The sequence below is a fragment of the Oncorhynchus mykiss genome, chromosome Y (assembly GCF_013265735.2).
Source record: "Oncorhynchus mykiss isolate Arlee chromosome Y, USDA_OmykA_1.1, whole genome shotgun sequence".
In the NCBI taxonomy this organism is placed as follows: Eukaryota; Metazoa; Chordata; class Actinopteri; order Salmoniformes; family Salmonidae; genus Oncorhynchus; species Oncorhynchus mykiss.
This window is the reverse complement of record NC_048593.1, coordinates 37,615,973-37,757,400: the sequence shown is the minus strand read 5'-3', so window position 1 is coordinate 37,757,400 and position 141,428 is coordinate 37,615,973. Positions and strand designations below refer to the sequence as shown.

The 141,428-nt window shown below is 42.7% G+C and overlaps 4 protein-coding genes and 1 long non-coding RNA gene across 11 annotated transcripts in view; all 5 read left to right on the top strand.

Moving 5' to 3' along the window:
• Nucleotides 1-5,493, top strand: part of LOC110510236 (SMG6 nonsense mediated mRNA decay factor) — a 28,232-nt gene extending 22,739 nt beyond the window's left edge. For both annotated transcript variants that reach the window (XM_036967341.1, XM_036967342.1), the window contains 4 exons: nt 288-432; nt 1,291-1,544; nt 1,773-1,854; nt 2,452-5,493. In XM_036967341.1, coding sequence (XP_036823236.1) covers nt 288-432; nt 1,291-1,544; nt 1,773-1,854; nt 2,452-2,582 — 612 coding nt within the window. In that variant the 3' untranslated portion in view covers nt 2,583-5,493. The remainder of the gene's footprint in view (nt 1-287; nt 433-1,290; nt 1,545-1,772; nt 1,855-2,451) is intronic.
• Nucleotides 5,494-19,818: 14,325 nt separating this feature from the next.
• LOC110510235 (zinc finger protein 665) lies at nt 19,819-27,837 on the top strand. Its single transcript, XM_021591624.2, has 2 exons — nt 19,819-20,149; nt 24,123-27,837. The coding sequence occupies exons 1-2, from the start codon at nt 19,933-19,935 to the stop codon at nt 26,648-26,650; spliced, it is 2,745 nt and encodes a 914-aa protein (XP_021447299.2). The 5' UTR covers nt 19,819-19,932; the 3' UTR covers nt 26,651-27,837.
• A 13,308-nt stretch (nt 27,838-41,145) lies between these two features.
• On the top strand, nt 41,146-86,692 carry LOC110510234 (serine/threonine-protein kinase TAO1). Of its 2 annotated transcripts, XM_036967349.1 has the most exons (22): nt 41,146-41,459; nt 41,603-41,684; nt 49,338-49,624; nt 49,864-49,935; nt 50,884-50,985; nt 51,167-51,212; nt 51,354-51,450; nt 52,758-52,871; nt 53,696-53,787; nt 53,904-53,997; nt 64,179-64,260; nt 66,073-66,240; nt 66,546-66,746; nt 69,649-69,783; nt 71,773-72,009; nt 75,818-75,946; nt 80,534-80,617; nt 83,931-84,050; nt 84,611-84,850; nt 84,939-85,151; nt 85,819-86,001; nt 86,122-86,692. In XM_036967349.1, exons 3-22 carry the CDS (start codon nt 49,493-49,495, stop codon nt 86,602-86,604), a joined length of 3,024 nt encoding a protein of 1,007 aa, XP_036823244.1. In that variant the 5' UTR covers nt 41,146-41,459; nt 41,603-41,684; nt 49,338-49,492; the 3' UTR covers nt 86,605-86,692. The 2 variants fall into 2 exon arrangements, with proteins under 2 accessions (XP_036823244.1, XP_036823243.1); XM_036967348.1 differs by having other exon boundaries at nt 41,146-41,684.
• Nucleotides 86,693-88,689: 1,997 nt separating this feature from the next.
• Nucleotides 88,690-92,248, top strand: LOC118945268. Its single transcript, XR_005040359.1, has 2 exons — nt 88,690-90,873; nt 90,969-92,248. It is a non-coding gene; the product is annotated as an uncharacterized LOC118945268 (long non-coding RNA).
• Nucleotides 92,249-100,848: 8,600 nt separating this feature from the next.
• On the top strand, nt 100,849-126,632 carry LOC110510233 (dnaJ homolog subfamily C member 3). Of its 5 annotated transcripts, none has more exons than XM_036967347.1 (12): nt 100,849-101,259; nt 106,415-106,522; nt 117,373-117,530; nt 119,575-119,649; nt 119,985-120,128; nt 120,624-120,805; nt 121,855-121,974; nt 123,147-123,252; nt 123,746-123,866; nt 124,302-124,434; nt 125,280-125,412; nt 126,259-126,632. In XM_036967347.1, exons 1-12 carry the CDS (start codon nt 101,175-101,177, stop codon nt 126,283-126,285), a joined length of 1,392 nt encoding a protein of 463 aa, XP_036823242.1. In that variant the 5' UTR covers nt 100,849-101,174; the 3' UTR covers nt 126,286-126,632. The 5 variants fall into 5 exon arrangements, with proteins under 5 accessions (XP_036823242.1, XP_036823238.1, XP_036823239.1 ...); XM_036967343.1 differs by having other exon boundaries at nt 125,280-125,428; XM_036967344.1 differs by lacking the exon at nt 126,259-126,632 and adding an exon at nt 125,616-125,713 and having other exon boundaries at nt 125,280-125,428.
• The last annotated feature ends 14,796 nt before the right edge of the window (nt 126,633-141,428 follow it).

Sequence of the window (141,428 nt, the reverse complement as noted above, 5' to 3'; positions counted from 1 at the left end):
CTTTATTTTGACAATGTTGAAAATAGTATAAAAATAAATAAATTAAATAAATAAATAAAAAACCCTGGAGTGAGTAGTTGTGTCAACATTTACCTGGTTCTGTATAGCTCAGCATTGACTTTCTACTGTCATTATTGATCATCTTTTTTTTTAGGGTGTCAATCATTTCGGACGCCACTGTATGTCCTGAATTCTTGAGCGTGTTAACCTGTGTGTTAACGTGTGTGTATACATGTGTTTATACCATGTAACGTGTGTTAACATGCGGTGTGTCTCCCTCCGTGCAGGCGGTGTTACAGACGTGTGGTCAGTTGGAGTTAGAGGTACGTCCTCTTTTCCTGGTTCCAGACACCAATGGCTTCATCGACCACCTGACTGGCCTCAAGACACTGCTGCAGTCTGGAACTTACATACTGGTGGTGCCCCTCATAGGTAACTAGCACACAATACTGACTGACTGACTGACATCATCATCATCACCATCATCATCATCAACCACCTCACTGGCCTCAAGACACCTCTCCCCCTCCTTTTCTATCCACCTCTCTCTCTCTCCCTGTCTCTCACTCCCTCACCGTCTCTCTCTCTCTCACTCCCTCACCGTCTCTCTCTCTCTCTCCCTGTCTCTCACTCCCTCACCGTCTCTCTCTCTCTCTCCCTGTCTCTCACTCCCTCACCGTCTCTCTCTCTCTCTCCCTGTCTCTCACTCCCTCACCGTCTCTCTCTCTCTCTCCCTGTCTCTCACTCCCTCACCGTCTCTCTCTCTCTCTCCCTGTCTCTCACTCCCTCACCGTCTCTCTCTCTCTCTCCCTGTCTCTCACTCCCTCACCGTCTCTCTCTCTCTCTCCCTGTCTCTCACTCCCTCACCGTCTCTCTCTCTCTCTCCCTGTCTCTTACTCCCTCACCGTCTCTCTCTCTCTCTCTCCCTGTCTCTCACTCCCTCACCGTCTCTCTCTCTCTCTCCCTGTCTCTCACTCCCTCACCGTCTCTCTCTCTCTCTCACTGTCTCTCACTCCCTCACCGTCTCTCTCTATCTCTCCCTGTCTCTCACTCCCTCACCGTCTCTCTCTCTCTCTCTCTCTCTGTCTCTTACTCCCTCACCGTCTCTCTCTCTCTCCCTGTCTCTCACTCCCTCACCGTCTCTCTCTCTCTCCGTCTCTCACTCCCTCACCGTCTCTCTCTCTCTCTCTCCCTGTCTCTTACTCCCTCACCGTCTCTCTCTCTCTCTCTCTCGCTCTCTCTCTCCCCCTTAATCTCTCCCCACTGTCTCTCTCTCTCTCCCTTCTCCAGTGATAACAGAGTTGGATGGTCTGGCGAAGGGTCAGGAGAGCTGCGGAGGCTCTGGTGGTGGTCATGGCGGCGGTGGTTCCCGTGGTAACCCTGGCGCAACTCATGCGCGGGCGGTCCAGGAGAAGGCCAAGGTTGCCGTGGCGTTTCTGGAGCGAGGGTTCGAGGCCAGAGAGCCCTGTCTCAGAGCGCTGACCAGCAGAGGAAGTCAACTGGAGTCTATCGCCTTCCGCAGTGAAGACACCTCCGGACAACAGGTGCGTGTGTGCGTGCGTGTTTGCGTGCGTGCGTGCTTGTAAGCACACCGGTCCTCTGTTTACAGTGCGATGTTTTACCATCTGTAGTATGTGAATTAGTTTGGAGTAGTCTGACTGCATATCAATGCATTTTCATTCAATTTTGGGCTGTCATTGAAAATCAACTTTAGATTTACCAGTCTCTCCTCCCTCCCTCCCTACCTCCTCCCTTCCTTTCTCTCTCTCCAGGGGAACAATGATGATGTCATCTTGTCCTGCTGTCTCCACTACTGCAAAGACAAGGCTAAGGACTTCATGCCTGCAAAGAGAGGTAGACAACCACACACACCACACCACCCACACACACATTATGCCTGATTTGTCTATAATTTTATATTAACCCCCCTCTTTCCCTCTATCCTCTCCTTCCTCAACCCCCCCACTTCTTCCCCTCCCAACCTCTGCTCCCCTCTCTTCCCCAATCCCATCCTCTGCTCCCCTCTCTCCCCCCCCTCCCATCCTCTGCTCCCCTCCACTCTCTCTCCCCTACCTATTTGCCCTCTTCCTCCCTCCAACCTCTCTCTCCCCCCTCCCATCCTCTGCTCCCCTCTCCCCCCCTCCAACCTCTCTCTCCCCCCCTCCAACCTCTCTCTCCCCCCCTCCAACCTCTCTCCCCCCCTCTAACCTCTCTCTCCCCCCCAACCATCCTCTGCTCCTCTCTTGCCCCCCCTCCAACCCTCCCATCCTCTGCTCCTCTCTCTGCCCCCCCCCCTGCTCCTCTCCCTGCCCCCCCCCGCTCCTCTCCCATCCTCTGCTCCTCTCTCCCCCTCCAACCCTCCCATCCTCTGCTCCTCTCCCCCCCCTCCAACCTTCCCCATCCTCTGCTCCTCCTCCCCCCCCCTCCCAACCTCTCTCTCCTCTCTACCAGACGGTCCGGTGCGGTTGCGTCGGGAGGTGGTTCTTCTGACAGATGACCGTAACCTGCGGGTCAAAGCCCTGACCAGGAATGTGCCGGTCAGAGACATCCCCGCATTCCTCACCTGGGCCAAAGTGGGCTGAACTGGGTCACACCTTAGACCACGCCCAGAGCACCCAAACAACCAATCAACTGCTGAGAACCGCTGGCCACCTCCCATACCATCGGAGTGGAGGAGGAGCCTGTAAGCTAATGCAGAAGTGAAGACTGATGGAGAGAAGGAGAAGAAAGCTTTTTTTGTGGAAAAATGAAATATGGAAACTAAAAAGCATTTTTTTGTTGTTGTGTGGAATGAGTTGAAATAGGCTGAGATCTTTTTACCCTCTCATTGTGATGAGGTGTGTGTGTTTGCCGCTGAGCTCAGGGAGCGGGAGGGAGGAGAGGAGCAGGGAGAGTTTTAAGAGATGCAGGAAGGCTGGCCCATGAAGAGATGTAGAAGACAGAAGGAGGAGAGGTATTTGTGTTCATTTCTGGTTTCTTCGGTCCAGCCATGCGTCGTGCGTAACTTCTGCAGTGCGTTCACAAGGCCAGGTACTTACCTCAGTGGAAACGACAGAGAGGAAGAGAGACATGGAATGGAGAGGGACAGGGAGGTTAGGGCTGGAGGACGAAGGCCCAAACCTGACTGAGTTTGTGTGAGGGTCTGTTTGACTGACAGCTGTCTGGAACCCCAGAGCAGCACAGAGAGAGAGGCTTTGTATTTTTTTTAATTGAACCTTTATTTAACTCGGCAAGTCAGTTAAGAACAAATTCTTATTTACAATGAGGGTCTAGCCCGGGTCAAACCCTAACCCTGATGACACTGGGCCGGTTGTGATACAGCCTGGAATCGAACCAGGGTCTGTAGTGACGCCTCTAGCACTGAGATGCAGTGCTATAGACCGCTGCGCCACTCGGGGGAGTGGCAGGGGAGTCAGGTTGTAGTATCGGGGTACCAGCCAGGTTGTAGTATCGGGTTACCAGCCAGGTTGTAGTATCAGGGTACCAGCCAGGTTGTAGTATCAGGGTACCTGCCAGGTTGTAATATCGGGGTACCAGCCAGGTTGTAGTATCGGGGTACCAGCCAGGTTGTAGTATCGGGTTACCAGCCAGGTTGTAGTATCGGGTTACCAGCCAGGTTGTAGTATCAGGGTACCTGCCAGGTTGTAGTATCAGGGTACCAGCCAGGTTGTAGTATCAGGGTACCAGCCAGGTTGTAGTATCAGGGTACCTGCCAGGTTGTAGTATCAGGGTACCAGCCAGGTTGTAGTATCAGGGTACCAGCCAGGTTGTAGTATCAGGGTACCAGCCAGGTTGTAGTATCAGGGTACCTGCCAGGTTGTAGTATCGGGGTACCAGCCAGGTTGTAGTATCGGGATACCAGCCAGGTACCTTCATCTACCAACCCTCCTCCAGGTCCCCGTGACCCCGAGCCACATTCTCAGCCTCTGATGACCCGGAAGTGGTCCGTTTCAGTTCCTGTAAAACCATGAAGTGATTTTCATCCCAGTTGCCCAGCAGCTTGTGTTGACTGAGAGTCTTTCCCGAGGCTGAGAGTCTTTCCCGAGGCTGAGAGTCTTTCCCGAGGCTGAGAGTCTTTCCCGAGGCTGAGAGTCTTTCCCAAGGCTGAGAGTCTTTCCCGAGGCTGAGAGTCTTTCCCGAGGCTGAGAGTCTTTCCCGAGGCTGAGAGTCTTTCCCAAGGCTGAGAGTCTTTCCCGAGGCTGAGAGTCTTTCCCGAGGCTGAGAGTCTTTCCCAAGGCTTCTGTAAAGGAACAGCTTTAAAGAAAAAAAAACAAATGAAAAAACACTTGATCTTTTTTTAGCATTGTGTGGGGGGAGTGTGTTGTTTCTGAGTTGGTTGGTGTATCCATTGGGAGTGTGTGATGTTTATGCTCTACAGAAGAGCGTTTCTGTCAGCAGAGGTTCTCACTCACCTACCCTTTTAGTTCGTTGTTTTTAATCGTTTCAAAATATTATAATAAGATCGAACGTTAGTTTTAGGTCATTGTATATTTTGTGTGTTTTGTTTGCCTTTGTTTTTATCACCACCTCTGGGTAACTCGTTCAGCTTCTATAAATTATATATCTATGTGCGTTCTAAGTGCGGGAACTTTGTGCTGATCTGTTTCTTTATGAGTGGCTAAGACCCGGGCTGTGTCCCAAAATGGTCAAAAGTTGTGTACTAAGCCTATAAGGAACAGGGTGCCAATAGGGTGCCAACAGGGTGCCCTACACTGATCAGACAATTAACAATGGAATGAGCTTTTGTAGCACCACAGTGTGCACACGTTAACAAGCGGGTTATGACACGTGTGTGTTTACCACAAACGTGCGTGTCAGAGTACACACTATTCTGCACTGCGTCAGACAGACGGCGGAGTCCTTTCACAACCATGAAATGTCCCACACAATATAAACAAAGATGACATCAGTGAACGACGTACCAGACGTAATATGTTTGATCCGCAGGCTATAATGGTTAACTATGCATGCTGACGTTAGACGTGTTACCAGTTCTAATCTGTCCTCTAGACGGCACAAGGTAGTTGGTTTATTATCCGTCTTATGACAGTAACACACACCGTTGAGGAATTTCACAAAGCATTTTAAACATCACTCTTGTAAGCTCAGGTCTATGAACAACTATAGATAGATTTGGTATAAATGAGTTGATACTCTCAAATCATTTGATCTTTACCTTTTGTGTGTTGTGTATTTGCCAAAACCATAGCTAGTTAACTTGTTGATCCCACTCGTTTAGGAATCTTTTGAGTGGGTCCCAATGATCTCTCCTTTCTCCCAAAGTGTGCACTTGTTCCCTTTTTGTGGGAGGGATTGGTGATCGAGTGCGCACTTCAGGAGGAAGGCGAGATTCCCGGGACGCTCCCTCCATCTACTCTCACTGTTCTGTCTATATGCTGGAGCCGACCCCAGGCCTGCATGTACTATCCCATCACAAGGCTTTTTCATTCTTTTCCATGAGTTGTTTGATTAAATGATTTGTTTTGATTCAAATCAGTTGTCTGTTTGTTTATTTATGTGTGTGTGTGTGTGTGTGGTGTACAATGATGGGTTTACATCACGTGTCAAACTCATTCCACAGAGGGCCGAGTGTCTGTGGGTTTTCACTCCTCCCTTGTACTTGATTGATTAATTAAGGTCACTGACTAGTAAGGAACTCTCCTCACCTGGTTGTCTAGGTCTTAGTAAGGAACTCTCCTCACCTGGTTGTCTAGGTCTTAGTAAGGAACTCTCCTCACCTGGTTGTCTAGGTCTTAGTAAGGAACTCTCCTCTCCTGGTTGTCTAGGTCTTAGTAAGGAACTCTCCTCACCTGGTTGTCTAGGTCTTAGTAAGGAACTCTCCTCGCCTGGTTGTCTAGGTCTTAGTAAGGAACTCTCTACACCTGGTTGTCTAGGTCTTAGTAAGGAACTCTCCTCGCCTGGTTGTCTAGGTCTTAGTAAGGAACTCTCCTCACCTGGTTGTCTAGGTCTTAGTAAGGAACTCTCCTCACCTGGTTGTCTAGGTCTTAGTAAGGAACTCTCCTCACCTGGTTGTCTAGGTCTTAGTAAGGAACTCTCCTCACCTGGTTGTCTAGGTCTTAGTAAGGAACTCTCCTCACCTGGTTGTCTAGGTCTTAGTAAGGAACTCTCCTAACCTGGTTGTCTAGGTCTTAGTAAGGAACTCACACCTAGTTGTCTAGGTCTTAGTAAGGAACTATCCTCACCTGTTTGTCTAGGTCTTAGTAAGGAACTCTCCTCACCTGGTTGTCTAGGTCTTAGTAAGGACCTCTCCTCATCTGGTTGTCTAGGTCTTAGTAAGGAACTCTCCTCACCTGGTTGTCTAGGTCTTAGTAAGGAACTCTCCTCACCTGGTTAACTTAGTAAGGAACTCTCCTCACCTGGTTGTCTAGGTCTTAGTAAGGACCTCTCCTCACCTGGTTGTCTAGGTCTTAGTAAGGACCTCTCCTCACCTGGTTGTCTAGGTCCTAGTAAGGAACTCTCCTCACTTTGTAGCTTCCGAACAATGACTTTCCTGAGAGTGGAAGACTCACACAGAGTATCCTGTATGTGGAAAAGGCTATATACATCACTGAGTTATCTCAAAGACCACCAGGGAATTCACACCGGAGAGAAATGTATCTGTGCACTGTTTGCGGCAAAAGCTTCACTTGGAAGCGAGTCACACAGGGGAGAAATCACATCAGTGTAATGTTTTCAGCAAGCGCTTCAGTCAGAGCGGATACCTGTCATGTCATATGATGACTCACATAGGGGAGAAATCCAAGAAACCGTTTAAGTGTTCTGTATGTGGACAACATTGGATATCATTAAGTATTCTAAAACGCCACCGGAGAATTCACAACGCAGTGAAAACATACCAGTGCAACAGTATGCAGCAGAAGCTTCACTCAGAGCACAGTCCTGACACAACATATGACGACACACACAGGGGAGAAGCGAATATAAGTGTTCTATGTGTGAAAAATGCTTTACAACATTAGGTGATCTGACACACACCACAAGCAAGTTTACAATGGAGAGAAAACGTATAGCTGCAATGGTTGTGACAAATGCTTCAATCAAAGTAGTTCCCTTAAATCACCCAAGAAGAATATTCACAAGAGGGAGAACCCATAGGTGTCCAATGTGTCAGTCAGAAGATAGAAAGGCTTATTCTAACTGACAACTGTACGAGAAAAACATAACATGGATTTTGGCCACTGGTCAGCCGGGCTACTAGACCACAATTTTAACCAGGTCCAAAATCTGTGCCATGTGATATTTGAAAAGATGTTGCTTATTTTGAAGAGTGCAGTCTGTTGATCTGTGAGCAGCAGGAGTCCTTATTGATTATTGAAATAATGAAATAGGACCATTTGAACTGTCTTCTATCTTCATTTAAAGGAAGCTTTAGTCATTGTTAAAGGACAATGCTCATTGTTCGCAAAAACATCTGATTAAAATGGATGTTGAATGATTGTAATTTTGAATAAACTTGATCTTGTTTTTTTATTTTACATGGCTATCTGACTAAGACAGCAGGGACGGTATTCATAATGCCTCTCATGGTGAATTTCCACCTGATACTTACCCCTCACCAGTGTGTCCCCAGTGTTTATGTTAATGTTGCCTCTAGTGTTGATTTGTTTCCATCAGTTCTGTGACAGTACAACCTCTGCACCCTCAAGACAATTGCTCTGTGAGAAGGTGTTCATCGTGGAAGGTGTTGATTTATGTTCACAGTTAGCCAGTGTTATGTAAATGCAGGCTGACAAAGTATCAGTGGCCTGTCCTTGGCCCCAAGTCACAGCAGGTCAACTGAGGCCATGGCCCAGAAAGATACTGGAGCCGGTCTGTGGAGTGGGAACACAAAAGTCTGAGCCTTTTTGTTGTTGTAAAACACTGTGGATAAGTCTTAGGTGGAAATACAGCTTCAGAGTGCTGATCTAGGATCAGGTTGTCAAATCTGATCTAGTCAAATCTGATCCTAGATCAGTACTCCTACTTTGTGACTATGATAATAACACAGGTCCAGGAGCGAGGACTCGTTAACACAAAGCAAATTATTATACACTGGGTGGTTCAGGTCCTGAATGCTGATTGGCTGACAGCCGTGGTATATACCACACCCCCGTGCCTTATTGCTTAATTAGGATAACGGTGGGTCTATGGTTTCTCCACTTTTGTTGATGTATATACTGTATGCCTATGGTTTCACCGCCGTTGTTGACCTAGCTACAGTAGGTTTATCCGGTAGAGATGTACGGTCTCCCAAACCCTCTGTTCAGTGGGGGACTTTCTGTCTGTCATTGGAGCCTTACTTTCTTTATTTGATTAAAGCGCAAATCAAATTTTATGGGTCGCATACACATATTTAAAAGATGCTATTGCGGGTGTAGAGAAATGCTTGTGTTCCTAGCTCCAACAGTGCAGTAATATCTAACAATTCACAAAAATACACACAAATCTAAAAAGAATGGAATTAAGAAATAGATAAATATTAGGACGAGCAATGTCAGAGTCCGGAGTATATATCTACATATATATATGTGATGGGATGTATAGACATTATGGACAGTATATGATAGAATATGTACAGCAATAGTTCAGTAGGATGGCCTTGACTAAAATACTGTTTATACAGTATATACATATGAAGTGGGTAAAACAGTATGTTTTAAAGTCACCAGTGTTCCATAATTAAAGTGACCAGTGTTCCATTAAAGTGACCGGTGTTCCATTATTAAAGTGACCAGTGTTCCATTAAAGTGACCGGTGTTCCATTAAAGTGACCGGTGTTCCATTAAAGTGACCAGTGTTCCATTAAAGTGACCGGTGTTCCATTAAAGTGACCGGTGTTCCATTATTAAAGTGACCGGTGTTCCATTAAAGTGACCAGTGTTCCATTATTAAAGTGACCGTTGTTCCATTATTAAAGTGACCAGTGTTCCATTAAAGTGACCAGTGTTCCATTATTAAAGTGACCGGTGTTCCATTAAAGTGACCGGTGTTCCATTATTAAAGTGACCCGTGTTCCATTAAAGTGACCGGTGTTCCATTATTAAAGTGACCAGTGTTCCATTATTAAAGTGACCGGTGTTCCATTAAAGTGACCGGTGTTCCATTATTAAAGTGACCAGTGTTCCATTATTAAAGTGACCGGTGTTCCATTATTAAAGTGACCAGTGTTCCATTATTAAAGTGACCAGTGTTCCATTATTAAAGTGACCAGTGTTCCATTAAAGTGACCAGTGTTCCATTATTAAAGTGACCGGTGTTCCATTATTAAAGTGACCAGTGTTCCATTAAAGTGACCAGTGTTCCATTATTAAAGTGACCGGTGTTCCATTATTAAAATGACCGGTGTTCCATTATTAAAGTGACCAGTGTTCCATTATTAAAGTGACCAATGTTCCATTATTAAAGTGACCGGTGTTCCATTATTAAAGTGACCAGTGTTACATTAAAGTGACCGGTGTTCCATTAAAGTGACCAGTGTTCCATTAAAGTGACCAGTGTTCCATTATTAAAGTGACCGGTGTTCCATTATTAAAGTGACCGGTGTTCCATTATTAAAGTGACCAGTGTTCCATTAAAGTGACCAGTGTTCCATTATTAAAGTGACCGGTGTTCCATTATTAAAGTGACCAGTGTACCATTAAAGGGATCAGTGTTCCATTATTAAAGTGACCGGTGTTCCATTAAAGTGACCGGTGTTCCATTAAAGTGACCGGTGTTCCATTATTAAAGTGACCAGTGTTCCATTATTAAAGTGACCGGTGTTCCATTAAAGTGACCAATGTTCCATTAAAGTGACCGGTGTTCCATTATTAAAGTGACCAGTGTTCCATGTCTATGTACATAGGGCAGGAGCTTCCAAGTTGCAGGGTTGAGTAACCGGGTGATAGCCGGCTGGTGACAGTGACTAAGTTCAGGGCAGGGTACTGGGTGGAGGCTGGCGAGTGATGGCTATTTAATAGTCTGATGGCCTTGAGATAGAAGATGTTTTTCAGTCTCTCGGTCCCAGCTTTGATGCACCTGTACTGACCTCGCCTTCTGGATGATAGCAGGTGAACAGGCTGTGGCTCGGCTGGTTGTTGTCCTTGATATTCTTTTTGGCCTTCCTGTGACATCGGTAGCTGTATGTGTCTGGGAGGGCAGGCAGTGTGCCCCCGGTGATGGGTTAGGAAGACAGCACCATCCTCTAGAGCATGGGTGTCAAACTCTGGCCCGTGGGCCAAATTTGGCCCGCGGGGTAATTATATTTGGCCCGCGAGACAATACCAAATTACTACTAGAGCTGGCCCGCCGGTATTATACAGCGCATTCACCACTAATACTACGAATCCCATAATGCTCTGCTGTTTTCGCGCGCCAATCAGGACAGGACCCAGAAACGCTCTCTCCTCTGTGACAGTAGTCATAGCAACATAGACGCTACAACTGTCAGCGAGCTAACCCTTCCCAAAAATGGCGAAAAGAAAGGCAGAAAACAGGAGCTTTCTGGACAAGTGGGAGGCAGAATATCTGTTTACATATGTAAAAGACAAACCTGTTTGTCTTGTTTGTGGAGTCAACGTGGCTGTAAGTAAGGAGTACAACATTAGACGACACTATGAAACGAAACACCATGACAAATACAAGGACCTGGACATGACTCAAAGGAGCCAGAAAGTAGAGGAGATGAAAAGAAGTTTGGTTTCACAACAGAATATGTTTAAAAAAGCCACATGTGTGTTACGGAGGAGCTATTAGGATTCAAATCAATGCATGGCACAACCACAGGAAAGGAAATCTTTGAGGAGGTTTCCAAATGTGTAACTGAAATAAAGCTGCCGTGGGATAAACTCGTTGGATTAACGACAGATGGTGCGCCAGCGATGTGCGGTAAAAAGAGTGGACTGGTGGGCATGGTTCGGGAGAAGATGCGGGAAGAGAACTGTGCAGGTGAGCTAACTGTTTACCACTGCATCATACATCAGGAAGCACTGTGTGCCAAAGCCCTAAAGATGGAACATGTTATGACCACAGTAACACAGGTAGTTAACTTTATAAGAGCCAAAGGTCTAAATCACCGCCAGTTTAAATCTTTTCTGGAGGAGTGTGGTTCGGAATACGCAGACGTGCCGTATCACACAGAGGTGAGATGGCTAAGCAGAGGAAAAGTACTGAACAGATGTTTCGAGCTGCGTGAGGAAATATGTCAATTCCTGGAAATCAAAGGGAAGGATACAGCAGAGCTCCGGGAGCAAAAGTTCCTGTGTGAGCTGGCCTTTCTCTGTGACATCTCGAGCCATCTCGATGCGCTGAACCTGCAGCTTCAGGGGCGGGGGCGCATCATCACAGACATGTACGCTGCAGTGAGGGCCTTCAAAACTAAACTGTGCCTGTGGGAGAATCAGATGCTGCAAGGAAACCCTTGCCATTTTCCCTGCTGCCAATCCATAAAAGCGCAGATCTCTACCGCCGTGTTCCCATGCGCACAGTTTGCTGAAAAACTCAGTGTTCTCGCCGCTGAGTTTAGCCGGCGATTTGCCGACTTCGATGCCCAGAAATGCAAGTTTGAACTGCTTAGTAATCCCTTCGCAGTTGATGTGGAAAATGCACCAACCAACATCCAAATGGAGCTGATTGAACTCCAGTGCAATGACACGCTGAAGTCAAAGTATGATGCTGTGGGCGCCGCACAGTTTCCACGGTTCATCCCTGACACAATGCCTCAGCTCCGCACCCAAGCTGCTCAGATGCTCTCCATGTTCGGCAGCACTTATCTATGCGAGCAACTTTTCTCCTCGATGAAGATGACCAAAACAACTCACAGGAGACGTCTGACTGATGAACATCTTCGCTCGATACTGAGGATTTCTTCAGCTCAGAGCTTGAGCCCAGACATTGATGAACTAGCATCCAAGAAGAGATGCCAGGTATCTGGCTTGGGCACATCAGATTAGACCAGTGTGCAATAATTAACGTTTTCTTTATGCACTTTTTCTTGCTACAAGGCATGGGCTTGAATGGTTGATTGATTTATTATCATTTTATTTGTCAAATTATTAGCCAGTGGAAAAAGTTTATTTTGGTATTTAAATCAGAAGGCTGCAAATAGAAAAGAGGCATACAATTTTTATTTAAATTTTATTTATTTAATAAATGAATGCCATTGATGTGTTTTTTCATTTGAAATTCGATTTTGCATGTCTCCACTATTAAATTATATATTGTATGGTAATAAGCGATGCTTGTTCCATATTCAATGTTAAAGCAAAACTTGTTTGGGTCCATATTAAAAGGTTAATTTGTTCAATGTTGGCCCGTGACTTTGTTCAGGTTTTACATTTTGGCCCACTGGGTATTTGAGTTTGACACCCCTGCTCTAGAGAGTTCTGGATTACGGGCGGTGCAGTTGCCGTACCAGGCAATGAAGCTCGACAGGAGGCTCTCAATAGTGCATCTGTATAAGTTTGTGAGGGTCTTAGGGGCCAAGCTGATTTTCTTCAGCCTCCTGAAGTTAAACATTCATACACCACTGGAAGAAACTCTTACCTTGTGTTTTCTAACAGCTGATTTAGCTAATGCAATTGTATTTAACTTGAAGCTACTCAGTGTGGAGGTGGGCTGGGCTTTGAGCTAGGATAGGATCAGGGGGGAGTGTTTATGTAACAGGCTGTTGGTGGAAGAAGGTGAGGACCCAGGTGCAGCGTGTTCATCATTATTTAATAGAACACTGAATGACAAAACAACAACAACAACCGAAACAGTTATGTCTGGTGCAGACACAAAAACAGAAAGAAACTACCCACAAAACCCATGTGGGCAAGAGCTACCTAAGTATGGTTCTCAATCAGAGACAACGACAGACAGCTGTCCCTGATTGAGAACCATACCCGGCCTAAAACAAAGAAATACAAAAACATAGAAAAAATAACATAGAATGCCCACCCTAGTCACACCCTGGCCTAACCAAAATAGAGAATAAAAAGCCTCTCTATGGCCAGGGCGTGACAGTTTATTTTGTAGTTAAGATGTAATGGAACCCGTTTTGTTAATTAATGACAAAAACATCTCAATAAGGAAATACACACCCAGACAAAATGAGAATGACGAAACAGATTTTATCCTACTTTCAGTGTTAGTAGATGCACAACTGGAAATAGTGTTTAGAATTGTATTCCTCTCACCTTAGCTTGAATTTCATTGGGTCACCAATGTCACTTACATCACCAACCCGGAAGTTGATTTACCTCAGTATTTTGCACACAATCGGTCGTTTTTCCTGTCCAGTGTTATATTCATGTGATGTAAACAGAGATGAGTTGTTCTTTCATTTGACCTTGGAACATGTTCTGAAACCCAAATGTAATGCAAATGTTGTTCATATTTAGACAATTATTTGTCATATTTCAATTATAAATACAGATTATTTACACTTTTCTACTCAGGGATGGAATTGAAGGATTTTGGGCACTGGCCAGCCAAGCTACTAGACCACAATTTGAACTCGCCCCGGTCCAACATCTGTGCCATGCTATATTTGAAAAGACGAAGATAACATCTCAGTTACATACTTGTCGTCCTCTCTCCTCATCTCCTCAAAACCCATTGGATGAGAAAGCCAGAGGTCCCTCCCCTCTGACCTTCTCCTCTAATGGTTTTTGAGAAGGAGAGAACATGAGGAGTATGCAATTGAGATCTTACCCAGGTTTCTCTAGCAGTCAGGCTAGTTGTTATGGAGCGAGATACCTGCCAAAAGGTTGAACGTACATATCGCTAGGTTCGTAAGAAAATCCACACGTTAATTGCTACGCTCATAAGAAAAGCCATTTATGAAACAGAAACGTGACATTTCATCTGTGAACATACAAACACCGTGTTATGATTACGGACCAACGTTTTAGGCTTGAACAAATCTTGTGTTGCAATTCTGACGTACAATTATACCTTTCAAAGTTTTGGCCTGTTTCATCTCTCCAACAAAATAAATGTACACCAAACAGCCTGTGATGAGTTCTACACGAAAAAGCAGTTTAGCCTTTACAAAGACTCCCTAAAACCACTGCAACAGAGTTATTGTAAAGTGCGGGAATAAACTTATGCCAGACTAAGCCTACATTTAATCTCTCCCTTGTTCATTTCAAAGTCCATATGTTCATGACCCGAATCAAGTACAATTATTTAACATTTATATTAACCCCTCTCACAGAATATGCTTTGGCAAGATTTTAAGGGATGATAAATAATAAAAAATAAAAATATTAAATAAATAATAACAATAATGATAATAATAATAATAAATAATAATAAATAAATAATAAAAAATAAAAATATTCTATAAAGAAAATATTAAATATATAATAAATACATAATTAATAGATCGACCAAACATCTATTATTACGATTATTACTATATGATTCACTATTCTGGTAGATACTACTGGTTATGATTCATTATTCTGGTAGATACTACTGGTTATGTTTCATTATTCCTGGTAGATACTACTGGTTATGATTCATTATTCTGGTAGATACTACTGGTTATGATTCATTATTCCTGGTAGATACTACTGGTTATGATTCATTATTCCAGGTAGATACTACTGGTTATGTTTCATTATTCCAGGTAGATACTACTGGTTATGATTCATTATTCTGGTAGATACTACTGGTTATGATTCATTATTCCTGGTAGATACTACTGGTTATGTTTCATTATTCCAGGTAGATACTACTGGTTATGACTCATTATTCTGGTAGATACTACTGGTTATGACTCATTATTCCAGGTAGATACTACTGGTTATGTTTCATTATTCCAGGTAGATCCTACTGGTTATGTTTCATTATTCCAGGTAGATCCTACTGGTTATGATTCATTATTCCAGGTAGATACTACTGGTTATGTTTCATTATTCCAGGTAGATACTACTGGTTATGACTCATTATTCTGGTAGATACTACTGGTTATGATTCATTATTCCTGGTAGATACTACTGGTTATGATTCATTATTCCAGGTAGATACTACTGGTTATGTTTCATTATTCCAGGTAGATACTACTGGTTATGATTCATTATTCCTGGTAGATACTACTGGTTATGTTTCATTATTCCAGGTAGATACTACTGGTTATGTTTCATTATTCTGGTAGATACTACTGGTTATGTTTCATTATTCCAGGTAGATACTACTGGTTATGTTTCATTATTCCTGGTAGATACTACTGGTTATGATTCATTATTCTGGTAGATACTACTGGTTATGATTCATTATTCCAGGTAGATACTACTGGTTATGTTTCATTATTCCAGGTAGATACTACTGGTTATGTTTCATTATTCCAGGTAGATACTACTGGTTATGACTCATTATTCTGGTAGATACTACTGGTTATGATTCATTATTCCTGGTAGATACTACTGGTTATGTTTCATTATTCCAGGTAGATACTACTGGTTATGATTCATTATTCCTGGTAGATACTACTGGTTATGTTTCATTATTCCAGGTAGATACTACTGGTTATGATTCATTATTCCTGGTAGATACTACTGGTTATGTTTCATTATTCCAGGTAGATACTACTGGTTATGATTCATTATTCCAGGTAGATACTACTGGTTATGTTTCATTATTCCAGGTAGATACTACTGGTTATGTTTCATTATTCCAGGTAGATACTACTGGTTATGTTTCATTATTCCAGGTAGATACTACTGGTTATGTTTCATTATTCCAGGTAGATACTACTGGTTATGATTCATTATTCCAGGTAGATACTACTGGTTATGTTTCATTATTCCAGGTAGATACTACTGGTTATGTTTCATTATTCCAGGTAGATACTACTGGTTATGTTTCATTATTCCAGGTAGATACTACTGGTTATGTTTCATTATTCCAGGTAGATACTACTGGTTATGATTCATTATTCCAGGTAGATACTACTGGTTATGTTTCATTATTCCAGGTAGATACTACTGGTTATGATTCATTATTCCAGGTAGATACTACTGGTTATGTTTCATTATTCCAGGTAGATACTACTGGTTATGACTCATTATTCTGGTAGATACTACTGGTTATGATTCATTATTCTGGTAGATACTACTGGTTATGATTCATTATTCTGGTAGATACTACTGGTTATGACTCATTATTCCAGGTAGATACTACTGGTTATGACTCATTATTCTGGTAGATACTACTGGTTATGATTCATTATTCTGGTAGATACTACTGGTTATGATTCATTATTCTGGTAGATACTACTGGTTATGACTCATTATTCCTGGTAGATACTACTGGTTATGATTCATTATTCTGGTAGATACTACTGGTTATGACTCATTATTCCAGGTAGATACTACTGGTTATGATTCATTATTCTGGTAGATACTACTGGTTATGATTCATTATTCTGGTAGATACTACTGGTTATGATTCATTATTCTGGTAGATACTACTGGTTATGACTCATTATTCCAGGTAGATACTACTGGTTATGATTCATTATTCTGGTAGATACTACTGGTTATGTTTCATTATTCCTGGTAGATACTACTGGTTATGACTCATTATTCCAGGTAGATACTACTGGTTATGTTTCATTATTCCAGGTAGATACTACTGGTTATGATTCATTATTCTGGTAGATACTACTGGTTATGATTCATTATTCTGGTAGATACTACTGGTTATGTTTCATTATTCCAGGTAGATACTACTGGTTATGACTCATTATTCTGGTAGATACTACTGGTTATGATTCATTATTCTGGTAGATACTACTGGTTATGTTTCATTATTCCAGGTAGATACTACTGGTTATGATTCATTATTCTGGTAGATACTACTGGTTATGACTCATTATTCCTGGTAGATACTACTGGTTATGATTCATTATTCTGGTAGATACTACTGATTATGTTTCATTATTCCAGGTAGATACTACTGGTTATGATTCATTATTCCTGGTAGATACTACTGGTTAATTTTTCAATATTCTGGTAGATACTACTGGTTATGTTTCAATATTCTGGTTGATACAACTGGTTATGTTTCATTATTCTGGTAGATACTACTGGTTATGTTTCATTATTCTGGTAGATACTACTGGTTATGATTCATTATTCTGGTAGATACTACTGGTTATGACTCATTATTCCTGGTAGATACTACTGGTTATGATTCATTATTCTGGTAGATACTACTGGTTATGTTTCATTATTCCAGGTAGATACTACTGGTTATGTTTCATTATTCCAGGTAGATCCTACTGGTTATGATTCATTATTCTGGTAGATACTACTGGTTATGACTCATTATTCCAGGTAGATACTACTGGTTATGTTTCATTATTCCAGGTAGATACTACTGGTTATGACTCATTATTCCAGGTAGATACTACTGGTTATGTTTCATTATTCCAGGTAGATACTACTGGTTATGATTCATTATTCCTGGTAGATACTACTGGTTATGTTTCATTATTCCAGGTAGATACTACTGGTTATGACTCATTATTCTGATAGATACTACTGGTATGTTTCATTATTCTGGTAGATACTACTGGTTATGTTTCATTATTCCTTGTAGATACTACTGGTTATGTTTAATTATTCTGGTAGATACTACTGGTTATGATTCATTATTCTGGTAGATACTACTGGTTATGTTTCAATATTCTGGTTGATACAACTGGTTATGTTTCATTATTCTGGTAGATACTACTGGTTATGATTCATTATTCTGGTAGATACTACTGGTTATGATTCATTATTCTGGTAGATACTACTGGTTATGATTCATTATTCTGGTAGATACTACTGGTTATGTTTCATTATTCCAGGTAGATCCTACTGGTTATGATTCATTATTCTGGTAGATACTACTGGTTATGACTCATTATTCCAGGTAGATACTACTGGTTATGTTTCATTATTCCAGGTAGATACTACTGGTTATGATTCATTATTCCTGGTAGATACTACTGGTTATGTTTCATTATTCCAGGTAGATACTACTGGTTATGACTCATTATTCTGATAGATACTACTGGTATGTTTCATTATTCTGGTAGATACTACTGGTTATGTTTCATTATTCTGGTAGATACTACTGGTTATGTTTAATTATTCTAGTAGATTTTACTGGTTATGACTCATTATTCCAGGTAGATACTACTGGTTATGTTTCATTATTCCAGGTAGATACTACTGGTTATGATTCATTATTCCTGGTAGATACTACTGGTTATGTTTCATTATTCCAGGTAGATACTACTGGTTATGTTTCATTATTCCAGGTAGATACTACTGGTTATGACTCATTATTCTGGTAGATACTACTGGTTATGATTCATTATTCCTGGTAGATACTACTGGTTATGATTCATTATTCTGGTAGATACTACTGGTTATGATTCATTATTCCTGGTAGATACTACTGGTTATGACTCATTATTCTGGTAGATACTACTGGTTCTGATTCATTATTCCAGGTAGATACTACTGGTTATGATTCATTATTCTGGTAGATACTACTGGTTATGTTTCATTATTCCAGGTAGATACTACTGGTTATGATTCATTATTCTGGTAGATACTACTGGTTATGATTCATTATTCTGGTAGATACTACTGGTTATGACTCATTATTCCAGGTAGATACTACTGGTTATGACTCATTATTCTGGTAGATACTACTGGTTATGATTCATTATTCTGGTAGATACTACTGGTTATGATTCATTATTATGGTAGATACTACTGGTTATGATTGCAGACAGAGCCCAGAGAATGGGATGGTGCAATATTGAATTTGTCATATTTTGATAAGGTGCATGCATGGGGATGTCCACGTCACCCAGAGATATGCCCATGCTGTAGAGATCCACCCAGCGGACAGAAACGTCACTGTTGTTGGCATAATACAGCTAGTGCTATCTAGACTTGCAGTGGCAAACAAATCCATTACATTAGCAACCTAAATGTGAGATAAACTCAATTGAGGAGTAATAGAGAATGGAGACTTTTAACTTGAAAATGTGCAGGATACCTCTTTCTGGTTTCCCTGACTACCTTTTTTAAAGTAGGCAAGTCAGTTAAGAACAAAATCTTATTTTCAATCACGGCCTACAGATCTGAACACAGTCAGACCAAAAAGCGACTTTTGTGCGTCTAAACCCGTCTTTCAGTGCAATCTTCGTATTTTGATGACAGAAGTCGCATGTATGTGTCAAGTGTAGACACCGCATGTGACAGGGATTACCTATGCACATGTGTTTGTGTAAATAAAACCTAATCTAATATGCACATATTTGGATTTAAGCGGATTTTCCACTCTTAAAGGGCCACAATAGTAGCAATGATGACGCTGGGGGTGGAAACTCGGTGCATTTGGAAATTAGAAGTGTTCCCCCCCTTTACTGCGATGTGTGCAATATGTATGACCAATATGAAGGGGAAAAAAACGATTGGATTTAAGCTGAAGGGCTGCAAAATGAGCAGTGATGCTCCTCGGGGTTTACACTTTGTGGATTTGGAAAGTAGAAGTGCTCCTGACTAGAATGGAATTGTCTTTTACTTTGACACAATGTTCAGGCAATTAGGTGTGCTGCATTGAATAATAGAAGTACCCACACAAAAAACATTGTTGACCACTTAATATAGACTATCTTATAGAAACACTTAAAATTATTATTTGTATGATAAGTAGTATAACATTTCGATAATTGTGCACATTATCCACCATTTTCCCCATCCTTATTAATTGACAAAGTATACAGGACAAGACTCTTATTCTGAAGGATTGCAAAAAATCCATGACCCGGAAGTACTTAGTTATTATTGCGTATTTCACAGCGGTAATGGCGCTCGGTCGCATGTTTTCAGCAGAAAGTGTGGGTCTAATAGGAATATGTAGTTTGAGCGTCTGAAATTTTGATTTGTACGTAAAATGTCTAAACTACAGGTGTTGAGTGTGTTTATTACAGAGCGGCTAACAGCAGCGGCTGTGGATATATTTGGTTCGGCGGAGAAAACGTTAGCAGAGTACCGGGAGCGGCTGACAACAGCGGCGGTAGAGATATTTGTTGTGGTAGAAAATACGGTAGCAGAGGTTCAGGGAGAGAACGACCGTCTACGGGGGCTTCTTCTGGATCATTTCGGAGCAGGTTTGTAGCCACCACTTACACCAAGTTATCGGATAACAACATATTGTGTTTGCTGAATCACTAGCCGTGGACGTATCGTATTCACTACTAAGGTCAGGTAACTTAAGCTGTTTTGATTTAAAGGTTAGTAGCTAACGTTAATTATCTAGCCTGGCTGACACGACTCACGCTGAGATCCTATAGGCCTTTCTCTGCTGCGTTATTCATTTAATTTTTTTATTTTACCTTTATTTAACTAGGCAAGTCTGTTAAGAACAAATTCTTATATTCAATGACGGCCTAGGAACAGTGGGTTTGTACGACAGATTTGTACCTTATCAGCTCGGGGGTTTGAACTTGCAACCTTCCGGTTACTAGTCCAACGCTCGGCTAGGCTACCCTGCCGCCGTTAACGCAGCTACTGTACACTACGGGCACAGATAGAACAAGGACTTGGCTAGTGATAAAAGTGTGTATAGAAGGTCATTCTCCGGTAAAATGTTTTACTGAAGTCTTCTAAACGAATATACTAATGTTTTAACGACCTTTTTTCTTCTATCGTCTACACTTGATGCTAAGTAGCTAAATATTATAGCTACAAAAAGCTTAGCTTGCTGGCAAAGAGCTTGCTAAGGCTAGGTATATAACGTGTATATACAATAAAATAAATATGTGATTTCCATTTTTTCAATTTTTTTAACAGTTAACATAATGCATTATACAGTATATATACAAAAGTATGTTGACACCCCTATTTCAACTACACCCGTTGCTGACAGGTGTAACGTTATAAAGTCGAGCACACGGCCATGCAATCTCCGTAGACAAACATTGGTAGTAGAATGGCCCGTTCTGAAGAGCAGGGTGGGTATAATTAGTGGAACGTTCCAACAGTAATCTGTTTCAAAAACTTCATAAAGTAGAAGGTTGCCAACAAACCCTACCCAGTATCTTATTCTGCCGCGTTGTTTGTTGGCAACCTTGTTATTTACAACGTTTTTGGAACAGATTCCTGTTGGAACATTCCACAAATTATATCCACCCGAAAAGCACAGTGACTTTAAATGCGGCATCTTCATAGGATGCCACCTTTCCAACAAGTCAGTTAGTTACATTTCTGCCCTGCTAGAGCTGCCCCAGTCAATTGTAAATGATGTTATTGTGAAGTGGAAACGTCCCAGAAGATTGTTACAAGCCCCAATGCATAGTACATTTCGGTGGAGGCAGAGTAAAGGTTTGGGGCTGTTCTTCATGGTTCGGGCTAAGCCCCTAGTTCCAGTGAAGGGAAATCTTAATGCTGCAGCACACAATGACATTCTAGACGATTCTGTGCTTCCAACTTTGTGGCAACATTTGGGGAAGGCCCTTTCCTGTTTCAGCATGACAATGCCCCTGTGCACAGAGCGAGGTCCTTATAGAAATGGTATGTCTATCGGTGTGGAAGAACCGGATTGGTCTGCACAGGGCCCTGGCCTCAACCCCATCTAACACCTTTGGGATGAATTGGAACGCCAACCTTGAGGCAGGCTTAATCGCCCAACATCAGTCCCTGACCTCACTAATCCTCTTGTGGCTGAATGGAAGAAGGTCCCTGCAGCAATGTTTCAACATCTAGTGGAAAGCCTTCCCAGACGAGTGGAGGCTGTTATAGCAGCAAAAGGGGTGGACTCCATATTAATGCCCATTATTATGGAAAGAGACGTTCGACGAGCAGGTGTCCACATACTTTTGGTCACGTAAGCTAGCTATAATATTAGTGTTAGGGGTCAACATTGGAACTGTGGTTCTGGTGTTATACTTTGTATTTCATGTTATAGAGAAGCATCTCAGGAACATGCAACACAGTTTCACGAGGTTAGGACTTACCATTGAGCCCCACAGGGGACGTGTTATAAAACACGGAAATGGTTCCAATCGTTTTCCCACAATTCCTTTGATCCAACGTGTATTTTAGAAACCCTTCAAATACAGGCTGTGTTTTTATGTAGGCTTACCCTGTTTAAATTCATTGTGTCAGAATGCACTGCTGTAGTAAAGCAATTCAGAACTAACTTGACATGTTCTGTTGCAGATTCAAACCCAGATTAACTCATTGCAGAATGTATCCCATAATCATTCATTAATAAGCATATTTATGACAAGAATGTACCTAGTCACTCGTCAAACACCTGAACTCCAACAATTACGTTGTTTTAAAGAAATCAAAATGGTAAACAATGCCTTTTATACACATCTGAATTTAAGTAAACATTCAATGATTTATTCATCAATGCCACAAACCTGGGATATCGAAGAGCAGCATATGAACTGTTCTATCTGAGAGCCCACGGGTTCTTCTGCTTGTCCATTATAGGAATTAGACCAGCACTAATAACACAATGTAAAACAGCATATTGTGATTTTGGTGGGTGAGTTACAAATGAAACAACTGGATGCGTGAGGTAGGGGTTAATAAAATACTAGGTCAACTCCAGCAGAATGAGAAACACTCATAACAGACTGAAAACAAGGAAACCGTGCCTAAACACAGCTATATCAACACCCTTCTAGTCAATGTAACAGGTCCATGTTGCTGCTGTCTACTGTGAGCAGGACATTTACCACTGCATTTAGTCTGAGCCCTAGAATAAACAGCAGGAGAAGGACCGCATTAAGACAGGTGACAAAAGTTAGCAAGAACAGGACAGCACAACACACGTTACTGAGTCTAGATGTTATCCAATCAGGAAAATGACAAGTGAAGGAAGCAGCATAGGGGAAATACATCACTATAGTAACGTATCTTTATGCTATATGTAAAACTAAAAGTTTGTTACATTTTAAAACAATTTTAAGAAATTAACATGCAACTTTTATAGGAACTTAATATGCTAATTAGTACATACGGAATTGAAAAAAAAATCCAATATGTTAGGCCCATTCGTTTAAAGTTGGTCATATGCTGAGTACACAAAACATTAAGAACACATGCTCATATTTCGTTTGTCATTTCTCCAAGAACCTTTCCACCGACACGTGCGAATCATTTTCTTTGAACGATTCCTGATTATTTTTGCCACAAAAAATGATTCACTTCGCCATTGCGGTGAATCGCGGTGAATCGAATAATGAAACTCATTTCAGGACGCTCCCGATAAACAGTTCTTGTGCTGACGTTTCTACCATTTTAGAATTCTCTCTCTCATTATTACCATGTCATTTAGTTGTTTTTGTCTGTTCACAAACACAACTTTCTGCAATAGAACCCTATTACTGGCGTTCTGGATTCATTTGAAAGTTGATCATGAAATCGAGGAAGAAAAAAAAAAGCGAAATGACCCTCATTCCCTCTCCACCAAGCCAGTGGGTGGTCATCTCCTCTGAAGACATCAGTAGGGAGGATGTGAGTTCTGCGCTGGCCCGCTGTTGAACACTGAGAATGACTGTTTGTTTCGCTCTCCCAAGAGGTCTGCCCAGTGATGTCTTCTATGGTGAACATGCGCCCACGATCTCAGGTGAAATTGTCGGTAATCACCATTGAAAGGGTCTCCTATCACACTGTAGGCCTACAACATTTGTTTCCAAATCACCAATCAAAGTTATCGGTACCACATGTAACCATACGATTGGTTCATATTGATGTACTTATTTACACACAGGGAAATACAATATTGGTAAGATGATTTTCACATTGTAGTCTAATGATTTGACTTTAATCAGTGGTTTGTAGAGGACCCAGGCTGAATTGCTAGGCAACGCAAAGACCCCCTGCCCCGGGTAAAAATAAATAGACCATACAATGTTCGGACAGGTCGACGGGACGATATGTCATTCCAGAGATCAATATGTCATTCCAGAGATCTTCTCAATTACCTTGAGACCGGCAGTTATTTGCTTCACAATCACCGGCTGACAATTTCATGACCGCAACAGGCCTAAGCACGGCATAGAGAATTCAGAATGTGAAGTATTTTGAATTGTTATTCAGTATTTTTACTCCTTTCCTTCTCTACAGACCCCAAGCAGGTAACTCTCCCTGAAGAGGAGGTTCCCCCTAACCAGCAGCCGCACTGTGAGCAGGAGTGGAGCCCCAGTCTGCGGCAGGAGGACCCAGAGCCCACCCAGATTACAGAGGAACTCCGGACCAGTCAGGAGGAAGAGCAGCTTCAAAGACTTAGGTCTGCTACCACAGAGGTCATACAGTTGATATTTATTCCTCCCTGTGTGGAAAGTGACTGTGATCAGGACAGCAAAAAGGACTCTCTACCCACCAATACAACTGAACAGACCCAATCAGATGAAGAGCACTACAGTATCAGAGTATCAGAACCAACCAGTGACTCTCAGACGCTCTCTGTACTACATCCAGATTGTTCTGCAGCTCCAAGTGAAATCATTGTAAGTATTGATGAGGAGGAGAGTGAAGAACTACCGTCAGGGTCAAAGAGAACCCGGGACAAGAAAGGACAAAGCTCTCAAGTCTGCACTGAAGCCAAGACAACCGAGGAGCAGAAAGCACCATTGAAGTGTCACACAAGCAAGAGGCGATACAAGTGTCCTGTGTGCAGTAAACTGTTTAAGGCACCAGTCAGTTTAAAAGTACATCAGAGAATTCACAAAGCAGAGAAACGACACACGTGTCCTTTCTGTGGAAAAGGCTTTAAATCACTAAATGGTCTACAACGACACAAAAAAGTTCACACAGAGGAGAAAGAACCACAGCGGTGTTCTTTGTGCAGTGAATCCTTCCTTTGCACAGCTTCTTTAAAAGATCATCAGCGAATTCACACAGGTGAAAAAACATATCTGTGCAAAGAATGTGGCAAATCCTTCAGTGTCAAGACCGACTTCAACAAGCATATGAGCACGACTCACCCAGATGCAAAACCGTACAATTGTCCAGTGTGCAAGGAATGTTTCAACACACCAGGCTCTCTGAAAATACATGGGAAAACTCATGGAGCGAATCCATGCATCTGTCCTGTGTGTAATAAATGCTTTAAGAGGCCACGCTACCTAAAGGAACACCAACAGAAGTTTCATGGTAGTGAGAAACCATACACGTGTGCGGTGTGCAGTAAAACCTTTTATAATGTAAGCCATTATAAAGTACATCAGAGAAATCACACAGGGGAGAAACCCTTCAAGTGTCCTGTGTGTATTAAAAGCTTTACTAGCTCAGGCCTGTTAAAAATACATCAGGTAATTCATACAGGTGAGAAACCGCATAAGTGCAAAGAATGTGACAAATGCTTCTACCGCAAGGGACATCTGGTCAAGCATATGAGGACTCACACAGGGGAGAAACCGTATGGTTGCCGTGAATGTGACAAATGCTTCACTCAAAGGTCATCATTAAAAGACCATATGAGGATTCACACAGGGGAGAAACCGTTTTGTTGCACTGAATGTGAGAAACGCTTCACTCAAAGGGCAACATTAAACGTGCATATGAAGATTCACACAGGGGAGAAACCATATCAGTGTAAAGAGTGTGACAAATCTTTCAGTCAAAAACATGAACTGAGAAAGCATATGAGAATTCACACAGGGGAGAAATCATACAAGTGCCCTCTTTGTGAAAAATGCTTTAAATCATTGGGTGGTCTGAAACAACACGAGCTGAATCACTCTGGAGAGAAACCATCATATCTCTGCAGCGATTGTGGCAAAAGCTTCCGAACGATGAGTTACCTGAGGGTTCATATGAAGTCTCACACAGAGACAGAACCGGGGAGCCGGACAGAGAGCGAACCGGGGAGCCGGACAGAGAGCGAACCGGGGAGCCGGACAGAGAGCGAACCGGGGAGTCACAAAAAGAGAAGACTGCATATGTGTCCTGTATGTGGGAAAGGCTTTGCATATCCAAATGTTCTAAAAATCCACCAGCGAATTCACACTGGGGAGAAACCACATCAATGTCATGTTTGCAACAAAAGATTCATTCAGAAATGTGATCTGACTAGACATATGAGGACACACACAGGGGAGAAAAGAAGAGAAAATCAATTAGAGAAACAGTTGTATCTTTGCAGTGATTGTGGCAAGTGCTTCCGGGAAAAACGTTATCTGAGAAAGCATATGAGAATTCACACCGAGAGAGATTCGGGAAATAAAACCGAGCGAGAGCTGCATAAGTGTCCTGTTTGTGGAAAAGGCTGTACGTCACTGAGTTATCTCAAAGACCACCAGGGAATTCACACCGGAGAGAAACCGTATCTGTGCACTGTTTGCGGCAAAAGCTTCACTTGGAAGGGAGTCCTTAGAGAACACATGAAGACTCACACAGGGGAGAAATCACATCAGTGCCATGTCTGCAGCAAAAGGTTCATTTATAGCAGAAAACTGTCACTTCACATGATGACTCACACAGGGGAGAAGCCATTTAAGTGTTCTGTATGTGGGAAAGGTTTTACATCATCGGGTGATCTGACACGCCACAAGCGAATTCACACTGGAGAGAAACCGTATCGCTGCAACGATTGCAACAAATGCTTTAGTCAGATAAGTTCCCTTAAATCACACATGAAGAATATTCACTGAACAACAGTGTCCATTGTGTAAAATGTCCGTTTTGAAGATAAAGGCTTATTCAAACTGACACCTGTAAGTGAACATACCCTCAGGTTTGATAATAACTGAATTATACTGTACTGTAGGTCCTCACTTATGTGCTTTGTCACCTCTGGGTCTGCATGGCAAATTGCCCAGGAAAACACTCAAGGGCCATTCAGCCCTTCCTGACTATTGAAATGTGTGTTAGTGATGCTATTGCCTCCATGTTTGGTATCTCATAAACTTCTGAAGCAAACTTTGATGTCATCTATATGAATGTATGACCTGTGGTAACTTGTATCTGGACAGGGTGAACTTTAAGCTACTATGTGTTGTGATTTTATTGTCCTTAGGAATTCTGCCTTATTTGGTTTCATCCCCCACACAAGCCGTTAGACTCTGACACCCTGTGGATTTTGGGCCTGGGTGATCAGGTTACTGTAACTTGTTATGGTTGGATGGTTTAAGTCACCTTGAAATGTTAGAAAGGGAATGCCTTTTTTTCTGTCTGTTCCTCATGTCCTACGCTCTACAGAAAAGCTATATGAACATGTTTTTCTTGTAGGCTGCTCGGCCTGAGTAGGTCTGTTTTATGTCATGCTTTGCCTTTTAACTGTAAGATCCCAGCCCCTCCAATTTTTTTCTCTCACACACACCGGATAGTTGCAGTGATATGTGTTGTTTTACAAGGTCAGCAATAGTAGTACAGCACCCCTGGAGCAAATTAGGGTTAAGTGCCTTGCTCATGGGCAAAGACAGATTTTATATCTGGTATTCAAAACAACGACCTTTCGGTTACTGGCCCAACGCTCTGACCACTAGGCTACCTTGCCGCCCCTGTCATATGCCTTGCCGCCCCTGTCATATGCCTTGTCACGCTTGTAAATGCTTTATAACTTAAGCTTCATGCCTGCGAATCGTTAAAGTTTTTACAATGTAGTTAAATCTATTTTCCTTGACAATTTTAATTCTGACATTTCTTGATTAGCCTATTACTGTAAAAAAAAAAAAATCTAAGTATATTCTCTATGGAATCAGATAATTCATTAAGATTATAAATTGTGAAGTCTTATCACAGGTCGCATGTGAGATATTTATATATATATATATATATATATTATATGATCTGTATTATGTAATGGTTGTTACTTTTAAACCTTCAATAAATGTTTTTGTAAGCTATTTTGTTTATTTATATATTTCTGTTTAAGATGGTAACTTTCTTTTGGAGTTGCAGGGTTTTTATCTACTCCAGCACTAACATGCTTCGGGATGGGTTATATTATGAAGAGTACATGTACAGGTAAGATGTGACGCGTTGCTCGTACACCATGTCACAGTGTTCTTTCTACCTGTGAGTCCAGCTTCACTTGATGGAATGTAACCATCCCATCTTCACTGCAGCTCAGGACTCATGTTATACATCACCAACATGTTTGTCTTATGAACTGGATTTCATAATGTGTCTGTGTTGTGTGAAGTATAGTGTCTGTATATAGGCTCCTGTCATGTAGAATTCGCTGCGTTTCGGTTTACAAACGCGTTCATTCATACTCAAACCCCGGAGTAAAAAAACAACAATTATAAACAAACCCCGGAGTAAAAAAAACAACAATTATAAACAAACCCCGGAGTAAAAAAAACAACAATTATAAACAAACAACAATTATAAACAAACCCCGGAGTAAAAAAACAACAATAATAAACAAACCCCAGAGTAGAACCGTGACTGTTGGATCGTCTTTATTAAAAGGAGGTAGTTTCAACAGGCAGAAAATGAATGGCGGCAGACCACTGTACACTTACCCAGTGCTAATCTTTAAGCCTTTCCCTAGCTCTTACACTAATCTCACGAAAGCTATCCCAAACCTTAACCTAACCCTTGTCCCTAAACTTAAATTTAAAATAACCCATTTTGACCCCTGGTGTTTTTTAGTTTCCCAGTTGATTTCCACTTTGTTCAAATATGCCAGGAAATGACCCTCTGGTCCACTCCCTGTCTGCTGAACTCTGGGACAGTTTCCTGAACACAGATTAAGTCTTGGACTAGGATAATCTCTCTTGATCGTCCTACTCTAGGACAAGGTTCTATCTGTCTGGGGAATGTACTGTCTTGTATTTCTTATTAATGACAAATACAAAGAGTTCTGTGAGAAATTATTAAAAAGTTAAATTCCACCAACTGCACGAACACAGCTACAAGATATCAGTATACAGTGGAAAGGAAAAGTAGGTGAATCTTTTTGGATTTACCTGGACTTATACATAAATTGGTCATAAAATGTGATCTTCATTTAAGTCTCAACAATAGACAAACACAGTCTGTTTAAACTAATAACACACAATTATATGTTTTCATGTCTTTATTGAACACAACGTGTAAACATTCATAGTGCAGGGTGGGAAAAGTATGTGAACCCTTGGTTGACTCTACTTTGGCAGCAATAATTTTTGACCATTCCTCTTTACAAAACTGTTTCAGTTCAGCAATATTCTTGGGTTTTCTGGTGTGAACCGCTCTCTTGAGGTCATGCCACAACATCTCAATCGGGTTGAGTTCAGGACTCTGACTGAGCCGCTCCAGAAGGCATATTTTCTTCTGTTGAAGCCATTCTGTTGTTGATTTACTTCTGTGTTTTGGGTCGTTGTCCTGTTGCATCACCCAACTTCTGTTGAGCTTCAATTGTCGGACAGAGCCTAACATTCTCCTGCAAAATGTCTTGATAAAATTAGGAATTCATTTTTCCGTCTGATACCAAGCTGTCCAGGCCTTGAGACAGCAAAGCAGCCCCAAACCATGACGCTTCCTCCACCATGCTTTACAGTTGGGATGAGGTTTCGATGTTGGTGTGCTGTGGCTTTTTTTCTCCACACATAGTGTTGTGTGTTCCTTCCAAACAACTCAACTGTAGTTTCATCTGTCCACAGAATATTTTGCCAGGAGCGCTGTGGAACATCTAGATGCACTTTTGCAAAATTCAGACAGCAGTCGCTTCTTCCGTGGTGTCCTCCCATGAACACCATTATTGTTTAGTGTTTTACGTATCGTAGATTTCTGTAAGTCTTTAGCTGACACTCTAGGATTCTTCTTAACCTCATTGAGCATTCTGCGCTGTGCTCTTGTAGTCATCTCTGCAGGACGGCCACTCCTAAGGAGAGTAGCAACAGTTTTGAACTTTTTCCATTTAAAGACAATTTGTCTTACCGTGGACTGACAAACGTCACGGCTTTGAGATACTTTTGTAACACTTTCCAGCTTTATGCAAGTCAACAATTCTTAATCTTAGGTCTTCTGAGATCTCTTTTGTTCTAGGCATGGCTCACATCAGGCAATCCTTCTTGTGAATAGCAAACTCAAATTTTGTGAGTATTTTTTTTTTATAGGGCAGCTCTAACCAACATCTGCAATCTCGTCTCAATGATTGTACTCCAGGTTAACTGACTCCTGATTCCAATTAGCTTTTGGAGAAGTCATTAGCCTAGGGGTTGACATACTTTTTCCAACCTTCACTGTGAATGTTTAAATTATGTATTCAATTAAGACAAAAATACAATAATTTGTGTGTTTATTAGTTTAAGCAGACTGCGTTTTGTCTGTTCTGACTCAGATGAAGACCGGATCAAATTTTATGACCAATATTATACAGAAATCCAGATAATTCCAACGGGTTCATGTACTTGCCACTGTACCTACACACCTAATATAAACATCTCTGAAAGAACATTTATAGCGGTGTTTCTATGATTGTTTGCAGTGTTATTGATATCACTCTACCGATTCAGAACCATGTTCCCTGTCCTCAGGTGACAAAAAGCTGTCGATAGCGTACAGGTTCCAGTAACATGCTTTAAAAAATAAAATGTTGTCCCCCCCTAGGCCTTATCATCAAGCTGTCCCTCACCCTAGGCCTATGCCTTATCATCAAGCTGTCCCTCGCCCTAGGCTGTATCGTCAAGCTGTTCCTTCCAGTAGGTGGCAATGTAGAGGTTAATCCAGGCCCTGCAGTGCCTATCTCCACTCCTATTCTCCAGGCGCTCTCTTTTGATGACTTCTGTAACTGTAAAAGCCTTGGTTTCATGCATGTTAACATTGGAAGCCTACTCCCTAAGTTTGTTTTATTCACTGCTTTAACGTAGATATCATCTTAACCAACTTGCCCTCTAAATACACCTCTGCTGTTTTCAACCAAGATCTCAGCGATCACTGCCTCATTGCCTGCATCCGTAATGGGTCTGCGGTCAAACAACCTCCCCTCATCACTGTCAAATGCTCCCTGAAACACTTCAGCGAGCAGGCCTTTCTCATCGCCGTATTCGACTCTGTCAATCACCGCATCCTTATCGGCAGACTCAACATCCTTGGTTTCTCAAATGAATGCTTCGCCTGGTTCACCAACTACTTCTCCGATAGAGTTCAGTGTGTCAAATCGGAAGGCCTGTTGTCCGGGCCTCTGGCAGTCATTATGGGGGTGCCACAGGGTTCAATTCTTGGGCCGACTCTTCTCTGTATACATCAATGACGTCGCTCTTGCTGCTGGTGATTCTCTGATCCACCTCTACGCAGACGACACCATTCTGTATACTTCTGGCCCTTCTTTAGACACTGTGTTAACTAACCTCCAGATGAGCTTCAATGCCATACAACTCTCCTTCCTTGGCCTCCAACTGCTCTTAAACGCAAATATATCTAAATGCATGCTATTCAACCGATCATTGCCCGCACCTGCCCGCCCATCCAGCATCACTACTCTGGACGGCTCTGACTTAGAATACATGGATAACTACGCAATACCTAGGTGTCTGGCTAGACTGTAAACTCTCCTTCCAAACTCACATCAAGCATCTCCAATCCAAAATTAAATCTAGAATTGGCTTCCTCTTTTGCAACAAAGCATCCTTCACTCAAGCTGCCAAACACACCATCGTAAAACTGATCATCCTCCCGATCCTTGACTTCGGCGATGTCATTTACAAAATAGCCTCCAACACTCTACTCAATAAATTGGATGCAGTCTATCACGGTGCCATCCGTTTTGTCACCAAAGCCCCTATACTACCCACCACTGCGACCTGTACGCTCTCGTTGGCTGGCTCTCGTTGGCTGGCCCTCGCTTCATACTTGTCGCCAAACCCACTTGCTCCAGGTCATCTACAAGACCCTGCTAGGTAAAGCCCCGCCTTATATCAGCTCGCTGGTCACCATAGCAGCCAGCACCCACCCATAGCATGCACTCCAGCAGGTTCATCTCACTGGTCACCCCCAAAGCCAATTCCTCCTTTGGCCGCTTCTCCTTCCAGTTCTCTGCTACCAATGACTGGAACGAACTACAAACATCACTGAAGCTGGAGACTCATATCTTCATCACTAGCTTTAAGCACCAGCTGTCAGAGCAGCTCACAGATCACTGCACCTGTACACAGCCCATCTGTAAATAGCCCAAACAACTACCTCATCCCCTACTGTATTTATTTATTTATCTTGCTCGTTTGCACTCCAGTATTTCTACTTTGCACATTAATCTACTGCACATATACCATTCCAGTGTTTATTTGCTATATTGTATTTACTTTGCCACCAAGGCCTATTTATTGCCTTACCTCCCTTATCTCACCTCATTTGCACACATTGTATGTAGACTTGTTTATACTGTATGTTTGTTTTACTCCATGTGTAACTCTGTGTTGTTGTATGTGTCGAACTGCTTTGCTTTATTCTTGGCCAGGTCGCAGTTGTAAATGAGAACTTGTTCTCAACTAGCCTACCTGGTTAAATAAAGGTGAAATAAAAAAAGGTGACGCTCCAGAACAGACAGACAACCAATGTTCCCTAAAAAGAATTTAGGCACTGAGAAAATTTCAGGTCTACAGAGCACAACTTGAATGTTGTTAAAATTCTGTGCATATTCCAACTCGCGTTTACTGTGAACACTGAGGCTGTACCCACTTTTCGGTACAGTTTTAAGAGGCCAAGTAGGCTACTGTGCTACTAAGTAGGCTACTGTGCTACTAAGTAGGCTACTGGCTACTAAGCTTATTCAAACCTGTCTCAAAATACAACACTGCCCCTTTAGGACAAAAAAAGCTCTACCTACTAACTCGCTTTTCAAAGATGTCTAGAAATGTGCGCTCTTGTCAGAAGCAATCACTCACCTATTGTTGACTACAAATGATCTATAACTGAGCTAATAACTCACGAACTAGCAAAGGATAGCGTAGCCTAGTGGTTAGAGCGTTGGACTAGTAACCGAAAGGTTGTAAGATCGAATCCCTGAGCTTACAAGATACAAATCTGTCATTCTGCCCCTGAATCAAATCAAATGTATTTATATAGCCCTTCGTACATCAGCTGATATCTCAAAGTGCTGTACAGAAACCCAGCCTAAAACCCCAAACAGCAAGCAATGCAGGTGTAGAAGTACGGGGGCTAGGAAAAACTCCCTAGAAAGGCCAAAACCTAGGAAGAAACCTAGAGGAACCAGGCTATGTGGGTTGGCCAGTCCTCTTCTGGCTGTGCCGGATGGAGTTTATAACAGAACATGGCCAAGATGTTCATAAATGACCAGCATGGTCAAATAATAATAATCACAGGCAGAACAGTTGAAACTGGAGCAGCAGCACGGCCAGGTGGACTGGGGACAGCAAGGAGTCATCATGCCAGGTAGTCCTGGGGCATAGTCCTAGGGCTCAGGTTCTCCGAAAGAAAGAGAGAATTAGAGAGAGCATACTTAAATTCACACAGGACACCGGATAGGACAGGAGAAGTACTCCAGATATAACAAACTGACCCTAGCCCCCCCGACACAAACTACTGCAGCATAAATACTGGAGGCTGAGACAGGAGGGGTGAGGAGACACTGTGGCCCCATCCGATGATACCCCCGGACAGGGCCAAACAGGAAGGATATAACCCCACCCACTTTGCCAAAGCACAGCCCCCACACCACTAGAGGGATATCTTCAACCACCAACTTACCATCCTGAGACAAGGCCGAGTATAGCCCACAAAGATCTCCGCTACGGCACACCCCAAGGGGGGGCGCCAACCCAGACAGGAAGATCACATCAGTGACTCAACCCACTCAGGTGATGCACCCCTTCCAGGGACGGCATGAAAGAGCACCAGTAAGCCAGTGACTCAGCCCCTGTAATAGGGTTAGAGGCAGAGAATCCCAGTGGAAAGAGGGGAACCGGCCAGGCAGAGACAGCAAGGGCGGTTCGTTGCTCCATGGCGTCTAAAACCAGACTGAAGCATTTTGTATACATTGTTTGTCTTCAGGAAGGCAGTGAGTTGCTGCGCAACAGCCTTTCTAAAATTTTGGAGAGGAATGGAATATTCGATATAGGCCGATTTTTAGTTTTTAAATATTTTCTGGGTCAAGGTTCGGCTTTTTCAAGAGAGGCTTTATTACTGCCACTTTTAGTGAGTTTGGTACACATCCGGTGGATAGAGAGCCGTTTATTATGTTCAACATAGGAGGGCCAAGCACAGGAAGCAGCTCTTTCAGTAGTTTAGTTGGAATAGGGTCCAGTATGCAGCTTGAAGGTTTAGAGGCCATGATTATTTTCATCATTGTGTCAAGAGATATAGTACTAAAACACTTGAGTGTCTCTCTTGATCCTAGGTCCTGGCAGAGTTGTACAGACTCAGGACAACTGAGCTTTGAAGGAATACGCAGATTTAAAGAGGAGTCCGTAATTTGCTTTCTAATAATCATGATCTTTTCCTCAAAGAAGTTCATGAATTTATTACTGCTGAAGTGAAAGCCATCCTCTCTTGGGGAATGCTGCTTTTTAGTTAGCTTTGCGACAGTATCAAAAATGAATTTTGGATTGTTCTTATTTTCCTCAATTAAGTTGGAAAAATAGGATGATCGAGCAGCAGTAAGAGCTCTTTGATACTGCACGGTACTGTCTTTCCAAGCTAGTTGGAAGACTTCCAGTTTGGTGTGGCGTCATTTCCGTTCCAATTTTCTGGAAGCTTGCTTCAGAGCTCAGGTATTTTCTGTATACCAGGGAGCTAGTTTCTTATGAGAAATGTTTTTAGGGGTGCAACTGCATATAGGGTATTGCGCAAGGTTAAATGGAGTTCCTCAGTTTGGTGGTTAACTGGTTTTTGTCCTCTGACATCCTTGGGTAGACAGAGGGAGTCTGAAAGGACATCTAGGAATCTTTGTGTTGTCTGTGAATTTATAGCACGACTTTTGATGTTCCTTGGTTGGGGTCTGAGCAGAATATTTGTTGCAATTGCAAATGTAATAAAATGGTGGTTCGATTAAAAAAAACATTAAGATCCACAATATTTATTCCAAAAGTAGGTCCAGAGGGACAAAAGTAGGTCCAGAGGGACAAAAGTAGGTCCAGAGTATGACTGTTGCAGTGAGTAGGTCCAGAGACATATTGGACAAAACCCACTGAGTCGATGATGGCTCCGAAAGCCTTTTGGAGTGGGTCTGTGGACTTTTCCATGTGAATATTAAAGTCACCAAAGATTAGAATATTATCTGCTATGACTACAAGGTCCGATAGGAATTCAGGGAACTCGATGAGGAGCGCTGTATATGGCCCAGGAGGCCTGTAAACAGTAGCTATAAAAAGTGATTGAGTAGGCTGCATAGATTTCATGACTAGAAGCTCAAAAGATGAAAACGTCATTTTTATTTTTTTTGTAAATTGAAATTTGCTCTTGTAAATTTTAGCAAAACGTCCGCCTTTGCGGGATGCACGGGGGATATGGTCACTAGTGTAGCCAGGAGGTGAGGCCTCATTTAACACAGTAAATTCTTCAGGCTTAAGCCATGTTTCAGTCAGGCCAATCACATCAAGATTATGATCAGTGATTAGTTCATTGACTATAATTGCCTGAACAAGGCTGTTAACCCACTGTTCCTAGGCCGTCATTGAATTTGTTCTTAACTGACTTGCCTAGTAAAAAATATTAACAAAATGTACACACGTGGATACATGCAGCTCTCGCTTTGATCTCAAAACAAGCGCATCTACTCACAACCGCACATGCTGTAAACACAGTCCAGTTCAAAGTGAATGGCGCAGATCCATATATGGCAATAGTGTATTTGCATATAGACCTCCTGCAGCTCTGATTGTATGTGCTGCACAGGTCTGTAGAGTACTGGCTGAGTCATGCGTGTCAATGCAATAGAATCCTAGTTCGATGCGTTCTGCCTACAACAAAATCCCTTGCATAGTTTTTGTTATGTTGCATTGAAAGTGGCTCATATTGTGTTGATTTCGATCACAATTGCCACATTAAAGGTAAACGTTGATAGTGTTAACAGAGAACTCTAGAACAGTGGTCACAAACGTTATCTGAGTCGAGATCACTTTTTGAACTCCTATGCAACATTAACCAATTAAAGAGTGCAGTATGATAACAAAGCTATGATACAGTAATGCGCAGGAGGCTGCTGAGGGGAGGACGGCTCATAATAATGGTTGGAATGGAGCGAATGGAATGGCATCAAACACACAGAAAGCATGTGTTTGATAACATTCCACCGATTCAGCTCCAGCCCTTACCACGAGCCCATCCTCCCCAGCTAAGGTGCCACCAACCTCCTGATAGTCACATGCTGCAGCACATTCTTACTTGATTGGAGATGTGGCACAAAGCAGAATAACATACTCAACTCTGAAATCGTCATACTAAAGTAATGGGTACAGGGTTGAAAAAAACAAGAGAATAATTTATAAGTCTTAGAAGTTGGGGGGAAAAACAGCCACATCTTGAATGGCAGCAGTGACAGGATTTGTTCGTATAGGCCTTAGCTTTGAGCAATGAGCACCCTCCTGTGGTAACTAGTGTAATTACATTCGTGCTTGGAAGCAACAGCAACGAAACACAGAGAGAGAGAGCAGAGCAGAGCATTCGAGAGCAGGAGGGAGAACCGTCATAAACACTCTTCTCAGGGAGGGAGAAGCCCAGAGCTGGAGGGCAGGAAATGCTGGAGGAGACCGGGGTTGCATCCCATATGCCACCTTATTCCCTAAATAGTGCACTACTTTTGACCAGAACCATTTGGGAATGGGATGCCATTTGAGGATGCGCACAGAGACCGGGGCAGACCAGGGCAACTCTCTCTGTTTGCCAACACAGCCCATGGTCCTGTTTGTGATTATGGACCCTGGAGGTTTGTGGACACTAACTGACCAACTAAACTGTTGTTTTTTTGTGTGTGTGTGAGTGAGAGAGAGAGAGACACAGACAGACAGCGAGAGAGACACAGACAGAGAGAGAGAGCTATAGAGAGACTCACAGACAGAGAGAGAGAGCTATAGAGAGACTCACAGACAGAGAGAGAGAGCTATAGAGAGACTCACAGACAGAGAGAGGGAGAGCTATAGAGAGACTCACAGACAGAGAGAGAGAGCTATAGAGAGACTCAGACAGAGAGAGAGAGCTATAGAGAGACTCACAGACAGAGAGTGTTGTGCAGTGTTTCTCTCTGTCACTGCTCCAGCAGCATACTTCCCCAGCGCATGGATACAGACCACACAGACAGGACCTGATTCCCATCGTCAGGACAATGGCCGCCCAGCAGCCAATCAGGGCTCTAGAAGACCCGTTCTGCAAGCTGATTGGCTGCCTGGCCCGAAGCCTGTTGTGGAATGCCCATCCTTAACCCTTTCACTACCACACACATTTCACTGCCTCTTCTCAGCAAACCATCTTTGTCACAAATCTTATTTCCTTTCAGAGCCATATACATATATAGTTGTCTCCTTTTCCTTATGATGTGATATGCTGTGCCTATACTGCAGCAAATTCAGGAAGTAGTCCCAATAGCATCTCAAACCTTATCACTGTGTTGGAAAGTCCAACATCTTAGCGATTAGGACCAAATCTTTGGATAAGGTGGCTAGGTGATGTCCTCCTTATGCTACAGTATTATAATGATTGTACATGTAGCCTTCTATCTATACCCAGTCCTGTCAGATGAGTGTTTGCAAAAAAACAACTGAAATATCACATTTACATACAGTTGAAATCGAAAGTTTACACTCACTTAGGTTGGAGTCATTAAAAGTCGTTTTTCAACCACTCCACAAATTTCTTGTTAACAAACTATAGTTTTGGCAAGTCGGTTAGGACATCTACTTTTTGCATGACACAAGTAATTTTTCCAACAATTGTTTACAGACAGATTAGTTCACTTATAATTCACTAAATCACAAATCCAGTCGATCAGAAGGTTACATACACTAAGTTAACTGTGCCTTTAAACAACTTGGAAAATTCCAGAAAATTATGTCATGGCTTTAGAAGCTTCTGATATGCTAATTGACATCATTTGAGTCATTTGACTCTTGTGTGTGTGATTTTTACTCGAAATAAAACATCAGTGAGAGAGACAGACAGCATCACATAGGTTGAGTCCCAAAGGGCACCGTATTCCCACATATGTAATATATATATATATATATATACAGTGCCTTGCGAAAGTATTTGGCCCCCTTGAACTTTGCGACCTTTTGCCACATTTCAGGCTTCAAACATAAAGATATAAAACTGTATTTTTTTGTGAAGAATCAACAACAAGTGGGACACAATCATGAAGTGGAACGACATTTATTGGATATTTCAAACTTTTTTAACAAATCAAAAACTGAAAAATTGGGCGTGCAAAATTATTCAGCCCCCTTAAGTTAATACTTTGTAGCGCCACCTTTTGCTGCGATTACAGCTGTAAGTAGCTTGGGGTATGTCTCTATCAGTTTTGCACATCGAGAGACTGACATTTTTTCCCATTCCTCCTTGCAAAACAGCTCGAGCTCAGTGAGGTTGGATGGAGAGCATTTGTGAACAGCAGTTTTCAGTTCTTTCCACAGATTCTCGATTGGATTCAGGTCTGGACGTGGACTTGGCCATTCTAACACCTGGATATGTTTATTTTTGAACCATTCCATTGTAGATTTTGCTTTATGTTTTGGATCATTGTCTTGTTGGAAGACAAATCTCCGTCCCAGTCTCAGGTCTTTTGCAGACTCCATCAGGTTTTCTTCCAGAATGGTCCTGTATTTGGCTCCATCCATCTTCCCATCAATTTTAACCATCTTCCCTGTCCCTGCTGAAGAAAAGCAGGCCCAAACCATGATGCTGCCACCACCATGTTTGACAGTGGTGATGGTGTGTTCCGGGTGATGAGCTGTGTTGCTTTTACGCCAAACATAACGTTTTGCATTGTTGCCAAAAAGTTCAATTTTGGTTTCATCTGACCAGAGCACCTTCTTCCACATGTTTGGTGTGTCTCCCAGGTGGCTTGTGGCAAACTTTAAACGACACTTTTTATGGATATCTTTAAGAAATGGCTTTCTTCTTGCCACTCTTCCATAAAGGCCAGAATTGTGCAATATACGACTGATTGTTGTCCAATGGACAGAGTCTCCCACCTCAGCTGTAGATCTCTGCAGTTCATCCAGAGTGATCATGGGCCTCTTGGCTGCATCTCTGATCAGTCTTCTCCTTGTATGAGCTGAAAGTTTAGAGGGATGGCCAGGTCTTGGTAGATTTGCAGTGGTCTGATATTCCTTCCATTTCAATATTATCGCTTGCACAGTGCTCCTTGGGATGTTTAAAGCTTGGGAAATCTTTTTGTATCCAAATCCGGCTTTAAACTTCTTCACAACAGTATCTCGGACCTGCCTGGTGTGTTCCTTGCTCTTCATGATGCTCTCTGCGCTTTTAACGGACCTCTGAGACTATCACAGTGCAGGTGCATTTATACGGAGACTTGATTACACACAGGTGGATTGTATTTATCCTCATTAGTCATTTAGGTCAACATTGGATCATTCAGAGATCCTCACTGAACTTCTGGAGAGAGTTTGCTGCACTGAAAGTAAAGGGGCTGAATAATTTTGCATAATTTTTCAGTTTTTGATTTGTTAAAAAAGTTTGAAATATCCAATAAATGTCGTTCCACTTCATGATTGTGTCCCACTTGTTGTTGATTCTTCACAAAAAAATACAGTTTTATATCTTTATGTTTGAAGCCTGAAATGTGGCAAAAGGTTGCAAAGTTCAAGGGGGCCGAATACTTTCGCAAGGCACTGTATATATATATTACATATGTGGGAATACGGTGCCCTTTGGGACTCAACCTATGTGATGCTGTCTGTCTCTCTCACTGTTTTATTTCAAGTAAAAAGCTCACTTTAGCTCAGATTACATACATGATTCATCACTTTAAATGACAGTTTGACACTTTTAGGGGTTCACATTTGAAGGACACATGCTATTGACCAAACTGTATATGAAGTATTGGGGGTCATGGTATATGAGATATCTGGAAGTCAGGGATACACATATACAGGTGACCAGACCTGAACCAGACAGCACCTTGTGTGTGTGTGTGTATGAGAGAGAGAGCGACTGACTCTACCTTATGAGTGGCAAACTGACTATTCAAAATAAAAAAGGTTTGTCACTATTGGACACTGTATGTGTTTATACATTATAATTGCAGCAGTGCATGCGTCATCCAGATTTTTAGTGAATGCTGAAGCTCAGTCAGGACTATGGGTGTGTGGAGGTTATTTGGGCTATTTGTGGCAAAGACTTAGATCATAATCGGCTAAGGAGCTCAGCAAGACTCAGGACACACACACACACACACACACACACACACACACATGCACATGCAATAAAGCATATAGCTATGAACAGAATTGCCAGGAAACCAAACATTGAATTGAGTTGAATTCTATCTCAGGCAGAAAGGAGCGTTTGAAGTTAGGAAAGATTCCTCTCATGACCTCTTCGAGACAGAATGCTAAATAAAATGTTATTTTAACGTACTGGTTGTCCGTGCGCTTGGTACTTTTTGGCGGTAGGAATGTGAGACAATATATCTACAGGAAAGTATAATTACATCAACTTTTCAAAGCTCTGGTGATACACTCAGATTTCTATGACCTGAAGCATGTGCAGAACCATGTAAACACGTGCACGAGCTCGGCAAGTATGCGTGTGTCTGGTGCATGTGTTTTTATACACCAGATGAAGGCAATATGAAAGTACTATCAGCACTTTGAGCAGGTTATGTAATTATACTTTCCTGTAGATATATTGTCTCACATTCCTATCACCAAAAAGGACCTGACAGAGAACCGGTAAAGTACTTTAAAATGTAATTTTATTAAACATTCTGGCACGTTGAGGTCATGAGAGGAAATGTTCCTGATTCAAAAGCAATTTTCTAGCCTGACGTAGATTTCAATGCAATTCTACACTGGGTTTCCAGGCAATGAAGAGGATTGTGTGTGTGTTTACTTTGAATGTTGAACTAGACTTGAACATTTGAGAACATAAAATGAATAATAATATTATTTGATAGGTATTCGGAACATGATTGTGAATCTACCCTGACTGTCAACCACCACCAACTTGTGTGCTTTTACTCATAACCAACTACGAATTCCCTCTTGTGTTGTCACGCCCCGCCAACTTGGCATCAGGGAGGATTCAGGGAGGATTCAGATTGCGGATCTTGGCTGGATGTTTCGCAGGAGGATAGCTAGCACGGAGAGGAGGGGACAGTAACTTCAGCACCCACCCGGGGGTAAACAGCGACAAGGCCACCCAAGTGCGGCACACTAATCGTTTTAGTCAGAACTAGGTGCTTATCAGTTTTAACAGTTGTCGATGTTTGTAGATATTTTGCCCTATGATTGTCACGTTAGTAAGGAGGAGGTGAATTCTCGCCGCCGCCATCTTTGGAAACTGATTGGGAGGAGTGGAGAACTTCGTTGGCTGACTGGTTTATTAAACCAGCTATTGGTAGTTATTTTCAGGGCCTCGACTGGCCTTACGTTGTACACACATTACACTTGTTTTTCGGGTTGACCAAACACAACGAGTCTGCATCGTACAAACCTGGAAAGGGCTAGCTAACAAAACTCCAATCTGTGCTCCACCTCCAGACTCGAGTCAGTTTGTTGCGCCCTTCCTTGCCTTGTTGGACATTTGCTTCCTGTTATTCTACCTGAACCTGGCCTCTGACAGGTAAGTGTCCGCTGTGCATTGAAGCCAACTTCTGCTGGTGAGAAATGTGTTTATCTGGATAACTTGCCGTCTAGCTAGGCTTCTTAGTTAGCCAACTTGATCAGCTGGTTAGACAACATCATTAAATACTGTAGTTAGTTTACGACGTGGATGGTTAATGTTAGCTCGATGACATCCAACGAGCTAACTTTAGTCAGAGAGGAATGTTTTGCTCTAACGTTTGTGAATTGGGGAATGATAACTAGCTACATGGCTAACTAGCTACATGGCTAACCGTTGATAAGCTTATGAAGCGAAGGTCTCCTTTTTAAACTTGTAAACAATTCAATGGCAGCTAACTGACAAGACAGATTGTCAAATGCTGGGAAGGACATGGCTAGCTAGTTAACGTTCGTCCAGCGATAAATGCTACAGCTAACGTCTGCTGTTTTACTAGCCAGATAGCTAACTAGCGAATCCTCTCCGAATGTAGACAGGTAGTTTTGATGTGACACTCCCTGGTGTGTTTTTTCCTCACTGTAAATCATGGCTGAGGCGATCAGAAACACAGCAGTAGCTTCACGACCAAATGTCAACCACTCCAGTCTAAACTGTGAACTGAATATAGCGCTAGTTATGTCCTAAGTGTTGCTAGGTTTAATGTTTACAGTCAGCAAACAAGCAACTTGACAAATCTATTGTCGTTTCGGGTATTGTCTTTCTTGGTACGCCTGCATTCATTCCTGGCGGTTGCTAGCTTGTTTGTGGGCAGTGACGCGAGTCACATTCCTAATTTCTGTGTTGACATTGCGTTACATTCTTTCTCGGCCTTGACTATCTATGCCTGTTCGCCAGCATTGCACACTCCAGATGGTGACAAACTGTATTTAATGGAAAACAGCTCTAAATATCGATTTATTTTGTTAGACAATGGCATTTGTTAGACAATGACATCCTAAGTGTAAGTTGGCAACAACTCCCCATCACACCCTTCCTACACATTAAGGTTGGAGGTGTTGGGAATGACAAAGCAACAACACTTTTTTCCCTGTTAACAATGCACACCTTTTGCATTGATTTAACAACATTGCTTTCAAACACTTGGCTTTCTAGGAGTTTGAATGTACAGTAGGCTATATCACAACCAGCGACAGACTGTCCTCACATCTGCACTCAATGATTTGAAGTTTTGTCCATCACTCCACCAGTGAGAGTTTAAATAAAACTGTATTTGTCACATGGGCCGAATACAACAGTGAAATGCTTACTTACAAGCCCTTAACCAACAATGCAATTTTAACAATGCCAACAATACCAACAATGCAGGGGCACCGGTTAGTCGAGGTAATTGAGGTAGTATGTACATGTAGGTAGAGTTATTAAAGTAACTTCATAGATAATAAACAGAGAGTAGCAGCAGTGTAAAAGGGGGAGGGAGGGGGGCAATACACATAGTCTGGGTAGCCATTTGATTAGCTGTTCAGGCTTGGGTGTAGAAGCTGTTGAGAAGCCTTTTGGACCTAGACTTGGCGCTCCGGTACTGCTTGCCGTGTGGTAGCAGAGAGAACAGTCTACGACTAGGGTGGCTGGAGTCTGTGACAGTTTTTAGAGCTTTCCTCTGACATCGCCTGGTATAGAGGTCCTGGATGGCAGAAAGCTTGGCTCCAGTGATTTACTGGGCCATACGCACTACCCTCTGTAGTGCCTTGCGATCAGAGGCCAAGCAGTTGCCATAGCAGGCGGTGAAGTCTGGTATGGATTTTAGCTATAAGGGTAAGTCGCGTCATAGTTTAGCTACAAGGGTAGGTAGCGTCATAGTTTAGTTACATGGGTCGGTAGCTACATGGGTCGGTAGTGTCATAGTATAGCTACATCTGTAGGTAGCGTCATAGTTTAGCAACAGTTGAAGACGGAAGTTTACATACACGTTAGCCAAATACATTTAAACTCAGTTTTTCACAATTCCTGACATTTAATCCTAGTAAAAAGACCCTGTCTTAGGTCAGTTAGGATCACCACTTTTATTTTAAGAATGTGAAATGTCAGAATAATAGTAGAGAGAAAGATTTATTTCAGATCTTATTTCTTTCATCACATTCCCAGTGGGTCAGAAGTTTACATACAATCAATTAGTATTTGGTAGCATTGCCTTTAAATTGTTTAACTTGGGTCAAATGTTTTGGGTAGCCTTCCACAAGCTTCCCACAATAAGTTGGGTGAATTTTGGCACATTCCTCCTGACAGAGCTGGTGTAACTGAGTCTCATTTGTAATCCTCCTTGCTCGTACACTCTTTTTCAGTTCTGCACACACATTTTCTATGGGATTGATGTCAGGACGTTCTGATGGCCTCTCCAGTACCTTGACTTTGTTGTCCTTAAGCCATTTTGCAACAGCTTTGGAAGTATGCTTGGGGTCATTGTCCATTTGGAAGACCCATTTGCAACCAAGCTTTAACTTCCTGACTGCTGTCTTGAGATGTTGCTTCAATTTATCCACATAATTTTCCTTCCTCATGAAGCCATCTATTTTGTGAAGTGCACCAGTCCCTCCTGCAGCAAAGCACCCCCACAACATGATGCTGCCACCCTCGTGCTTCACGGTTAGGATGGTGTCCTTTGGCTTGCAAGCCCTCCCCCTTTTTCCGCCAAATATAACGATGGTCATTATGGCCAAACAGTTCTATTTGTGTTTCAGGCCAGAGAATATTTCTCCAAAAAGCACAATATGTGTCCCCATGTGCAGTTGCAAACCATAGTCTGGCTTTTTTATGGCGGTTTTGGAGCAGTGGCTTCGTCCTTGCTGAGCCGCCTTTCAGGTCATGTCGATATAGGACTTGTTTTACTGTGGATATAGATACTTTTGTACCTGTTTAGTCCAGTATCTTCACAAGGTCCTTTGCTGCTGTTCTGGGATTGATTTTCACTTTTCGCACCAAAGTACCTTCATCTCTAGGAGACAGAACGCGTCTCCTTCCTGAGCGGTATGACGGCTGCGTGGTCCCATGGTGTTTGTGCTTGCATACTATTGTTTGTACAGATGAATGTGGTACCTTCAGGTGTTTGGAAATTGCTCCCAAGGATGAACCAGACTTGTGGAGGTCTACAATTTTTTTGGCTGATTTCTTTTGAATACATAAAATATAGATTTAAAAAAATGGAAACACCATTGCCTTGGCTATGCCAAGGCTGCGTTGTATGCCATTGCCTTGTGAGTAAATCTGAGCTGAAAATACAAATCCGTTACCAAATTCGTTCAGCCATTTCACAATTTCTTTTTGTTTTTATTTAAACGTTTTGATCATTTGTGTACTTTATGACATTTGACTGGATTGTTTGGAGCTAGTAACATACGCATTTCAGAGGTCTCCCGAGTGGCGCAGCGGTCTAAGGAATGCAGTGCAAGCTGCGTTACTACATATCCTGGTTTGATACTGGGCTGTGTCGCAGCCGGCCACGACCGGGAGACCCATGACGCGACACACAATTGGACCAGCGTTGTCCTGGTTAGGGGAGGGTTGTCCCATCGCGCTCTAGCGACTCCTGTGGCGGGCTGGGCACATGCTCGCTGACACGGTCGACCAGTTGTACGGTGTTTCCTCCGACACATTGGTGCGTCTGGCTTCCGGGTTAAGTGGGCAGTGTGTCAAGAAGCAGTGCGGCTTGGTTGGGTTGTGTTTCGGAGGATGAGCGGCTCTCGACCTTCGCCTCTCCAGAGTCCGTAGGGGAGTTGCAACGATGAGACAAGATTGTAACTACCAATTTGGATTCCATGAAATTGGGGATAAATAACAAGAAACAAAAGCATTTCACTGCACCCTATTTAACGTTGCTAAACTGTGTACGACCAATACACTTTGATTTGACTAGTGATGTGGTAGCATAGTAAGAGTTAGGCTAAACACTGGCTTTATCCTAATGACAGAGGAGCGTGTGTGTGTGTGTGTGTGTGTGTGTGTGTGTGTGAGTGAGAGAAGGGCTAAATCCTCGTACGTTTGTCTCTCTACTGTGACTGTGTCCATGGACTGTGTTTTATGCACTGATTCAGGCCAGAACTGCTGTGTTGATTGGTTGACAGCGTTTGCTCCCTACTTTCTCTGTTCACGGGGTGTGAATCATATAGTATGTTGATTGGTCAGTTGTTTTTTTACTCTCTGGGTTCATGCTGTACACACAATAAAACCTATTGTTCTACTTAGTAAATAGTTGCCTCAGTTTTCTATGAGCTTTTTGAATTTCCAACATTAAAAAAAAATAAGTGTAATATATCAACCTTTTTAGTGTTTTACAAGCACTAATATATTAGGTACAGCATCATTATTTTTGTTGCTTGGATCCAACTTCCATTTGATCAATTCAAGAAGGGTTATTATACATTTAGATTGACCTGATTAGTTACTTTCAGTGAACTTGTCTTAATGTTGAACATTTTCCGTTTCAACCCCCTTTTAGCAGAGATTGATGAGCACGGTGCTCATTCCACTAGCAGTAACTGGGCTTAGAACTGTAAGCATTGCCTCTGTCATTGAAAGTGGTGCGCATGACCTTAGTGATGGTGGGAATGGGTCGTCTCAACGTTGAACGTCAATCTGTCCGACGGTTTTGATATGACTTCATCGTGATCCATAGCACCTCATACCACAACAAACTGCCTAACACTAATGTGTAAATATACTTTTCTTTCTTCAAATAGATCCTATTTTATTTTTAATTTTTGTATTTTTACGTGATGGCAGAAATATTGTTTCATATTTACCATATACTAAATAATATATGTGTGACATTTTGATTTTTACAATGGACCATTATCATGCACCTGTCTGGAAAGAGGGTCAGGGGGAAAAATACATGACCATCTATGCTCTTAAATAGTGAATGGAGGACGCTTTTCCCGTGGTTCAATTTATGCCAGCCAGATTGTTTATATTTACAACAGGAGTATAACCTGTGTGCTTAATATTAGGAAAGTTGAAAAATAAATCTAATGGGCCTAACCTATAGAAAGCTGATGGGATTCTCCTCTTTTTAATCAAGGCTGTCACTCTGTTCTCGCGCAATTGCAAAGCCTATGGAAATGTTGCGCAACATGAGCTCATGGGCTCTCATGATGTGTTTTTTGATAAGATTTTCGATTGCATTTGCATTGACGTCAGAGTGATTAGAGGGACAATAGAGTGCTGAGTACCAGGCAGTTAGCAAGTTTGGTAGGCTACTAATGACCATCAGCAGCATCAGAGCTTGAAGAAGACTAGTTACTGTGACTATGTGGTCATGTGGAATTTGACTGCCTTCATGACTCATGGCTGGCGGTAATACGGTCAGTGTAACAGCCCCTGTAGTGCGTATGGCCCAGTACATCTCTGGGGCTGAGTTCCCTGCCATCCAGGACCTCTATACCAGGCGGTGTGAGAGGATAGCCCTAAAAATTGTCATAGACTCCAGCCACTCAAGTCATAGACGGTTCTCTCCTACCGCACGACAAGCGTGGAACCAACAGAATCCTGAACAGCTTCTAACCCCTAGCCAAAAAGACAACCAAATAGCTACCCAGATGAACTATTTAGCAAACTATTTAACAATCTGAATTGACCCTTTTTGCACTAATATTTTGACTCATCACATATGCTGCTGTTACTGTTTATTATCTATCCTGTTGCCTAGTCACTTTATTCCTACATACACCATCGTTCAAAAGATTGGGGTCACTTTAGAAATGTCCTTGTTTTTGAAAGAAAAGCACTTTTTTTTTGTCCATTTGAAATAACATCAAATTGATCAGAAATACAGTGTAGACATTGTTAATGTTGTAAATGACTATTGTAGTTGGAAACGGTTGAGGACTTGTGAGGCGTCTGTTTCCCAAACTAGACACTCTAATGTACTTGTCCTCTTGCTCAGTTGTGCACCGGGGCCTCCCACTCTTTCTATTCTGGTTAGAGCCAGTTTGCACTGTTCTGTGAAGGGAGTAGTACATAGTGTTGTACAAGATCTTCAGTGTCTTGGCAATTTATCGCATGGAATAGCCTTCATTTCTCAGAACAAGAATAGACTGACGAGTTTCAGAAGTAAGTTATTTTGTTTCTGGCCATTTTGAGCCTGTAATCGAACACACAAATGCTGATGCTCCAGATACTCAACTAGTCTAAAGAAGGACAGTTTTATTGCTTCTTTAATCAGAACAACTGTTTTCAGCTGTGCTAACATAATTGCAAAATGTTTTAAAAATGATCAATTAGCCTGTTAAAATAACAAACTTGGATTAGCTAACACAACATGTCATTGGAACACAGGAGTGATGGTTGCTGATAATGGGCCTCTGTACGCCTATGTAGATATTCCATTAAAAATCAGACGTATCCAGCTACAATAGTCATTTACAACATTAACACTGTTTACACTGTATATCTGATTAATTTGATGTTTGTGTGTGAATTCAATTTAAGAGCTTTATTGGCATGGGAAACATGTTTACATTGCCAAAGCTAGTGAAATAGATAATAAACAAATAACACTCACAGAAGTTCCATAAAGAATAAAGACATAAAATCTCTCTCTCTCGTTCCTCGCTCCTCTCTTTTTTTATTTTCTTATTTATATATATATATATATATTAATAATAATAATATCCCTAACCCATAATGGTGTGTGCTTTATTGAGAGCTCTGCTGTGTTGATTTGCACATCAGAGGCTAATGTTTCAGTCCCAGAAGAAATCCGTGCACACACTTATCAATACAGTCAATGAAACACACACCACTCATCAATACGTGACTTAATGACGCACACACACACACTGAATCCCTCACTGCACTCTGACCCCACTTCTCTCTCTCATTAAGGCAATAGCCTAGTTTAAACCTGGATGTTAAATCAATGATCAATCCACTTGATGTTTGTGAGTCTGCTCGCCCAGGCCAGTAGTGTCCAGTAAATTTACCAGGTGTAATTTAATGTAGTGAGTTTAGAACAATTTAATGACCAACTCAATCTACCACAACTTTCCCCTAGCCTCGCAGTCGTTTTGATTCGATAAAATTAAATGACATTTTACTGCATAAGACCACTCCCATTTATTTTTTTTAAATTTAATTTATTTAACCTTTATTTAACCAGGAAGGGCTCAGAGAGCGCCCTGGCCAAGATGGGCAGCACCAAGTCATTACAAAAAAATTACAGACAGACAACATGAAAAACTACAAGTAATCCAGTAAAAACCATTGAAATCACAAGAGTATAAAACAGCAAATTAATAAAATTGACAGGTCAGGGAATCAGCCTCAATCTTTCATCAATGATTTAAAAACACCAATCGGGACAAATTCTTCCAGTTTAAAAGTATTTTTTTAAGGTGTTCCAAAGACGATGGCGCAGAGTACATAAGCCCTTTTTTCCAAATTCAGTTCGGGCATTTGGAACAGTTAGCAGGATAAAGTCCAGCGAACGAAAAGTACCCACAACATTTCTGAACAATAAAAATGCACAAATAAAAAGGTAGTAAAAACCAAAATGTCTTTGTAAATAAAATAATTCTATGGACACTCCCATGCTGTGCACAATAGGCTGGGGATGAGGTTAATCTGAGTGCGAGGCAATGTTTGATCCGATGTTTCTCCAGCGGAGTAACAAAGCTGTTCCCGTCTCATATTCTTCCTACTTCCTCTTCCCCCTCCCTCCAGGTGCCCATGCTCCGGCCCCTCTGGCTCCTCCCCACTGGCAGATGAGTTGTCAGCTGCTCTGGCGTAGACCCAGCTGCGCTCCAACGGCCAGATAGTCTGCTGGCCCCTCCTCCTTTCCCCGCCCTGCCGGGAGACAGCGAACTACATTACCCAGCATGCCCTCCACTGTGCGGGCGGGCAGTCTGAAGGACCCGGATGTAGCCGAGCTGTTCTTCAAGGAAGACCCTGAGAAACTGTTCTCTGACCTCAGAGAGATAGGTCATGGCAGCTTTGGAGCAGTCTACTTTGTATGTACACACTCAAACATGCACATCACACACACACACACACACACTCTCAAACATCACTCAAACATGCAAACACACACACACACCGATTCCTGTGCTGTAATAGTCCTGCTGTTCCACCTGTGTTCTCTCTGTGTCTAAGGCCTGTGTGTTTACTTTGTCTGTGTTATAAGGCCTGTGTTCGTGTTCTCTGCCTGTGTATGTTCCGTGTCTAAGGCCTGTGTGTTCTGTGTCTTAAGGCGCGGGATGTGCGAACTACCGAGGTGGTGGCCATCAAGAAGATGTCCTACAACGGGAAGCAGTCCAACGAGGTGAGACCGACTGCTACACACACACACACTCTCCCCGATAGGTGAGACCGACTGCTACACACACACACACACTCTCCCCGATAGGTGAGACCGACTGCTACACACACACACACACACACACACACACACTCTCCCCGATAGGTGAGACCGACTGCTACACACACACACACACTCTCCCCGATAGGTGAGACCGACTGCTACACACACACACACACACACACACACACACTCTCCCCGATAGGTGAGACCGACTGCTACACACACACACACACTCTCCCCGATAGGTGAGACCGACTGCTACACACACACACACACACACACACACACTCCCCGATAGGTGAGAGCGACTGCTACACATCCCCCCCCTGTCTTCCTGTAGAAAGTTTATTTAAACAGAAACACTTCTGACGGCACACTTGAGAAATGTTACACTGCACCAGATTGAGTACACACACTCTCCCCGATAGAAATATGTGAGCTGAACACATTATCTCCAAGGTCACCCCACGGCTCTCATACACTTTCACTTTCGCCTCGCTCTCCTCGTAATTTCAGATTAGCTGTAATCAGATTACACCTAATCTGTGTAGGAAGAAAAGCACCCCAGTAGACAGACACACAGACACCATTCCGGATGTGTCACGTATGAGAACATACCCTTAATGGAGACTTACAGAATTCTCTGTATATTTTGTGTTCATTCAGAGTGATCTGAGTAGTCACTCTGCACCCATCTCATTTCCCCAGGTGTTGGTTGAACCAATAACTCATTTGTAGTTTCACCATGTCTTTCTTTATATGGCTTGTTCTTCATTTAAAAAAATATATAATTATTATCTTTTTACGCTCTCCCTCTCTCTTTCTCTCACTCTTTCTTTGTTTTTAATGATTCAGCTTTTGGGCCAATACAGGGATTTAAAAAATAAAATAAAACAATATCTCTCTCAGAAATGGCAGGACATCATAAAAGAGGTGAAGTTTCTCCAGAGGATTCAACATCCCAACAGCATAGAGTACAAGGGCTGCTACCTACGAGAACACACAGCATGGGTAAGACACACACACACACACACACAGTGGAGTATGGAGGGCTACTACCTATGAAACCCAGAAAAACACACCCTCACACACATTTTGAGGTTAAAACTCCCAGTGAGATGTTTCAGTAACCTTACCTTCAGGTGTATATCCATGGACCTGTTCTCTTCCTGGATGTGTTCTGTGTGTTTAGCTGGTGATGGAGTACTGCCTGGGCTCCGCTTCTGATGTTCTAGAAGGTAAAACATTCTAGAAATATTAACCTTCCTTTTTGTGTTGTACTACATCGTGGTCAATTTAGACTGTGTTTGACACAATGTGTCTTTTTACACATTTTTAGCAAATGTTTTCTAAAATATCCTCTCTCACTCATCCTGTAGTTCATAAAAATCCCCTTCAGGAAATGGAGATCGCTGCCATTACCCACGGAGCTTTGCAGGGGTTGGCCTACCTTCACTCCCACAACATGATTCACAGGTGAGACAGAGGAGTATTCAGGAACAAGATTACACCTACTGACCCAGTGGTACTTGTCCATAGTGAGGTTACACCTACTGACCCAGTGGTACTTGTCCATAATGAGATTACACCTACTGACCCAGTGGTACGTGTCCATAATGAGATTACACCTACTGACCCAGTGGTACGTGTCCATAATGAGATTACACCTACTGACCCAGTGGTACGTGTCCATAATGAGATTACACCTACTGACCCAGTGGTACTTGTCCATAATGAGATTACACCTACTGACCCAGTGGTACGTGTCCATAATGAGATTACACCTACTGACCCAGTGGTACGTGTCCATAATGAGATTACACCTACTGACCCAGTGGTACGTGTCCATAATGAGATTACACCTACTGACCCAGTGGTACTTGTCCATAATGAGATTACACCTACTGACCCAGTGGTACTTGTCCATAATGAGATTACACCTACTGACCCAGTGGTACGTGTCCATAATGAGATTACACCTACTGACCCAGTGGTACTTGTCCATAATGAGATTACACCTACTGACCCAGTGGTACTTGTCCATAGTGAGATTACACCTACTGACCCAGTGGTACTTGTCCATAGTGAGGTTACACCTACTGACCCAGTGGTACTTGTCCATAATGAGATTACACCTACTGACCCAGTGGTACTTGTCCATAGTGAGGTTACACCTACTGACCCAGTGGTACTTGTCCATAATGAGATTACACCTACTGACCCAGTGGTACTTGTCCATAATGAGATTACACCTACTGACCCAGTGGTACTTGTCCATAGTGAGGTTACACCTACTGACCCAGTGGTACTTGTCCATAATGAGATTACACCTACTGACCCAGTGGTACTTGTCCATAACGAGATTACACCTACTGACCCAGTGGTACTTGTCCATAACGAGATTACACCTACTGACCCAGTGGTACTTGTCCATAATGAGATTACACCTACTGACCCAGTGGTACTTGTCCATAACGAGATTACACCTACTGACCCAGTGGTACTTGTCCATAATGAGATTACACCTACTGACCCAGTGGTACTTGTCCATAACGAGGTTACACCTACTGACCCAGTGGTACTTGTCCATAACGAGATTACACCTACTGACCCAGTGGTACTTGTCCATAATGAGATTACACCTACTGACCCAGTGGTACTTGTCCATAACGAGATTACACCTACTGACCCAGTGGTACTTGTCCATAATGAGATTAGCACGTGGTCCAAAGTACTGTTTTGAAAATCTCGTTCTCTCTCCCTCCATCCCTCTCCCTCTCCAGAGACATCAAGGCTGGTAACATCCTCCTGACGGAGCCAGGACAGGTCAAGCTAGCTGACTTTGGCTCCGCCTCCATTGCCTCGCCAGCCAACTCTTTTGTGGGGACTCCATATTGGTGAGGGACAGCAGAGCCCAACAGTCAGCGGGGTCTACAAGGGGGTGAAGCGTTGACCGTGTGATGACAAGTTTTTATTTCTTGACATGCCTTCTATAGGCTCTACCTGGCATGCCTTCTATAGAGTCTACCTGACATGCCTTCTATAGGGTCTACCTGGCATGCCTTCTATAGGGTCTACATGGCATGCCTTCTATAGGGTCTACCTGACATGCCTTCTATAGGCTCTACCTGGCATGCCTTCTATAGGGTCTACCTGACATGCCTTCTATAGGGTCTACCTGGCATGCCTTCTATAGGGTCTACCTGACATGCCTTCTTTAGGCTCTACCTGACATGCCTTCTATAGGCTCTACCTGGCATGCCTTCTATATGCTCTACCTGGCATGCCTTCTATATGCTCTTCCTGGCATGCCTTCTATAGGCTCTACCTGGCATGCCTTCCATAGGCTCTACCTGGCATGCCTTCCATAGGGTCTACCTGGCATGCCTTCTATAGGCTCTACCTGGCATGCCTTCTATAGGCTCTACCTGGCATGCCTTCTATAGGCTCTACCTGGCATGCCTTCTATAGGCTCTACCCGGCACGCCTTCTATAGGCTCTACCCGGCACGCCTTCTATAGGCTCTACCCGGCACGACTTCTATAGGCTCTACCCGACATGCCTTCTATAGGCTCTACCCGGCATGCCTTCTATAGGCTCTACCTGTACCATTATGCACCATCTCTGTTGGCAAAATGTTCAATGATTGTAATTGAGCTCTCTATCTCTCTCTCTCCTCTTCACCACCTCCTTGCTCTTCCCCCTCCCCCTCTCTGTCCAGGATGGCCCCAGAAGTGATCTTGGCCATGGACGAGGGCCAGTATGACGGGAAGGTGGACGTCTGGTCCCTGGGGATCACCTGTGTAGAACTAGGTAGGTAGATGTGTGTGGGTGGTTTTCGATTGTTTATATGTGCAACATACCGTGTGTGTAAACACATGTCTGTGTATGTGACTAATGTGTGTGTAACTCTTGTGTCTGGTGTACAGCGGAGAGAAAGCCTCCTCTGTTCAATATGAACGCTATGAGTGCCTTATACCACATAGCGCAGAATGAGAGCCCTACGCTGCAGTCCAGCGACTGGTGAGTGTGTTATACACAGACTATCTCACACACAGACACACACACCAGAGTTTCCGTTAGCTGTAAAAAAAAAAAACAACGTTCAGTGCAGAGAAATTGAATTTGTACTGGCCAATAGTGTGGGCGCGAAAAAGGAATCCCATTGCGGAATAATTATTTTTAGCCTATTCCTTGTTGGAATACCAGTTGATGTAAATACATTTGACCGGTCATACTTAACAGTTTATGGGTTCATTTGCATAATTTAGTGGAATTAAATTTGTGTGTGTGTGTGTATTCGTTCTATCTTATCACGTGGAAAATCTGTCAGACTGTGCTTTTATAAGGCCAGTCCTGTTGAGAGGAAAAAAAACGATTAAAAATAGCCACTATTTTTATTTCTAAACTGGTAATTGAAACGCGCTTCCCATTCGCCATTCAAATGCATAATGGCTTCATCAGCACGTCACTTTGCAGTGAGGTGGAGGCGGGGTGCATTTTAAAAACATATACTTGAAAGCTGAACATTTTACAACATATTATTAAAAAAAAAACAAATTGTTCACCTTTATTTAACTAGGTAGGATGGTTGAAAACAAGTTCTCATTTACAACTGCGACCTGGCCAAGATAAAGCAAAGTAGTGCGACACAGACAACAACACAGAGTTACACATGGAATAAACAAACATACAGTCAATAATACAGTAGAGAAATTCTATATACAGTGTGTGCAAATGAGGTAGGATAAAGGGGGTGAGGCAATAAACAGGCCATAGTGGCGAAATTATTACAGTATGGCAAATTAAACACTGGAGTGATAGATGTGCAGAAGATGAGTGTGCAAGTAGTGGTACTGGGGTGCAAAGGAGCAAAATAAATAACAAAATGGGGATGAGGTAGTTGGGCTATTTACAGCTATGTACAGGTGCAGTGATCTGTGAGCTGCTCTGACAGCTGGTGCTTAAAGCTAGTGAGGAAGATATGAGTCTCCAGCTTCAGTGATTTTTGCAGTTCGTTCCAGTCATTGGCAGCGGAGAACTGTAAGGCGGCCGAAGGAGGAATTGGCTTTGGGGTTGACCAGTGAAATATACCTGCTGGAGCGCGTGCTGCTATGGTGACCAGTGAAATATACCTGCTGGAGCACGTGCTGCTATGGTGACCAGTGAAATATACCTGCTGGAGCGTGTGCTGCTATGGTGACCAGTGAAATATACCTGCTGGAGCGCGTGCTGCTATGGTGACCAGTGAAATATACCTGCTGGAGCGCGTGCTGCTATGGTGACCAGTAAAATATACCTGCTGGAGCGTGTGCTGCTATGGTGACCAGTGAAATATACCTGCTGGAGCGTGTGCTGCTATGGTGACCAGTAAAATATACCTGCTGGAGCACGTGCTGCTATGGTGACCAGTGAAATATTCCTGCTGGAGCGCGTGCTGCTATGGTGACCAGTGACCAGTAAAATATACCTGCTGGAGCGCGTGCTGCTATGGTGACCAGTAAAATATACAGTGCCTTGCGAAAGTATTCGGCCCCCTTGAACTTTGCGACCTTTTGCCACATTTCAGGCTTCAAACATAAAGATATAAAACTGTATTTTTTTGTGAAGAATCAACAACAAGTGGGACACAATCATGAAGTGGAACGACATTTATTGGATATTTCAAACTTTTTAACAAATCAAAAACTGAAAAATTGGGCGTGCAAAATGATTCAGTCCCCTTAAGTTAATACTTTGTAGCGCCACCTTTTGCTGCGATTACAGCTGTAAGTCGCTTGGGGTATGTCTCTATCAGTTTTGCACATCGAGAGACTGACATTTTTTCCCATTCCTCCTTGCAAAACAGCTCGAGCTCAGTGAGGTTGGATGGAGAGCATTTGTGAACAGCAGTTTTCAGTTCTTTCCACAGATTCTCGATTGGATTCAGGTCTGGACTTTGACTTGGCCATTCTAACACCTGGATATGTTTATTTTTGAACCATTCCATTGTAGATTTTGCTTTATGTTTTGGATCATTGTCTTGTTGGAAGACAAATCTCCGTCCCAGTCTCAGGTCTTTTGCAGACTCCATCAGGTTTTCTTCCAGAATGGTCCTGTATTTGGCTCCATCCATCTTCCCATCAATTTTAACCATCTTCCCTGTCCCTGCTGAAGAAAAGCAGGCCCAAACCATGATGCTGCCACCACCATGTTTGACAGTGGGGATGGTGTGTTCAGCTGTGTTGCTTTTACGCCAAACATAACGTTTTGCATTGTTGCCAAAAAGTTCAATTCTGGTTTCATCTGACCTCAGCACCTTCTTCCACATGTTTGGTGTGTCTCCCAGGTGGCTTGTGGCAAACTTTAAACAACACTTTTTATGGATATCTTTAAGAAATGGCTTTCTTCTTGCCACTCTTCCATAAAGGCCAGATTTGTGCACTATACGACTGATTGTTGTCCTATGGACAGAGTCTCCCACCTCAGCTGTAGATCTCTGCAGTTCATCCAGAGTGATCATGGGCCTCTTGGCTGCATCTCTGATCAGTCTTCTCCTTGTATGAGCTGAAAGTTTAGAGGGACGGCCAGGTCTTGGTAGATTTGCAGTGGTCTGATACTCCTTCCATTTCAATATTATCGCTTGCACAGTGCTCCTTGGGATGTTTAAAGCTTGGGAAATCTTGTTGTATCCAAACCCGGCTTTAAACTTCTTCACAACAGTATCTCGGACCTGCCTGGTGTGTTCCTTGTTCTTCATGATGCTCTCTGCGCTTTTAACGGACCTCCTGAGACTATCACAGTGCAGGTGCATTTATACGGAGACTTGATTACACACAGGTGGATTGTATTTATCCTCATTAGTCATTTAGGTCAACATTGGATCATTCAGAGATCCTCACTGAACTTCTGGAGAGAGTTTGCTGCACTGAAAGTAAAGGGGCTGAATAATTTTGCATGCCCAATTTTTCAGTTTTTGATTTGTTAAAAAAGTTTGAAATATCCAATAAATGTCGTTCCACTTCATGATTGTGTCCCACTTGTTGTTGATTCTTCACAAAAAAATACAGTTTTATATCTTTATGTTTGAAGCCTGAAATGTGGCAAAAGGTCGCAAAGTTCAAGGGGGCCGAATACTTTCGCAAGGCACTGTACCTGCTGGAGCGTGTGCTGCTAGGGTGACCAGTGACCAGTAAAATATACCTGCTGGAGCGCGTGCTGCTATGGTGACCAGTGACCAGTAAAATATACCTGCTGGAGCGCGTGCTGCTATGGTGACCAGTAAAATATACCTGCTGGAGCGTGTGCTGCTATGGTGACCAGTGAAATATACCTGCTGGAGCGCGTGCTGCTATGGTGACCAGTGAAATATACCTGCTGGAGCGTGTGCTGCTATGGTGACCAGTGAAATATACCTGCTGGAGCGTGTGCTGCTATGGTGACCAGTAAAATATACCTGCTGGAGCGTGTGCTGCTATGGTGACCAGTGAAATATACCTGCTGGAGCGTGTGCTGCTATGGTGACCAGTGAAATATACCTGCTGGAGCATGTGCTGCTATGGTGACCAGTGAAATATACCTGCTGGAGCGTGTGCTGCTATGGTGACCAGTGACGAGTAAAATATACCTGCTGGAGCGTGTGCTGCTATGGTGACCAGTAAAATATACCTGCTGGAGCGTGTGCTGCTATGGTGACCAGTGAGCTAAGTGGTTTTGGCGACGGATATTAAGCGAGGGCCAGCCAACGAGAGCATACAGGTCGCATTGGTGGGTAGTATATGGGGCTTTGGTAACAAAACGGATGGCACTGTGATAGACTGCATCCAATTTGCTGAGTAGAGTGTTGGGGGCTATTTTGTAAATTACATCTAACGATCCTTGACTTCGGCGGACAGTCAGTTTTACTATGGTATGTTTGGCAGCATGAGTGAAGGATGCTTTGTTGCGAAATAGGAAGCTGATTCTAGATTTAATTTTGGATTGGAGATGCTTAATGTGAGTCTGGAAGGAGAGTTTACAGTCTAACCAGACACCTAGGTATTGCAGTTGTCCACATATTCTAGGTCAGAACCGTCCAGAGTAGTGATGCTGGACTGGTGGGTAGGTGAGGGCAGTGATCGGTTGAAGAGCATGCATTTAGTTTTGCTTGCGTTTAAGAGCAGTCGGAGGCCACGGAAGGAGAGTTGCATGGCATTGAAGCTTGTCTGGAGGTTAGTTAAGACCGTGTCCAAAGAAGGGCCAGAAGTATACAGAATGGTATCGTCTGCATAGAGGTGGATCACAGAATCACCAGCAGCAAGAGCGACATCATTGATGTATACAGAGAAAAGTGTCGGCCTGAGGATTGAATCCTGTGGCACCACCATAGAGACTGCCAGAGGTCCGGATAACAGGTCCTCTGATTTGACACACTGAACTCTGTCAGAGAAGTAGTTGGTGAACCAGGCTAGGCAGTCATTTGATAAACCAAGGCTGTTGAGTCTCCCGATAAGAATAAGGTGATTGACAGAGTCGAAAGCCTTGGCCAGGTTGATGAATACAGCTGCACAGTATTGTCTCTTATCAATGGCTGTTATGATATCGTTTAGGACCTTGAGTGTGGCTGAGGTGCACCTGTGACCTGCTCAGAAACTAGATTGCATAGCGGGGAAGGTACGGTGGGATTCGAAATGGTCAGTGATCTGTTTAACCTCTTGGCGCACCAATCCCGTCAGTGGGATCATTTTTGTCAACATCCGCTGAATTGCAGAGTGCCAAATTCAAATTAAATTACTAAAAATAGTTAATTTTCATGAAATCACAAGTGCAATATAGCAAAACACAGCTTAGTTTGTTGTTAATCCACCTGGCGTGTCAGATTTATAAAAAAAAAAGCTTTACAGCTAAAGCAAACCAAGCGTTTATGTAAGGACATCTCTCTCAGCAGACAAAACATTACAACCAGCTAGCAGCAAAGTAGATTGGTCACGGAAGTCAGAAAAGCAATAAAATGAATCGCTTACCTTTGATGATCTTCAGATGTTTGCACTCACGAGACTGCCAGTTACACAATACATGTTCAATAAAGATAATTTTTATATCCAAAATACCTCCATTTGGTTGGCGCGTTTAGTTGAGTAATCCACAGACTCGAGCGGTCACGACGGGGCAGATGAAAATTCCAAATAGTATCCGTAAAATTCGTAGAAACATGTCAAATGTTTTTTATAATCAATCCTCAGGTTGTTTTTACAATAAATTATCGATAATATTTCAACTGGACCGTAGCTTTTTCAATAGGAGAGAGAGCGAGAAAATGTCTGCTCCAAGCTGTTGCGCATGCAAAACTCTGCTGGCACCCAGCCATCCACTGACGCGATGTGATCGTTCTCTCTCATTTTTCAGAATAAAAGGCTGAAACTATGTCTAATGACTGTTCACATCATGTGGAAGCCATAGGGAAAGGAATCTGGTTGATATCCCTTTAAATGGAGGGAAGGCATGCAATGGAACAAGGAGCTTTCAAAATAAGAGGCACTTCCTAGTTGGATTATCCTCAGGTTTTCGCCTGCAGTATCAGTTATGTTATACTCACATACCATATTTTTACAGTTTTGGAAACTTTAGAGTTTTCTATCCTAATCTGACAATTATATGCAATTTAATTTGGGTACGTTTTTCATCCAAACATCAAAATACTGTCCCCTACACTCAACAGGTTAACTTCGCTTTCGAAGACTTTAGAAAGGCAGGGTAGGATAGATATAGGTCTCTAGCAGTTTGGGTCTACAGTGTCTCCCCCTTTGAAGAGGGGATGACCATGGCAGCTTTCCAATCTTTGGGGATCTCAGACAATACGAAAGAGAGGTTGAGCAAGCTAGTAATAGGGGTTGTAACAATTTTTGCGGATAAATTTAGGAAGAGAGGGTCCAGATTGTCTAGCTCGGCTGATTTGTAGGGTCCAGATTTTGCAGCTCTTTTCGAACATCAGCTATTTGGGTGAAGGAGAAATGGGGGAGGCTTGTGCAAGTTGCGGTGAGGGGTGCAGGGCTGTTGACCGGGGTCGGGTAGCTAGGTGGAAAGCATGGCCATCCGTAGAAAAATGCTTATTGAAATTCTCAATTTGCGCGGATTTATCGGTGGTGAGTGTTTCCTAGCCTTAGTGCAGTGGGCAGCTGGAAGGAGGTGCGCTTATTCTCCATGGACTTTACAGTGTCCCAGAACGTTTTGGAGTTTGTGTTACAGGATGCAAATTTCTGTTTGAAAACGCTAGCCTTTGCTTTCCTAACTGCCTGTGTATATTGGTTCCTAACTTCCCTGAATAGTTGCTTATAGCGGGGGCTATTTGATGCTAATGCAGTACGCGTCAGGATGTTTTTGTGCTGGTCAAGGGCAGTCAGGTCTGGAGTGAAACAAGGGCTTTATCTGTTCCTGGTTTTATATTTTTTGAATGGTGCATGCTTATGTTAGACGGTGAGGAAAGCACTTTTTTAAAGAACAACCAGGTGTCCTCTACTGACGGAATGAGGTCAATATCCTTCCAGGATACTCGGGCCAGGTCGATTAGAAAGGCCTTCTCGCTGAAGTGTTTTAGGGAGCGTTTGACTGTGATGAGGGGTGGTTGCTTGACCACAGACCCATTACGGACGCAGGCAATGAGGCAGTGATTGCTGAGATCCTGGTTGAAAACGGCAGAGGTGTATTTGGAGGGCAGGTTGGTTAGGATGATATCTATGAGGGTGCCCGTGTTTACAGATTTGGGGTTGTACCTGATGGGTTCCTTGATAATTTGTGTGATATTGAGAGCATCAAGCTTAGATTGTAGGATGGCCAGGGTGTTAAGCATGTCCCAGTTTAGGTCACCTAACAGCACGAGCTCTGAAGATAGATGGTGGGCAATCAATTAACATATTGTGCACACCTGGGGGCAGAGGGTGGTCTATAGCAAGCGGCAACGTTAAGAGACTTGTTTCTGGAAAGGTACATTTTTAGAAGTAGAAGCTCAAATTGTTTGGGCTCAGACCTGGATAGTAAGACAGAACTCTGCAGGCTATCCCTGCAGTAGATTGCAACTCCGCCCCCTTTGGCATCTTGTCGGAAAATGTTACAGTTAGGGATGGAAATTTCAGGGTTTTTGGTGGGCTTAAGCCAGGATTCAGACATGACATCCAGGTTGGCAGAGTGTGCTAGGGCAGTGAATAAAGGCTTTTACGGTTACAGAAGTCAACAAATGATAGCGCCTGGGAAATGGGAGTGGAGCTAGGCACTGCAGGGTCTGGATTAACCTCCACATCACCAGAGGAACAGAGGAGGAGTAGGATAATGGTCGGCTAAAGGCTAACAGAACTGGTCGTCTAGTACGTTCAGAACAGAGTTAAAGAAGCAGGTTTCTGGGCACGGTAGAATAAATTCAAGGCATAATGTACAGACAAAGGTATGGTAGGATGTGAATACAGTGGGGGTAATCCTGTGCATAGAGTGACAATGAAAGCAATTTATTGTCTCGAATATCATTTAAACCAGGTGATGTCACCCCATGTGTGGGAGGTGGAACTAAAGTGTTAACTAAAGCGTATTGAGCAGGGCTAGAGGTTCTACAGTGAAATAAGGCAACAATTGCTAACCAAAACAGCAATGGACAAGGCATATTGATGTTAGGGAGAGGCATGCATAGCCGAGTGATCATAGAAGTCCAGTGAGTGGCTTCAAGCAGCTAGCGGGCCGGGGCTAGCAAGCTAGCGGAAGAGTCTTTGAGGGAAGTCGCGACTGAAGAAAGTCTGTTTTGGCACCCTCGTGCAGTTACGTCGGCAGACGGATCAGCGGGGCTCCGTGTGGTAAACCAGGCCAATTGGCAAAATAGGTATAGTGGCCAAAGAATTTGTCCAATGTGCTCTAGACAGCTAGCAGGCCATGGCTAGCGGTATGGCATTCAGGGGATGTCGCAATGGAGGAGCCAGTTGAAAAATCCCCCTCGGGCAGAATTACGTCGGTAGTCCGGTCCAATTGGCAAAATAGGTATTGTATCCCAAGGAGTGGCTGATGGGCCTCTTCAGCTAGCCGGGAGGTGGTCCTAGCAGATCGGCCTAGCAATGGCTAATTGACTACTAGCTAGTAGCCAGTTAGCTGGCTAGCTTTTGATGGTTGTTCCAGTTTATAAGTATACAAAATAGCAGATCTGTACCACATTGGGAGAGGCGGGTTGCCACGGGACAGGACGGGGCATGTTTTATGAGGCATGTTTTACCTTGCTTCAAAGTAGCCTAAAGGCAAAATCATTGGAGGCAATCATCTGATTGACTTGTCTGAAGACAGGCCATTGAAACCAGTAAGCTATATCTCTCGTGTTCTATTGGTTTGTAACTTTCTTTCATTGTCCAGTAGCCATATTCACATTCCCGCGTAGCATAACGTCTTGGCGCATTGCTGCCCTAATAATGTGAAGAAATAACAGTTTTATCAACATTTTAAGCTAAACGGTCTAATATGTTGCATGAGCCTCATTGCTTTTGAATGTTTTTTTAAATGTAGCCTAGACCTACTGGTTGTATGAATTTGGGATCTATTGTCCCACAACTGTCCCAGAGTCTGTTTCGGCTATTTCTTTCTCGACAAGCTGACCAATAGAATAGGTACACTGTTCTACTGTGGGGGATAGTAGATTGACATAGGCAGCGCGTCCATAAGGCTTAGGGAAGCTTTCGCTAAGTGAATTGAATTCAATTGCCAAAATGATATAGCCTACTGTCTATACAGAAATAAATGAAATCATTCAGAATAGGCTACTAAAGCATGATTTGGCCAAAGAGGATAATTTAGCTTCCCCTAGCTGTAAAAAAATGATAAGTTGTGGATCGTTTTAAATCGCATTGCCTACGGTTGGGAAAGAAAAGCAGCGCGTGCTGCAAATACCAAATAGATGAGTTGAGTTGTGACTGTCAGTGAAAAGTAGAGGGGCCCTGCCAGGCATATCACTATATTTCTAAATGAAATCGTGAGAAAACATAGTTTGGAAAACAAATGACTGTTGTAAAGCAAATAAAAGACTCTAACCTGTCTTTATATTTATCCAAATTCTAAACTTAATTGAGCGAACAACAGTAGTCCTATATGCTAGCTTATTGGCACCAGCAGAGAGCATCGGCCGTATCCCCAGTGAGTGGGCACTGAGCATGTTCACTCTTTATCATCGTTGGGTCAGTGCCACTTATGTTTGTTTCTGGACAATACTTTCCTCCTCCAGTTTAGATGGATGTCATTTTCTATGTCTCCCCTTCTCTGAGGCCTATTTATATGGACAGCGTTGATGTTATTGATCTGTCATTGTCAGAAGAGTAGGCTACCCTGTCATTTGTCATATTAAGAAAAGATTCAGCTGATGTCTCCAGTCATACAAAGTGTAGTAGAATTGTATGAAATGTGTTTTCCCGTGCAAAGAAAGAAGAAACATGTCTGATATGGCCTATAGCCCAGGCCTCTACTCTATACGCCACTCAGCCACGCATTGAACTGTCTTTTTTGAGAACCGTGATTCAGTTGTATTATAAACCTAAATCATGACTAGCCAATCTACTCATCACATTCTGAATAGTAGGCTGTCTTACATCAGTCTCTGCAAAAGTGATGATGCATGGAATGCTTTATTTTAAAGGTGCATTCACGGTGAACATTTGCTTCCCCCAGACTTAACTCACACGAGCCGGCTCGTATGCCTTGGCTCGTATGCCTTGGCTCGTATGCCTTGGCTCGTATGCCTTGGCTCGTATGCCTTGGCTCGTGATTTAGCTGTTCGTTACTCATCTTGTTGTCTAAGGAAAAGTAAAGATGGACAGTTCTTCTAAGGTCTTCAATGTGAGCGGTAAAGAAGGACACGTCGTTGCATCCTCCACGTTCTGTTCGGATGAATTACCATGATCAAGATGTGATTTCTGTCATTCTGAGCACCGTGGGTGGACTCCCTAATCAGGGTACGCACCCAATACATACGGGGTCCGGTACATTTCTTAAATGTCCAGTGCCACATTTTCATAACGGAAAACCCTGAGAGACACACACACACACACACACAACTCCAGGTAATTTCATAAGGATATAGCATTTTATTGTAGTGCTATAGCTATTACGCATTAGGGCTATCATAGGTGATGGATTTTACTGTTACTTCAATGTAATTGTGACAATGTTTTTTTCTTCTTCACTTGCTCTTTATCCCTCCATCCTTCCCTCCTTCCCTCCCTCTCTCTATGCAGGACGGATTACTTTAGAAACTTTGTTGATTCCTGCCTTCAGAAAATCCCCCAGGATAGACCCAAGTCTGACCATCTACTAAACGTGAGAACACTTAAAAAAATAAAAATAAAATTGACATGAAGGTTTTTTCGCATATAGTCAGTCCTCTTTTAAAATAACCGATCTCAGTCCGCTTTAAAGTGAACTCGGGGGTTTAAAAAAAAAAAAAGCTAAAGAACTGTTCTCTTTATATTCACAAAATAGTTTACAGAGTACTTGTTGCATTCACATCACTATGTTTAAAAACGAACCAAGATATTCACTCAATGCACTTTGGGGTTTTTACAAAGTGCAGGATGAGCCATTCCATCAGAATCTGTTCTCGGACAGATATATATATATATATAAAACCTTTATTTAACTAGGCAAGTCAGTTCAGAACAAATTCTTATTTATAATGACGGCCTACACCGGCCAAACCCAGACAACGCTGGGCTAATTGTGCTCCGCCCTATGGGACTCCCAATCACGACTGGTTGTGATACAGCCAACTTACATTTTGGAATCTTATAGATTGCAATTGGTTAAAATATGAGACAAAAGTCTTCTGAGTGGTGCAGTGGTGAAAGGCACTGCATCGCAGTACTGGCTGTGCCACTAAAGATTCTGGGTTCAATTCCAGGCTCTGTCGCAGCCAGAAGCGACCGGGAGACCCATTGGTTGGTGCACAATTGGTCCAGCATCGTGTCCTTGTCCCATCGCGCACTAGCAAATCCTGTGGTGGGCCGAGCGCAGTGCACGCTGACACGGTCGCCAGGTGTACCGTGTTTCCTCCGACACATTGGTGCAGCTGGCTTCCTGGTTAAGTGGGCATTGTGTCAAGAAGCAGTGCGGCTTGGTTGTGTTCGTACGGGAGTTACAGCTATTAACATGTAAATATTATTGGTAACAGAATAAATAGCAGAAGAGTTAACTGCAGATTGAATAATGAATTTATACACCCAATATAGGCGACTGCCCCTTTAAGAGCGAGAATTGTTCCCAGCCTATAGATTACGGTCTTCTCTCTATTCAAACCCCTCTATGGAATATACCACTAACTTAACACCCAGCCTATAGATCACATATTGCAAACACATAATCTGAACAAAAAAATTCCACGCATATTTTGGCATTTCTGTGCATCCTTGACAATTGCTAATCAATATCCAACGACTGCACACATTTTCTTTCTGCAAACATGCACACCATCTTCTTCTCTCCTATGGCACCAATGTGAGGGGTTATGGCAGGGGAAACGGTGTAGCAGTAGTCTAGTGTGAGGGGTTATGGCAGGGGAAACGGTGTAGCAGTAGTCTAGTGTGAGGGGTTATGGCAGGGGAAACGGTGTAGCAGTAGTCTAGTGTGAGGGGTTATGTCAGTAGTCTAGTGGGAGAGGTTATGTCAGTAGTCTAGTGGGAGGGGTTATGTCAGTAGTCTAGTGGGAGGGGTTATGTCAGTAGTCTAGTGGGAGGGGTTATGTCAGTAGTCTAGTGGGAGGGGTTATAGCAGGGGAAACGGTGTCGCAGTAGTCTAGTGTGTCGTGCAGGAATAATGACAAGCAAACCTGGGAAGCTTTGCGTTCACATTGCCCTAAAAAAAGAGACCGCACCGCAGAATTCAAGCGAACTGAACTCCGACCACCTCTCGATCTCAGTTCGGTTCGTTTCGGGGTTCTTTTGAGAGGTCTCAGTTCCAATCGCACCGAGTTCACTAAAATTGTCTGAAAGGCACGACGTGTGAAAACGCCCTAAAAATAATGCTATGTAAATGTCAACTGGTGAACTGAATAGGCTTGAATTAATAAATTAACTTTACCCCGTCCTTCCCCTCCTTCACACTTTCCCTCCCTCCCTCACTCTCCTCCCCCTGTAGCATGCGTTTGTCCAACGAGAGCGTCCAGACTCTGTTCTGATGGATCTGATCCTGAGGACCAAAGAGGCGGTCAGGGAGCTGGACAACCTGCAGTACCGTAAGATGAAGAAGATCCTGTTCCAGGAGGCTCACAACGGACCACAGGCTGAGACACAGGATGGAGACGAGGTGTGTGTGTGGTGGTGGTGAAGGGGAAGAGGATGTGTGTGTGTGTGGGGTAGTTTGCATGTAATCTTCAGTACCAATCAGAGCAGAGGTAGCAGCCAGGGGATGAAACTGAACATACTATCTGACCACTCTCTGTTTTCCTATTTGTGAGGCTGTCTGTCTCCCTGTGTCTGTCTCCCTCCCCATCTCTCTCTCTCTCTCTGTCTGTCTGTCTCTCTCTCTTGCTGTCTGTCTCTCTCTCACTGTCTGGGTGTGTAATCTCTCTCTATGTCTGGGTGTCTCTCTCTCTGTCTGGGTGTGTCTAGGAGGTGGAGCACGGTGCAGGTCGTACAGACACAGTGAACAGTGTGGGCAGTAACCAGTCCATCCCCAGTATGTCTATCAGCTCCCAGAGCAGCTCAGTCAACAGTCTGAATGAAGCGGCACAGGACGACCGCAGTGAACTGGACCTGATGGAGGGAGACCACACGGTCATGTCCAACAGCTCTGTCATACACCTCAAACTGGTGGGGCTACTACACACTGAAGTGATGATGGCCGAGAAGCCGCTGTTTTGGAGGATATATTGGCATGGGTGTTAGGCCCGAGACTAAGCGACCCCGTGCCAATATATACTCCAAACAACGGCTTCGAAGGCATTATCACTTTTATACATTGGGTTACCAACATATTCAAATGATTGACATACTTTAATTTAAAAACTTTATTTTGATATATTTATTCATACTATTTTGATATATTTATTCATACTATTTCTTCCTTACAGTACCAGTCAAAAGTTTAGACACACCTATTCATTCAATGGTTCTTATTAATTTGTACTATTTTCTACATTGTAGAATAATAATGAAGAAATCAGAACTATGAAATAATACATATGGAATCATGTAGTAACCAAAAAAGTGTTAAATAAATAAAAATATATTTTATATTTGAGGTTCTTCAAAGTAGCCACCCTTTGCCTTGATGACAGTTTTACACGCTCTTGGCGTTCTCTCAACCAGCTTCATGAGGTTGTCGTCTGGAATGCATTTCGATTAACAGGTGTGCCTTGTTAAAAGTTCATTTGTGGAATATCTTTCCTTCTTAATGTGTTTGAGCCAATCAGTTGTGTTGTGACAAGGTAGGGCTGGTATACAGAAGATAGCCCTATTTGGTAAATGACCAAGAACATATTATGGCAAGAACAGCTCAAATAAGCAAAGAGAAACGCCAGTCCATCATTACTTTAAGACATGAAGGTCAGTCAATCTTGAAAATGTCAAGAACTTTAAAGGTTTCTTTAATTACAGTCACAAAAACCATCAAGCGCTATGATGAAACTGGCTCTCATGAGGAACGCCATAGGAAAGGAAGACTCAGAGTTACCTCTGCTGCAGAGGACAAGTTCATTAGAGTTACCAGCCTCATGAATGCTTCAGAGAATTCAAGTAACGGACACATCTCAACATAAACATTTTTGGTTCCAACCTCCGTGTCTTTGTGAGACGCAGATTAGGTGAACGGATGATCTCTGCATGTGTGGTTCCCACCGTGAAGCATGGAGGAGGAAGTGTGATGGTGTGAGGGTGCTTTGCTGATCATACCGTCTGTGATTTATTTAGAATTCAAGGCACACTTAACCAGCATGTCTACCACAGCATTCTACAGCGATACGCCATCCCATCTGGTTTGCGCTTAGTGGTACTATCATTTATTTTCCAACAAGACAATGACCCAAAACACACCTCCAGGCTGTGTAATGGCTATTTGACCAAGAAGGAGAGTGATAGAATGCTGCATCAGATGACCTGGCCTCCACAATCACCCGACCTCAATCCAATTGAGATGGTTTGGGATGAGTTGGACCGCAGAGTGACGGAAAAGCAGCCAACAAGTGCTCAGCATATGTGGGAACTCCTTCAGGACTGTTTGAAAAGTGTTCCAGGTGAAGCTGGTTGAGAGGATGCCAAGAGTGTGCAAAGCTGTCATCATGGCAAAGGATGGCTACTTGATTCTAAAATATATTTTCATTTCTTTAACACATGTTTTTGGTTACTACATGATTCTGTATGTGTTATTTCATAGTTTTGATGTCTTCACTATTATTCTACAATGTAGAAAATAGTAAAAAATAAAGAAAAACCCTTGAATGAGTGGGTGTGTCTAAACTTCTGACTATTACTGTAGTCCCGACACAAATCTAGTTTTGCTACCCAAGCTGGCTGGTCGTTTGTTCTATCGGTTTGGCTGCCAGAGACGCGACCCAGTCATTCAGTCTTTTTGTTCTGTATCTATGGACGTGACCCAGTCGTTCGTTCGTAACGTTCTTATCTCTTGCTAGCTATCCAACTACAGCTTAGTCACGTCAAACATTGCAGCCAGAATAACAACAGCAGTGCAGCCAGAATAACAACAGCAGTGCAGCCAGAATAATAACAGCAGTGCAGCCAGAATAATAACAGCAGTGCAGCCAGAATAATAACAGCCAGAATAACAACAGCAGTGCAGCCAGAATAACAACAGCAGCGCAGCCAGAATAACAACAGCAGCGCAGCCAGAATAACAACAGCAGCGCAGCCAGAATAACAACAGCAGCGCAGCCAGAATAACAACAGCAGCGCAGCCAGAATAACAACAGTAGCTGTATTTGCATTTGTTTAAGCTGTTGTCTAGTGACATTTATTTGGACACATCCATTACAATGTGCTAATGATGTGCGATTTCACCTGGCATAGAAAATGTGCTCTCTCTCGTCAGGACAGTGTTGTTCAGAGGAGCTAGCCAACAACACAGCTAACACAATGACTAAAAACTGAAGCTGGGAAGACTGCTAACTATCTGCATTTTGTTTAGTTTTACCTGTTTTCTGTTGACATTTCTTTGTATATGTCCATAAAAACAATGATGATTTCGTCTGGCTGAGAAAAGCTTCCTGTCTATCTCATCCCGACTACCAACACATTCATTACTATGGGACCGCTGAGGATGGAATTTTGGCAGTGAAGCCATGTTGCAAATGTCAGAAAGACAGACGGCAAGGTTTATACAAATCTCCGCTGTTGAAAACTAAATGTTAGTCTAAAAGAAATCTGAGATAATGGCCAGATGCTTCTTATAGTGGAGATCAAGTTTATAAATTGCCTGGCTGGGCTGTTGAGACAGTGGGTTAAGCAGTCCGATGGAACAGAGTAAATAGGCATTTTAATGTCATAGATTTAGCCAGTGGTAACTTGTGGAATAGACACCGGCTGGAATGCGGTTTTAACCAATCGTCCAGGATTAGACCCACACGTTGTATAAACTGCTATACATACCATACATACACACCTTGATACACTCTATATTTTATATATATATATACACACACACACACACACACACTGCATGTACACATGATGTTGATAATGATGACAATGCCTTGGCCAGGAGGAAGAGGAGGGTTACCATGGTGACCCAGAGGTGCAGGGCCATCCCACCGAGCCCCCGGCCGCTCAACCCCCAAGGAAACACTACAGAGAACGCAACAGAGAACACTTCGCTACCATACGCACTGCCTCACTGGTGAGAACACACACACACACTGCCTCACTGGTGAGAACACACACACACACTGCCTCACTGGTGAGAACACACACACACACTGCCTCACTGGTGAGAACACACACACACACACTGCCTCACTGGTGAGAACACACACACACACACACTGCCTCACTGGTGAGAACACACACACACACACTGCCTCACTGGTGAGAACACACACACACACACTGCCTCACTGGTGAGAACACACACACACTGCCTCACTGGTGAGAACACACACACACACACACACACTGCCTCACTGGTGAGAACACACACACACACACACACACTGCCTCACTGGTGAGAACACACACACACACACACACTGCCTCACTGGTGAGAACACACACACACACACACACACACACTGCCTCACTGGTGAGAACACACACACACACACACTGCCTCACTGGTGAGAACACACACACACACACACTGCCTCACTGGTGAGAACACACACACACACACACTGCCTCACTGGTGAGAACACACACACACACACACACTGCCTCACTGGTGAGAACACACACACACACACTGCCTCACTGGTGAGAACACACACACACTGCCTCACTGGTGAGAACACACACACACACACACACTGCCTCACTGGTGAGAACACACACACACACACACTGCCTCACTGGTGAGAACACACACACACACACACTGCCTCACTGGTGAGAACACACACACACACACACTGCCTCACTGGTGAGAACACACACACACACACTGCCTCACTGGTGAGAACACACACACACACACTGCCTCACTGGTGAGAACACACACACACACACTGCCTCACTGGTGAGAACACACACACACACACTGCCTCACTGGTGAGAACACACACACACACACACACACACTGCATCACTGGTGAGAACACACACACACACACACACACACTGCCTCACTGGTGAGAACACACACACACACACACACTGCCTCACTGGTGAGAACACACACACACACACTGCCTCACTGGTGAGAACACACACACACACACTGCCTCACTGGTGAGAACACACACACACACACTGCCTCACTGGTGAGAACACACACACACACACACACTGCCTCACTGGTGAGAACACACACACACACACACACTGCCTCACTGGTGAGAACACACACACACACACACTGCCTCACTGGTGAGAACACACACACACACACACTGCCTCACTGGTGAGAACACACACACACACCCACTGCCTCACTGGTGAGAACACACACACACACACACACTGCCTCACTGGTGAGAACACACACACACACACACACACTGCCTCACTGGTGAGAACACACACACACACACACACACTGCCTCACTGGTGAGAACACACACACACACACACACTGCCTCACTGGTGAGAACACACACACACACACACACACACACTGCCTCACTGGTGAGAACACACACACACACACACACACTGCCTCACTGGTGAGAACACACACACACACACACACTGCCTCACTGGTGAGAACACACACACACACACACACTGCCTCACTGGTGAGAACACACACACACTGCCTCACTGGTGAGAACACACACATACACACACTGCCTCACTGGTGAGAACACACACACACACACACACACACACACACTGCCTCACTGGTGAGAACACACACATACACACTGCCTCACTGGTGAGAACACACACACACACACACACACACACTGCCTCACTGGTGAGACGTCTCTCTTTTATTCTGTTATTTTAATCTCTTTTTGAAACTCTTTCTCTAAATTCCAAAAACCACTCAAGTCCTTCAACAGGTGACACTATAGCAGAGACTATCACAATAGTAAGTTAACAGAACTCTCTCTACCTTTCTCTTTCTCGCTCTCTCGCTCTCGCTCTCTCTCTCGCTTTCTCTCTCGCTCTCTCTCTCGCTCTCTCTCTCGCTCTCGCTCTCTCTCTCGCTCTCTCTCTCCCCCCCCAGGTGACTCGTGAGATGCAGGAGCATGAGCAGGACAGTGAGCTGAGGGAGCAGATGTCTGGCTATAAGAGGATGAGGCGGCAGCACCAGAAGCATCTGATGGGTCTGGAGAACAAGCTGAAGGCTGAGATGGATGAGCATCGGCTCCGTCTGGACAAAGAGCTGGAGAGCCAGAGGAACAGCTTCGCCCAGGAGATAGAGAAACTGGTCAAGAGACACCAGGCTGCTATGGAGAAAGATGTACGGAGATAAGAGACACACACACACAGAGATATATATATATATATATATATATATATATATATACATACATACATACATACATACATACATACATACATACATACATACATACATACATACATACATACATACATACATACATACATACATACATACATACATACATACATACATACACATCAATCGTGTGTGTTGTATGTATGTATGTATGTAATGGCTTGATGGCTGACTGTTTTGTAGCCATTGCCAGCCATATTTGTGCTCCCCTTTGCCAGCCATATTTGTGCCTTTATCAATGTGTACTTTTGTTTTTTGCCAAGTATATTTTATTACAGTGACCTTAATGCATACGTTTACGCAATCCAGGGTTTATACTGTATACTTCATTAATACACACACACAAACACACGGAGACAGACCTACACACACAGAGACCGAGAGATAGATCGATACACACACACCACCGTTCAAAAGTTTCGGGTCACTTAGAAATGTCCTAATTTTTTAAAGAAAAGCTAACTTTTTAACATCAAATTGATCAGAAATTCAGTGTAGGCATTGTTAATGTTGTAAATGACTATTGTAGCTGGAAACGGCTGATTAAAAAAAAAAAAGGAATATCTACATAGGCGTAGAGAGGCCCATTATCAGCAACCATCACTCCTGTGTTCCAATGGCACTAGATGTTAGCTAATCCAAGTTTATCATTTTTAAAGGCTAATTGATCATTAGAAAAACCTTTTGCAATTACATAAGCACAGCTGAAACTGTTGTGCTGATTTTAAAGAAGCAATAAAACTTTCCTTCTTTAGACTAGTTGAGTATCTGGAGCATCAGCATTTGTGGGTTCGATTACAGGCTCAAAATGGCCAGAAACAAAATAACTTACTTCTGAAACTCGGCAGTCTATTCTTGGTCTGAGAAAGGAAGGCTATTCTATGCGATAAATTGCCAAGAAACTGAAGATCTCCTACAACGCTGTGTACTACTCCCTTCACAGAACAGCGCAAACTGGCTCTAACCAGAATAGAAAGAGTGGGAGGCCCTGATGCACAACTGAGCAAGAGGACAAGTACATCAGTGTCTAGTTTGAGAAACAGACGCCTAACAAGTCCTCAACTGGCAGCTTAATTAAATAGTACCCGCAAACACTCGTCTCAACATCAACAGTGAAGAGGTAACTCGGGGATGCTGGCCTTCTAGGCAGAGTTGCAAAGAAAAAGCCATATTTAGACTGGCCAATAAAAATAAAAGATTGAGATGGGTAAAGGAACAACGACATTGGACAGAGGAACTCTGCCTAGAAGGCCAGCATCCCAGAGTCTCCTCTTCACTGTTGACGTTGAGACTGGAATGTGTCCCTGAACAAAGGAGGGGTCAAAATCAAAAGTAACAGTCAGTATCTGGTGTGGCCACCAGCTGCATTAAGTACTGCAGTGCGTCTCCTCCTCATGGACTGCACCAGATTTACCAGTTATTGCTGTGAGATGTTACCCCACTCTTCCACCAAGGCACCTGCAAGTTCCCGGACATTTCTGGGGGCAATGGCCCTCACCCTCCAATCCAACAGGTCCCAGACGTGCTCAATGGGTTGGGATCCAGGTTCTTCATTGGCCATGGCAGAACACTGACATTCCTGTCTTGCGGGAAGTCACGCACAGGACAAGCTGGTAGCATTGTCATGTCAGAATGAGCCTGCAAGAAGGGTACCACATGAGGGAGGAGGATGTCTTCCCTGTAACGCACAGCATTGAGATTGCCTGCAATGACAACAAGCTCAGTCCGATGATGATGTGACATACCGCCCCAGACCATGTTGGACTCTCCACCTCCAAATTCGATCCCGCTCCAGAGTACAGGCCTCGGTGTAACGCTCATTCCTTTGACGTTAAACGCGAACCCGACCATCCCCCTGGTGAAACAAAATCACTACTTGTCAGTGAAGAGCACTTTTTGCCAGTCCTGTCTGGTCCAGCGACGGTGGGTATGTGCCCATTGGCGACGTTGTTGCCGGTGTTGTCTGGTGAGGACCTGCCTTACAAATAGGCCTACAAGCCCTCAGTCCAGCCTCTCTCAGCCTATTGCGGACAGTCTGAGCACTGATGGAGGGATTTTGCGTTCCTGGTGTAACTCGGGCAATTGTTGTTTCCATCCTGTACCTGTCCCGCAGTGTGATGTTCGGATGTACTGATCCTGTGCAGGTGTTGTTACACGTGGTCTGCCACTGCGAGGATGATCAGCTGTCCGTCCTGTCTCCCTGTAGCACTGTCTTAGGCGTCTCACAGTACAGACATACAATTTATGCAATTTATTGCCCTGGCCACATCTGCAGTCCTCATGCTTCCTTGCAGCATGCCTAAGGCACGTTCACGCAGAAGAGCAGGGACCCTGGGCATCTTTCTTTTGGTGTTTTTCAGAGTCAGTAGAAAGGCCTCTTTAGTGTCCTATGTTTTCATAACTGTGACCTTAATTTTCTACCGTCTGTAAGCTGTTAGTGTCTTAAAGACAGTTCCACAGGTGCATGTTCATTCATTGTTTATGGTTCATTGAAGAAGCATGGAAAACAGTGTTTAAACCCTTTACAATGAAGGGTTATTTGTATTTTTACGAATCATATTTGAAAGACAGGGTCCTGAAAAAGGGACGTTTCTTTTTGGTGAGTTTATTTTCTACGTAATAGATTAATAGTGAAGACATCAACTATGAAATAATACACATGGAAACATTTCGTAACCAAAGAAGTGTTAAACAAATCCAAATATATTTTATATTTCTTCAAATAGCCACCTTTTGCCTTAAAATATATATATATTTGTATTTTACCAGGTATGCCAGTTGAGAACAAGTTCTCATTTACAACTGCAATCTGGCCAAGATAAAGTGATGCAGTGCGGCAAAAACAACACAGTTACGAACATGTTTGTATCTTAATATTGAACTATTGAATCTAGACTTGTTTTTGTGGCATGTTTAATAGTACCCCATACGGGGGACTTGTTGCCAAAGGGTTAACACAACATGCAAATGTAGAAGATTAGGGAGGGGAAATAATTAACATGATAGATGTGCAAGTCTATATTGTAATGGACCTATATTTTTTTATTTCACCAGGTAAGTTGACTGAACACGTTCTCATTTACAGCAACAACCTGGTGAGAGGGATGAATGAGCCAATTGTAAACTGGGGATTATTAGGTGACCATGATGGTTTGAGGGCCAGATTGGGAATTTAGCCAGGACACTGGGGTTAACACCCCTACGATAAGTGCCATGGGATCTTTAATGACCTCAGTCAGGACACCCGTTTAACGTCCCATCTGAAAGACGGCACCCTACACAGGGCAGTGGCCTGGGGATATTTTTTAGACCAGAGGAAAGAGTGCCTCCTACTGGCCCTCCAACACCACTTCCAGTAGCATCTGGTCTCCCATCCAGGGACTGACCAGAACCAACCCTGCTTAGCTTCAGAAGCAAGCAGTGGTATGCAGGGTGGTATGCTGCTGGCTTATATACAGTGTCTATACTGTAATGGACCTATATACAGTATCTATATTGTAATGGACCTATATACAGTATCTATATTGTAATGGACTTATATACAATACCTATATATTTTTACAATTACTGTCCTTTTTCTGGCCTGCAAATTGGTTGATTGAATTTCTAAATCCTGATTTGTCCCTTCAGTCTTCTCTGCTATACTCTCCCCACACAATGAGAACTTCATACATTGCAACTCCTGTTCATGCAGTTTTCTCTCTTTGTGTGTGTGTGTGTGTGTGTGTGTGTGTGTGCGGGCGCGCAGGCAAAGACATTTAACAACGATGAAAAGAAGTTCCAGCAGCACATTCAGGTCCAACAGAAGAAAGAACTCAGCAGCTTCCTGGAGTCTCAGAAACGAGAGTACAAACTTCGCAAAGAGCAGCTTAAAGAGGTACACACACGCACACACACACACACACACACACACACACAGTGCATTCGGAAAGTATTCAGACCCTTTCTCTTTTTCCACATATCTATCAAATCTACACAAAATACTCCATAATGACAGGGCGAAAACAGGTTTTTAGAACTGTTTGCAGAAAATACCTTATTTACGTACAGTTGAAGTCGGAAGTTTACATACACTTATGTTGGAGTCATTAACTCGTTTTTCAACCATTCCGCAAATTTCTTGTTAACAAACTATAGTTTTGGCAAGTCGGTTAGGACATCTACCTTGTGCATGACACTAGTAATTTTTCCAACAATTGTTTACAAACAGATTATTTCACTTATAATTCACTAAATCACAATTCCAGTGTGTCAGAAGTTTACATACACTAAGTTGACTGTGCCTTTAAACCACTTGGAAAATTCCAGAAAATGATGTCATGGCTTTAGAAGCTTCTGATATGCTAATTGACATCATTTGAGTCAATTGGAGGTGTACATGTGGATGTATTTCAAGGCCTACCTTCAAACTCAGTGCCTCTTTTCTTGACATCATGAGAAAATCAAAAGAAAGTCCACAGAAGAAAAAATAAATGTAGACCTCCACAAGTCTGGTTCATCCTTGGGAGCAATTTCCAAATGCCTGAAGTTACCACGTTCATCTGTACAAACATCTGTGCCTACCTTCAAACCTGGATGCCTCTTTGCTTGACATCATATGAAAATCAAAAGAAATCAGCCAAACGCCTGAAGGTACAACGCTTACTATTGTTTGCACAGATGAACAAGTATAAACACCATGGGACCACGCAGCCATCATACCGCTCAGGAAGGAGACGCGTTCTGTCTCCTAGAGATGAACGTACTTTGGTGCGAAAAGTGCAAATCAATCCCAGAACAACAGCAAAGGAACTTGTGAAGATGCTGGAGAAAACAGGTAGAAAAGTATCTATATCCACAGTAAAACGAGTCCTATATCGACATAACCTGAAAGGCCGCTCAGCAAGGAAGAAGCCACTGCTCCAAAACCGCCATAAAAAAGCCTGACTACAGTTTGCAACTGCACATGGGGACAAAGATTAGACTTTTTGGAGATATGTCCTCTGGTCTGATGAAACAAAATTAGAACTGTTTGGCCATAATGACCATCATTGTGTTTGGAGGAAAAAGGGGGAGGCCGCATCATGTTGTGGGGGTTCTTTGCTGCAGGAGGGACTGGTGCACTTCACAAAATAGATGGCATCATGAGGGGGAAAATTATGTGGATATATTGAAGTAACATCTCAAGACATCAAACAGGAAGTTAAAGCTTGGTCGCAAATGGGTCTTCCAAATGGACAATGATCCCAAGCATACTTCCAAAGTTGTGGCAAAATGGCTTAAGGCCAACACCGTCAAGGTATTGGAGTGGCCATCACAAAGCCCTGACCTCAATCCCATAGAAAATGTGTGGGCAGAACTGAAAAAGCGTGTGCGAGCAAGGAGGCCTACAAACCTGACTCAGTTACACCAGCTCTGTCAGGAGGAATGGGCCAAAATTCACCCAACTAATTGTGGGAAGCTTGTGGAAGGCTACCCAAAACATTTGATCCAAGTTAATCATATTTAAAGACAATGCTACCAAATACTAATTGAGTGTATGTAAACTTCTAACCCACTGGGAATGTGATGAAAGAAATAAAATATGAAATAAATCATTCTCTCTATTTGATTTGATTTTGATTCTCTCTACTATTATTCTGACATTTCACATTCTTAAAATAAAAGTGGTGATCCTAACTGACCTAAGACAGGGAATTTTTACTAAGATTAAATGTTACAAATTGTGAAAAACTGAGTTTAAATGTATTTGGCTAAGGTGTATGTAAGCTTCTGACTTCAACTTTAAGTTTTCAGACCCTTTGCTATGAGAGTTGATGCATCCTGTTTCCATTGATCATCCTTGATGTTTCCACAACTTAGTGATTGGACATGATTTGTCTATATATGGTTGTTGACAGTGCATGTCAAAGCAAAAACCAAGCTCAAAGGAATTGTCCGTAGAGCTCCAAGACAGGATTATGTCGAGGCACAGATCTTGGGAAGGGTACCAAAAAATTTCCACAGCATTGAAGGTCCCCAAGATCATAGTGGCCTCCATTATTCTTAAATTGTATACGTTTGTTACCATCATGACTCTTCCTTTTGCTGGCCGCTCAACCAAACTGAGCTGTCATGGGAGAAGGGCCTTGGTCAGGGAGGTGACCAAGAACCTGATGGTCACTGACCGAGCTCCAGAGTTCCTCTGTGGAGATGGTTGTCCTTCTGGAAGGTTCTCCCATCTCTGCAGCACTCGACCAATCACGCCTTTATGGGAGAGTGGCCAGACGGGATCCACTCCTCAGTAAAAGGCACATGACAGCCTGCTTGAGGTTTGCCAATAGGCACCTTCATTCTTTGGTCTGATGAAACCAAGATTGAACTCTTTGGCCTGAATGCCAAGCGTCATGTCTGGAGGTAACCTATCACCATCCATACGGTGAAGCATGGTGGTGGCAGCATCATGCTGTGGGGATGCGTTTTAACGGCAGGGACTGGGAGACTAGTAAGGATCGAAGCAAAGTATAGAGAGATCCTTGATGAAAACCTGCTCCAGATTGCTCAGGACCTGACTAGGGCGAAGGTTCGCCTTCCGACAGGACAACGACCCTAAGCACACGTCCAAGACAGCGCAGGAGAGGCTTTGGGACAAGTCTCTGAATGTCCTTGAGTGGCCCAGCCCGAGCCCGGACTTGAACCCGATCGAACATCCCTGGAGAGACTTGAAAATAGCTGTGCAGCGTCGCTCCCCATCCAACCTGATAGAGCTTGAGAGGATCTGCAGAGAAGAATGGAAGATACTCCCCAAATACAGGAGTGCCAAGCTTGTAGCGTCATAACCAAGAAGACTCCAGGCTGTAATTGCTGTCAAAGGCACTTCAACAAAGTAATGAGTATAGGGTCTGAATAATTATGTAAATGTAATATTTCAGTTTTTGCTTTCTCATTTTGCGTGAGATTGTCGATTGATGAAAGAAAAGATTGACATTTAATCAATTTTAGAATTAGGCTGTAATGTAACAAAGTATAAAAGTCAAGCGGTCTGAATACTATCTGAATACACACACACACACACACACACACACAGGTAACGCTGCTTCGTGGGTGAACAGGGACAGGCACTACTTCGCGCCCCTCGTTCGAGCCCAGTGAGGGACAGGAACAGGGATGGAAGCAACACTGTTACATTGATGCTCCTGACCCGGATCACTCAGTTGGGCTTTGCCCGGCTACTGGGGTTGCTGCGGAGACCAGGTCAAAGGAGGGTGAGTTTAGCCGATATGGAACGGCTAGCTAGTTAGCTGTTACTGCGTGGTAGACTAGTAGTGTCCATCTTTGCCGTCAACCAATCTAGACCTAGAAGTAGTTCTGAAGGACCATGGCTTCAGTAGCACTCTGGGTAATGGTTCATTTATATTGGAGGGATGCGGGCCAAATTTAAGCACCAGAGCTTATATGTAAATTACAGCTTGGAGAAGTCTAGTCGTGCGTGACCGTCCTTCCAAAATCGAAGTCTGAGGAATTTCATTATTTGGATTTTGCAATTTGAATGGGAGTGCTGACATTCAATGCTCGCAATTGATTGTCTCTGAGTAGAAATGTGGTTTTCCCTCAGGAGAGGCATTTCCTTTTCCCCATCCCGGACCACCTTTTATTAGCCTGTGTCATATGCTGCCTGTTGCAAATCAGAATCACAAACTGTTAGGAGCTCTACCAGTGTAAATATGTGATTGGTTTGGTAAGTAGCAACTTATTGCAACTAGTTTCTGTCTAGACCCCACCCCTTATTATCTTCTTCCTGAGGAGAGTTTCACCAGTCTGAGGCTGGGAGCAATAGGACTGCACATCTGATACATTGATATATATATATTTAAAACCTTAATTTAACTATACAATATATTTATATATCAACTTAAAAGGATAGTTCACACAAATTACAGAATGACTTCGGTTTCCTTACCCTGTAAGCAGTCTATGAACAAGGTATGTCAGCAATCCAAAACCGAAGCTGTTTTACTCATCCATGTACAAGCTTACAGGGTAAGAATTTTATTTTGTAATTTAGCACTGCTTTTTAGGTGATGGGTTCAGAGGGTCCCTGGTTCAAGCGAACGCACGCACGCACACACACACACACACAACGTGGTACAAGAGATGTGTGTGTACACACACACACACAACGTGGAACAGGACCTGGTACAAGAGATGTGTACACACACACACACACACAACGTGGAACAGGACCAGGTACAAGAGATGTGTGTGTGTACACACACACACACACACACACACACACACACACACACACACACACACACACACACACACAACGTGGAACAGGACCTTGTAGAAGAGATGTGTACACACACGCACACACACACACAACGTGGAACAGGACCTGGTACAAGAGATGTGTACACACACACACACACACACACACAATGTGGAACAGGATCTGGTACGAGAGGTGTACACACACACACACTCACTTCTCTCTGTCCTGTAGGAGTTGAGTGAGAACCAGTCAACCCCTAAGAAGGAGAAGCAGGAGTGGCTGTCCAAGCAGAAGGAGAACATCCAGCACTTCCAGGTACAGCACCAGTTACATCAACGCAAATGACTGGTTAGTCGAGGTAATTTGTAGATGTAAGTAGGGGTAAAGTGACTATGCATAGAAAATAAACAGCGAGTAGCGGCAGTGTAAAAACAAAAGGGTCAATGCAAACAGTCTGGGTGGCCATTTGATTAATTGTTCAGCAGTTTTATGGCTTGGGGGTAGAAGCTGTTAAGGAGCCTTTTGGACCTAGGATTGGCGCTCCGGTCGCAAAGAGAATACTCTATGACTTGGGTGACTGGTGTCTTTGACAATTTTTTAGGCCTTCCTCTGACACCGCCTAGTATTTTGGTCCTGGATTGTAGGAAGCTTGTCCCCAGTGATGTACTGGGCCATACGCACTACCCTCTGTAGCGCCTTACGGTCGGATGCTTAGCGGTTGCCATACCGTTCGGGGATGCAAGCGGTCAGGATGCGTTTTGCAGACCGCACCACTCTCTGGAGAGCTCTGCGGTTGTGGGTAGGGATGCAGGATATATCGGTGAACATATCGGAATTGGGCCGATATTAGCTAAAAATGGCAACTCGCATTCACGCCCGGATGTGATACAGCCTGTATCAGGGACTGTAGTGACGCCTCTTGCACTGAGATGCAGTGCCTTAGACAGCTGCGTCCGTGTGTGTGTGTGTGTGTGTGTGTGTGTGTGTGTGTGTGTGTGTGTGTGTAAACTATTTAATTGTACTAGAATGCTTAAAAGGCCGCAAAAATGTATATCGCAATTTTTTTTTTTGTCGGTGTATCACTAGTTGTGGGCGATGCAGTTGCCGTTCCAGGGGGTGATACCGCCCGACAGGATGCTCTTAATTGTGCACCTGTAAAAGTTAGTGAGGGTTTTAGGTGACAAGACACATTCTTTCAGCCTCCTGAGGTTGAAGAGGCGGTGTTTCGTCTTCTTCACCACACTGTCTGTGTACCATTTCAGTTTGTCGGTGTATATGTACACAAAGGAACTTAAAACTTTCCACCTTCTCCACTGCTGTCCCGTCAATGTGGATAGGGGGGTGCTCCCTCTGCTGTTTTCTGAAGTCCTCAATCATCTCTTGTTTTGCTGACATTGAGTGAGAGGTTATTTTCATGACACCACACTCCGAGGGCCCTCACCTTCTTCTTGTAGGCTGTCTCGTTATTGTTATTGGTAATCAAGCCTACCACTGTAGTGTCGTCTGCAAACTTGATGATTGAGTTGGAGGCGCGTGCATGGCCATGTAGTCGTGGGTGAACAGGGAGTACAGGAGGGGGCTGAGATCGCAAACTTGTGGGGCCCCAGTGGTGAGGATCAGTGGAGTGGAGATGTTGTTTCCTACCTTCACCCTCCTGGAGGCGGCCCATCAGTAAGTCCAGGGCCGAGTTGCACAAGGAGGGGTTCAGACCGGGGGACTCAAGTTTTGTGATGAGCTTGGAGGGTACTATGGTGTTGAATGCTGAGCGGTAGTCAATGTACAGCATTCTTACAAAGGTATTCCTCTTGTCCAGATGGGATAGGGCAGTGTGCAGTGTGATGGGGATTGCATCGTCTGTGGACCTATTAGGGCTGTAAGCAAATTGAAGTGGGTCTAGGGTGATAGGTAGGGTGATCTTTGCATAGTCTCTCAAAGTATTTCATGATGACAGAAGTGAGTGCTACGGGGCAATAGTCATTTAGTTCAGTTACCTTAGCTGTCTTGGGAACAGGAACAATGGTGGTCATCTTGAAGCATGTGGAGACCGCAGACTGAGATAAGGATTGGTTGAAAATGTCCGTAAACACACCAGCCAGCTGGTCTGAGCATGGTCTGAGGACGTGGCTAGGGTTGCCGTCTGGGCTGGCAGCCTTGCAAGGGTTAACGCGTTTAAATGTTTTACTTACGTCGGCCACGGAGAATGGGAGCCCACAGTCTTTGGTAGCGGGCCGCGTCGGTGGCACTGTATTGTCCTCAAAGCGGGCAAAGAAGTGGTTGAATTTGTCTGGAAGCAAGACGTCGATGTTCGCGACGAGGCTGGTTTTCTTTTTGTAATGCATCGCGGAAGTTAGAGTAGCAGTGGTCGACCGTGTTACTCGCTCATGTACTGCAATCGATATGCTGATAGAATTTAGGTAGCTTTGTTAAAATCCCCAGATATATGGTTTCCAGTTTGCATAAAGTCCAATGAAATTCCTCGTCTTGGTATCCGCTTGCACGGCTATGACAATAACGGAGGAGAGTTCTCTTGGGAGATAATATGGTCGGCATTTGATAGAATTCCTCAATGTCAGGTGAACAAAAGGACTTGAGTTTGTGAATGTTGATACAATTACACCATGAGTTTTTAATCATAGACATACACCCCCGACCTTCTTCTTACCGGAGAGATGTTTATTTGTGTCGGCGCGATGCACTTGAAAGTCCCGTTTACTGTACTGACTCCGACAGCATGTCCCAAGCTTGCCATGTTTCCGTGAAAGAGTATGTTACAATCCCGGATATCTCTTTGGAAAGCAACTCTTGCTCTAATTTTATCAACTTTGTTAGCAATATGACTGGACATTAACGAGTAATATACTCTGAAGTGGTGGGTGGTGTGTGCACATCCGAAGCCTCACTAGAAGACCGCTCCGGCACGCTCTCCTCCGGTGGCGTTGTTTTGAGTCGGCCTCTGGAATTAGTTGGAATTCCCTGGGAGGTGCAGACAAAGGATCCGTTTTGGGAAAGTCGTATTCCTGGTGGTAGTGCTGGTTGTTCTGGTAAGTTGACGTCTCTCTGATATACAATAGTTTTTCCCGGCTGTATGTAGTAACACTTAAGGTTTTCTGGGCTGACAATGTAAGAAATAATACATGAAGAACAAAAAATACTGCAGTTTCCTAAAGGACTAGAAGCGGAGCTGCCGTCTCTATCGGCACCATCTTTGAGAACAATTGGTTACTTTTTCCACCGTTGGTTTGCGGTGGTAAATAGAAGGATTTGAATAATATAGATGATTTCTCTCTTGGTAGATAAACTGTATACCGCACTATCATGAGGTATTCTACCTCAGGCGAGCAATACCTCGAGACTTCTGCTATTGTTGTACTCTCTTCCTGTATCTGTCTATAAATGTATGGTATTTTTCTTGTATTATTAATTGGATGTATGTGAAGTACTTTGTACTGTGTTTTTATGGTACAAAATGTACTATATAAGATATTATACAATACATACCAGAGCAGACGCTTTTATCCAAAGCAACTTAGTCATTCCTGAGCGGGAATCGAATCCACAACCCTTGGCGTTGCAAGATCCATTACCAACTGAGCCACACTGTTAAGTAAAGTTGGATGTGATTTGTCAGGCTGAGGAGGAAGCCAACTTGTTGAGGAGACAGCGGCAGTACCTGGAGCTGGAGTGTCGACGTTTCAAACGCAGGATACTCATCGCCAGGCACAACGTGGAGCAGGACCTGGCACGAGAGGTACACAACACGCAAACACACATCATTCCTATTCACCTCCAAAGGACATGACAGGTTATCTATCGCTCAACACATGGAGCTGTCTTGTGTGAACATTCCTCTCCTTTCTCAATTCATTTATTTTTCATTATCTTTCATGCTCTCTTAACACCCTCTCTACCTCTCCTCCATTTCTGTTTCAACCCTTCTCTCCTCCTCCTCTCCCCTCCCTCCATCCCCTTACCACTTTTCATTCACGCTCTCCTTTCTTCCTGTCCTCTATCTCTTTCAACCCCTCTCTCCCTCCCCCCACATAGCGAGGCAGGTAACCTAACAGTTAGTGTTGGACCAGTAACCGAAAGGTCGCTAGTTCGAATCCCCGAGCAGTCCAGGGGAAAAATCTGCACTCCAGAGTTGCCAGGCTGACCCCTGGCCATGACTCCACTCCCCGAGGGTGTCTCGGGGAGTTGGGATATGCAAAAAAAAAACATTTCCATTTAAAACACAACTGTACAAATGTGAAACACTAAATTATTATTATATTACTTGTCATTCAATCTCTCTTCTTCTCCCTGTCTCAGGAGTTGAATAAGCGTCAGACCCAGAAGGACTTGGAACATGCCATGCTGCTCAGACATCACGAGTCGATGCAGGAGCTGGAGTTCAGACATCTGGGAACCATCCAGAAGATGAGGGCGGAGCTTATCAGGACACAGCACCAGACAGAACTGACCAATCAGCTGGAGTACAACAAGAGGAGGGAGAGAGAGCTGAGACGCAAACATGTCATGGAGGTTCGACAGCAGCCCAAGAGTTTAAAGGTCAGGAACACACAGACACTGGCACACACACACACACACACACACACACACCTACACCTATTTTACGGTCCCCCACTCCCTCCCCCAGTCTAAAGAGCTGCAGATTAAGAAGCAGTTCCAGGACACGTGTAAGATCCAGACACGGCAGTACAAGGCCCTGAGGAACCACCTGTTGGAGAGCACTCCCAAGGCCGACCACAAGGCAGTGCTCAAGAGGCTGAAGGAGGAGCAGACCAGGAAACTGGCCATCCTGGCCGAGCAGTATGACCACTCTATCAACAACATGCTGTCCACACAGGCTGTGAGTACCACATGCACACACACACTGTTGTCTCTCTAAACAGGTATCAAACACAGGCAAATTAAAATCTACTTTTTGGGAAGACTTACTAAAAATATGTTCACTCCCTAGTTCTAACCCCAAGGGGCTACTGTTTGTGGTAGGGCTGCATAATTAATCAAATTCACGTCAAAATTGCAATATTGACATGTACAATCCATATTGCAAGTGATCCATATTGCATGGAATTTTTTAAATGCTGCTCAGCTGCGTGCTATATCAATTTGTTTTAATTTTTTATAGTTGACTGTTTTTGTAGTGTCTTTCCCACTCCTCTTGCGACTGCTTTCCCACAGACACCAAGCCCCGCCCCCTGTCAATCAAGCAGCGCTGTTTATCCTCCTCGCTGTTAGATGCAGTTCTCTTGGTGTTCTGTTCGGTAAAATGATTGTTCCAGACAAGAACGATGCTGGTTTCCACTTTGCTTCGTCATTCTATTTCCCTCCAAGTGTTTGATCTACTTTGCAAGTAAAAACAAATGTACATTTTTTTTGGGGGGACCCATATCCTGCTGCCCTAGTTTGTAGCATATTGCTAAAACTATCCAATGATTTCAGATCTATTTACTACTGGTCTCCACCTTTTTGTTTTGTCCCCATGCCCTCTGTCCACCCTTCTCCTTCCCCAGCTGCGATTGGACGAGGCCCAGGAAGGGGAGTGTCAGGTGCTGAGGATGCAGCTGCAGCAGGAGTTGGAGCTGCTGAACGCCTACCAGAGTAAGATCAAGATGCAGACAGAAGCCCAGCACGACAGAGAGAGGAAGGATCTGGAGCAGAGAGTGTCGCTCCGCAGGGCTCTTCTGGAACACAAGGTAGGGACGAGGTGTGTGTGTGTGTGTGTGTGTGTGTGTGATTTAGTAGGTGTTGGCATCACTGTGTGTTTCTGATGGTCTCTCGTCCCCATCTCTCTCTCTGTTTGTGTGTGTCTCCAGATTGAGGAGGAGATGCTGTCTCTGCAGAACGAGCGTGTGGAGCGTATCAGGTCCCTGTTGGAGCGCCAGGCCAGAGAGATAGAGGCCTTTGACTCAGAGTCCATGAGACTAGGCTTCAGCAACATGGTCCTGTCTAACCTGCAGGGCTCTGGCTCAGACACACAGGGCAGCCCAGGGGGTTGGGGAGGAGGGGGGTCCGGACTGTCTCATGGTCACAGCCACCACCAGGGGGGGACCAGCTCCCAGCAGCCGTGGGGTCACCCTATGCTCGCTGGGGGTCCCCCTCCCTGGAGCCTGCATCAGCCCTCTGGGGGAGGGAGTCAGAGGGGGAGTGTGGGAGGGGTGGTGGGGGGGGCCAGGAACAGCCCCCAGGCTATGAGGAGGGCGTCGACGTCAGGAGGGGGGCGGAGCGAACAGGCTATGAGCATGAGCGCCAGCATCACCTCTCAGATCTCCAACGGATCACACCTGTCATACACCTAGACACACACACATCTAGACACACACACACACACACACACACACACACACACACACACACACACACACACACACATCTAGACACACACACACACACACACACATCTAGACACACACACACACACACACACACACACACACATCTAGACACACACACACACACACACACATCTAGACACACACACCTAGACACACACACACACACACACACACACACATCTAGACACACACACACACACACACACACATCAAGACACACACACATCTAGACACACACACACACACACATCTAGACACACACACACACACACATCTAGACACACACACACACACACACACACACACACACATCTAGACACACACACACACACACATCTAGACACACACACACACACACATCTAGACACACACACACACACACACACACACACACACACACATATAGACATCTAGACACACACACACACACACATCTAGACACACACACACATCTAGACACACACACACACACACACACACATCTAGACACACACACACACACACACACACACACACATCTAGACACACACACACACACACACACACACACACATCTAGACACACACACACACACACACACACATCTAGACACACACACACACACACATCTAGACACACACACACACACACACACACATCTAGACACACACACACACACACACACACACACACATCTAGACACACACACACACACACACCTAGACACACACACACACACACACCTAGACACACACATCTGTCATCAAATCAAATTTATGTATATAGCCCTTCGTACATCAGCTGATATCTCAAAGTGCTGTACAGAAACCCAGCCTAAAACCCCAAACAGCAAGCAATGCAGGTGTAGAAGCACGGTGGCTAGGAAAAACACCCTAGAAAGTCCAAAACCTAGGAAGAAACCTAGAGAGGAACCAGGCTCTGAGGGGTGGCCAGTCCTCTTCTGGCTGTGCCAGGTGGAGATTATAACAGAACATGGCCAAGATGTTCAAATGTTCATAAATGATCAGCATGGTCAAATAATAATAATAATAATCACATTCATACACCTAGACACACACACACCTAGACACACACATCTGTCATACACCTAGACACACACACACCTAGACACACACATCTGTCATACACCTAGACACACACACACCTAGACACACACATCTGTCATACACGTAGACACACACACACATATCTGTCATACACCTAGACACACACACACACACCTAGACACACACATCTGTCATACACCTAGACACACACACCAAGACACACACATCTGTCATACACCTAGACACACACATCTGTCATACACCTAGACACACACACACACCTAGACACACACATCTGTCATACACCTAGACACGCACATCTGTCATACACCTAGACACACACATCTGTCATACACCTAGACACACACACACCTAGACACACACATCTGTCATACACCTAGACACACACACACCTAGACACACACATCTGTCATACACCTAGACACACACACACACCTAGACACACACATCTGTCATACACGTAGACACACACACACACACCTAGACACACACATCTGTCATACACGTAGACACACACACACACACCTAGACACACACATCTGTCATACACGTAGACACACACACACACACCTAGACACACACATCTGTCATACACGTAGACACACACACACACCTAGACACACACATCTGTCATACACGTAGACACACACACACACCTAGACACACACATCTGTCATACACCTAGACACACACACACCTAGACACACATCTGTCATACACCTAGACACACACACACACCTAGACACACACATCTGTCATACACGTAGACACACACACACACACCTAGACACACACATCTGTCATACACGTAGACACCCACACCTAGACACACATCTGTCATACATGTAGACACACACACACACCTAGACACACACATCTGTCATACACCTAGACACACACACACCAAGACACACACATCTGTCATACACCTAGACACACACACACCAAGACACACACATCTGTCACACACCAAGACACACACATCTGCCACACACCTAGACACACACACACACACACACCTAGACACACACATCTGTCATGCACCTAGACACACACACCAAGACAGCGTTTAGAGGGTTGGGTCAGTAACCGAAAGGTCTCTAGTTTAAATCCCCAAGCCGACAAGTTGGTGGGGGGGGTCTGTCGACGGCACTTAACCCCAATTGCTTTCAGTCGCCGTTCGTAATGGCTGACCCTAGCCGTGACCCCACTCTCCGAGGGCGTCTCAGGGAGAGTTGGGATATGCAAAAAACACATTTACATTTCACACACGTGTAACACTGGTACGTGTGACAGGACTGATATAAACAGACACCAAATTAGGATTATTAGCTGAAGACACTCTGCACATATACATACCGCTGTCTGATGAAAACCTTGTCATTTTATCCCAAAACATTTGTATTGAATGCAGTAACTCCCCTCAATATAGACTGAATATTTCCTGACTCTACGACTAAGAACATATGTTTATAATAGCTCCTGAAGTTTGGTAATTATATGTTTGTTAAAAATATAACCTTTTTTTTTTTTTTTTCATTTCCTGAAGAGTCTGTTTTGGAGATGGGCCTACAGGGTTCTCATCAGAAAGCTATGATACACACGTGTGTGTGTGTGTGTGTGTGTATACACACACATCTGAGAGTCACAAACACCCACAGCTGGAGTGTAAACACACACTTATCCAAACACGCTTGTCATACACCTGACCAAACACGCGTGTGCACACACGCACACACACACACGCAGGCCCAACTCATACATTGTCACACAGCCATACATATACAGGTATCATACACAGTGGATACAGCACACTAGGCTGGGAGTCATAGGGGAAACCAATATCTCTTACTGCATGTGTTTATGGATGTGGGTACGTAAACCCGCAAGGCACTGTGGCCCCTCATGATGAGTTGTGTTGTTTTTACCCCGTTAAAGTTGCCCGTCCTTGGTATCGACTGACAGGAGACTGTGCTAGAACCTACTGTAGCTGTGCCATAGTCTAATCAAATCAAATCAAATTTATTTTATATAGCCCTTCGTACATCAGCTGATATCTCAAAGTGCTGTACAGAAACCCAGCCTAAAACCCCAAACAGCAAGCAATGCAGGTGTAGAAGCACGGTGGCTAGGAAAAACTCCCTAGAGTTTAATAGTGGCAAACCACGTCTGCTCATGTCATGCTGTTTGACGTAGACACACACACACACACACACTTACGTCTGCTCATGTCATGCTGTTTGACGTAGACATCCACACACACACACTTACGTCTGCTCATGTCATGCTGTTTGACGTAGACATCCACACACACACACTTACGTCTGCTCATGTCATGCTGTTTGACGTAGACATCCACACACACACACTTACGTCTGCTCATGTCATGCTGTTTGACGTAGACATCCACACACACACACACACACTTACGTCTGCTCATGTCATGCTGTTTGACGTAGACATCCACACACACACTTAGTCACTTTTTATTTATATTTTTTTAAGCACTTTACATTTGTCAATCCTTTACTTGCTTTAGTCTTTATGCAGCATGTCACGAACCTGAAACGTCAGGATGCTTATAAGCTGGTTCAGACCGTGACGGGCACATTGAACAGGGAGTTGTTCCCTATGCTAGTTTGGAACATCGCAGAAAACTTCTCTTGGGTTTTAATCGGTCACGTCCCTGTCAGTCTCTGGTCTGGACGGCCATTTTGATCCAATGACAACAGCACTTTGCCGTGATCATGTGACTTCACAGGGATGCTGGCACTTACTGTACAAACAGACGTAAACACACACTTTCCATGAAAGTGGATCTCACATGATCCATATTCACCATTTCTTTCTCTTACCTTTTCTCGCTCTCCTTCACCTTTTTATCTCCATCCCTCAAATACCCCCCCCCCCCTGACCCTCCCACCTATGGGGCATGGTGTATGTGAACAGAGTGATACGAGAGGGTGGCGTTATAGAACTGGTACAGGAAGTTGAGGTCAAGTCATAGAGGGATTTAAGGGAAGATGGGTGGAAGTGAGGATCTGAGGGTTACTGAATAAGAACTGTGGGGTATACACTACAGTATGCCATACAGACTTTAGTACAGAACAGTACAGGTGTAGTACACTACAGTATGCCATACAGACTTTAGTACAGAACAGTACAGGTGTAGTACACTACAGTATGCCATACAGACTTTAGTACAGAACAGTACAGGTGTAGTACACTACATCATGCCATACAGACTATAGTACAGTACAGGTGTAGTACACTACAGTATGCCATACAGACTTTAGTACAGAACAGTACAGGTGTAGTACACTACAGTATGCCATACAGACTATAGTACAGAACAGTACAGGTGTTGGTTTATGACTGCTGAATGTCCTTTTGGGTGGGTGGTGATGCTGCTGTTGCTCCTGCACCGCCCCCTGTCGTTACCCACCGACCCCCTCCTCAAATAGACAGACAGACCCCTCTCTCATATATATATATATATATATATATATATATATATAAGGTGGGGGGAGGTGTGGTAAAAGAATATATATATATATATATAAATAGTTGATTTAACAGCAATTTCATGTGGGATGTATTGGAAATAATGTGTTAATATTGTACATTTTTAGAATTGAAAAAAAAACGACATTTAAAAACAAATCCAAGTTGAGACCAATTAACTGCTTGTAATTGTGAAGACACAAATCTCTGTGATAACTGACATGGTCTTTAACAATGCTTTGAAACAAGGAAATGAATGGAAAAAACATGATCAACAACACCTTGTACACACACACACACACACACAGTGTGGTCCTGGAGTAGTGTTATTAGATTCCGTTGGGGTTCTATCGAGTTCCGTTGGATCCCATTAGATTCCGTTGGGGTTCTATCGAGTTCCGTTGGATCCCATTAGATTCCGTTGGGGTTCTATCGAGTTCCGTTGGATCCCATTAAATTCCGTTTGATTCTATTGTCTCTACTTGTTCAGACTCGCTGCTGACCTGTGAACTATTCTCCATCTTCTCTTGGCCACTCATTCTTTCTGCAAAGAACCTTCAGGTCTCTCCCCAAACTGAGGAGGATGTGCTGTACTCTTCCTTTTAATGGTTTGAATTTGCTGTTCGGGTTTTTATTTCTCTTATCGAGAGAAATGGTTGGTTTTTATCTACATCGATTGATGTAATTCAGTTGGTCAGATTATGATGACATCTAGATTATACTCTGAATGGTCAGATTAAAATAAGAGATCCACTCTGGTTCATCCTTGGAGAGACGGGATCTCTACGGTCTGATCAGTAGAGTTACTGGAACCATTCCCACGTCTGTATTAAACTGGATAGGTTGTGCAAAAAAAGATGAATGTCTTACATAAAAGAATATATACAATTATAGAAAAAGTGATTTTAAAAATGTTTAAAAGAAATTGAGAAAGAATGTTTTAGGAGACAAATGTAATATTTTGTTTGTAATGACTTATTTTGTTTGGCAGAGGGCTACTGAACAAAGATTCCACTGTAATAAAGTCCTTTTAGTTCTTCTGTGTCCTGTCGGTCTAGTGGGGGGTTTCATCGTGAGTGTGCACACTGCTTATTTAGAAACTTTAGCAAGAGTATGGAAACATGCACACAATAATACGATTATTGTGAATATTCTGATTTTTAAACGTTTACATGCTTTGCAAGAATATCGATTTCCCAAATAATCCTGTTTCCATGGACACTTCTGAAATCAGGCTACCTGATGGGACTTCTGAAATCAGGCTACCTGATGGGGCTTCTGAAATCAGGCTACCTGATGGGACTTTGATAAACGCAGAAAATCGGCAGTTGAAATAAACTTGTATTTTTGGGAAGCCTATTTTATATAATAATAATAATAATAATCATTTGAAAGATTGCTCAGAAAACCATGTTTTAACCGGTGTATGCTTAAGATCAGCAGAGTAAGGTGTTTTACATGACAATCAGTTTAATATTGAGTTATTAGTGTGCGTACTCAATGACAGTAGACAAATATAAATCCTTATCTTTAATCAAAGAAGATATAAACCAAACACGTGACCATGAACAAACCGTAGATATTGGTTACTAACAATGACAGGAAAGAGTCCCTAGTGGGCTAAGCCGATAGGACGGTTTGGTGGACAAAGGGAAAGGTGTGGGACTGAGAAAGAGCGGGAAAGACCAATGGATTCATTACACACAGTCTGTAGTTATATACATTGAAATGCTAATCCTTCACACATATACGGCTGCTCATTCGAGAATGATTGCAAGTATATATCTACACCCGTATGTCATTGTCTTTTGGAATCCGGTTCGTCTGCTGGAGAGTTGATCAGTCTCTGGTTATGTTTCCCCGAAGATCAAAGTATTTAGTGGTTAGAATGGATACTTCAGAGTACCGTTCAGAAATGTTCTCGTAGAATAGATGTTTCGGCGGTTGTCTGTATTCTCGTCCTCTTGGTTTACGTCATTTCTAGCTGCAGACTAGTAATTTGTGTCTAAGATTTGCTCTTATTCTGTAGGGATCGATCGTCTCTGATGAACCATTTCCAGCCGTGTAGCCAACGCTCCACGTGGAATAGTCTTGTCCTTTGGCAGAGTTGTAGTTTCAACCACTTTGCACACCAGCGTTACCCGGCATGTTTTGGTCTCAGTAATTCAACCATTTGCAACCTCGGCTCACGCTGGCGTTTGCTTAGTCTGGGGTGAATTTCATCAGGAGTGGGTTTTATGCGTTCCAGTAGAAAACGCCAAGGTAATTTCTATGCTCACGTGGGCGTAGCCACTGACTAGTTAAATCCATACTCTCATTTTGAACATCACATTACATCTTTTCACAAATAGTTTCATGTTTAATCACATACGTTGCACAATATTTAGATGTAAACCTGACAGCTGGGAAATTTGCACTTTTTAAGATATACCGTTTTGTGTGTTTCCTGTCTTTCATGAGGTCAAATGAAACACACTCAACATAACTGTCCCTTAAGTGTCCACGGACCATTCCCACACTCTCAAAAGTAGACATACTGTTTAATTCTCCCATTTTGGCGATTTAGGAGTTTGGCCAAGTGAAGTCCCTTGTTCTCTCAAATCAAATTTTATTGGTCACATACACATGGTTAGCAGATGTTAATGTGAGTGTAGCGAAATGCTTGTGCTTCTAGTTCCGACCATGCAGTAATATCTAACAAGTAATCTAACAATTTCACAAAAACGACCTTATATACACAAATGTAAAGGAATGAATAAGAATATGTACATATAAATATATGAGAGATGGCCGTACGGCATAGGCAAGATGCAGTAGATGGTATAGAGTACAGTATATACATATGAGTGAGAAATGTAGGGAATGTAAACTATATAAAGTGGCATTGTTTAAAGTGACTAGTGATGCATTACATCCAATTTTTTATTATTAAAGTGGCTAGAGATTTGAGACAGTATATTGGCAGCAGCCACTCAATGTTAGTGATGGCCTTGAGATAGAAGCTGTTTTTCAGCATCTCGGTCCCAGCTTTGATGCAACTGTACTGACCTCGCCTTCTGGATGATAGCGGGGTGAACAGGCAGTGGCTCGGGTGGTTGTTGTCCTTGATGATCATTTTGGCCTTCCTGTGACATCGGGTGGTGTAGGTGTCTTGGAGGGCATGTAGTTTGCCCCCGTGATGCATTGTGCAGACCTCACTACCCCCTGGAGAGCCTTGCGGTTGTGGGCGGAGCAGTTGCCGTACCAGGCGGTGATACAGCCCAACAGGATGCTCTCGATTATGCATCTTTAAAAGTTTGAGTGTTTTTGGTGACGACCCAAATTTCTTCAGCCTCTTGAGGTTGTTGCGCCTCTTCAAAATACTGCAAGTCTGTGCTCTCTCTGCATGACCACGGGGAGAGAGTCTCTGCCAGGAATTTACGACCTGAGACACTAAAACCTGGGTTTAGGAGAGCGTGAGAGAGCGGGGGAAGCCACAATCTACACCCAGAAAGAGCCACATCATGACAGTGGGTTGCGACTCAAAAGACACCTCAATTGGTAGTCACCAAGCTAAAAAGTTTGAGAACACCTGACCTAGAGGGTTTCAACCTAAGGGGCACGTTGTTGCTTTAAAGCTAGATACAAGTGGTACATTTACCAAGGAAGACTTGACTCTGATGCACATGGAAATTACTTTGGTTTGTCTCTATGACATTCAAAAGCTGGACTTTGTTTGGGGAAGTAATCTTCTACAATGTGTGATTCTGTCGCTATCAATTGATCCATTAATTTACAGTTGAAGTTGGAAGTTTACAATACACCTTAGCCAAATACATTTAAACTTAGTTTTTCACAATTCCTGACAGTAAAAATGTCCTGTCTTAGGTCAGTTAGGATCACCACTTTATTTTAAGAACGTAACATGTCAGAATAATACTAGAGAGAATTATTTATTTCAGATTTTATTTCTTTCATCACATTCCCAGTGGGTCAGAAGTTTACATACACTCAATTAGTATTTGGTAGCATTGTCTTCAAATTGTTTAACTTGGGTCAAATGTTTCAGGTAGCCTTCCACAAGCTTCCCACAATAAGTTGAGTGAATTCTGGCCCATTCTTCCTGACAGAGCTGGTGTAACTGAGTCAGGTTTGTAGGTCTCCTTGCTTGCACACTTTTTCAGTTCTGCCCACGAATGTTCTATTGGATTGAGGTCAGGGCTTTGTGATGGCCTCTCCAATACCTTGACTGTGTTGGTCTTAAGCCATTTTGCCACAACTTTGGAAGTATGCTTGGGGTCATTGTCCATTTGGAAGACCCATTTGCGACCAAGCTTTAACTTTCTGACTGATGTTTTGAGATGTTGCTTCAATATATCCACATAATTGTCCTGCTTCATGATGCCATCTATTTTGTGAAGTGCACCAGTCCCCCCTGCAGCAAAGCACCACCACAACATGATGCTGCCACCCCCGTGCTTCACGGTTGGGATGGTGTTCTTTGGCTTGCAAGCCTCCCCCTTTTCCTCCAAACATAACGATGGTGATTATGGCCAAAGAGTTATATTTTTGTTTCATCAGATGAGAGGACATTTCTCCAAAACGTACGATCTTTGTCCCCTTTGCAGTTGCAAACCATGGTCTAGCTTTTTTATGGCAGTTTTGGAGCAGTGGCTTCTTCCTTGCTGAGAGGCCTTTCAGGTTGTGTCAATATAGGACTCGTTTTACTGTGGATATAGATACATTTGTACCTGTTTCCTCCAGCATCTTCACAAGTTCACTTAGTCTTCTACAACAAAAGCTAGCTAGCTACTACTGCTTGCTGTTGGACGGTGACTTGTTGGCCATTACAAGTCAATGTGATCGGTTGATTCCACTGTCACTCCAAAATATTGCCCTAATACGGTTGAATGGCAGATGCCTTCTATCAAGCATCTGATGGCCTAGCCAATGGCTGACTTTAGTTAGCTATACTGAACAAAAATATAAACACAACATGCAACAATTTCAAAGATTTTACTGAATTACAGTTCATACAAGGAAATCAGTCAATTAAAATAAATAAATGGATATCACATGACCGGGAAAACAGATATGCATCTGTTGGTCACAGATACCTTAAAAGAAATGGGCCTCAGGATCTCGTCACGGTATTTCTGTGCATTCAAATTGCCATCGATAAAATGCTATTGTCAGGAGAAATGCTCACTAACAGGGATGTAAACAAATTTGTGCTCAAAATTGGAGAGAAAAATGTTTTGTGTGTACGGAACATTTCTGTGATTTTTTTTAATTACGCTCATTAAACATGGGACCAACACTTTACATGTTGCATTTATATTTTTGTTCAGTGTACATTTATCTAGAAAAATCCTGAATGGATATTTTTTTCTGTTCAGTGTTAACCAATTATTTTCAAGCAAAAACTGAAGAGATTGAATCAGAACATCATTGAAAAGAATAATAATGTGATTTGTATTATTAAAAAAAAATCCTTAGCCTTTCTCTGAAAGCTTAAACGACCCCATTGTTCCCCACTGTGTTTGGGATAATAAACATTTGTATTGGCTCTATTTTCCCTCAGCATGCATTTTTTTTCACCATTCTAAATGTCTAAAGAATTCTTCTGAAATATGAACACAGAAATACTGGACATGTTTAACTATTATGTTGACGACTTAACAAAATTACAGTCATAGTCTTGAATTGGACTCGCATTTTTCTGGTCTCGTTCTTGACTCTGACTCGGACCTCTTGCCCCCCCCCCCCCCCCGGTCAGAGTCTTGACTCGGTCTCGGTCTTGACTCAGACTTGATTCGCTCCAGTCTTGAATCGGTCTCGCTTTAGGTGGTCTCGAACGCAACACTTATTATTATTATTATTAAATACCTAAAGGATGTCATGAGTCTTGATCAACTAGACTATGACAAAGCGAAAACAGGTTTTTAGAAATGTTAGCAAATGTCTTATTTACGTATGTATTGAGACCCTTTGCAATGAGACTCGAAATTGAGCTCATCATCCTTAACATGTTTATACAACTTAATTGGAGTCCGCCTGTGGTAAATTCAATTGATTGTACATGATTTGTAAAGACCTGCCTATATAAGGGCCCACATTTGACAGTGCATGTCAGAGGAAAAACCAAGCCAAGAGGTAATATTAAAAAACTATTTCAGATGGGCAGAACGGAAACACAGTGACAACATTCAAGCCCAAGACCGCAATGCCAAGCGTTGTCTGGAGTGGTGTAAAGCTAACCGCTTCACCATCTGGCAGTCCGACGCACAAATCTGGGTTTGGCGGATTCCAGGAGAACGTTACCTGCCCCAATGCATAATGCCAACTGTTAGGATGGTGATCTTAGGCTTGTGTGTGGCTCCAGACCTGAATGTTGTCACTGGGTTTCTGGTCCGCCCATCTGAAATACTTTAAAAAAAAACATTTGATTACTAAAATGGTAACAAATCCTATATTAAAATGCCATAACCCACAGACTTGACTATAGTAACGGTACAATAGACTGGGCTTTGGTCTTTCTGCACATCTAAAATCCTACTTTGGGGATGGGACATTTCTCCTGGAATGGAGGTGCCTAAAACTAGCCAGCCCACCCGGCAATATTTATCTAGCTAGTTAGTTAACATTAGCTCACCATTCATGTAGTCAGACTTCTAAGTGGTGCAATGCTAGCTAACCAACAATCCTTGCCATGGTGCTGGCCTAACTTTAGCTAGCAAGTCTGACTTCACGAACAATGAATTCAAGTTAACTAGCTAGCTAAATATCCCTTTCCTGGTGGGCTAACGCTAGCTAGCATGTCACCACGTAGAAAGTTACTATACTAAAGACTTGTCAACAAAAAGGTCAAAATAATCATTATGCAGGTTTTCTTTTTACTTGTAAGGATGGTAACATGCGTTGTACATGTAACTACAGTCGGTGGTTATCTAGCAAATTTTCATAAGCACCTACCTGACCACAGATCTTTGACCTAACCAAAATAGCTTGTTAGCAGCTAGCAAACAGAGCTTATCTTATCACACAGCTCCAGTTCATGCAGGAACCAATGGGGTGCTGCATACAATGCCTTCGGGAAAGTATTCAGACCCCTTGACCTTTTCCACAATTTGTTACGTTACAGCCTTATTCTAAAATGGATAAAATCCTTAAATATACGCAGCAATCTACAGTACACACGATACCCCATAATGACAAAGCAAAAACAAGTTTTTTAGAAATGTATTAAAATAAACAAATTCCTTATTTACGTAAGTATTCAGACCCTTTGCTATGAGACTCGAAATTGAGTTCAGTTGCATCCTGTTTCCATTGATCATCCTTGATGTTTCCACAACTAGATTTACCTGTGGTAAATTCAATTGATTGAACATGGTTTGGAAAGGCAAACACCTGTCTGTTAAAGGTCCCACAGATGACAGTACATGTCAGAGCAAAAGCTAAGCCAGAAGATAGCCCTATTTGGTAAAAGACCAAGTCCATATTATGGCAAGAACAGCTCAAATAAGCAAAGATAAATGACACATTTCCACATCAACTCTTCAGAGGAGACTGTATGAATCACACCTTCATGGTCGAATTGCTGAAAAGAAACCACTACTAAAGGACACCAATAAGAAGAAGAGACTTGCTTGGGCCAAGAAACAAGAGCAATGGTCCTTAGACCGGTGGAAATTTGTCCTTTGGTCTGCAGTCCAAATTGGAGATTTTTGGATCCAACCGCCGTGTCTTTGTAAGACGCAGTGTGAGTGAACGGATGATCGCCACGTGTATTTCCCACAGTAAAGCATGGAGGTGTTATGGTGTGGGGGTGCTTCGCTGGTGACACTGTCAGTGATTTATTTAGGACTCAAGGCACACTTAACCAGCATGACTACCACAGCATTCTGCAGCGATATGCCATCTCATCTGGTTTGGGCTTAGTGGGACTATCATTTGTTTTTCAACAGGACAATGACCCAACACACCTCCAGGGATGTTTGACCAAGAAGGAGAGTGCTGGAGTGCTGCATCAGATGACCTGGCCTCCACAATCCCCCGACCTCAACCAAATTGAGATGGTTTGGGATGAGTCGGACCGCAGAGTGAAGGAACAGCAGCGAACAAGTGCTCAGCATATGTGGGAAATCCTCCAAGACAGTTAGAAAAGCTTTCCAGGTGAAGCAGGTTGAGAGAATGCCAAGAGTATGCAAAGCTGTCATCAAGGCGAAGGGTGGCTATTTGAAGAATCTCATATCTTTTGATTTAACACTTTTTTGGTTACTACATGGTTCCATATGTGTTATTTCATAGTTTTGATGTCTTCACTATTATTCTACAACGTAGAAAATTGTCCAAATAAAGAAAAACCCTTGAATGAGTATGTGTTCTAAAACGTTTGACTGGTAGTGTATGTCCTCACACACGTTCTGGATTCTTTTCCTCATGGTGTCATTGGATAGGGGTATGGTTTTAAGTTTGTTGGGGGCTGACTCTCCCACTATTTCAGTGCACATATCAATCGCAGCAGGGAGTCTGAGATCCTCTGCGCTGGTGTGGTCTTATTTGCGCTTAGCAATACGCTGGGCCACAAGGTATGATGCGCGAAGTGACTTTTCTTGTACCGTGCATACGTTGTTCAATGAATATTGTGTGGCCTCCAGATATTGACATGTCCTTTTAAAAGTCAGCTGTCTTACCTTTGTGACTTGGATGCTTGGTGCCCAGATGCTTTTTAATTTTGGAGGTTTATGCTTAACAGCTTGTTGCATAGGACCCACTGCGGTCTACACTCACCCTGCCTGTCTTCTATATATGTAAAACCATATTTTATGAAGTCGGGGTGGTATTTTCTCTTCTTGACAGGGACCGGGTTGTCTGCCTTGTTGTTGACGTTGGAAGCAGCAGTAGATGAAGAGGGAGCTAGCTGCATGTCATAAAAACAGGCCCATGATTTTACTCTGACAGCTAGACTACATATGTTAAATGACCGCTGACTATCCACATGTGCAATGCCTGCAGAACACATCTGCATAGGTAGCTGTCAATCAAGCTAGCTGTCAGAAGAAGAGCTGTATTATCTGATTGGACGTGTCACATTTAAAACAAAACAATGTTACAGAATGATTTTTTAAAAATTGGATCAATGTGTCAAACCAAATGTTTACTGGTCACATACACATATTTAGCAGATGTGGTTGCGGGTGTAGCGAAATGTGTGTGTGTGTGTGTGTGTGTCGAAATCTGTAATTTCATTGTGTGTGTGTGTGTGTGTGTGTGTGTGTGTGTCGAGAACATTATTGTATTGGTCAGTGAGTGAGTGCAGCGCGAAAAGCCTCGGAGTCCGAACATAGCTTGTCATTTCACCACTGCGGACGGACGCACTGGATGTGTTAAGTCAGCAACAATAGTGGTGCGGCGGTATTCTTTCAAAATGAAAGTTTCGGTGCGGTGGTTCCCTTTTCAAAATAATGTTTAAAGCAGTGACAGAGCGGCTAAGATGCAACAGATTGTAAAGAATAGTTAGTGAAGGATACAGTATATACATATGAGATGAGTAATGCGCGATATATGTAAACGTTCTTTGTGGCATTATTATTATCCCATGACCCCCATGGGGGTCGCGACCCCCCAGTTGAGAATCACTGCACTAGTGACATCTGGTTGTCAAAAATATTGTGTAGCCTTGTCTTCTACCGAAACCAATACCGAACCACCACCTAATTGGTTTGACGAAACGAAACTTTGGTATTTTATAACGTACTTCTGATAAAGCAGATACATGCATCAGCACACTGCTATGAAATAAACTGCTTAGCGATTTCGACGCATGCCTCGGAGCTCCGGTATCAAACATAACTTCACTATCAATACGTTGTCGTATTGTAACGTTAGTGTTTTGAAAACTGGATCTATTGGCATCGGAGCTCAGGTGTCAATCGTCCCATCACTACAGAAACGTGGAGAAGTGAAGTACCTTGAACAATGAAGCCGGGTCGATGGAAAGGTCTCAGCTGGGTCCAATTTTACTTTTCACTGCTCTGTGTCATTCTGGACTTCCAGTTGGACGGTAAGACAAGACCAGCAGTATTGAGTGTCTCGGTCTTAACTCTGTGTCGGATAGATTTTTACTCGGTCTTGTATGGACTCGGGGCCCAGGTCAAATATATTCACTCCTTTCTTTAACAATGTTCTTAATGCCTATTTAAACGTGGGATTTCTATATTACTCGTAACATTAGGCTACAGTCCGTTACTTTAATTAAAAAATAACCTCAAACTTTGCTGTAAAGTTGCGCGCTCACTATTAGTTAATGGAAGACCTGTTTGCGCAGTAGCGATCCTACCTATTGGACCAGGCTCGTGATACTGAACGGACAGTGTTGCCAACTCATCAGTAAGGAAAGTAGCTATTGGCAGTCCTAAAAGTCGCTAGAAGTTGCTAAAGGACTTCATCGCCTAATTTGCTGAATTGGCCATGTAATTGTGATGGACTCTGTAGGAGAGAGGAGTAAGGTCGTGGGAGAAACAGAAAGTGAGTAAAAAACACCCTAAATATGTTTAGAACTACAAATGAACTTTCTTCTGGGACTGGGCCACCTGTGAGTGCTTTGGGACGGGTGGGGCCCACGGCAGCATCCTCTGCTCGCTGAGAAGAGTAAGAACGATACATGCTTTCACATCAGTCTCCAAAAGTCTCCAATAACACCAGAAAAGGTCTCTAGATTTGTCGCTAGTAACTTTTTTTGAAAATGTGTCGCTAGAGGGGTCTGAATACTCGCTAAATATAGTGACAAAGTCGCTAAGTTGGCAACACTGACAGCAACCATAATACCAGCGCAATGACGGAGGAGAGTGCACTTTGTGTAAATAACAAAGGGCCAGTGGTGTGGTGGAAGCTATAAGTAGTTATACACCCTTATACCCATTTTTTTTCAGTGGGCATTGCCTATACTCACTTCTTAAACCCTTCTGTTGCGTATCAAAGTAGTGTAGTGGAGGTTTACTACTTATTAATTATGTAGTACAATAGAGATCATACACAAAAGTCGCCTACAGAATCAAAAAGCAGGTGAAATATATTCACATGAGTGCAGCACACAGCCCTGTTTCAGCGGAATATCGTCTGCAGCCAGCAAAAGTTTGCGGCATGGAGCAGCTCACAGAAGAATGACATCGTTAGCTGGTAGGGTAGGAAAGACAATCCGTTGGGTTGTGAGAAGGTAGGGCTGGTATACAGAAGAAAGCCCTATTTGGTAAAAGACCAAGTCCATATTATGGCAAGAACAGCTCAAATAAGCAACGATAAATGACAGTCTAGCGTTACTTTAAGACATGAAGGTCAGTCAATCTGGAAAATTTCAAGGACTTTAAAAGTTTCTTCCAAGTGCAGTCGCAAAAACCATCAAGCGCTATGATGAAACTGGCTGTCATGAGGCCGCCACAGGAAAGGAAGACCCAGAGTTAGCTCTACTGCAGAGGATCAGTTCATTAGAGTTACCTGGCTGTCATGAGGACTGCCACAGGAAAGGAAGACCCAGAGTTAGCTCACCAATAACAAGAAGAGACTTGCTTGGGCCAAGAAAAATGAGCAATGGTTATTAGATCGGTGGAAATTTGTTCTTTGATCTGGAGTCCAAATTGGAGATTTCTGGTTCCAACCGCCGTGTCTATGTGAGATGCAGAGTAGGTGAGTGGATGATCTCCGCATGTGTAGTTCCCAATGAAGTATGGAGAAGGAGGTGTGATGGTGTGGGGGTGCTTTGCTGGTGACACTGTCAGTGATTTATTTATAATTCAATGCACACTTAACCAGCATGGCTACCACAGCATTCTGCAGAGATACGCCATCCCATCTGTTTTGGGTTTGTGGGACTGTCAATTGTCTTGTCAAATGACTGCCTCGCCTGGTTCACCGACTAATTATCAGATAGAGTTCAGTGTGTCAAATCGGAGGGCCTAGGTCCGGACCTCTGGCAGTCTCTATGGGGGTGCCACAGGGTTTAATTCTCAGGCTGACTCTTTTCTCTGTATATATCAATGATGTCACTTTTGCTGCTGCTGATTCTCAGTTCCACCTCTACGCAGACGACACCATTCTGTATACTTCTGGCCCTTCTTTGGACACTGTGCTAACAAACCTCCAAACAAGCTTCAATGCCATACAACACTCCTTCAGTGGCCTCCAACTGCTTTTAAATGCTAGTAAAACTAAATGCATTCTCTTCAACCGTTAATCTGGCCTAGTTGTCAAAGTTTCAAGCTTTTATTAAGTCACTCTGTTTTTTGTCTTATACACATCATTACAATTCAATGGTTATACAGTTTCTCAATACAACAATAATGCTCAATCAATCCTTAATTAATGCTTTAAGCTATGCCAGATATTATTGCAAAACTTTAAATGCGTTAACACTTTTAAAAATATTGACTAAATAGCAAAAATGGTTAAATTACCTTAAATGCTCCGCCCCTTGGTCACTTTCCCGTGATTGATATTCTCTCCGTAATAATACTAGATTCTGAATTCCAATCCCTTACCACTATTCACTTCCAACTCTGTGTATAGACTCAATATTACTATGACTGGTATTTGGCCGTTTCTTTAAATTGTTAGTCACTTCTGGACCTGATGTGTCACTGTGCGAATGCCGCTTTGTCTGTGATCAAGAGGTGTCTGGACCCCTGTGTTTCAGAGACTCAGTTTCGGGTTCACAGAGCTCAACCAGGCAGTTAGTGATCCAATTAATACTTAAGCAAAATTTAACCAGTTCTTGAATATTGTTTAAGTCTGTCAAACAGAGTATAGTGCAATAGTACATTTACCTATGATGATTCTCCATATGAAGTCTGTCTCATATGTCAGTGAGATTCATGCCTCCTTATGAGCTTTACTCTCTTTATATACTTTTTTACGGGGAAGTACGCTGGACCACACTGCACAATGTTAGCTCTGTTAGACTGCGCACTCGTAGCTCTCTTATTACATCATTCTGATTCACCTTTCTAAGTCTAATTCACAGATACTGACGCCCATAGCTCTGCTTCCGTGTTCTGATAAGTAGATTCCACTTGGTGATACCAGCTGGTTGTTTCCACTGTTGGGGGTGGTTTTTCAAGTCTCACCTGAGAGAAGTCTATGATTGGTGTCTCCTTTGTCTCCCCCTGGTGTCCAGTATCAGTAGGTGTAGTCCATGGTTCCATGAGGTCCCCTGGATATCCTGTAGCAGAGTTGTCTTCCCATGTAGAGGATCGGCACGATCCTTTTCGGTTTTTGTCACAATACCATAGTAAAACTGACTATCCTACTGATCCTTGACTTCGGCGATGTCATTTACAAAATAGCCTCCAACACTCTACTCAACAAGCTGGATACAGTCTATCACAGTGCCATCCGTTTTGTCACCAAAGCCCCATATACTACCCACCACTACGACCTGTATGCTCTCGTTGGCTGGCCCTCACTACATATCCGTCGCCAAACCCACTGGCTCCAGGTCATCTATAAGTCTTTGCTAGGTAATGCCCCGCCTTATCTCAGCTCACTGGTCACCATAGCAACACCCACCCGTAGCACGCACTCCAGCAGGTAAAGTGCGCTGGTCATCTCCAAAGCCAACACTTAATTTGGCCGCCTTTCCTTCCAGTTCTCTGCTGCCAATGGCTGGACTGAATTGCAAAAATCTCTGAAGCTGGAGACTTCTATCTCCCTCTCTAACTTTAAGCATCAGCTGTAAGAGCAGCTTACTGATCACTGTACCTGCACACAGCCAATCTGTAAATAGCCCACCCAACTACCTCATCCCCATATTATTACTTACCCTCTTGCTCTTTTGCACCCCAGTATCTCTACTTAAATCTATTGTGTTATTGACTGTATGTTTATTTTTGTGTAACTCTTGTTGTTTTTTGTCACACTACTTTGCTTGCTGGTACTGCATATATATATATATTTATTCTTTAAGGGGTCCTAAAATTCAAATCAAACAAGTCATACTATGGATCAATTAGCTATCTTAAAACAGACTTTTAAGAATGAATAAGGGCGAAGTATCTTTTATCTTGAGACATATTCAAGTTCCTTCATTACATCATCTCATAGCCAGCAATAATTATTTTAATTAAATCCACATTTTGCTTCTAACATCGTTATATATTCCTTCTTAATAACGAAAAAGGAGTTTATTGTATAAATATGGCAGCTCTTTTTTTTAATTTGGTCTAGTTTTCAGGCTTTTTGGGTGGGTTTTGAGTGGTCATTGGTCTCAAAATGTAGCTAGAAATGACAACCCTGTTAGTGAGTCTGCCAGATCGGAGGCAGTAGGGATGAACAGGGATGTTCTCTTGATAAGTGCGTGACTTTCACAATTTTCCTGTCCTGCTAAGCATTCAAAATGTAACAAGTACTTTTGGTTGTCAGGGAAAAAGAATGGCGTAAAAAGTACATTATTGTCTTTAAAAATGCAGTGAAGTATATGTTTTCAAAAATATAAACAGTAAAGTACTGAAGTAGTACTTTAAAGATTTTTACTGAAGTACTTTACCCCACTGAAAATAACCATACCACAATATAGCCGTCTGCACCAAAAAATGTCCTGTCAACAAAAGCATATGTATAATCTCGCTATCAAATAAACGTCAGAATCCAAGTTTTCTCCGAACCACACCTACAGTGAGACGAGACTTCCTACCTTTGTTTAGACAGCAGGAATGTGGTTTGGACAAAAGTTGTATTCAAATGTTTATTTGATAGTGAGAGACACATTTCACTTTACGTCTGGCAAGTAGAGTTTCTAGAGATTATACATATGCTTTTGTTGAGAGGAAATGTTTTTTTTTTGGTGAAGCTGGGTATGTTTTGGTAGGGTTATTTTCCGTTGCCACACACCAGAACGATGCAGAACTCGGCGAGTCAAACCAATACACAGACTCCCGATGTTGTGTCCCAAAGCTAGCTGTGTGCCCTCATTGCTTGCTACTAACTTTACCCAAACCCTTTGGGTATTGCTGGTTTTCAAACTTGTCTTTTGAATATTCCCTTTACAAACAAAGCCCTTGATTTACATCTGGAGGGAGGAATGCATGTCGACAGTTAAAATGGCAACAGATCTCCAGAACACACACTGTTTCCTGCATTAAAGTCTGTTTCTATGTGGTTAGCTGAGCTAGCTATATGTGTTGCTTTGTGGGCTTCCAAAGAGGCTCACACAAACTATTGTGTTTCAGGTGTCTCGGGGGATAACGTGGAGATTGAGAAACACCGTGAGATGGGCCGTAAACTGTTGGAATCTGGTCAACTTGCTGGGGCCCTGTCCCACTACCACTCTGCAGTGGGTAAGGTTACCAATCAGACACACGTCATCACAACTCCAACATTTTTTAGATGTCTGCTTGTAGTCTGTTTGTGCTTCTCTCCCTCCGTCTGTACGCTCTCTCAAAAATAAATCGGGCTGCTACCGCATTGCGTAAGTCTTTCCAGAGGATGGATCATTGTACATCGACTTTTTCATGGATCCCTTTCTGATGTCTTTCTCCCTTCACTCTTTCATCTATTCACTTAGATAAACACATTGAACATTTAAACCCACACACTTTCAGTTGATGGATAGCCATATAATCAATATAGCTACATGAAAATAGCTAGATATAAACTATGTGATAACCTACTGTGTTTAACCCTATGCCTTCCCTCAGAGGGAGACTTAAAACTACAGATGTTGGATCTTCATTTTATCACTCTTTTGTGTGAGGAGAATTTTCCCCGTGCATCTGGAAATTCAAATGAGCAGTTCTCTTTCTCTCTATTTCGGGGGCAGTCGAGTCATTGGGATCAGGATTCGCTATCTTAAAATAATGTTCTCTCTTGCTCCCACAAATGCTATAGGACTAGGTCCTATTACTGCAACTTCAAATTTACAAAAATGTGACTCGTTTCAGGAAACTAGGCGTATGTCGCGCATCACTACCTCACAGGAGAGGCAGTTGAACATAAACGTAATTTTTTTAAATCAAATTGCGTTTTTTTTCTCACAGAAACTCCTTTTGGAACGTGTTAACTTTTATGTGCCTTAATAAGAAACTTGTATGTCGTCTGTAAATACAAATAAAATGGTTAAATTAGGAGCCTAGTTGGTTTAGCCACGGAAAAAGGGAGGAACCTTCCCGCTAGCCGCTAGCCGTGATTGGCTGAGATGGTAGATGGAGGGTATAATAGACTTAGTATAAATCAATGTTTATTCTTGACATCTTTGGTTGTTTAGTACAGGGCCTCACATGTGAATCCTTAAAGAGATGGGTGGTGCTGAGGCTTAAGAGGGTGTGAACGATGCTGAATGGGTGTAGACAAAGAGTTCTCCATTAGGTTTACCAAAACATAGAACGGCCCTTTACTCAAAAGTTGGCTTACAAGTTTATCAACTTTCAAAGCAGAATGACTTTCCCATTGTTCCTCAGCTGTAGTGTATGATATACCATTTTCTAGCTCTGAGTCTCTACTTTATCTAATGTAAAAAAATAAAATTTCAAATTTTGCTACATACTGTAAGACTGAATCGAGCCGGTGGTTCACACATGTATCTGAAATGCAGCCGTACATATCAGCAACTGTTGTTTTATACAGCTCAATAAGACAAGATAGTTATTGGTCTCCACTAGGCTACGACATACGTGTCTAGTGTATCCTAAGGTTGTAAATGAACTGTCAAAATGTAGTTCAATCATTGTCCTGGGATGGTCTAGTCTAGCAGTTAGGACCACTGCCTTCAGCATGCACATATAGGCCTACCTTGTCGGTATGGGTTTGATTCCGGCCCAAGCCGTTCTGGCACAGATAACGCATTCTCCAGATTGACTTGATGTAGTTACACATTTCAAATATATATTTTTTCTTTATAAGAAATGACCATAGCAGACACCAGTGGTGATTTTAGCATGTACAGTGCCTTGCGAAAGTATTCGGCCCCCTTGAACTTTGCGACCTTTTGCCACATTTCAGGCTTCAAACATAAAGATATAAAACTGTATTTTTTTGTGAAGAATCAACAAGTGGGACACAATCATGAAGTGGAACGACATTTATTGGATATTTCAAACTTTTTTAACAATTCAAAAACTGAAAAATTGGGCGTGCAAAATTATTCAGCCCCTTTACTTTCAGTGCAGCAAACTCTCTCCAGAAGTTCAGTGAGGATCTCTGAATGATCCTAAATGACTAATGAGGACAAATACAATCCACCTTTGTGTAATCAAGTCTCCGTGTAAATGCACCTGCACTGTGATAGTCTCAGAGGTCCGTTAAAAGCGCAGAGAGCATCATGAAGAACAAGGAACACACCAGGCAGGTCCGAGATACTGTTGTGAAGAAGTTTAAAGCCAGATTTGGATACAAAAAGATTTCCCAAGCTTTAAACATCCCAAGGAGCACTGTGCAAGCGATAATATTGAAATGGAAGGAGTATCAGACCACTGCAAATCTACCAAGACCTGGCCGTCCCTCTAAACTTTCAGCTCATACAAGGAGAAGACTGATCAGAGATGCAGCCAGGAGGCCCATGATCACTCTGGATGAACTGCAGAGATCTACAGCTGAGGTGGGAGACTCTGTCCATAGGACAACAATCAGTCGTATATTGCACAAATCTGGCCTTTATGGAAGAGTGGCAAGAAGAAAGCCATTTCTTAAAGATATCCATAAAAAGTGTTGTTTAAAGTTTGCCACAAGCCACCTGGGAGACACACCAAACATGTGGAAGAAGGTGCTCTGGTCAGATGAAACCAAAATTGAAATTTTTGGCAACAATGCAAAACGTTATGTTTGGCGTAAAAGCAACACAGCTCATCTCCATGAACACACCATCCCCACTGTCAAACATGGTGGTGGCAGCATCATGGTTTGGGCCTGCTTTTCTTCAGCAGGGACAGGGAAGATGGTTAAAATTGATGGGAAGATGGATGGAGCCAAATACAGGACCATTCTGGAAGAAAACCTGATGGAGTCTGCAAAAGACCTGAGACTGGGACGGAGATTTGTCTTCCAACAAGACAATGATCCAAAACATAAAGCAAAATCTACAATGGAATGGTTCAAAAATAAACATATCCAGGTGTTAGAATGGCCAAGTCAAAGTCCAGACCTGAATCCAATCGAGAATCTGTGGAAAGAACTGAAAACTGCTGTTCACAAATGCTCTCCATCCAACCTCACTGAGCTCGAGCTGTTTTGCAAGGAGGAATGGGAAAAAATTTCAGTCTCTCGATGTGCAAAACTGATAGAGACATACCCCAAGCGACTTACAGCTGTATTCGCAGCAAAAGGTGTCGCTACAAAGTATTAACTTAAGTGGGCTGAATAATTTTGCACGCCCAATTTTTCAGTTTTTGAATTGTTAAAAAAGTTTGAAATATCTAATAAATGTCGTTCCACTTCATGATTGTGTCCCACTTGTTGTTGATTCTTCACAAAAAATACAGTTTTATATCTTTATGTTTGAAGCCTGAAATGTGGCAAAAGGTCGCAAAGTTCAAGGGGGCCGAATACTTTCGCAAGGCACTGTACATCTTGATGGGGCAAAGATAAACAAAAAAATGTGGGATGATTGCCAGCAAAGCCATTACACAACACTTAACAATACATCAATTGCACTATAACGGTGACAAACGGTGCCCACAAACTGTTACTGTGAAGCTGTCCCAACAGCAGAGACCCAACAGCGGTCCCAACATCTCATCACTTATCACTGCTGCACCTGGCATAATATATATTATTATTATTTGACCATGCTGGTCATTTATGAACATTTGAACATCTTGGCCATGTTCTGTTATAATCTCCACCTGGCACAGCCAGAAGAGGACTGGCCACCCCTCAAAGCCTGGTTCCTCTCTAGGTTTCTTCCTAGGTTTTGGACTTTCTAGGGTGTTTTTCCTAGCCACCGTGCTTCTACACCTGCATTGCTTGCTGTTTGGGGTTTTAGGCTGGGTTTTCGTACAGCACTTTGAGATATCAGCTAATGTAAGAAGGGCTATATGTATATATATATATATATATATACATTTGATTTTTCAGCAGAGCCTTGTCTGGCAGTGAAACAGTTTAGTTAGCCTCATTTACTGCCTTTAAAAAAACATAGCTGATATGGCTGAATTGCTTAAACAAATGTGGTTTCTACTGACTATTGAGATGTACAAACTATGGCATAAGGGGACGACAAGTGGATAAGAGGCAATCTGTAATTTGGATTAAGACATTAATTAGCGAGCTAGGAAGGTGGTAGTCAATATAACTATTTGTTAAGCACTTTTGAAATGTACAGCTACAGAATTCAGAACATGGGCCATTCTCCCTGTACACCAAGTCAGAACCGCAGGATAAATAAAGGGGGCATATAAGCAGACAATGAAAGCTCTTACAATAGTCAATGATTACATTTCTCTAAAACAGGTTATAGGCTACATGTGCACCACCAAGTCAGAAGTAGGAAAAATTAAGGGGGGGGGGGGGGGGGGCAAAATGAAGAGGGGAAACTAGACCAAATTATTAGGGTGAGGCACATGGGCTACTAACAGCTTACTACACAACATACACTTATGTATACTGTAGTGGAGAGAGTAATACTATCTTCCTGGCATATTACATAATTTATGCAGCAGCATAGAATACATGTTTGGACTCACCTTGTTGTGCTGTGCTCACTTGAACAGGAAGCTGGCGCGGCGGTCCTTCGTGGGCAAATTTTGTCATCAAACTTTGTCATCAAAGTCTGGCATTCTCTGTATTTTTGGTGCTTTCAAGACAACTGGAAACTCAGAATAAAAACAAGGTGGAATCATGATGACGTCAGTGATCTTCAGGTCGTAGCTCTAAAAAGAGGCCAGTGTTCCCGATTTTAGAATTCTGATGGATGACCGTTCAAAAGGTATTTTCCCAGTCAGAGCTCGCTTTTTCCCAAGTTCCCAGTTGTCTTGAACTCACTGCAGTCAGATTTCCCAGTTCAGAGTTTACAGTTGTTTTGAACACGGCACAAATCATGCTTCATTGACAGCATGGCCAATGTTAAATGTTTATCAATTTAAGCTTGGAAAAGAGACCCTTATACCCAGACTTGGACCACACATCCTCTCCACTGAATAGCAGGCAAGTGATTTCTTTGCAATGCTTGCAGTTAGCCACTGATTCCTTCCAAACCACTCATTGTTGAATTTGCGATTTCCAACTTGTTGTGTAATGTTTATGGCCGATGAGCACTGATACGTTTTATCTATAATTTCTCTTAATTATTATCTTCATATGACAAGGATTAATAAGGATGTGCCAGTAGATTGTTGACTTGATTCATGATGCTGACTCCTAGCTAAGATTTTTGAAATTATGATCAGTCCAACCAAAGCTAGTGTAGATATAACGTGATTTGACGTCTTGGATGGGCACTTCTAATGTAACTCTATGGCAGCACCAAAGGGCCTTAATTTTTCGAGCTCTACCCTTAGACTTGGCTGTGACGTAGTGTCCCCATGACTGACAGAACACTGAGCCAATCATGGCGCAACTAGAGAAGATTACCAACCCCTATACTCCGGATTTTCCGCTTGATGCCCCACCACAGAAAGCACTGAGCTGGGCTGAAACACCTGCATTTTGGAGATGCCTTACTCAAGAAAGCAAAAAAGAGACCATGTTTGCGGCTTTATTAACTCAATGATTTTTTATTTAGTTTTTGACTTTGTTTTTAAACTGATATGTGACACGTATTAAAACCAAAATAACATTTTTTTTTTTTTGTTGCCTTTATTTAACTAGGCAAGTCAGTTAAGAACAAATTCTTATTTTCAATGACGGCCTGCAAAACATGCAAAACAGGCAAGTGGTAAACAAATAAAATAACAGTACAGCAACATTATTTCCATTCCAACAAAGTGTTGGGTAAATTGCTGTGGTAAACAAGGAAATACTTAACATTTTTTTGTACAGAATGCTTATCAAATAAATACATGGCCCTTAGTCTGTTAAAGAGGACTAAAGAGGACTAAATTGTTCTGATGAAAGTACCAACCAAAAGGCGAACATATCTTGAAAGACTTTGGTTGCAAGTATCTGCGTTCCTATGGGCTTAATATGCAGACCTAAGCTTGTCACCTGCTTTTTGGGACATGACCATCTCACCATTAAATACAGATCTCTGACTAAGGTAACACCGACATAATCTTTTAGGGAGTGGTAGAGGTGAACAATAATAGTTGTCATTGAGATCAGCTGTGGGGGTGAATTTAGTGCATATTGATGGTTTAACAAGACATCAACTGGTGATAATCTAGCACCATCGATGGTTGCAATAGGCCCCTTGTTATTTCATTATATTCCTATAGGCTACATTTTGTAGGCTACCATTAGCGTATCAAATAGTCACATAATGAAAGGTGTGAAAACCGATAATCTACCGTTTGTGCAATTTATTTGAAATTAATTTATCATTAAAGCAGATGTCCCCCAGCACAGGTACTCTCCAATGAAGACTGACGTCAAACTAAGTCCATAGGCTGTTCAGTTACGGTCATTCAATTCAATTGACTTAATATCTATAAATGTGCACAATTTCATGAAAAGTTATATGGTATTTGAGACATTGTAATAATTGTACAATTTCAATAGCATTATTGACAATACATTTCACTATAATTTCAAGTACCTGTGATGGTGAATGCATTAAAAAATATATACACCAAGTGTGACGTTATATTTTTTAAATCAGAATGAGCAGGTAAGTGTTACAACAGTCAAACGATCAATCCTGAAATGTGACTATCAATCATGTTAATAGAATGTAAATCAGACATTTCACAATGGAATTAAATTGATGTAAAAACATGTTTTTTGTTGTATTTCAACTAACCCTAACCCTTTTCTTAACCTACTCCTCCTAACCTGCTACGTTAATTCTCCTAACCTACTGCTAAAAGTACATTTTTGACAAAAGCTGTATCCCTTCTAAACAAAAGCAGCAGAGAACTGGAAGGAAAGGCAGCCAAAGAGGTGTTGGCTTTGGGGATGACCAATGAGATATACCTGCTGGTGCGCGTGCTACGGGTGGGTGTTGTTATGGTGACCAGTGAGCTGAGATAAGGCGGAGCTTTACTTAGCAAAGACTTATAGATGACCTGGAGCCAGTGGGTCTGGCGACGAATATGTAGCGAGGGCCAGCCGACGAGAGCATACAGGTCGCAGTGGTGGGTGGTATATGGGGCTTTGGTGACAAAACGGATGGCACTGTGATAGACTGGATCCAATTTGTTGAATAGAGTGTTGGAGGCTATTTTGTAAATGACATCGCCGAAGTCGAGGATCGGTAGGATAGTCAGTTTTACGAGGGTATGTTTGGCAATGTGAGTGAAGGAGGCTTTGTTGTGAAATAGGAAGCTGATTCTAGATTTAATTTTGGATTGGAAATGCTACAATGAGTCTGGAAGGATGTTTACAGTCTAGACAGCCACCTAGGTATTTGTAGTTGTCCACATAGTCTAAGTCAGAACCGTCCAGAGTAGTGATGCTAGTCGGGCGGGTAGGTGTGAGCTGCGATCGGTTGAAGAGCATGCATTTAGTTTTACAAGTGTTTAAGAGCAGTTGGAGGCCACGGAAGGAGGGTTGTATGGAATTGAAGCTTGTTTGGAGGTTTGTTAACACAGTGTCCAAAGAAGGGCCAGATGTATACAGAACGGTGTCGTTCACGCAGCATGAGCGACATCGTTGATATATACAAAGAAAAGAGTCAACCCGACCGATTTGACACACTGAACTCTATCAGAGAAGTAGTTGGTGAAACAGGTGAGGCAATCATTTGAGAAACCAAGGCTGTTGAGTCTACCAATAAGAATTTTGTGATTGACAGAGTCGAAAGCCTTAGCCAGGTCGATGAATACTGCTGCACAGTAATGTCTCTTATCGATGGCGGTTATGATATCGTTTAGGACCTTGAGCGTGGCTGAGGTCCACCCATGACCAGCTCGGAAACCAGATTGCATAGCGGAGAAGGTACGGTGGGATTCGAAATGGTCGGAAATCTGTTTGTTAACTTGGCTTTCGAAGACCTTAGAAAGGCAGGGTAAGATAGATATAGGTCTGTAGCAGTTTGGGTCTCGAGTGTCTCCCCCTTTGAAGAGGGGGATGACCGCAGCTGCTTTCCAATCTATGGGAATCTCAGACGATACGAAAGAGGGGTTGAATTGGCTAGTAATAGGGGTTACAACAATTTCGGCAGATCATTTTAGAAAGAGGGGGTCCAGATTGTCTAGCCCTGCTGATTTGTAAGGGTCCAGATTTTGCCGCTCTTTCAGAACATCAGCTATCTGGATTTGGGTGAAGGAGAAATGCGGGAGGCTTGGGCGAGTTGCTTTAGGTGGTGTTGATTGGGGTTGGGGTAGCCAGGTGGAAAGCATATCCAGCTGTAGAAAAATGCTTATTGAAATTCTCAGTTATAGTGGATTTATCTGTGGTGACAGTGTTTCCTAGCCTCAGTGCAGTGGGCAGCTGGGAGGAGGTGCTCTTATTCTCCATGGAATTTACTGTATCCCAGAACGTTTTTGAGTTTGTGCTTCAGGATGCACATTTCTGCTTGAAAAAGCTGGCCTTAGCTTTCCTAACTGCCTGTGTATGTTTGTTCCTAACTTCCCTGAAAAGTTGCATAACCCAGAGGTTATTCGATGCTAATGCAGAATGCCACAGGATGTTTTTGTGCTGGTCGAGGTCAGTCAGGTCTGGAGAGAACCAAGGGCTATATCTGTTCCTGGTTCTAAATTTTTTCAATGTGGCATGCTTATTTAAGATGGTGAGGAAGGCACTTTTAAAGATTAACCAGGCATCCTCTACTGACGGGATGAGGTCAATATCCTTTCAGGATACCCGGGCCAGGTTGATTAGAAAGGCCTGCTCGCTGAAAGTGTTTTAGGGAGCGTTTGACAGTGATGAGGGGCGGTCGTTTGACCGCAGACCCATTACGGATACAGGCAATAAGGCAGTGATTTCTGTGATCTTGGTTGAAAACAGCAGAGGTGTATTTGGAGGGCAAGTTGGTTAGGATGATATCTATGAGGGTGCACGTGTTTACAGATTTGGGGTTGTTTTCTGGTGGGTTCATTGATAATTTGTGTGAGATTGAGTGCATCAAGCTTAGATTGTAGGATGGCCCAGAGTGTTAAGCATGTCACAGGTCACCTAGCAGCACAAGTTCTGAAGTTAGATGGTTGGGCAATCAATTCACATATGGTGTCCAGGGCACAGCTGGGGGCAGAGGGTGGTCTATAGCAAGTGGCAACCGTGAGAAACTTGTTTCTGGAAAGGTGGATTTTTAAAAATAGAAGCTCGAATTGTTTGGGTACAGGCCTGGATAGGAAGACAGAACTCTGCAGGCTATCTCTGCAGTAGATTGCAATCCGCCCCTTTGGCAGTTCTATCTTGTCGGAAAATGTTATAGTTATGGATGGAAATTTCAGGGTTTTTGGTGGTCTTCCTAAACCAGGATTCAGATACTGCTAGGACATCCGGGTTGGCAGAGTGTGCTAAAGCACTGAATAAAACAACTTAGGGAGTAGGCTTCTAATGATATCATGCATGAAACCAAGGCTTTTACGGTTACAGAAGTCAACAAATGAGAGCACCTGTGGAGTATGAGTGGAGCTAGGCACTGCAGGGCCTGGATTAACCTCTACATCACCAGAGAAACAGAGGAGGAGTAGGATAAGGGTACGGCTAAATGCTATCAGAACTGGTTGTCTATTACGTTCAGAAGAGAGAGTAAAAGGAGCAGGTTTCTGGGCGCGATAGAATAGATTCAAGGCATAATATACAGACAAAGGTATGGTAGGATGTGGATACAGTAGAGGTAAACCTGTTCATTGTGTAATGATAAGAGAGATATTGTCTCTAGAGATGTTTAAACCAGGTGATGTCACTGCATATGTGGGAGGTGGAACTAAATGGTAGGTTAGGGCATATTGAGCAGGGCTAGAGGCTCTACAGTGAAATAAGACATGAATCTCTAACCAGGACAGTAATGGACAAGGCATATTGATATTAGGGAGATGCATGCGTAGCCGGGTGATCAATAGGGGTCCAGTGAGTGGTTGGGCTGGCTGGAGACAGTGATTCAGACAGCTAGCAGGTCGGGGCTACAAGCTAGCGGAAGGGCCTTAGAGGGACGTCTCAATGGAGGAAGTCTGTTTTAGCCTCCGCGTGCGGTGGCGTCGATAGACCAGTCGTGATGGATTAGTAGGGTGCCGCGTAGCAGAGGGATCCAAGTCCAATTGGCAAAATAGGTATAGTGGTCAAGGAAATTGGCAGGTGGATCTATACAGCTGACAGTCCAATGTTCTCTAGACAGCTAGCAGGCCACGGCTAGCAGCTAGCGAGCCGCGACTAGCAGATGGGCATTCAGGGGACGTCGTGATGGAGAGGCCAGTTGAGTACCCCCTCGAGCAGATTACATTTTAGTCCAGTCGTGAAGGATTTGATTTGCACTTGTCCACAACACAATTTCTAGAGCAGAATTATATCTTATAAATACTTATCTTACTCCAGAAATATAGTATTAGAAAGGCAGAAGATAATTAAAGTGTCTCTGGCTAAGAACCCAAGACAAACATATTGGACAATCGTATCGATTCATGTATAAAAATAAAAAATGGTTTTCATCCGACAGCAATGGTATAATAATATAAATCTATGAAACTGAAGTGATTTGGTAAAATCTATCGGAGTAAAAGGTAAGTTACTTCCTTCAGAAATTACATAAGAGTACAAGTACAGCCCACTGAAAGTAACTAGAAAAGTACTAGTTCCTCCAAAAAGGGCAGTGGGCCCGATTTGAATTCGAACCCATGCCTACCCTGACATATGTGTGCCGTTGTCACTGACTGTACCCACTGGACCACTCAGGGACTGAGACATGTATTAATGTATTTTGCCTATTGCTTGCCTAAAACATATAATAAACCAATTGTACAAAAAAAAACAAATCCCTAATGAAAAATACCTCTACCCCTTACAAATATTGTCAATTTATTTGAATTCACATGAGACACATGTAGCCTACATAGGCTACTTGAACTGACTCCCAGTAGACCTGTAAAACATGACTTACAGCAGCTCCCTAGCCGTGATTCTAAATATTAAATAGACCTTTCAAATCTTCCTGCTGCAGGATCAATTTCCTCCTGCAATGAAATGGTTCATATCAAGATCCAACATCTCTACCTGACCTACTATGAGCGGGCAGCTGTGTTTCTGGCAATGGGGAAGTCCAAGTCAGCCCTGTCGGACCTGACCAGAGCTATCCGACTCAAACCAGATGACCTCATTGTGAGTGGACATGGACAATTGTCAACAATAACATAATCTCTGTTTCATGACAAGCCACGGTTATGGACAACAATGTTGTGGTATTGTTATTAACGCTCTTTCTCCATCTATCTCTGCCTTTTTACCTGTATCTATCTTTCTCTTTCTGTCTGTCACTGACTTACTTTACTACTACTACTACTACTACTGCCACTACTACTACTACTACTGCCACTACTATTACTACTACTGCCACTACTATTACTACTACTACTACTGCCACTACTACTACTACTACTACTACTGCCACTACTATTACTACTACTACCACTACTACTGCCACTACTATTACTACTACTACCACTACTACTGCTACTACTACTGCCACTACTACTACTACTACTACTACTGCCACTACTACTACTACTACTACTGCCACTACTACTACTACTACTACTACTACTGCCACTACTACTACTACTACTACTGCCACTACTACTACTACTGCTACTGCCACTACTACTACTACTACTACTACTGCCACTACTACTACTACTGCTACTGCCACTACTACTACCCCTACTACTACTACTACTACTACTGCCACTACTACTACTACTACTACTACTGCCACTACTACTACTACTGCTACTGCCACTACTACTACTACTACTACTACTACTGCTACTGCCACTACTACTACTACTACTACTACTGCCACTACTACTACTACTACTACTACTACTACTACTACTACTACTACTACTACTGCTACTGCCACTACTACTACTACTACTACTACTGCCACTACTACTACTACTACTACTACTGCCACAACTACTACTACTACTACTACTACTGCCACTACTACTACTACTACTACTGCCACTACTACTACTACTACTGCCACTACTACTACTACTGCCACTACTATTACTACTACTGCCACTACTACTACTACTGCCACTACTACTACTACTGCCACTACTATTACTACTACTGCCACTACTACTACTACTACTACTACTGCCACTACTATTACTGCTACTGCCACTACTACTACTACTATTACTACTACTGCCACTACTACTACTACTACTACTGCCACTACTACTACTACTGCCACTACTATTACTACTACTGCCACTACTACTACTACTGCCACTACTATTACTACTACTGCCACTACTACTACTACTACTGCCACTACTATTACTACTACTGCTACTGCCACTACTACTACTACTACTACTACTGCCACTACTATTACTACTACTGCTACTGCCACTACTACTACTACTACTGCCACTACTATTACTACTACTGCCACTACTACTACTACCACTACTACTACTACTACTGCCACTACCACTACTGTCACTACTACTACTACTGCCACTACTACTACTACTGCCACTACTACTACTACTGCCACTACTACCACTACTGCCACTACTACTGCTACTGCCACTACTACTGCTACTGCCACTACTATTACTACGACTACCACCACTGCCACTACCATTATTACTACTACTACTACTACTACTACTACTACTACTACTACTACTGCCACTACCACTACTACTACTACTGCCACTACTACTACTACTACTACTACTACTACTACTACTACTACTACTGCCACTACCACTACTGCCGCTACTACTACTACTGCCACTACTACTACTACTGCCACTACTATTACTACTACTGCCACTACTACTACCACTGCCACTACTACCACCACCACCACTACTACCACCACTACTACTACCACTACTACTACTACTACTACAACTACCACTACCAACACTACTACTACTACCACCACTACCCCTACTACTACTACCACTACTACCCCTACTACTACTACCACTACTACTGCCTCTACCACCACTACTACTACTACTACTACCACCACTACCCCTACTACTACTACCACCACTACTACCACTACTACTGCCTCTACCACCACTACTACCACTACTACTGCCTCTACTACCACCACTACCACTACCACCTCTCTTTTTCTCTCTATTTCTCCCCCTCTCCATGTTTTCAGGCCAGACTGCAGATGGGGAATATCTTCCTAAAGATGGGCAACACCCAGATGGCCCGGGAGAACTTTCAGGCTGTGGTAAGTCTTGATACATAGAAATATAACTACTAGAATGCTACTACTAGAATAATATATTTTTTCTATGTCTAGATGCACCTTATCCTTCTGTCAATCAAAATCTCACCGCTGTATATTTTTTCCAATGCTCATACCATCACATCCTCTTGCTGTCTCATATTGCCGTTCATTTATTTTCTCATTCATTATCCTTTTGTAGTTGCAGTTATGTGATGTGGGCAAAGTAAAGGAAATCTGAAGGGTTATATGAAACTTGATATGAGTTGTGTGCTATTATGTATTTATTTATATTTGCTTCAGAAACTTGACCTTTTTTTTATTTTTCTCCTCCTCAGCTGCAGCGCTCCCCTGACCAGGATGAGGCGCGGCACCAGCTGATGAGGGCCAACGAGCTGGAGGAGCTGCAGGAAAAGGCCCACGCGACCCACCACAGAAGAGACTACAGGACCACCATCAATGTGTTGGATCGGGTTTTAGTGGTAGGGGTTAGCTCCGCCACAGTGCCTAGTCGTTGGGCCTGGTGGTGGAGGTACAGGTTAGCGCTGACCTAGGCATTGGGCCTGGTCATGGAGGTAGGGGTTAGCTCCGCCACAGTGCCTAGTCGTTGGGCCTGGTGGTGGAGGTACAGATTAGCGCTGACCTAGGCATTGGGCCTGGTTATGGAGGTAGGGGTTAGCTCCGCCACAGTGCCTAGTTGTTGGGCCTGGTGGTGGAGGTACAGATTAGCGCTGACCTAGGCATTGGGCCTGGTCATGGAGGTAGGGGTTAGCTCCGCCACAGTGCCTAGTTGTTGGGCCTGGTGGTGGAGGTACAGGTTAGACACAGGGCCTCGTCGAAGGATTGAAAGTAAGGTCTATTTTCCTAAACAATACCTTCATCATCAAACAGTGCTGTATTATACTTCAACAGTCTTTGTATCAAATTATAAAAAGGTCAAATTCACACCACTGACCCTACCTTCCTTTTTCCAAAAGCTGTCCCCCTGGGACCCTGAGTCTCTGGAGCTCCGGGCTGAATGCTACATCCACCTGGGAAACACCAGGAAGGCCATCCAGGACCTGACTCCCACCGCCTGGCTGAGGAATGACAACCGTGCTGCCTTCCTCAAGCTCAGTACCCTGCACTATAGCCTGGGGGAGAACAAGGAGTCAATAGGGTACGCTCACTAGGAATTAGTAATAGGGAAGAGTGATTAAACAAACAACCACCCACATTTATCAAGAAAATACATATAAATGAAGAGGTTTTGGGACACTTGAAGTTTGACAGTTGGTAAAGAATGCACACTGTGTCTTTTGAAAACGGTGCATTTGTGCATTAGACTTTTTCCACATTTTGTTACGTTACAGCCTTATTCTAAAATGTATTAAATTGTTTTTTCCCCCTTATCAATTTGGGGCGGCAGGTAGCTTAGTGGTTAGAGCGTTGGACTAGTTAACCGAAAGGTTGCTGGATCGAATCCCCGAGCTGACAAGATAAAAATCTGTCGTTCTGCTCCTGAACAAGGCAGTTAACTCACTGTTCGGCCAGTAGGCCGTCATTGTAAATAAGAATTTGTTCTTAACTGACTTACCCAGTTAGATAAAGGTTAAATTTAAAACATTTAAATCAATCTACACACAATACCCCATAATGACAAAGGAAAAACAGGTTTTTAGAAATGTTTGCAAATGTTTGTTTTTTTTTTACTGAAATTTGACATTTACCCTTAATCAATCAATCAAATGTATTTATAAAGCCTTCTTACATCAGCTGATATCTCAAAGTGCTGTACAGAAACCCAGCCTAAAAACCCAAACAGCAAGCAATGCAGGTGTAGAAGTACGGTGGCTAGGAAAAACTCCCTAAAAAGGCCAGAACCTAGGAAGAAACCTAGAGAGGAACCAGGCTATGAGGGGTGGCCAGTCCTCTTCTGGTTGTGCCGGGTGGAGATTATAACAGAACATGGCCAAGATGTTGAAACATTCATTGATTACCAGCAGGGATAAATAATAATAATCAGGTCATATTCCAAAACAAAATTAGCCGTTTCCAGCTACAATAGTCATTTACAACATTAACAATGTCGACACTGTATTTCTGATCAATTTTATGTTATTTCAATGGACAAAAAATGTGCTTTTCTTTTAAAAAAAACAAGGACATTTCTAAGTGACCCCAAACTTTTAAACACATTGTGTAAATCTCTTTCCTCTCCTTCTGCAGTCACGTCCGGGAGTGTCTGAAGCTGAACCAGGATGACAAGAAGTGTTTGTCCCACTTCAAACAGGTGAAGAAGCTCATCAAGCAGCTGGACTCTGCCGAGGAGCACATCAAGGAGGAGAGGTCCGTACTACTGCATCTAGTGTGAACATTTCAGTTGTCTTTTGGTTGCCTGAAGAGTATGATCACTTGCCCGAAAATGTTGTGTCAAGTTGTTTAGATGTCCTTTGGGTGGTGGACCATTCTTGATACACACGGGAAACTGCTGAGCGTGAAAAACCCAGTAGCCTTGCAGTTCTTGACAAACTCTAACCGGTACACTGGTCTTTTGTCTTGCCCATTTACCCTCTGAATGGCACACATACACAATCCATGTCTCAATTGTCTCAAGGCTTAGAAATCTTTCTTTAAACCTGTCTCCTCCCCTTCATCTACACTGATTGAAGTGGATTTAACAAGTGACATCAATAAGGGATCATAGCACTCTCCTGGTCATTCTGTCATGGAAAGTTCTTAATGTTTTGGACATTCAATGTACAACACGCTCTATGCCTTTCACCTACACATAGGGGAGGAATAGGAACGATCAAAACTGGAGTTCTTTTTATCTGAGGAAACTCTTCCCCGACTGCCATAAATGCCATACATTGTTTGTCTTTCACTTGAAGAATGGGGAAGAACCAGAAAGATCAGTTTAACAATGTTTATGTCTCTGTTTCCAGTATGACGAAAGTTAGAGGTAGTTTCACAAGCCAATGCTAGATACCCATAGACTTCCAGTAATTGTGCTAATGCTAGTTACCATTGGCTCGCAAAAATATGTCCCAACTCCCTTCATACTGGACACAGAGACATAAAAATGGTGCCTATCAGTTCATCTGTCTCTGGGTAAGTAGATAAAGGGCCTTATTGCCAAAATCCCGAAGTATCCCTTTAAGGCTAATGGAATTCTTTGCAGTTTGGTTGTTTTCACTAGTACAAATTGTATTTGTTATTTTTTACACCTACGCAACGGGGCATCGTCAGAGCTCAAATTCCTGCTCAGTTCACTTGCCCCAGGCGATAGGGCCACCCTAAATGTGGACTTGTGTGTCAGTCCCTATGTGAGTTTTATATTTCAGTCCTTTTTTGTTCCTTTGACAGTTTTATATTTTAGGTTTCTTCTCAGGTTTCTTTGACAGTTTTATCACTAAACTTATTCTATTTGTATCCACTTTGATTGATTTTAGTTATGACTATTGTTTAATTCTTCTTGCCCTAAAATGAAAATGTATTATTGAATATTTTGTCCTCAGGTATCAAATGGCCATATCCAACTATGAGTCAGTGATGAAGACAGAACCTAATGTCCCCTACTACACCAATAAGGCAAAAGAGAGGATCTGCTTCTGCCTGGTCAAGGTGGGTCCCATCACATAGAAACAGATGAATTGTGCCGTTGCCATAGCCTCAGCCATAGTCATTTGATAGAAATAGCTTGGCCTGTTCTAAATTCAGAAATTAATTGGTAGTGTGATCAAATTCTCAGAACTACTTTCACAGCTACTGATTTCGAAAACGTTTTAAAAAGTATATTACTTAATGATTAAGTAATTACAAATGGACTGGGAACCACTAATAATTAAGCAATAAGACCCGAGATGGTGTGGTATATAGTATGGCCAATATACCACGGCTAAGGGCTGTTCTTATGCACGACACAACACGGAGTCCTTAGCCGTCACAAACCCCCGAGGTGCAACATTATTGCTATTATAAACTGGTTATCAACATAATTAGAGCAGTAAAAATACATGTCTGATATACCACGGCTGTCAGCCAATCAGCATTCAGGGCTCGAACCACCCAGTTACAATGCTTTATATATGTACGTTGCTCCATTATTCTCCACCAGGAAAAGATGGCTGCTAAGGCAATAGACATCTGCTCTGAAGCCCACCAGAGAGATCCACGCAACATCAACATCCTTCGAGACAGAGCTGAGGCCTTCATCCTCAACCGGGACTACGGTGAAGGTACTTTCACCATGCTGTCACTGTAGCATAGGGAACGATGACATGGAATGAAAGCAATTTGTCGCATTGTTTTTAACTCCCTCAAGTACTCTGGCTTTATTTACTTGTGGGATTGTTGTAGCTCAGGGACTCCCACACCTGCCATGTAAACCCTGTGTTTATAGCCAGGAGCCTGAACTGACACTTGCACTTGACTTTTTTTCCACCCTGACTAGCTCGGACTTTACTGATCGCTACTTACTAAACATGTACTTACTCTGACTGTGATACAGTATGTGGTTGTCTCTCCTGATGAATGGTGAGACAACCACATAGATTAATTGAACTGTAAGTTGCTCTGGATAAAAGCATCTGCTAAATGACTAAACATTTAAATGTAAGTCCTAATTACTGCACAGCCAAATTCTCTGCCTTTTTTTATTTACCCCTCCTTAGCGGTGGAAGACTACGAGGAAGCGATGGAGTTTGACAAGGAGAACAATGAGATCAGGGATGGTTTAAAGCGAGCCCAGGCACTGCTCAAGTTCACCCCAAAGAAAGACTATTATAAGATCCTAGGTGTCGAAAGGTATGTCCGACCTAGAGAATGGAACCGTGTTCAAATACTTCTTCAAAACATAATTCCTGTCTATATGTGATCTGTCTATATGTGATCTGTCTCTATGTGATCTGTCTCTATGTGATCTGTCTATATGTGATCTGTCTATATGTGATCTGTCTCTATGTGATCTGTCTCTATGTGATCTGTCTCTATGTGATCTGTCTCTATGTGATCTGTCTCTATGTGATCTGTCTCTATGTGATCTGTCTCTATGTGATCTGTCTCTATGTGATCTGTCTATATGTGATCTGTCTCTATGTGATCTGTCTCTATGTGATCTGTCTATATGTGATCTGTCTAAATGTGATCTGTCTCTATGTGATCTGTCTATATGTGATCTGTCTATATGTGATCTGTCTCTATGTGATCTGTCTCTATGTGATCTGTCTCTATGTGATCTGTCTCTGTGATCTGTCTATGTGATCTGTCTATATGTGATCTGTCTCTATGTGATCTGTCTCTCTGTGATCTGTCTATATGTGATCTGTCTATGTGATCTGTCTATATGTGATCTGTCTATATGTGATCTGTCTATGTGATCTGTCTATGTGATCTGTCTCTATGTGATCTGTCTATATGTGATCTGTCTATATGTGATCTGTCTATATGTGATCTGTCTCTATGTGATCTGTCTCTATGTGATCTACAAGCGATTGGACAAGGGAAAAGTTCATTCTTTTGAAATTGTTTCTATGCTATGTAATTTCTATGCTATTCTTTTCACCAACCTCCTGTGATCACTTCAGGGAAATTGGAATGCATTTACTCCTTGTAATCAAACAAGCTTTGACCTTTATGTTATTTTTCTCCAGGAGTGCCAACAAAGAGGAAATAATCCATGCATACAGGCAGCAGGCCAGAAAGTGGCATCCTGACAAGTACAGAGTGGATTGGGAGAAGAGGAAGGCAGGGAAACGGTTCAATGACATCACCTCTGCAAAAAAGGTGCTCACCAACCCAGGTACTGTAATGTATATGCACCTGATAATGTTGATCAAGCCTAGTATGATTGTATTTAGGAAGCTGTGACCTATTTGGAGTATGAGGACATCCTGTCACAAGTTTTCAGCAATCAAAATGTGTTGAAAGCAGAGCCGGAAACAGGATAAACTTGTTGTTTATTCACATGTCTCTCCATTCCCCTGTAGAAATGCGTAAGAAGTTTGACTCGGAAGTTTGATCCCTGGACCCAGTGAGCCTGCAGGGTGGAGGAGGAGGTCAGGGTGGAGGAGGGGGTCAGGGTGGAGGAGGAGGTCAGGGTGGAGGAGGGGGTCAGAGTGGAGGAGGAGGTCAGGGTGGAGGAGGGGGTCAGGGTGGAGGAGGGGGTCAGGGTGGAGGAGGAGGTCAGGGTGGAGGAGGAGGTCAGAGTGGAGGAGGAGGTCAGGGTGGAGGAGGGGGTCAGGGTGGAGGAGGAGGTCAGGGTGGAGGAGGAGGTCAGAGTGGAGGAGGGGGTCAGAGTGGAGGAGGGGGTCAGAGTGGAGGAGGGGGTCAGGGTGGAGGAGGGGGTCAGGGTGGAGGAGGGGGTCAGGGTGGAGGAGGGGGTCAGGGTGGCCAGGGATGGCCCTTCCACTTTAACCTGTTTGAGTCCGGCGGCAACTACCACTTCAAGTTCCACCACTAGTACTACATAATACAATGCAAAATATATATATTCTGTCTCTTCACAGTAACCGTCATGCCGTAAGGTGTTCTTTTATCTGGGTTTTAAAGTATTCTTTTATTGCTATCTTGAGTTACCTGGCTTGGCAGAGAGTTCCATGTAGTCATCATTGCTCTATGTGCGTTTCCCAGCCTCTCTTCAGGACCTGGGGACTGTGAAGAGGCCTCTGATTGCATGTCTTCTGTTGTACTGAGTGTCCGACCTGTGTACCAACTGCTTGAACAGACAAGTTTGGTACATTTTAACGCATCAACACCTCAACACAAAGACCAATAGTTGCGATACAGTCAATCTCTCCTCAACGTTGAGCCTGGAGAGACTGACATGCGTACCACTGACATTTGCCCTCTTGTGTACATTTAAGTGCAATACGTACCACTCTGTTCTGGACCAACTGGAATTTTTCACCCGAGTGGTCAAAGACACAAAGTCCTGTATAGGTGTGCTGTTCAGTCCTCCCATCTAGACCCAGGCTGTTCATGCTGTCATTACATTCCTCAAACTACCCATGTTGTTGTTCTTTAGTATGTTGATCTGCTACTTTTGCTTTGTGGTTGTGCCATTTTCTTCCGCCTCATTCTTTCTCGAAGGGCTTGTTTTGGTAGCAGCATAGCATGTTTTGGTTTTTGCTCTGCTAGAAGAGCCTGGGTGCTGGACTGTTTCTCCATTTATTTAATAACGCTAGGCCAAGCTCAAGTCGCATAAAAGCAGATTCAGAATGACACCCAAGCTATTCAAACAGATTACAATCAGAGATGCTTTCAGAATGTTTTATACGAGATGTTTGTTCTCTTCACCACACAAACAATATTAAGTGTCTGTTCTGTTTGTTATATTTCTATCTGCAAAGTTTTCAACGTTCTCCACTGAATATACCCTTGAATCTACTTAATTGACACAACAGGTGTTGTGAAATATTTAGTGACTTAATCCTTCCTGGTTGTGTATCCAATCACCATAGAGAATGATAGATGCCTCTAGTTGCCAAAAGGCAGTTTTAGCATTGGCAGTGCCATTTGAGGACTTAGACCATTTTAATGTAGTCAAATGGGTGGGACTTTCAACTTCGTTGGCTGAACCCTTCCGATGACCTGGTTGGAGTGGAATCAAATCAAAATCAAATCAAATGTTATTGGTCACATTCACATGTTATCAGATGTTAATGTGAGTGTAGGGAAATGCTTGTGCTTCTAGTTCCAACAGTGCAGTAATATCTAACAAGTTATCTAACAATTCCCCAACAACTACCTAATACACACAAATCCAACAAATAATCTAACAATTCCCCAACAACTACCTAATACACACAAATCCAACAAGTTATCTAACAATTCCCCAACAACTACCCAATACACACAAATCCAACAAGTGATCTAACAATTCCCCAACAACTACCTAATACACACAAATCCAACAAGTTATCTAACAATTCCCCAACAACTACCTAATACACACAAATCCAACAAGTTATCTAACAATTCCCCAACAACTACCTAATACACACAAATCCAACAAGTTATCTAACAATTCCCCAACAACTACCTAATACACACAAATCCAACAAGTTATCTAACAATTCCCCAACAACTACCTAATACACACAAATCCAACAAGTTATCTAACAATTCCCCAACAACTACCTAATACACACAAATCCAACAAGTTATCTAACAATTCCCCAACAACTACCTAATACACACAAATCCAACAAGTGATCTAACAATTCCCCAACAACTACCTAATACACACAAATCCAACACGTAATCTAACAATTCCCCAACAACTACCTAATACACACAAATCCAACAAGTTATCTAACAATTCCCCAACAACTACCTAATACACACAAATCCAACAAGTGATCTAACAATTCCCCAACAACTACCTAATACACACAAATCCAACACGTAATCTAACAATTCCCCAACAACTACCTAATACACACAAATCCAACACGTAATCTAACAATTCCCCAACAACTACCTAATACACACAAATCCAACACGTAATCTAACAATTCCCCAACAACTACCTAATACACACAAATCCAACACGTAATCTAACAATTCCCCAACAACTACCTAATACACACAAATCCAACAAGTTATCTAACAATTCCCCAACAACTACCTAATACACACAAATCCAACAAGTGATCTAACAATTCCCCAACAACTACCTAATACACACAAATCCAACAAGTTATCTAACAATTCCCCAACAACTACCTAATACACACAAATCCAACAAGTTATCTAACAATTCCCCAACAACTACCTAATACACACAAATCCAACAAGTGATCTAACAATTCCCCAACAACTACCTAATACACACAAATCTAAAGGGGTGAATGAGAATATGTACGTATATTTTACCTTTTATTTTACTAGGCAAGTCAGTTAAGAACAAATTCTTATTTTCAATGACGGCCTAGGAACAGTGGGTTAACTGCCTTGTTCAGGGGCAGAACGACAGATGTGTACCTTGTCAGCTCGGGGATTCGATCTTGCAACCTTTCGGTTACGAGTCCAACGCTCTAAACACTAGACTACGCTGCCGCCCCGACCCATATGGATGAGCGGCATAGGCAAGGTGCAGTAGTCCAATGCTCTAAACACTAGACTACGCTGCCGCCCCGACCCATATGGATGAGCGGCATAGGCAAGGTGCAGTAGTCCAACGCTCAAAACACTAGACTACGCTGCCGCCCCAACCCATATGGATGAGCGGCATAGGCAAGGTGCAGTAGTCCAACGCTCTAAACACTAGACTACGCTGCCGCCCCAACCCATATGGATGAGCGATGTCCGAGCGGCATAGGCAAGGTGCAGTAGATGGTATAAAACAGTATATACATGTGACATGAGTCATGTAAGATATGTAAACATTACGAAAGTGGCACTGTTTAAAGTGCCTAGTGATCCATCTATTAAAGTGTCATGTTCAACCGGGTCATCAGGAGGGATCAGCCAATCACGAAGGAAAAAAATGTAGTTTGCTCAATGGCTCAGCCCATGCTGTCAAAGACGCTATAATGGCACAGGTACAAAGACGAGACCTCTCTCTTTCTATGCCAATCACACGACCCCTTCCTAGTTGTGTACCCAATCAAAGGGGTGAGAGTGAAGCTTGTCTGTCTTCTTCCTGAAAGAGCCTGCGTTGTTGCGTTCTCCTTCTTTTTTCATTGATTTCAAAGCATGTCTTTTTTGTGGTCTTTTATTTTTCAATTTGCTTTCTTTTTAATAACCTCCATATGTTGTCCACTCGTCATGATGTTATTGAAAATGTATAAGAAAAATGGAGAGCCGCACCCTTGAGGGAGCTCGGATGCAATAATTTATTAACCAATGTTAATAACATAGGTTTCTTTCTATGTTCCAGCATTTCTAGGGAGTCTTTCCAAGCCACCGTGCTTCTACATCTGCATGGCTTGCTCTCTGGCTTAGGTTCGGTTTCTGTGTAAGCAGTTTATGACAACTACTGATGTAAAAAGGGTTTTATAAATATATTTGATTGGATTGTCAATATCAACTATAAGTTGAATTTGAATTCTAAGGATACAGTATAGCTGTAACTGAAAGCTTTGAACGTCACTGACTGCTAAATTACGTGATCATTTAACAAGGTTGTCGTCACATTAAAATGAACTGCCTGGAACGGTTATTTTATGGTTTCTATGGACAGTTTTTTTCATTGCCAAACAGAATGAAATGAAATTCTCGACTGTATTAAAAAATGGAAGTAAACCCTGTTCTCCTTATGTGAATGGTGTGGTTTCTTTATACTGTCATCATGATCTTATTTGGTCCATACGTCTACATTTTTAGGTGCAAAATTTGATGACACACTATTTCTAGCTCTTGTGTTAAAGTTGTCTTTATTGTTGTGCAAATATGAGAACAATCTTGCAGTAATCTGTGGTTGGTCTGTAGTTTTGTGACAGGTAGCCTAGCGGTTAAGAGTGTTGGACCAGTAACCAGAAGGTAGCTGGTTTGAATCCCCAAGCCGACAAGGTGAAAAATCTGTCGATGTGCCCTTGAGCAAGTCACTTAAACCTAATTGCTCCTGTAAGTTGCTCTGGATAAGGGTGTCTGCTAAATTACTTTTCCAGGGAGGCTAGCCCATAACACCTTGCAGCACAACAAAAATTCTAAACAATTCTGAATAGTCCGGCACAGTGGACGCATCATAGTACCATTTAAAACCTAGCAGTAAAACCCAGTAATGGTTCCAATAGTTTTTTTTCTCACCATTTTTGCATCTGGGATTTTAAACTACTTCATATAAGGTCTGTGTTTTGGTGTATGCTTACCCTGGCATGACATTTTAATAACCATCTAATTCTCTCTCGAACAAGGGGAGTTTTATCAGTATATTCGCCTTCAATTTTTTTAAATGCTAATTAGCAACAGAGAAGACCTCAGCAAGACTACAACTTCCTGCAGGAAGCTCCTGCACGTCATCTCTAACCGACACTGTAAGCTACCATTCACCAGCGCGATGAGAGCACTATCATCAGAAATCACGCAATAGGAATCCGACTGTGGGGCACCGCCTGACCCACTAGTTGCTCAGAAGGTTCAAATCAACGTTTCATATCGTGGTGTAGATGTACTGTATTGACAATGGCAAAATAACGCAAGATCACATTTCCAGCTTCGCCGACAACCAGAACTCACTTGCCTGCCATAGGAAGCAAAATGGTCATTCATAAATAATAAGTGAGCATGGCATTTGCAGCTCCTAAATTAATAACATTTCAAATGTAGCTTGCTCTGGCAACTCGTGGCATAGCTGGCTGGCTAGCTTGACTGACATTGCTAGCCCGCGGAAGCATTGCAGGTCGACATTGGTGCGTTCATTGCTAGGCTGCGGTTTCATTGCTAGCCCGTGGGTGTGTTGCTGGTCAACACGAGTGTGTTCCAGGTGGACATGATTGCTTCTTAATTTATGGGTGTATTACAACACTTGGATAGTTAACATAACAGATTTGCATAATTGTTTCAGATGATTTGATGATTTAATGGTCTCTACTTTAAAACAATTTTTACAAATCCCAAATCAATATTTCAAGGCTGACCAACTCTGTTCCTGGAGAGCTACTATCCTGTAAGTTTTAGCTCCAAACCCAGTAGTAACTAACGTGATGCAGTTAGTTAGGTGCGCTAGATAAGGGTTTGAACAAAAACCTACACTCCCATTCAAACCCAAAATCCTATACTTTGTAGTGGAAATTCTAACCAGAAAGGAAGCGACTGTAGATTCTTCAGACAACTTTTTATTAAAAATCTGGAGCAGTGAACAATCCACTCAACATTGCAGCGTACAAGAGTTGGGTCTCAGCTTTTATAACCTTTGTCTACGTGGCAGTTTAGCAGATGTGTGAGATCATGATGGGAACATAGCATACAAACAATTGATAACGGCAGTTGTGTTACTCCTTTCTACTGGTAGAATTGTTACTGCTGCTCAAGCTAGCCTCTGTTCTCTTCATATCTCCACACAGCTGTGCCCTTGAAAGACATGAAAAGAACAGGATGGACCAGAAACAGGTCACTCTCAGACAGCCCTTAGTCACATGGCCAAAGACAAAGTTACTCTCAAACAAGAGAGGAAAAACACTGGCTTCTTACATGAAAGAAGCAGACAGTGGAAATGTACAGGTTTAAGGCTTATACAGCGCATGTGCATAAGAGTTTGTCATTTTCCCCATCAAATTCCTCCCTTTTGAGACTAATTTCAAACTAATACAAAATGACAAGTAAGCATGTAAGTAATAATTCATAATGTAAGCCAATTATGTCATAATCTAAGCAAAACTTCAACCAAGCAAAATATAAAGCATTGTAGGCTCTCTTACACCAGTACATTATCTTTGTAAATGGCTTCCGTTGAGCCACTGAGTTTTTTTTCCTTCATGGTGCAAAACATTTAAGGGAATCATTTAAACAGTTATAAATCATTTAAACAGTTACACAGGAGTACACTCCTTGGCTGTACAAAGAGGACAATCATCACGTTGACCCTGTCCACACTGCCAGAGTTCAGCATAGACCTACTGCTTCTTCTAGAATTGGGGCGGCTATTGTTTGCTAGACACCCGTCCTGAGCCTGACTGTTGGCTCGAGCTGGAGCGGGTGTTACTTATGTCCACCGTGAGACTATGCTGGTGTTTTATACTTCAGTTGCATTGTGGCCACTTCTCCCGGGGCCCATACAACAGCAGCAATGAGAAGTCTGACCACGAAAGCAAAAAAACATGATGCGTAGTCTGGTCTTGGTCCTCCCATGGCCACTGGGGTCGCCTATGACGATCCATCAGCTGGTATATCTTTGTCTGGATTGTGGAGCACCATCCTGCAGTAGCTGGTGTGAACCCACGTAGACCTCTGCAACCTTCATCTCTGTCTGGGTTGTCAGGAGCACCTGGAATAGACCAGTCCGGCGCTGTTGGTGCAAAGTCTTACTGCAATCTTGTATTATGCCCCAGAAAGCATTTCTTAGCTGATTATGGCCCACTTCTCAAATGAAGTCTGATATGTATACTGATCCATATATAAAGACTGGATTAGATAGGTCTTAACAAGTGTCATTCTGGTTTCAGGACAAAGAAGATTGTACATTTTTCCTGATTAGAGGTTTTGAAAGCATTATTTACCAGGGAATGACCAGGAGAGGGTCGCCTCTGCTGGCCGAGGCAGCCACCAGAACTGGACTGTCAGAGAGTGCTGTGGAGGTGAGGGTCATTAATGTTCTGTTTTTTATTCTGTGAACATAAGAAAGGGTTATCTCTTTTTGCAATATCTCGCTGGGTTCTGGGCAAAACATTTAGCTTAGAAATACGTAGGAAACTTCCTATGGCCTTACTGATGATTCACCTTTTAGATAAGACATTCATTGAACGCATCCTAACCTTCTGCTTCCTTGGGTGGTATGGTTCGGCAGTGTCATGTCTCAAAGCATCCCATCACTCTACAAATCAAGAACCATACATAAATCCAGACAATTTTACTAAGACACACCCACAATACGACCAGTACCAACTGCTGCTGTCAGGTCGACGGTTCAAACCCCCACTGTAGAACAAACAGGGCACACAAGTCACTTATATCAACGAGCATCAGGTTCCTAAATACAGGAAGACTAAACTGTAACCCACCACCTACAGTATACCTCTTATCTATTTGTCTGTCTGTCCTTGTGAAGTATGTCCTGTGATATATATGTTGTATTTAAGTGAAGTGTTGAATGTTCTGTGATGTTGCATGTGTGCCATTATTCCCAAACAAACAGGTATGGGGGTGCGGGGGGGGGGGGGGGGGGGGGGGGGGTGACACAGCATTTCTTGCCCAGAGGACCCCAAACCACTCTGCCCCTACTCTGGTAGGGGAAAGGAATTTATTGGGGGATCTGATCGCCATGTTCTGTACACTTTTCTTGTACACATTTTTTTATTTACTTTGGTAACACTCAACCTCAAGCATACAGATGTAGGAACTTACTTTGATCCCCCTGTTTCAGGACAACTTTTCTGCAATGCGGGACATTTTTAACTTGTAGTGTATTTGAGGTTTAATAAGGCTTCTGAAATTTCAGATTTGATTTTCCCTTAAGAAAAATATATCAACCCCTGACAATGTATTATAATCCACATAACAATTCACATGTCCTGTTACTGCAGGATTATTTTCCTGCTGTAGCAAACTGACTCAAAGTAAGATCTGTAATAACCTTTAAACACACTCATACAGTACTGGGCCATTTTTATTGTTACATCTAGGAAAACCTGCAGCTTCACAGTCAAAGATCAAGGGGTTTGACAAGGCTAGGGTGCAAGGAGTACAAGCCTTATTCAACCAGAAGTCTAGTATGTATCATTGTATTTGGAATGTACTGTATATCTGTGATTCAACAATTAAATTAACACTCCTGCACTGCTTTTAAGCAAGCTTAAAAAATGTAACCACTAATATTCACAGACAGAGTTCCTGGTACAAGGGCTGACATTTGATTTATTTCAATTAGCTCAAAACGGATAACTAGTTAAACAAATTGTATAGTGTATACCAAAAGTATAGTGTCTAGTTTACATATATACAGATTACAAAGCATTATGAACACCTGGGCCCAGATTCACAAACGTTTTTAAGCAAAAACAAACAATTTCTTTAGAATAAAAATGAGTTCATAAGAACAGCAATTCCTCAACAATATCTTAAGATTCAATGATTTACTTACAAACTTCTCCAATGTCTTCTTACGAATCTTCTTAAGATGTTTGTTGCTTGGCAACCGATTTAGCTAGCTATCTAGCTAGCAATGGTAATCATGTTGGCATATTTCTTTGAGATTACTGTTCTTCTTAAAATAATCAATACTGAAACTTTCAGATGGAGTTCGTGTGAATTAAACAGGTTCAACTGCTTTCATTATCTTTTTCTCTCACTGCCCTGAGTTTAAGACAAGGGTTTAACCATCTTGGAATTAAGAACATTTCCAATGAAATTTGATTATGGAAAAATTAAGTTCTATTAACTTTTTGCTTAAGGAGAAACATAATAAATAGCACAAGAAAATTTCCAAGAACCTTTTTGAGGAATAGCAGCTTTACTTAACTTTCTTCTTAAGTCTAAAGTTTAGGGAAAAATGGCAGTTAAGTAGAAATGTCTTCTTAAGAAGGTTTTGTGAACCTGGGCCCTGCCACACTGCTACATTTAATCCATTTAAATCCTTTGGAGTCCCAGGAAAAGCCAGACTACAAAGCCTGTTGGACACTTATTTCGACTTATTTTATTTAGCCTACTAACCGCCTATTGGAGGAGAGATGCATTCTTACTCGTTCTTCAAGGCAACTGGGAACTCTGAAAAAAACTGGGAAAAAAACTCAGAATTCCTAGTCAGGAACTCGGACCTCTATCTTGAGCTCCGACATGAAGATCACGGATGTCATGATTCAACCCTGTTCCCCCCCCACCAGTTATCTTGAAAGCTCCATATATCCAGAGAATTCCAGAATTTGATGACAAAATCTTCCCACAAGAAAGACCGCCGTGCCACCTTCCTGTTCAAGAGAGCACAGCACAACAAGGTGAGTCCAAACATGTATTGTATAAATTATGTAATATGCCAGGGAGATAGTATTACTTTCTTAGCTACAGTATACATAAGTGAATGTTGTGAAGTAAGCTGTTAGTAGCCCATGTGCCTCAACCTAATAATTTGGTCCCTTTCCCCCTTATAACTTAGCCTATTGTTCTGACTTAATAGACTAATAGTGAAAACATAAAAACTATGAAATAACACATATGGAATCATATAGTAACTTTAAAAAAGTGTTAAACAAATCTAAACATAATTTATGTTTAAAATTCTTCAAAGTAGCCTTGACGACAGCTTTGCACACTCTTGGCATTCTCCCAACCAGCTCCGTGAGGTAGTCACCTGGAATGCATTTCAATTCACAGTTGTGCCTTCTTAAAAGTTAGTTTGTGGAATTTCTTTCCTTAATGCGTTCGAGGCAATCAGTTGTGTGTACAAGGTAGGGGTGGTATACAGAATATAGCCCTATTTGGTAAAAGACCAAGTCCATATTATGGCAAGAACAGCTCAAATAAGCAAAGAGAAACAACAGTCCATCATTACTTTAAGACATGAAGGTCAGTCAACCCAGAACATTTCAAGAACTTTGAAAGTGTCTTCAAGTGTAGTCACAAAAACCATCAAACGCTGTGATGAAACTGTCTCTCATGGGGACCGCCACAGGAAAGGAAGACCCAGATTTGCTTCTTCTGCAGAGGTTAAGTTAATTTGAATTACCATTACTCAGAAATTGCAGCCCAAATACATCCTTCACAGAGTTCAAGTAACAGACATCTCAACATGAATCAGGCCTTCATGGTCGAATTGCTGCAAAGAAACCACTACTAAAGGACACCAATAAGAAGAGACTTGCTTGGGCCAAGAAACACGAGCAATGGACATTAGACTGGTGGAAAGCTGTCCTTTGGTCTGAGTCCAAATGTGAGATTTTTGGTTCCAACCGCCGTGTCTTTGTGAGACGCAGAGTAGGTAAATGGATGATCTCCACATGTGTGGTTCCCACCATGAAACATGGAGTAGGAGGTGTGATGGTGCTTTGCTAGTGACATGGTCAGTGATTTATTTAGAATTTAAGGCACATTTAACCAGCATGGCTATCACAGCATTCTGCAGCGATACGCCATCCCATCTGGTTTGTGCTTAGTGGGACTAATTTTGTTTTTCATCCGGACAATGACCCAACACAACACACCTCCAGGCAGTGTAGGGGACATATTACCAAGAAGGAGAATTATGGAGTGTTGCTTCAGATGACCTGGCCTCCACAATCACCCAACCTCAACCCAATTGAGATGGTTTGGGATGAGTTGGGCTGCAGAGTGAAGGAAAAGCAGCCAACAAGTGCTCAGTACATGTGGGAACTCCTTCAAGACTGTTGGAAAAGCATTCCAGGTGAAGCTGGTTGAGAGAATACCAAGCGTGTGCAAAGCTGTCAAAGCAAAGGGTGGCTACTTTGAAGAATCTAAAATGTAAAATAGATTTTGATTTGTTAAAAACTTTTTTGGTTACTACATGATTCCATATATGTAATTTCATAGTTTTGATGTCTTCACTATTATTCTACAATGTAGAAAATAGTAAAAATAAAGAAAATCCCTTGAATGAATAGGGGTGTCCAAACTTTTGACTGGTACTGTATATACATGGGATTGATAGACCTAACTCCTAGAAACGGGCAGATGTTTTAGTAAGTGGTGTCAGGTGTGGTCATGGGACGTTTTAAGTGTCCATCAACCTCTCCAAAGTGGCATGTCTGTAAATTATATTTTCCAGTGCTATTGCATATTTGAAATCCCTGAATGCTATTTGCTCTCCATAAAAATAAAATTTCTACCATATCAACCTCAAACATTGTGGTGGTGTTATGGGCTATCCAGGGTACATTCAAGTGTCCTTTCAACCTCTCCAAAGTGTCCGAATGTGGTAATTGCGCTGTTTTTGCACACTGGATGTGCCTAAAAGTTATTGTTCACTATAAAAACAACATTTCTACAACACCACCCTCTCTTAAACATTGTGATGGTGGCAGGGGACATACAGAGGATATCCAAGTGTTTTGTCAACCTAGTCATTCGGTGGACATTTGATGTTGCCATTTAAGTCATACATCATCAGATAACAAAGGCTAGATTTGTTCCTACCAACCTCGGGATTCATTTGATACCCCCCCCCCCCCCCCCCATGTAGCTACTGATCAAAAACAGACCAAACTGAATCTTGTAAAATGTTTGCTGTTTGGTGAAAATGTTGTGTAAAATAATACTGCGGTGATCAATAATGGCAGACAAATAAGATATCCTCATGATCTGTGGAGGCCCGGCTTTCGGTGTGTATCAAGATATTCCGTGTTTATTTCGTTTATGCTTCACAACGATAACCCGGTTGTAGGTTGCAGCCATCTTGAAATGAGGTCATCGGCTCGGCTTTCCCTTATATGTTCGTATGCCCATATATTTGGAAGATTTGAAGGCACCGATCAATAGCCAAGATACTCATCTTTTCCGCAGACACCCAGATAGGGGCTACTGTTCTCATACCAAACTGAATAAAACAAATCAAATAGGGTCCACAAATACGGGGACTTTACAATAGCTCTGAGGTCAGGTCTAGGGTTGAATGGCGGAAACCCAGATCTGTCTTCTCCACGGTATCTGCATGATGAATCATCAACGAACTGTGAAATGATATGCCATGTCTAAATCTGTCTTCTCCACGGTATCTGCATGATGAATCATCAACGAACTGTGAAATTATATGCCATGTCTAAATCTGTCTTCTCCACGGTATCTGCATGATGAATCATCAACAAACTGTGAAATGATATGCAATGTCTAAATATGTCTTCTCCACGGTATCTGCATGATGAATCATCAACGCTCAGGGTGAGGACAGACCATCTCAGTATGGAGCACAGTTCACAATGCATGTAGACCTATCATCTCATCATGGTCACTTTTTTTCTTGTGACAGACAGGTAGGCCTACATTTGCTGAAGCATAGCCTATGCTACGGTAACAGGGGTGGAGGAGAAAAGAGATACTAGGTGGTTTGGTGCCCCCTTCTGGCTTAATACCTACACAATAGCCAGCAGGGTTTAACCTTTAACTCCAGTGAGTGGCTAAATCAGTGTTTCTTGGAAGTCTTAAACAAATCTATTTTGAAACAAAAGTATACACCTCACACACGTGGTTATGGGCTTAAAAAGAAGACAGCTGTAGCACGTCAAATATAGAGTTCAAATTCTGAGTTTGCATCCCAATATTATACTTTATGTACATCACAGCGTATTTCATACCGAGCGAGGACAATGAATGGATAATCTCATCAACGCTAAGGGTGGGGACAGATAGCACATTTCATAGCGAGCGAGGACAATGAATGGATAATCTCATAAACTGGTAACTTTTTGTTGTTGTCACAAGTCAATTTGCTGCAGCATGGCCTATTCTACAGTAAAAGGGAATAATATGTTTGAAAGCACATCTCCTAATTTACACATCTCCATCTGGCTTTCAGGGGTCACCTTATTTTTTTTATGTAAAGATTATTTATTTTTTAATTGCAGCTGCAGAGTTTAAAAAGTGCCTCTCACTCAAATGTTGTTGCTTTAAATCAAGTGCGCATGTGACCACTCTGTCTTTCTCTCTCCCCATCAATTCCATCCAAAATAGATCATCCTGTTCATAGATATACAATATTTAGTATCAGTCAAAGGTTTGGACACACCTAGTAATTGTTTTATTTTTTTATTGTACCTTTATTTAACTTGGCAAGTCTGTTAAGAACAAATTCTTATTTTGAATGAGGGCCTAGGAACAGTGGGTTAACTGCCTTGTTTTTACCTTGTCAGTTTAGGGATTCAATATTGCAACCTTTCGGGTTCTAGTTCAAAGCCCCGTCAAGGTTGTTATTTTATTTGTACTATTTTCGACATCGTAGAATAATAGTGAAGACATAAAAACTATTAAACAACACATATGGAATCATGTAGTAACTAAAAAAGTGTTAAACAAATCAAAATATATTTTACATTTTAGATTCTTCAAAGTAGCCACCCTTTGCCTTAATGACAGCTTTGCGCACTCTTGGCATTCTCTCAACCAGCTTCACCTGGAATGCTTCTCTAACAGTCTTGAAGGAGTTCCCACATATGCTGAGCACTTGTTGGCTGTTTTTCCATCAATCTGCGGTCCAACTCATCCCAAACCATCTCAATTGGGTTGAGGTCAGGTGATTGTGGAGGCCAGGTCATCTGATGCAGCACTCCATCACCCTCCCTCTTGGTCAAAAAGCCCTTACACAGCATGGAGCATGTCCTGTTGAAAAACAAATGATAGTCCCACTAAGCGCAAACCAGATGGGATGGCGTATCGCTGCAGAATGCTGTGGTAGCCATGTTGGTTAAGTGTGCCTTGAATTCTAAATAAATCACTGACAGTGTCACCAGCAAAGCACCATCACACCTCCTCCTCCATGCTTCACGGTGGGAACCACACACGCGGACATCATCCGTTCACCTACTCTGTGTCTCAGAAAGACATGGCGGTTGGAACCAAAAATCTCCAATTTGGACTCATCAGACCAAAGGGCAGATTTCCATTGGTTTAATGTCCATTGCTTGTGTTTCTTGGCCCAAGCAAGTCTCTTCTTCTTATTGGTGTCCTTTAGTAGTGGTTGCTTTGAGCAATTGGGCATGAAGAAAAAATGAAAGACATTCTCCAAATTAACTTTTAACAAGGCACACCTGTTAATTGAAATGCATTCCAGGTGACTACCTCATGAAGCTGGTGGAGAGAATGCCGTCATCAAGGCAAAGGTTGACTTTATTGAAGAATCTCTCTTTGGTTACTACATGATTCCATACGTGTTATTTCATAGTTTGGATGTCTTCACTATTATTCTACAATGTATAAATAGTCAAAATAAAGAAAAACCCTGAATGAGTATGTGTGTTCCAACTTTTGACTGTTACTATAGATATATAGCTACAGTATATATGATGTCCTAGCTTACTTCTTTTAGGTAATACATTCAATGCAGTATTAGCCTGATATTTAGCAAATGAATGATGGGTTAATATGCATAAGCTTCAAACTTAGCCTCTGTCTTCACTGTTGCGCAATAGACGCCTGCTCTCCACTGGCTTCTCTGCTTAGCTCGTGTGGAGTCCCAGGAAAAGCTACACTAGAATAGCTTGGACTTTTTAATTCTTCTTGCATTTCTTATACTAATAGGAAGAGGGAAGGAATTCTGCTCTTGTGTTAAATACAGCAGCCAAAAGAGCTGGCGGGGAGTTTGAAAGAAGAGACCACGCGATGGCGATAGGCTATAGCAGTTATTTAGTCCGACCCATAATGATTCATTCTCGTTGAATAGAAGTGAAAGCCGTCTATATCTAATTTAGTCCTATATTATTCAAGCATGTCATTACAATGATGAAGATTAGATGTGGAAGGCTACCCAAAACATTTGATCCAAGTTAAACAATTTAAATTGCAATGCTACCAAATACTAATTGAATGTATGTAAACTTCTGACCCACAGGGAATGTGGTGAAAGAAGTAAAAGCTTAAATAAATCATGTACTATTATTCTGACATTTCACATTTTTAAAATAGTGGTGATCCACACTGTCCTAAAACAGAGAATTTTGACTGTGATTAAATGTCAGGAATTGTGAAAAACTGAGTTTAAATGTATTTGGCGAAGGTGTATGTAAACTTCTGACTTCAATTGTAATTGTGGCGAGCAAGGAAGGAATGAAGGAGGTAATATACACGTCGCACAACATTAGGGGAAATATTATGAAAGGCATGCTAATAACATTAGGGGAAATATGATGAAAGGCATGCTAATAACATTAGGGGAAATATGATGAAAGGCATGCTAATAACATTAGGGGAAATATGATGAAAGGTATGCTAATAACATTAGGGGAAATATTATGAAAGGCATGCTAATAACATTAGGGGAAATATTATGAAAGGCATGCTAATAACATTAGGGGAAATATTATGAAAGGCATGCTAATAACATTAGGGGAAATATTATGAAAGGCATGCTAATAACATTAGGGGAAATATGATGAAAGGTAGACTAATAACATTAGGGGAAATATTATGAAAGGTATGCTAATAATATTAGGGGAAATATTATGAAAGGCATGCTAATAACATTAGGGGAAATATGATGAAAGGTA

Excerpts from the sequence above, each read along its gene's own strand:
- LOC110510235 (XM_021591624.2), top strand. The coding sequence starts at position 19,933 with ATGTCTAAACTACAGGTGTTGAGTGTGTTTATTACAGAGCGGCTAACA. Across the intron at positions 20,150-24,122 it reads TCTGGATCATTTCGGAGCAG|ACCCCAAGCAGGTAACTCTC; the intron begins GTTTGTAGCCAC and ends CCTTCTCTACAG.
- LOC110510234 (XM_036967349.1), top strand. The coding sequence starts at position 49,493 with ATGCCCTCCACTGTGCGGGCGGGCAGTCTGAAGGACCCGGATGTAGCC. Across the intron at positions 64,261-66,072 it reads AGTCTGACCATCTACTAAAC|CATGCGTTTGTCCAACGAGA; the intron begins GTGAGAACACTT and ends CTCCCCCTGTAG. Across the intron at positions 86,002-86,121 it reads GGGCTCTTCTGGAACACAAG|ATTGAGGAGGAGATGCTGTC; the intron begins GTAGGGACGAGG and ends GTGTGTCTCCAG.
- LOC110510233 (XM_036967343.1), top strand. The coding sequence starts at position 101,175 with ATGAAGCCGGGTCGATGGAAAGGTCTCAGCTGGGTCCAATTTTACTTT. Across the intron at positions 120,129-120,623 it reads TGTTGGATCGGGTTTTAGTG|CTGTCCCCCTGGGACCCTGA; the intron begins GTAGGGGTTAGC and ends TTTTTCCAAAAG. Across the intron at positions 125,429-126,258 it reads AAAGGTGCTCACCAACCCAG|CCTCTCTTCAGGACCTGGGG; the intron begins GTACTGTAATGT and ends TGCGTTTCCCAG.